Source organism: Enhydra lutris, unplaced genomic scaffold (assembly GCF_002288905.1).
Source record: "Enhydra lutris kenyoni isolate GAN:26980312 unplaced genomic scaffold, ASM228890v2 scaffoldscaffold21, whole genome shotgun sequence".
NCBI classification, from domain to species: domain Eukaryota; kingdom Metazoa; phylum Chordata; class Mammalia; order Carnivora; family Mustelidae; genus Enhydra; species Enhydra lutris.
The window spans coordinates 74,257,189-74,401,367 of record NW_019154105.1 but is presented as its reverse complement, the minus strand read 5'-3'; the positions used below and the strand labels follow the sequence as shown (position 1 = coordinate 74,401,367).

At 35.8% G+C, this 144,179-nt stretch overlaps 1 protein-coding gene across 2 annotated transcripts; it reads right to left on the bottom strand.

Annotated features, from left to right (window-relative positions):
- Positions 1-49,245: 49,245 nt before the first annotated feature.
- Positions 49,246-122,499, bottom strand: LOC111149083 (solute carrier family 7 member 11). 2 transcript variants are annotated; one of them, XM_022505990.1, is made up of 12 exons: positions 122,184-122,489; positions 118,340-118,466; positions 114,348-114,463; positions 106,760-106,885; positions 102,086-102,185; positions 94,522-94,566; positions 67,205-67,328; positions 65,207-65,310; positions 64,243-64,339; positions 62,540-62,689; positions 61,120-61,297; positions 49,246-49,995 (listed from the first exon to the last, which is right to left on the bottom strand). In XM_022505990.1, the coding sequence occupies exons 1-12, from the start codon at positions 122,458-122,460 to the stop codon at positions 49,928-49,930; spliced, it is 1,512 nt and encodes a 503-aa protein (XP_022361698.1). In that variant the 5' UTR covers positions 122,461-122,489; the 3' UTR covers positions 49,246-49,927. The 2 variants fall into 2 exon arrangements, with proteins under 2 accessions (XP_022361698.1, XP_022361697.1); XM_022505989.1 differs by lacking the exon at positions 49,246-49,995 and having other exon boundaries at positions 60,920-61,297; positions 122,184-122,499.
- Positions 122,500-144,179: the final 21,680 nt, after the last annotated feature.

The following is a 144,179-nucleotide window of genomic DNA, read 5'->3' as shown; positions in this document are numbered from 1 at the left end:
TGGCTTATGAGAACAAAGCAGTAATATAACTAAAGCAATTTGAGTTTCTTCCCCAAATCAGCCCAGCATTCCAACCACACACCATTCTTTGGGTAGAGAAATCATTGTATATTTTCTGGCCTCCGCACTATCTTAGAAGGGATTTTTATAGACCTAAGATATAAATTGCTTTTTTTTAAATTGGAAAACATTCTTTTACCTCAATTTGTCATGTTTCTTTATTTCTTTGGTTCAGTATCCATGGCCAAATTGTCTGTGTTTTCTTTATAAACTAATTATATCACCCTTTTATATTGGTATATTTTCTAGGAAATAGTGACTATGAAATTTATATTTGGCTTGTCGCTTTCAAGTGTTAGACCAGGAATTTTAACTTTCCAAACAACACCCACTAGTTATAAGGACAAACAAGAAAAAAGTGGAATCATGTTTTCTAAAGACTAGAGATTGGGAGAAAAGCCTTTGAGCAATGCAGAGTCATTAAGAGACTCTGAAAAGCCCAGGGAGGAACCAACTCTTCATCCTCGTATGAGATCAGCTGAGAAACAGAACTTTCGCAAGGAGGGAGGAACAAGAGGAGATGAGAATACCAAGATTCCTGGTTCAATAAAAGAATACAGCACACCTTGAAAGTGTGACTCCTTAGAATATATTAATAATGAATGAGCAAAATGAAAGAAAGAATTACTAGGACATGAAGGAAGAAAAATAGGTATGAAGCATCCTCCTACTATCAGTAGGGTGTACTCAAGAGAAGGAATTTTATTAAGAAAAAATAGGCCAGTGGTACTGCACAGTTTATAACTATTTCATTTTATTTCATAATAATTCATAGAAGACATGACCTGTGTTGCTTGTGCTCATGGCACTGTGAGAGTAAATTAGAAAGCATGGCAGAGATCTGAAGACTAAAACTAATTGTGCAAAATAAAATCTATTACATTTTTAAAAGGAAAACTTGAGTAGAATTTGAAATACAGTCTTCATTGTCAATTCCATCATTCAATGTGAGATAAGATAAAGCCCCTTTGAGATGGGACCATACACATTAATAAAGAACAGGAAAAAATAAAATGTTTAGGGAAGGTTTACTTATCATTAAGTCTATTTCATCTAATTTTTCCCTCTAACCTTCCAGGTACCCAGCCATTCTTAGCAGATTGGAGTGGTATTCAAAACAGCACTGATTAAATAAAAAAGTGATGAGAAACTAATAGAACACAGTTCTGAAGAGACTAGGTAGAGTACAATTAGTTTTTTAAAATGCCTTTTGGTAAGATTAACAGAAATAATTACCAACAAGGTAATGCTGTTGCTAAAAAGAACAAAAACATTATTAGCCTATGTGTGATGAATAAGAACGATGACATAATTTTCCTATTGAATATAGTCATCTCTCCTTGAGGCAAATTAGATAATCCAGGCGAGGAGCCACTGGAATGATGAGACGTTTGACAAAACAGTCTGGTCATTTTATAGTCCTTAAGTAATCACGGAGATAGAAACATTCACAGAGTTTAGAGGAGAGAATAGTTTAAGGCATATGATATATGTCATATGAATACACACACACACACACACACACACACACACACACATAATGATATGATATGTATTTTCTAAAAGGAATAGAATGCATTGAACCCAGAGGATATTCTACCATGGAACAGACTTTGGCAAGAGGTGGTAATGCTGTTTTTCATAGTTCGTAAGAATACATAGACACATATGAAATTGAGAATATAGTAGGAAAGACTGATGTTTAATCGAGCAAAATGTACACAGTAACTGAAAGATACCAGCCTTTCTTCTGAGTCTTTAATAAATGCATATACTGTCATGATTTGAACAGCTGAAGGCCATCCTTCTTATGGGCCCGTTAATTATGATTAGTCCCATTATTATTCCCTATGATGCAGTTTAGAAAATAAATTTGTGCACTTAGTAAATGGACCAAATCATAAGCGACTGCCTTTCACTCTATAGTTGGTTGCTTTCGTTACTCGTACACTTAACTAGTCAACTTTGAGGGGGAAATGTTCATTTTCCTTTGAAGGAAATCAAGGACCTAGTTTTAGAAAACTAAAAACAACCAAACATCCACAGTGTTCTTTTCCTATAAAAATTGTCTGATGTTTAAGAGTGACTAAGATGACATAATGACTGGCTACTAGTACCAATTTCTTTTGATATGGAATTGATATGAGTTTTTAAGGATCTATTTCACAGTTTTCAGTTTTCTAAATAAAGAGACATAGGGGAAATACACAGGATAAGGCTAGTGTTCAGGAGAAAGACTAGATTTGTAAATAAAAACAACATGGTAAAGAAACAAAATTGTTTAGGCATTAAACTACCTATCAATTAAATGGGTATTTCTTTTCAAAGTGACCTACACAAAAGCTATTTTCCCAATAATAAGTTAGTTCTAAGTATTTTTAAAGCTCCATTTTTTGGAATGGACATTGTGCATAATTCCAGTCATACAGGAAATCAGGCTCTCTAACTTCCCATATCCTATGGAATAGCTTTAATTCTGCTGCCTCCCTCAATATATCAAAATAAGTACTCTCCACTCAGAATATTTGCTGCCTCCTCATTTCATGGACAGAGCCATACAATTAAACTGAATAATTAAAAAAAATAAAAAATTAAACTCTTAGAACTTCCAATTTAAATACAGATTCATGGTTCTTAAATTTTTGCACCATGGTATGCTAAATAACCTATGTGAGTGGTCATGAACCGATTCACTAACCCACTGCTACTTTAATATTGATTTGGTTATATGAGGGTACATTGTATCACCAGATAAACACTTTGGAAGAAAAGTTGCCTACACAGTCCAGCCTAAATGTCACAAGTTAGTTAATACATTTTGGTCCTTAATTGCCACTTTAAACCAGTTCAATACTAGTCCAAATTCTGCAGCCAGCTTGAGACTATTATCATGTCTGGCATAGTTGTTTACAACCCTAAAAATGGCCATGTTCCTCCATTTTTAGGAAGACAAGACTCTGAGGATCAAAACCTCTTAAATTTTAATCTCCAACTAAACAAAGCCTGTCACATCTTATCAATATGAAAAGAATTAATGTTACTTAAAAATTGTTAAAATATCACAGACTTGTACCCATGAAACATATAATACATTATATGTTAATAAAAAAATAAATAAAATAGTTAAAATATTGGCTGATGGAGTACAGTAGCATGGCAGATTTTTTTAAGGAAAAAATAGCAAATACCAACAATATGTAGTGAAATATAAGGGTATGAGTCCTGTCTTACAAAAACATATAAAATAAAATGGCAATATTTAGTCTCATAATCCCTCTCCAAAATTATTGCATTACTGCCACTATTGTTTTCGATAAAATCTCTTGCCTTGGAAAGAACCGTGGCAAAGTGACTTTAAAAAGTTGGTAGGTTAATTGTGTATATTACCTGTCTCCTGTGTCCTCTATTAACATAAAGATAATTAACCGTTTCTAAAGAATTTACTATGATCCAGACACTATTCTTAGAGGTTATATAATCCTCATTTTGGGCCTGTAAGGGGACCATTGCCTGCCCTTGTTTTAAAGATAAGTAGACTGAAGTTCAGAGAGGTTAATAACTTGCTCTTGGTTTCATCTCTAAGCAGTGGTAGAGCCAAAATTTAAACCCAGGTCTAACACTGAGGTTTACACTTTCATTAACTATTTCTGAGGGTTAATTTGACTTATCCTTGTTGTTAAAGTTTCAGTGGGAAAAAAAAAGTCTCGGTCTCTGGGAGCTGAATGAAATATGTAAACTGCTGCATATGAAAATGTCTGTCAGCAGAAGAAACACAATTTAAACAATGTTCGAACGTGACACTAAACTCTACATCCTAGTTCTCGTTTCAAAAATGATTAAAGAAATTTCTTTCCCTGCTGGGATATCACCAGATTGGCATGTGATATATCTGGAATCTACCATCCAATCCCAAATGGCCAGAGGACAAAACTGCTTTCATGTCATTTCTAAGCAAAAGCTGAAAGGCCAAAAAATCACTGGAGAAATTTGTCCCAGTGAGATTTTTCAGTTCAATTTTAAACTCCCTTGAGGTTTAAACAAACTTCAGATAATCATCTTGAACTTGGTTTTGAACCAAACTCGGATTCAGACTATGGCTTCTCTGAGGGTCAGCCCTTCCATTTAGAACAAGGCACAGCTTAAAGTGATGAGCCAAGTGGGTCAGATGTTCAATACTTGGCAACAGACTCAGCTGTCGAATTGAAACAATGTTGACAAGATGGCAGGCTTTAAAATAAATCCCCCTGGAGGCTATCCATATCACTCTCCCTTTCCCTTCTGTCTCCTATCCAGTCCAGCTACTTTCTGGAGCACATGCCAATCATACAGAGTACTTACTAGGAACTACAAGGACTGCACAACATTCCGATATCTACTCCAGCAACAGAAGCCAGTCGTGGACATATATATAAGGGGACTTCCTTAACTCCCCTGCACAAAGTAAAACATGCCGCTGACACACATCTGCCCAAGCTATCGGAGGGCAGCCAAAGCCACTACATTTCTCACTCACCAGCTTTTAACCCCTTGCAGTCAATTTTATTGAATAAAGTGGCCACTGAGCACCTTGAATTTTTCTCCTACAGGATCCACTTGGGCAAATGCTCCGAGAAAGTTGTTTAGTTTTAGTTAGGTACCATCAATCGATCTTTCTGGCAAGCAAGATGCTGGCTTACCAAGTTTTGTATCGTATAAGGGTTAGAAATGTGGATTAGTTAACTATTTGCATGATACTGTTTCTCTGTAATAAACTGACTTGGACCACTTCAAGTATAGCCTACAAAGTTAGCTCAATTCATGACAACATGTAGGCTTTTAATTTCATGAACTTTCACATGTGTGCCCTAATCAATTATAAATAGAAATCTAGCCACACTGTGAAAAAAAAATTTTTTTTTGATACATAACTTATTTGTCCTAAAGTAATTGATCATCTTGTAAAGATACAAGAGATTAATAGGAGAATAATATAGGAGAGTAATATAGGACAAAAATACAATGTTAGTAAATATAATTTGGTAATAAGACAAGATTGTTTTAAATGTCTCACATTGCTTTTGCCTTTAGGGTCTACATGATAAATTATTGCCAATCTGTGTATCTTTCAGTTATGTGATTTTGAAATTGGTATATAGGTATTTCAATAAGGTCATTCGGCTAGCATAAACTACCCAGATATCCAGATGAATGGCTTTATTACAATGAAAAGTCGAAAAACTAAAATGAAAGCTCCCTTATATTAAATCCCCCCCAACCCCCAGGCTATTCATCTTTTTAGTACTCTCAGAATACTGAAGCCATGGACAGTTAAAAACCTCGCATTTGAGGAGGGCCATAAGATGATCTGATTTGGTCATTTACAAATGGGTTGTAATGCCTCCTTCAGAAGCTACTTCAAAGGTGCTAAGGAGAGAGAGCAGCTGCCCACACCTGCTTCATTCAGAGCCGCTCCCACCATTCTTCTCTTATGGTCTCTTTAAGCAGGGTTCTCTTGGAAAAATAAAATTAAAAAATTAAAAACCATGCATCTTGACTAGGATACTCCTCATTTGATAAGTGGGTAAACTGGAGCCGTGAGAAGTGAAATGATGAGGCCCATGTCACCAACCTCGTTAATGACCAGGTCAGAACAGCCGCAACTCTTCCTACTTCGGACACTGGAACCCATCAGGCCCTTTCCGAAGACTAGGGCTTTGCTCATGTTCTTGGTTCCTCTGTCTACATTTTCCAACACACTTTTTCTCCCTGGAAGGCCCTACTTATTTCTCTAGCAGAAAACCATGGAACATTTTTGGAACTCTAGCCAATTTTATTCATTTAACCACAGAGCTAAGTACTTACCCAGGGTGGGGGTAGGGGAACTGGCTTTAGGTGTGAAGGAAAACCCAAGGCTAGAGTGAAAATGCCATTTCATTTCAGGATCATTACTACTAATATGATCACCATGACTGTGTCATCACCATCTCCATCATCATCCCTTACATTTATAAGGGATGGCACTCTAGAATGGCTTATTCACATGCATGTTACTTCATTTGATGACATGTTACTTCATTTGATGACGTCAACAAATGTGTTTAAGTATCTTAATCAACCGAGTGCTAGGAAAATCAAGAATTTATTTGTACTGTTTTTACCTTTAGATAGACTGCTTTGTAGCCATCCATAATTTGTTTAGCATATGTAATTACTCTCACAAAATAGATTTTTAAATCTTTTCAGTTCTCTCTTATGCCGCTGTTATTTTTTTTTTTTTTTTAATTATGCAGGTGTCTAACAAAGAGCTCTATTTATAGAAAGCAAGGTGCAGATTACCGGTTAACAAAACTAGACATAAAACCAACACCCTTAACCACAGAGGCCAATGGCAACAAGCTAAGAGCTGAAAGTGGAATCAGCCGCAGGCAAACTGCGGGAGTACTCTAGCCTTGAGTGACCTCCCTGCAGCTCTCCATGCTAATGATCATGCCCTCATTCCTGAACCTTCCATTCCCTTTGTTTTATATATCACCGCTCTCTTCTTAGCTCTTTGAAGCTGCCTTCCGAGTGCCATTTTATGGCTTTTCTGACCCTCCACATATTCTCATACTTTTGAGTATTTGCTCATGATATTCTTTCTTTTTTTCCTCTCTGCTTGAACTTCTCATCTTCCAAGATTCATCTCAAATACCACTTCCTTTCTAAGGCCCTTCCTGACCATCTAGACTGGAATTATTTGTTCCTTCCTCTTTTCTTTTTTAAAAACATGCCTAATTTTTTAAACAGGTAATTCATTCACAGGATTCAAAAGCTGAAAATAGAAATAGGCATGCACTGAAGAGTCTGCTTTGCACCACCATTTTGTGTCACCCAGTTTTCCTTCCCATCACTTGGTTTTTGCATTTCCAAAGATATTTATGCATAAATAAGCCAAGATAAGCATAATTTTCCTCTGGTTTTACACAAGTGGTAGCATACTATTCAGTATGTTCTGCACACTGCTTTTTTTCTCACTAAATGAGAAATGCTTTGGAGAGAGGTATTTTTGTATTAATATATAGAGTACCTATTAATGCTTCATTCTGTAGCTATGTGATATTTTATGACAGAGGTAGAGCATAGTGTATTTAGCCTGTCTTCTATTGATGGAACTTTGAGCAATAATAGTCTCATAGTGATTAAAAGCCTCATAATATGTCATCTTGCAAATATGTATTATTATACTTACAGAATAAATTGGAATTGTTCTGAGAGCATGAAATTTCATAAACACTTTTCATTGTCCTGCATATATCTGAGCAGCAATTTACACTTTCTCAACCAATATGTGAAGTGTTTATTTGACCCATATTTTGATAACACAGTATTTTCAAACTTATGCATCTTTATCAATCTTAATAGGTAAAAGACATTATTTCAGTGTAATATTAATTTCCATTTCTTTTATTATGACTCAGATTGAGTACCTTTTCCACAGTTCTAAAGAGTGTTGTGGATCTCCTTTTTAATTATTTGTTTATACTATTTCTATATTCTTCTACTGGGTAATCTCATTCATTTATAGATGATCTTTACATATTAAGGAAATTAGATCTTTTTCTGTTATATGAGCTGCAATTTTTTTTTATTTGTGTTGTTTGCTTTTGATTCTGTTTATAAAACCCTCTTCATTCTCTGCCTATTAACCATTTATTATTGACCTCATTACATCATGTCATAAATGTTTCTATCTTGCTATTATGTAGAAGCAAATACTGTTGTTCTTAGATTTTGAAGATCTCAAGTATCATTTCTCATTCAACTTTCCACACATTTGTATATTAGCACAATACTAGGCATCTAGAAGTCAGCAATAAATTTTCTGTGAATGAATCATTCTTGTCTGCTTACTTTTTTCTTCTGAGCTTTAATTGCTACTAAATTGGTGTTAGCTACATGTAACATTTATAGCACTGCCTTTTTGCAGCTCTACTTCTCCTTTCCCTATTCTGTAATACTTAACAATAACAAGCAGCAGTTATTTAGCAGATTGGTTTTTATCTGGAGTACAAGTCAAAAAAATGTCAGGAGTGTGTATGTTTGTGCGCATATGGGGTGGAAGGATCATTTATGGTCCTAAGTTTCTTTTCTGGCCTATAAAATACTTGAGTACCAGAGTAAAACTTTCTGGAACATATTGAAGATTTTGTGCCAAGATCCTTAGTCCCAGAAACCTATTTAGAAATGATACCTTTGAAGTAAATCAATAGGAAATTCAAGGAAACAAGAGACCTGCCCTTCAGTGAATCCTACATCAGTTAGTACTACATCTATTTATCTTTTATTTTCCTCCTTGCATATCCTAGACATAAATTTTAGGATAGCTTTTTATAGAAAAAAAAAGGTTAAAATTTAATTTTCTAGAATCAGTCCCTTCTCATGTTACTTCTTCTGAAGTGTTTCTGTAGTTGAATGAAAATACAGTGACCCCTCAGGCTGTCTTAAAAAAAAAAATTTTTTTTAAGATTTTATTTATTTATTTGACAGACGGATCACAAGTAGGCAGAGAGTCAGGAAGAGAGAGGAGGAAGCAGGCTCCCCGTGGAGCAGAGAGCCCGATGTGGGGCTTGATCCCAAGACCCTGGGATCATGACCTGAGCCGAAGGCAGAGGCTTTAACCTACTGAGCCACCCAGGCGCCCTCAGGCTGTCTTTAAAACAAAGTTTGTTATATACTTGGTCAGCAGGGGTGGAAATAAGGTGTGGAATTCCACGCACATGTTCATCCATAATGTTTTCTTTGGTTCAGATCTTGTTGAGGAACTGAGATGCCCCCTTGCTTTGTTTGATTTTTAGGTCTCCCAGCTAGCATGCAGTGGCATAAAAGCATTCACCCTGACTCACCTTCCCTTTGCATTTCTTTCTTTTTGGTCTTTCTTTTTTTTTTTTTTTTTTTTTTTTTGCCACTAATGACTACACAAAAAATAAACAGTTTTCTCTATGGTGTTCTATAGCACTCAAATGTGCCAGGGCAAGGACCCCTTTTCTAGAAAATGAAATAAAACATATGGAAGGGAACTAAGAACTCTTGTCAAAATTATTCCACTGTGAAATTAGTTACATTCCGCAAGAAAATATAATCATGCCAAGGGTTTCTTTCTTCAGTGACTCTCACATAAACTGCAGCAGGAAAAAAAAAATCCGGTGTTCAGCTTCATAAGCTGTCAGTGCCATTGGCTACCTAAACCCATTCATATTTGATTATTTTCAGTCCACTGCAATTTCTATACAGCCCTGGTGGATATTTCTTTGGTTCATTGAATAAAACATTCACATCAGTCTATGATTGTGTTGCCGTTGTCCTTGCTATAATTAACACAGCAAAAGATTAAAAAATACTACTTAAAATAACTGGTGTACAATTCACTTCCAAACAGAATCCACATAAAAAAGATTATCCAACAGAGAGCTGCCAAATGTACTGTAAACTGGAAGGGTTTCAATATCCTTTAAACACTCGGCTAGAAGCTAACTGAACCACATCTCTGCTGTCAGTAGAGCATGAAACTCTGAGATTTGTTTCAGTTTCCATCCGGTCTCTGCCAGTTAAAACTAAAGACTTCCACAGAGCAAATACATATTTCCATTTTTACTGGCATTGTCTACTTTCTCTCTTATAAGCAATACGTTTCCCTTTCAAGGATGCTTGAACCTTTTATGAAGATGGCATTCTGAAAAGCGCCGTGGTATAACAAACTTCCCCAACTTTCATCATCATCTTCTTCTCCACAGAATCTTTCTTGTGTGCACACAGTTGTGAATGGCACTGTGAAGAAAATCTAATAGACCCCATCCTTTTTCCTATAAAAATGTATCACGGAAATCTCAGGGTTGTGAGATCGAGCCCCACCTAGTGCTGAGGATTCTGTCTCTCCCTCTGCCTCTTCCCCAGCTCATGTGAATGCTCTCTCTCTCTCAAAAAAAAAGACTGTATCATGGAAAACACACACACACATTCGCACAGTCTCTAGAGAGAGAGAAATGAGTATAAAGAGTAGACTCTGCTCAAAATCCTCTATTGGACTCCCATTTCTTATCAAATCAAACACAGTTTTCTCAGCCTATCATTCAAACCCTTCTACATTATGAGTCTAGATTATCGTTCCAGCCCGTGTTTTACCAATCTTCTGAGTGTATCTCCTATTCCTAATAAACCAGATAACTTGCAGTTCCTGTATCATTGGCTGTTCCCATTATCTGGCCCTGTCTCCTAGATAAGCAGAGAATCAGAGACCCTGAGTCACTCATCTGAAGTACTGGTGTTGGATGCCTGCCACAATGGAAGACAGGGAGAAGCATAGGGAGGAAGAGGTGTTCCTTGTAGTCTTATCACTAGGCATCTGGCTAGCCACTAAGGGCATGATATGAGTCAGATCATCTCTCAGAGTTGCTAATGAGAAAAATCATTCAGACATCTAAATAAGTTATTGATTTTTTAAAAGATTTAATCTATTCATTTGAGATAGAGACAGAGATAGCTCAAGCAGGAAGAGGGGCAGAAGGAGAGGGAGAAGCAGGCTCCCTGCTGAGCTGGGAGCCTGACTCGGGGCTCAATCCCAGGACCTGGAAATCACAACTTGAGTTGAAGGCAGATGCTTAACTGACTGAGCCACCCAGGCACCCCAAGTTATAGGTTTAGATAAATGTTACAGATAAGGAGTCTGTGGTGACACCAGGAGGACAGAGATAGCACAAGGAGACAAGTTTCAAAGTGGAGGATTTGAGACACAATCTAACGCTGTATAAAGGAGAGGAGAGATTGTTTCTTTCTATAGTGGCTACTTCTCTGGATGGCTCAGGACAGAGAATTAAAGATGTGAGTGGAACTAAATGCCACTTCAGTGCTTCATGACATTCTTTCTGCATGGTACATTTTCCTTCACCAGCTCCACTCATATTCATGATTCAAGACCTATCCCAAATAGCATCTTTTCCATGAAAACTTTTTCCATCCCTTCAAAAGAGGCCACCCTTACCTCTTTGGCATTCCATCAGACATGGCTGGTAGTGTTCAGTGGCCTTCCCTAGGCAGATTGTGGATTACAGTCTTTGGTCTATTTGTCTCATATCCTTATTATATAATACACACTGCAAATTATGGATTTGTTCTTTCTTAATATCAGCCATAGCAACTGCAAACTGTGATGTGTAATTGTTATTCAATAAATATATTTAACATTATTTTAACTAATATCTGGTTGGGGAATAGATATTTGCATGATCTGTGAAATAAGGAAAATGGTATCAAGGTCCAAATATGTCTCTGGATGCTTTCCCAGTTGGCCAGTATCACTGGCATTCCTACAATATGTTTTACAGAGATAGCTAGCTCTGTTCAGCTTATATTCAATATTTACTTACAGTTCCTCAGAGGCCAATTTGATAATTTGTCAAAATAAAATGATTCACTATAATCTTAATGTAAATGGAAGATGTTGAATAAATATTACCACAAAAACACAATAGTGTCCACTTTCATATTCTCTTCATTTTTCTTGGACAGCCAAGAAATCATTTCATCCCAACTAAAATTCCAATACCAAGACTGATTTAGGTTATGTTTTGATAAAAATTCAGTTTGCCTTTCTTAATGTAACAATCTTTTCTCACTATATTATCCCTTTGTTAAGTCCATCATTTTGGAAGTATATGCTTGAAATACATATTTCATATAAACTGATGGTACAATCCACAGGAAAAATCTTAACAGTATCAGGAGTAAAATACTCCTTGAGTGCTCTTTGGGTTAGTTACCAGGAAGAGTAAGGTCAAATTTTTAGCTAAGCTCCTAGTAAAATCTATTGGATATTATAAGATATATTTTATAATTAAATATTATCCCCAAATTTATCTTATTTCTCCTATCCTCCTACTTATTTTCCCACTCTCTAATTTTCTTACTTAAAAAAATTGGTATCTAGGGCTTCCTGCAAGGCTCAATCAGTTAAGCATCCAACTCTTGATTTTGGCTCAGGTCATGATCTCAGGATTGTGAGATCGAGCCTCATGTTGGACTCCATGCTGGACATGGAGCCTGCTTAGATGATCTCTCTCTCTCCTTCTCTCACCCACTCTAAAATAAATAAATAAATAAATAAATGAATAAATAAATAATTGATATCTCATAAGGTGCTTTAAATACTTTTTATTTTTAACAATGGTGAGTATGCATAATAAATACAAATAAAATCAAAGTGAGGCACTTTTTTAAAGATTTTATTTATTTGAGAGAGAGAGAAAGACTGAGTTAGTGACAGAGAGCACAAGTGGGGAGGAGGAGGAGAAGCAAACTCCCCACTGAGCCGGGAACTCAATGCTGGCTCAATCCCAGAACCCTGGGATCATGACCTGAGCTGAAGGCAGAGACTTAACTGACCGAACCACCCAGGTGCCCCTAAAGTATGTACTGTTATTTACACTTCGACATCCTGTGTAACATCCTGTTACAGAGAAGTATAATATTATTAAATTAAAAAAAAAAAACAAATTTCCCCTTTTAGGTACATTTTCTTGAAAGTACAGTCATTTCAAAACTAGCTAGAGGGTTCAGGAAAACTCCACTGGTCTCCTAATTTGCTCCTAACATTGAGGGAAGCCATTTATTAATTTTATCTCTTACTTTCTCCTCTAAAGGGTAAGATAAATAAAACTCTCATCTCCCCATCTACCTTACTTTTATAATTTGAAAATAAAGTACATATAAAGGTGAGAAATCTTGACTTTCAAAGTACTTCGTAATATTTACAGAGCTGAAAGACTGTAAGAAATGCAGAGTGGTCATATTCATTACAGACCTTGCTTTTCAAGGCTACAGGAGTGCATCAAGAAAATAAACCATAAATATGATACATTTTTGGCTATGCTGCACTTAAAAGACCCTGTGAAATATGTAGTTCCTTCACTAAAATAAGATGAAAACTTTGGATTTGAAGCTGATTAACAGCACAATTATTGCAAGGGCAATGAAATTTTGTCATAACTTCTCTTTTTGTTTCCACAACTTTCACATTTCTAGTAATGTTATGGCATGTTTTGCTTTTATTTGCTCAAGTTTAATGGCTAATTCATTTCCAATTAAAATGTTCAAAAAATTAATATTTTGACTAAAAACAGTCATTGAAAGGCCAGTGCTAACTATGAAGTTTCCCAAACCCCAGAGTCTATCCTCTTTTGATGTGTGTAAACAAACTCTCCATGAGTCTATTTATGAACTGGTTATTTAAATGTGTGGAAGTGAGCAAATGTTACTGCTGACTGCTGACTCTGAGGAAGGGACTTGCTGTGTGGGCAGAGAATGTCGAAGCCATTTGTGAAGGGAAGAGTATGTCACCTAAATTAATGTAGTAGACTCGCCTCATAAGTCATCTCTGCCATTCTGCTCTACCACACTGCCAGGAAGAGTAGAGGTCAATATTCCATGCATTTAGAACATACAGAGCCTATTTATTTTCTCTGGGACTCATATTCCTTCACGTAGTTAGGATACAATAAGACTCAGATTAAATTTTTTTTTAAGAAATGAATTATTCAAAGCAATGAATTAGCTTTTAAACTTGAAAAATACTTCCAAATCCCCCTTGTTACTGAATCCCATGATGTGCCTACCTATACAGAGGAGGTGGTCACCTACAGGCTCAGACTTTAGTGCCCTTGAATATGCTCCTCCCCCAATGCCATAAATTGTTTCCTTCTTCAAGTTCATTGAAGTGCCTGATTTTTTTTTCACCTTTCCCAAAATCCTTTAGAAAGGAATATGAAATTCCTTGGTTCGATTAGACTTAAGAAGTAAATTCCTTTTATGCAGAAAGAATGCTGTATTAAGCATTGTGGCTATGCTCAAAGAAAGCAGCAGTGAGGATGGTAAGTGGCAAATATCAGAGGAAAAGAGATCATAAAATGTCAAAAACAAACTTTAAGTGGTCAGTGGTTTGTTCCTGGTTGCTTTTTGCTGAAGGTAACAAGGGACCTAGGACAAGTACCAGGGAACTTTATTTTGTTGTTGAACGTTTAGATTAGTAATTGCTACTTATAGCAATAGACATAATTATGACTGGTCATAAAAATAATGGAATATTGAACAAATGGACGCTTTCTGGCTTTGTGGGCCAGTTTCAAACAATGAACATATTATTCGTACTATTTTGTTCCCATAGAAGCACAAAGGGTTGCTGCTTCAGATTTCTTGCCCAGGGAATCAGCTCATTCAGCACATCCATATGGTGCCCCAGATTCTATTGAAAAGTCAATGAATCATGTGGGTAAGTGGCAAAGGACCACTTCTATGTCCTCCTTTTTATTCCCATTAGTTGGGGTTTTAAAACTTTACATTGAGTTCATTTTGATTGCTAATTATTAGGTTTCTGTAGTTTATTGGAATTTTTCAGAAGGAGCTGAGAAGATGGTGGGGAAAAAAAAACCCAACAAACAAAAATCTGGGGAAAAAACAAGGCTGGGGCAGGGATGTGAGCAGCTGGGGTGCTGGCTTCCTAGCACCCTGCAGAGATCTAGGTGCACGAAACATCTTCTGTAAAAGTCTTTGTTTCAGAATCAAACTACCCCTCCAACAACTTCAGATGATTAAAAAAAAAAAAATTACTCATTGAGCATCAATTATACAGGAAGCACCATAATATCTTTTCAATTATAAAAATATTAAAAGGATAAGATTGTTACCTTCACGGAGCTCAAGGTCCCTGTGAAAGTCACCACAAGAGCAATGCACTTGAATACAAACTACTATAAAAATGATGGCAGGTCCTGTGCACAGTAGAAGAGTCTTGGGGATGTAGATGGATGAGCCAACTAGGGGGGAGAAACAAAAGGGACCATAAAAAGGGTAGCATCAGAGGGGAGTCTTAAAAATGTGATTGGGAAATATAATTTAATAATATAATAACAATATATACACAATGATGTGATTCTGACATATGGGAACCAAGGAATCCCTTCCAGTGCCTTGTTACCTGAGGGTATAATCACACAATTTAGGGTTTAGGTTTCCCTCCTATGTACTTTTAGGGGTTCTGTGTCTCTATTTACACACCATTAGCTCATTAGCTGGGATCTTTGCTGCCATGCCTTCAACATCCCTGCCCTTCTTTTATTTCTTTATGATAAATGATTCAATTTCTGTAAACATATTTTCTCATAGCTCTATTTCCTCTAATTTTATCATCTCTAGGCTCTTCCCTGACCATTTGTAAGCTCTTTAAATTCAGTGTAATGATCTCAAAAGGGCAGAGGTATCAGACCCGGGGCAAATCAAAATTGGTTTTTCTTCTTCCCTATAAAGTATGGTTAAAATTAACATCACAAAAAAATCTATGAGGAAATGAAACAGAGAGGAGCTCTCACAAAGCCAACTGAAATGAAGAAGAGAGGAAGCCATGTTTCTTCAGCTTGTTGAATGAACAGTGTCAAAGTGGAAAGAGTGGAGACTCTGCCACCGGGAGTCTCTCCCACATCCGTGCCTTGGGCTTTTTATATGTTATGTAAAGCAGCCAACCTCAGGCCTGAATTCGAGTTGCGTGTGTGTTTTTGTCAAAGCTCTCCGTTCAGATAGAACAGAGGGGATGGATTTCCTTGGCACAGCAGATAGGAAAGCCAGTGGACTAGAAGTGGAGTTGCAGGATAGACAAGAGCACGTGCGAGTGCGGAGAGCTTCTAGCAATGGGGAGCAGAAGCAGTAGGGCAGAGTGTACACATCACAATCTGGAGCAGAAATGTCTCTGCATGCTCAGTGTACATTCACCACCCTTTCCTTCTGGCTCATTTATTCTTTAATAAGTTCACCCTAGGAACTGATACTGTATCAATGCCATTAGTTATATTCTCATCTACCCAAATATACTTTTGCTCCCAACCCTCTCTTGGCGTAAGAAACAGGTAATAAAATGGCCACTATTCTCTTGAAAAATTGATTTCATCTACAGTAGCTTATTGAAAGGCTGACAATAATTCATCCCTCCCAACAACTTCCAGAAAGTCAGAGAAGGAACAGCCCACACCCTGAAGGAGAAAGAAAGGTAATTTCTCTGTGGTTTTTAAAGTTATGAGAAGAAAAATCTCTGTTGCGGCATTGACTGTAAGCTGCACAAACAATACATTATTTTGAAGATTGATTAAGCTTTCAAGTATCGCTATGACTATTATTAATCGATGGCATTAGCAGCTTACTACTTTACATGACATCAACTGAGCAACAGTGAGAAACTGACAAACAACTAAATTCAGTTATAATTTGTTCAGGTGATCAGAATTTTATGAAAATGGAAGACAAGATGGATATTAAATGGTACAGAAATCTAGATATTTCAATTTTCATGACTACTGCACCTGCAGAGTTTGATTTTAAAATGTAAAATTTTAGGATAGACTTTGGTTCAGAATGCGTACCGATTTTCAAAGAAGTCAAGTTTTCTTATGCCAAAATATAGTCCACAATTACTGGTACTTTTTCCCCTCTATCTTCATGTATCTTCAAAAAAAAAAAAAAAAAAAAAAAAACCACCCTTTAACCCCTTTTTATATCCTCTCTATACTTTTTTCTGCTACTGGAATAAATTTGAGCTGAAATTTAGTCCATGGGCCTCAGCAAGTATTTTTCAATCACTGAAAAGCTAAGGTGAAGGAGGCTGAATATGACATAAGAAAACAGGATGGAATGGTAGAAACACCTAAAACCTCAGTCATCTGAAAGCAAAGGGGTCATCTCTGATCCCCTCTGCACCTCTTCATATTGCCAACTATGCTGTAAGGCAAATAACAGGTTCCCAGGAATTCTGGGGGAAATTCATTAAAGATAAATATTCTTATGTTATAAAGATGTAGTAAATTACAATTTGTCACCCACCCCTTTCGATATGGTCTCTAAGGAGACAAGACATCATCCCGCCCCTCAAGACTAAGCCTTGAAAAGTAGATTCGCTAAGGTAAATGTCAATAAGGCCAGTTATAGATCAAAGAGCTTTAAAGAGACCTGACCAGCAGTTGAGTTAAAATGTCTCTTCGAGGAGAAAGAAGGCAGAGCAGAGGAAACACTGAGGTGGACGTTGGCTGACGGATCTCTACCCGACTGTCATTTTGGGTGAATCTCTTTCACATTCCAGGTCTCCATTTTCTCATCTGTAAAATAAAATCCCAAAAATCTATATATGCCAGGATGAAATTTTCCAACTAGCGTACTACCTTTCATCTGGTAAACCAACAAACGTAAGAAATCTTTAACAGAGGTCTTTAAAATTGACCTCTAATAATTATTTAATACTGCCAATAATTGAAATAAAAATGTAGTACAAATGGCTCTCTTAATTAGACTCTTTGCCCATGGCCTCATCTTTCTTCATCATTTTTTCTTCCTTTTTGGTTTTTTTCACTGTTAGAAGCTGTGGGAGTATGTGAGTGTGCACATCTGGTCCCATTTTGGCCACCAGGAGGGGTTACTTTCTTGGAGTTCCCACAGGATTCAGTTTGTCTCCTTATACGAGGACTTTCATACTTTTTAGTAACCACTTCCCAGTTCTCCAACATCCCTCTTCCTCATCACTTCCACCATCACTTCCTCAGCAAGCCTCCATAGTTTTCTAGAGCCTAATTTCTTCTACAAATTCTATTAAATCCTTTCTTCTTAACTGGAGACCGATGAGTACAATGGCATTACATAGCACGTTAGCCTCCAATTATAATCTCTGACCTTTTTGGATCATGTTTGGTCCCTACCTTGAAATCTCTGTGTTCTCTGTTTACTTTGAACTTCCCTGATGATGGAACATGTGCAGCATCACTGCTAGCCTACACATCTGTTCTTTATACCAGGTCGAAGCCTGCTTCCTGTTAAAAGGAGTTCCTCACCCATTCTATGAATAAGAGAATAGAATTAATAGAATGAGAAATGAAATAGGAAAGTTTCTGGGCAGTTGTCTTCTAGGGTCACTCCTTAAACTATTCAGGAAAGAAGGAAGGAGGGAAGGAGGGAGGGAGGGAAAGAGAAAGGGAAGGAAGGGAAATATTCATTAGGTGGAGCTCCTGTAAATATCTCCAAGATTTCCACACATTTTAAAATCCGTTCTCTATCTTCTAAAAAAAAAAAATAGAATTAAATGCAGAAAACTGAAAAATTGGTATGAAGGAAATAGGTAGTTACTGAAAGTCAGTATAAGACAATGTAAAACATATTTAAGAATAAAACTAAACCTACGTTTTGATTGGCAAATAGATGTCAAATTGTTAAAAGACACAGGAAACAATCACTAGTGAAAGTGAGAGAAGGTATGACTAACTACTTTGCAAGGCACTCTTTGACTCCTTTGTCCTATTGTTTTTCTAGTCCATTTCTAAATGGCAATACCCTATCAAATGCTCAAATGCAAAAATTTGAGTTCAAATAATTGTCAACACTCATCTGGACTCCTTTTTATTTCACCTTACATTTCTAAATCACATTTATTTCATAATGCTAAACTCAAGACAGATGAAATCCCTTGACAAAAGAATCAAACAAGTCCAAATTGATCTCTTAAGTGGATCAATAAAAACTTAACTGAAATGGATTGGGGATTTTATCAAACTTGATGTAGTAGAACACTAATAAGATCACTTCCAATTCACACATATAGAACTAAATTTTCAGCACAAATTGATCTGATTACTAAGGGTCAATGGTCACCTTTAATAATGGATTAAGGTGGTAAAGAATTCTTTTTATACAAAAATGCTAGTTTTTTAAACTCTTGGAGATTGCTTTAACTTTTCTTCATATACCACAGTTTACTCACTTCTGACATGGTCAGGTTTGACCTTAGATTTTTTTAAAATTTTAATTAATTTCACCTGACACTTTTGTCAGAAATATCTTCTGAAATGTTTTCAAAAAGAAATGTTGTAACAGCCAGAGAAACAATGATGAGACAAACGTATTGCTCTGGTAAAACCATAACATCCCTAAAAGCAATTTGTAAAAGAACAGAAGTAATAGTTAGTAAAGCTGTTTCTACGACAGGGGATTATATGTATGAAGGGTTAACTTTGTCCATTTTATGATCACTAACTTGATAATTCAGGCACATGTTCCTTAGAAGATATGTTACATGTTAGGATTTTAATATTATTCACAATACTTATGCATGAAAATTTGATGATAAATCTTCCATTTGGTTGGGATAAAGACTTAACGTGGTGATGAACAAAAGCCAAAGATTGTATCTCTAAGAAAAAAATACCCTAATCTACCTCCATCCCATTTGAAATAGTGGAAGATTCATTCATTTTAATATTTGTCTCTTCACTTCAACATTCAGTGACTAGCTTCTGCATTTGTGCTAACTGTTGGCTTTAGAATGTTCTGAACAAGTTTCACCTTACTTCAAGAAACAGTGTTGCTATGAAATTCTCAGACCACAGGGTATTTTACTGGACACTTGGTTAGTGAATGCATGTGAGCATACCTTCTCTAGATATTTTGTTTCTGGGACAATGAAATAGTGTCCCGTGACCTAAACCTCTTGAGAAAATCAATCTTTCTCTTTCACTCGCTTCTCTGTTTCTCTCTCTCCTGCCTCCCACCCACTCTTCTGTGTATCTCTCTTTGGGTCTTTGACTGGACTATCTCTCCCTATCTTACCTCTGTTAGGTGAATAGATACAAAAATGCAAAGCTTCTCCATGTCTAAGAAAATATTCAAACAAGCAGTCAAGGCTTGGTATGTTGTTTCCTGAGCTCTGTTCTGCTTACTGGTGGCAGTGATTTAAATTAAAAAATGCTTAAGCATATTTGTGCTTCAGGAAGCAAATAACAAGACAAGACACGTGGTCTACTTCTACGTTCTAGAACCTACATGGGTTAGATGGATGAACTACATCTAAAATGTTCTCCAACTGTGTGGTTCAGGGTAACTCACACAAATTTTATGTTGGAGTATGAGTCACCAGTAGTATCTTTTCCCTTGTGGTAGCTTCCCTGTTTATCTTGCCCCAGAAGTGCAAAAAAAAAAAAAAATGGCTGATTTGTCTAGTGTAGATTTGGAGTATTTGTGTGTTTCTAGGACTTACGCCACCATAAGATCACACTAACACCTTTCAATACTGGGAATTATGAGAAATATAAAAATGAACAAGGTACTACACATACTCATAAATGACCTGGAATTATTTCTGATTTCCCTAATGCCAGTTTTTCCTAGTAGGACTCTTTATTTTCTCTTCTATTGTTTTTTTTAGATTTTACCAAATTTTTTCTCACATTTTATTGTGTTTTTTCTAAATACAAAAGTATGATGTATTTATTGTAAAATAAAAATTTGAAAAATTTGGAAAACTACAAAAATAAAAGAAATAAAAACTCACATATAGTTCCACAGTCTAGAGACAATCACAACATTTTAGAGAACCTACTGGTTGAAGTCTAAAAGCTCTGCAGCTAAACTAAAGTGTTAAATAGGAAATTTCTTTCTACATCTAGACCTAAGCCCAAATAATGGTCCCATCTGTTGCATATTCAATGCAAGGAGAAGGCCACCATTTCAAAAACAAGCAGAAAGAATATTTAAGATAGTCAAGAGACAAAGAATAGTTACCTTGATTTTTACTAAGGCTGATTGGTCCTATCCCCATTCTACTCCCCCATCCTACCTGGTTATGTGAGAAAAAAATCTAAAAGGGGGAGAGAGGGTAAATATAATTGATCCAACCATCTCTAAGAAAGCGAATGCTTCAGGATGCTTCAGGCTACCCATCTTACCAAACCACTCTAGTTCATCATGAAGAAATCCCCAACTATTTTTAAGTGGATGATAACATATCCTCAGGGGCTCATTAAATGAAGTATTTCCATCTCTTCTTGAATAAGAAGTCAAGAAATTGTGTGGGGAAAGAGGATTTGAGCTCCTCTGAGAGGCCAAAACCATAGCACAGGATGTGCCTTGAGTACGGATAATTAAAATTGGAGTAATGGCCAAAATTATTTAATGTAAGATACTGGAAGAAATGAGAGACGAGGGTCACTGTTTACTATGAGATCAAACGTTATTACTTCTCTTCGATCAGTGTCCCTCTTAAAGGGATGCTTCCATATTCTCACTCTGCTAAACTTGGACTTGTTTAGACCAATTAAGTGTGCATGAAGTGGTGTGAGTTGATGAGATGTAGAGCCTCTAAGAACCTGTGTGTGGTTTACCTTGTCTCTTTTCTCTCTGTAGTGACAACTTCCCAGAGAAAGATGCCTCCATCACCCTGAATTCTAGAGGAAATACAAGAGTACTAGAGCTCAACAGTACAGGACATTAACATAAGAGAAATAAACATTTATCATTATTAGTTAACAAGATTTTTGTGCTGTTGATTACTACAATGCCGAATGACTTATTCTGATGGATGTAGGCCAGGTGCCAAAGCTTTCAGGAACTAATGGGGGATACAACAGAGAACACTAACAATAAAGGGTAGTGCAAAATAGCTGTAAGAACTGGGCTGCAAAAAAGATTTGGTTTTTTTACATAAGAGTAAAAGATACATTTCTGGAAGCTGTGCAGATTCAGTTTTTGCGCTATGTATTTGATTTTGACTCATACATTATTTTTATTCAACATAATATTGTGAGAAATTTTTGTGTTTAAACACTTTGGAAAGCACATTTTTAATGGTTATGTCTTATCTCATTAATTTACTTATTATGCTATTGACTTCTAGGTTGTCTCCTATTGCTTATCATCATCAATGACACTATGATAAATATCTTCATTTTGATACTCAAATTTGGAATGTAATTTTACAGCTTTAGTTGACTTTGGATTTCACTTATTTAAAATATCTTTTTGTGTTGTACTTTGCATTCGATTGAAGCTCCTTATATGCACATATTATGTTCATTATTTTCTCTTAATTTCCCTTGATACTTATTCCAGTAAATTACACAGAGCTAATGCATACAATAATTATAACTAGCCAACTAACCAAATAGTACTATAAACATGCTTTTCTCTGACTCATAAGAACAACTGAAATGATGGTGGAACGTTTTCTTAACAGTAGCTGCTATATGGGTGACCTAACTGCATAAATATTTACATGTATTTATAGGAAGGCTAATTTCAGCATGTGAACTGAGTTTTATTCTACATTCGGCACAGATGGCCACCAGGTTTTCATCAGAATTCTTTGGAAGACACTATAAGGAAAACAGTAAAAGCCAATATTTTAATATATTCAAATTCTTACTTCCCTCTTTATTCAATAACTAACCACAATATGATTTTACAAAGTCAAGATCACGATGAATTCAATTGTGAAACAAAAGTAATGTAAATAAAAGAAAAACTGAAGTCCCAGAATTAATCGTCTGTAAACGGTACACATTTACACAATCTAGATGATTCTAAAAGGGGGTGAAGTGAGAGAATTTAGCTTCGCCCTAATTACTTTGTATGCTATACAATTAAATGCTACATTCACTGAATGCAATGTATGAAACAGAGTTGAGAATGATAGCCAAACTTCTGATGTGAGCAACAAGATAAATGGTGATGTCATTCTCTAAGAGAGGGAAACCCAAGGCAAGCAGATTTGGTAAAAGGGAAAAAGTCTCGTGTAGTTATGGACATGCATAAAAATGTGACAATGGGGTATCTGACGAATGGATAAAGATATACATACACAACAGTGCGATAGTAATTTTGTATACTTATCAACCTAGTTGGTATAGGGTTTAATTCTGTTCATTAGCTAGTTACATCCTGTGATTTAATTTTACAAGAGAACAGAAAAAGAAAGTGGAGAAATAGGAAAATGTCTTACCAAGGCAGTAAAGTAGTGAAAATAAATGCTTACACAATAATATGCTTTAACTCATTTGGAGTAAGTGCTGGCCATTAAATATAGTCAAAACAGATAACATGCTGTGAATTACAGGGTCTTAAACATCCCTTTAACTGATATTTGACTTGTTAGAATGTAATGGTGGGTGGAGAGGGGACTATCACAATAAATAATAGAAGATAAATTCTAGGCCTGTCAGCAATGATTTCCTATGTGTTATTTTCACTTAAACACTGAAGGAAATGACAAAGACATAAATAAAATGAAAGCCAACATTATGAAGTCTTTTTTATACAGTTTAGTAACATTGAATCTAACCAGCTTCCAGGCAAGACAATTTGGCACTAAAATCAGACCTCAGGACTGGTTTGCTGGGATCAAAACTGAGATGCACTTCTAGAGTTGTCTTTATTAGAATGAGTCAAAAGGATCAGTGTCTTCATATCACCTACTTTTTTGCACTTTTCAACTTGATGGTGTCTGCAAAGTTCTTTTCCATTTTTAAGGTTTATTCTGTAGTTTAAGAAGATGTGCTGCAGATTAGGGCATACTGAGACACTTCAGACTTTTGAAGATAGCCATAAATCCGACATAAAGAAACATTATGGATTTCCAAAGGTGAAGGGGCCTTCAGTACAAGCTAGTCTACCTTTCAGCTTCTAAAAGTCATTCTCTCTGAACTACCATTGATCTAAAGTTGTGTTGTCATTGCGAAATCAAAGCAAGTCAAAGATTAGGCTGTGTTAACCTTCCATACACTGCTAATTATCTAAGAACAAAAATTGCTTCAAGAAAGTCAACTGGTACTGGATTAATTCATTTATTCGACCATTATGTTGAAGATTTATTTAATGCCAGACACCATGTCATGTATTAATATAATTAAAATATTATATGTATCTTCCTTGTCTCTCTTAGAAACCTAGATACATGGCTTGAATCACAAATTCTGAAAAACTAGGAAAGTCAAGTCATTCTTACAATTGCTGGGATTCCAGAGCCCTCCTTATTCCTGGCACCATCTATTTCCAGACCTATCCATACCTGAAACTTAGATGCTTTAACAGGAAATGCACACATTTACACACACATGCACACACACATTTTTGCCTATTCTCAAATTCAGCAATGCTATTAAACATTTAGTACCCACAAGAACTGAATGACATGGCAGAACATATGGCTTCTCCCAGCTCTCTCATTCCCTGCCTCTCTCCCCATTTGAATATTCACCTTCCCTGCACTTTCATCTCCTCAAACCAAAACAAATTATTTTCCTTGTTGCATGCTTGACATCTCTGCGTTATTTTATTGGAATGTTCTAACTCAAAACAAAGTCTCTCTTTAGCTTGTGACATTCTATTTCCCAATTGTTTCTTTAATTCATCGAGCAGTGTTGTTCAACAGAACTTTCTGCTATGATGGGAATGTAGGATATTCATCATGCCCATAGAACAGCCACTAGTCATATGTGCCTATTGAATATTTTAGATATGGCTAGTGCAAGTAAAGACCTGAATTTTTATTTAATTTTAATTAATTAAAATTTAAATAACCATATGTGGCTAATGACTACCATGTAGAACAGCACCACTATAGCTGAAGTAAGCTTTGCTAAGCAGTCAAGTACTTGCTTAATAATTGAGACTATATTAACAACCAAGTTATTAGGCTTATCTTTGTAGACTTTATTTTCTTCATATTCAATATTCTATTCTCTTAATAAAAAAAAAAAGGACTGAACTATCAAACCAGACTCACATGAATCAGAATTTCAAGCTTTAGTAATAATTTTGAGTTTTAAAATAATCCATGGCATGAGAGACTCTTAATCTCACAAACAAACTAAGGGTTGCTGGGGGTTGGGGTCGGGGAGAGGGTGGTTGGATGATGGACATTGGGGAGCATATGTGCTATGGTGAGTGCTGTGAAATGTGTAAGCCTGATGATTCACAGACCTGTACCCCTGGGGCAAATAATACATTATAAGCTAATGAAAATAATTTTTAAAAAAATTCATGGCACAGGGGCACCTGGGTGGCTCAGTGGATTAAGCCACTGCCTTCAGCTCAGGTCATGATCCCAGGGTCCTAGGATGGAGTCCCACATCGGGTTCCCTGCTCAGCAGGGAGCCTGCTTCTCTCTCTCCCTCTGCCTGCCACTCTGCCTACTTGTGCTATCTCTCTGTCAAATAAATAAATAAAATCTTAAAAAAAAAATCTCTGGTGTGTTTCCTCATGCTTTCTCATCGTATCAGAATACCTTCTGGCACTGATTATATATGATGTCACTAAGGATGGATGTAACTACACTCCTTACACAGAAGAAATCTCTTTTAATTATGAAATATATACATTTCATGCCAAATGGCTTTTATGACATGGCCTAGAAAGCCATGTCCATGCATCCATAGATTCCATTCTCCAAAACTCCACAGACTGCTGAAGGCAATCATTGACAGCCCAGCTGCATAGATGATAAAAACACCATACAGGATGCAGTTCCATAATTGGTCTCAGTTCAACAATCGCAGAGGAGCACTGAAAATGAAATCTTAATATGGGCTGCAGGTTATCTATACTATGGAGGTCTAGAGTTTAGATGTCTAATATAGAAGCCACTAAACACGTGAGGCTATCGAGCCCTTGAAATGTGGCCAGTTCAAAATGAAATGTACAGCAAATATAAAATGCACATTGGATTTTGAAGATTTAGTACCAAAAAAAAAAAAAAAAGTAAAACATTCCATTGAAAATTTTTATAATGACTGAATGCTTGCATGAAAATATTTTGGATATATTTTGTTAAATAAAATTTATTATTGAAATGAACTCCACTTTTTATTGTTACTTTTTCAATGTAACTGTTAAGGACATTTAAAATTACATATGTGGCTGCTTTTTGTAACTCACATAATATTTTTATTGGGCAACACTGGCCTAAAATATCCTATTTCAAATACCCTTCACCTATTACAGTACAAAGCCTCTTCACAATCTCCTCAAATTCTCAGTATATTACATTTTCATGGTACTTTTGTCAAATACCTCCTCTGAACACACTTTCTATTTTGCTCCATATCAGCTCAGCCAAAACTTCATTGCTTCTATCAGTATTAATTTAAAGAGAAGGATTTATAAGCATAGAAACATTATTGACAATTTACGGACCAAAGGTGCATCATCAGATCTGCCTTCTCTTTAGGATCTTGCTTTTTTCCTTTATTCTTTGTTCATTCTTCCTTCCCCTCTCCCTCTCCCTTTGCCTCAGGAACAAAACGTTTCCCCTACACAGCAGTTTAGGAAGCATCATATCACATTTGAGCATGCTTATAAGGTCTGTCTCTCTCTATCTGAAGATAGTAGTTTTCTCGTTAAGATGAGGTCTACCGAACACATATTTCTTCATCTTTTTACACTTGCAATACAAAGAGGAAAGTCACTGGAGAGATTTTTGGTGTGTTTTCAGTCTACAGGGGGAGAAGAGAAGGTAAACCAAAAAGAAAAATAAGAGTGTGAGAAGGGCCATGCTAGAACTGTAGCCAAGATGCTCTGAGAACACAGGAAGCAGTGACACTCGTCATCAATTATATAGATATACACAAGCAATCAGTAGCTGCACAGTTTTGGCAGGATGCTCTAGCCAAACAACCATGGGACATTCATCATTCACTCTACTTCAAACTCTCTAGAGGTTTTCCAAATGTAAATGCAGTTTTATCGCAAAATGTGTTACTTAAGTTAAACCCCAGGAAAAAATATAAATCAATTACCCAAATAAAAGCAGCTACTCTAATTGTGGTGAGAGCTGTGGAGTCCCATCTATGCCCTCCCTTTTCTATTGTGAAGTGCAGCGACCCCTAGTGGGACTTTGGGGAGCACAGGGGAAACACCATTGTTCTGCTCTGAGACACCCTCTTTCTCCAGATGTTCCATTTCAGACAAGTCCTCCCCACCCAACGTTGAGAGCTGACCATTATCCAAACACCCGTAAATGCTAGCTTCCTCTTGTGCTTCCTATTATCAATCTCTTCCTGTGTATTTTCCTCCAACATAGATTCATCTCTACTCTCTAGAGACTGAGAACAGGCAAATCTAAAACTCAATGCAGCTTTCCTCCAGGCTTCGGATTCAGATAGCAACGTACCTGCTGGACATCTCCTATTGGCTTGAAGTTTAACAGCTATCCCCAACTCCACATGCTCCACACCTCACACCTGAATGAGGTTTTTTCCTCCAGTAGTCTTCATTTCAGTTGGTAACATTTCTTAAAATCAGGTAAGTTAAATACCTGGGAGATTTCACTTTGTCTCTCCCTCATCCTGTACCATCTCCATAAATGACCAGTCTTCCCAAATACTTCTTTAATGTGTTCCCTTCAGTAGAGAGAATAAGGGCCTGACAAAAATGCTGCATCCCAATCCCTCACTCCTGTGAATACATTACCTACCAAGCAAAAGGGACTTTGCAGATGTGATTAAGGATTTTGAGATGAGGAGATTATCCAGTATTGTGTGGGTGAGCCAAATCCAGTGTGATCACAGTCATTACAAAAGGGGAGCAGGACGATCACAGTTGGAGGACGCGTGACAACAGAACCGAGGTCAGAGTGATGCAAAGAAGAAGCCACGAGACGAGCCAAGGAATGCAGGAGAGCTGGAAAGGGCAAAGAAACAGATCCTCCCCTAAAGCAACCAGAAAGAACACAGCTCCATTGTCACCTTGATTTTAGCTCCCTAAGACTCACTTCAAACTTCTGAGCACCATAACTGTAAGATAACAAGTTTGTATTGTTTTGGAGCCACTAAGTATGCAGTAATTCATTATAGTACCAATAGGAAACCAATACATCCACTTACCTCAAGCTCTATGCCCACAGCCCTGGTTTTGCTCTCCTCATCACTGGAACACTTTGTAACCCTTCTTACATATTGATTCTCTAGAATCTAGCCTCTGCTCAATATAGACATTTCTGAAAGCTTCCCCTTGCTTACCATCCAAAGGAGTCACATAAACAATGCTCACCATTGTTATAGGGCCTATGTGGTCCTGTACAACCTGGCCCTCACCTCTTTCTCTCCAGCCTCATGTCTTTCTTTCTGCCTCAAACTCAGCTTGAGGTCCCCGTGCACTCTGCACAATTCCTTCCCCTGTTCCTTGGTAGTACACATGCTGAAATGCTTCCCACAATCACAACCCTTCCTGTAACCCTTTGCGTTCTTAGCCATTAATGCTCAGTTTACAAATCATCCCTCCAGGATTTCATCTCTACTCTCCTTAGATGGAATTAGGTATTAGTATTATAATGCCCATATGTGCTTCTACCAGGCCCTTAAAATATTATCTTAGATCTGTTTATGGGTCTCTTTCATCATCAGACTCAATTACTTGAGCAAAACTGGGCTTTACCTTTGAATACACAACACTCAACCTGACCCATCGTAGTGGTTTATTATTTGTTGAATGAATTAAATTTTTGAATTAAACTACATCATATTGCACATTTCTCATTTTCTAACAAAGGGAAGGGGCTTATTTAGCAGCAAATTGGAATAATACTGAGAAACTGTGATAGAAACATATGTCATTGGCAAAAGAAATTTGAATGCATGTTATAAAACAGTACAACTTATTCTGTTATTTACAACCTAGAAAATTCATCTATGACACGAAATGTTGTATAAAACAAATCAGGGTTGCAATTGTCCATTTCCAGTTTAAAAGTATAAATTACCTTTGCACTTGTATTATGGAGATAAGACTCAAGTTTGGTAAATGAAGGAAAAAGATTTTATAGGATAAAGCAGTAATTTAAAATCCATATTCATACTGGAACTCAAATGAAAGTCTCTGAAATGATTTTCCACTACCACATTTGTCTTATTATATAGCTAAAAAGTTAATAAACCCATCTAAAGGCTTCTTTTTTTCTTCCTTTACTATAGAATTAAAGGTAAATTGTGGAGAATATCTTATTATTTATATGATACTAGTACTTAAAAATTATACTACAAAGAAACTTCTAATTATTAGGTCAGAGATTCTGTCAGGGAAACTGAGAAGAAAGTAAGTTTGTTCTACACTTGGTTTTTCTCTGAAATCTGGAAAGCAGGAGTGATTTCCCTGGACAGTGAAATAGTGAAAGGCAATGATCTACAGGTAAGATAGATTAACCATCCTTTTTTTTTTTTAACTTTATTTTGTTTTTTTTCAGTGTTCCAGAATTCATTGTTTATACACCACACCCAGTCCTCCATGCAATGCATACCCTCCTTAATACCCACCACCAGGCTCACCCAACCCCCCATTCCCTTCCCCTCCAAAACCCTCAGTTTGTTTCTCAGAGTCCACAGTCTCTCATGGTTCATCTCCCCTTCTGATTTCTCCCAACGCACTTCTCCTCTCCATCTCCCAGTGTCCTCCATGTTATTCCTTATGCTCCACAACTAAGTGATGAAACCCTATGATAATTGACTCTCTCTGCTTGACTTATTTCACTCAGCAGAATACCCGACTTTTGTATCAACATGGACGGGACTTGAAGAGATTATGCTGAGTAGAATAACCATCCTTATTCTTCTTTATTTTTTCCTTTCTCATTTATGGATCTCAGATGCATGAATAACTGAAAAAAATTGGGGTATTTCACCACATATCTTGACAATGATCTCATCGGTAAATGCATTTCCATCATTGCACCTCAGCAACATTTTAATTTCTTTTTTTTAAGATTTTATTTATGTATTTATTTATTTATGAGAAAGAGTGCAAGTGGTGGGGAAGGGCAGAGGGAGAGGGAGAGAGACAATTTCAAGCAGACTCCATGCTGAGTGCTCAGCCCGAAGTGGGACTTCATCTCACAACCCTGAGATCATGACTGGATCTGAAACCAAGAGTTAGTCACTTAACCAACTGAACCACCTAGGTGCTCCTTAATTTCTTGTTAAATAACTTCCCTTCTTTTATAAAAACCGATTTTAATGGAACATATTATTATTGCATTATTACAGCTAATTCGCACAAAACTGTTATCTTTTAAAAATACTATTAGCTAGTTCTTCAGTTCATAATCAGAAGGGACAGTAGGCCTCCTGGTTTTATCACTGCTGTTATGCTGTGCTGTCCTTGCGATTTTCCACTATACCTAACTCTACATTCCTCTTGCCTTCCAAATTTCCCCCTTAGAGTGCTTTAGCTGCAGCCCAAAAATGTTGGCTTGTTTTCTTCATTACTACCTCATTCCAAGTATTTTGTAAATTTCTTCTACCTGGGCGTTTCTTAGCAGTCTATTTTTAAGATATACAGACTTTTTAAAGCTATCCTTTTATTATTGATTTCCAATTTTGCTATATATTGTCATAGTCTCCCAAATATTGATTCCTTGAAATTTAGTTGGTTTTCATCGAGTCTCAACAGAAACTCAATTTTTGTGAATGATCCATGAATAATAATATTATTATATACAATAATAATGTAAATAAATTTTATAAATAATATTTCCCTACTGGGTATCACATATATATACACACACATAATTTTATACATAATTATATAACCTATATATAATTATATGTGATTATATATAAATACATGATTACATGTATAACTAATTGTGATTTTCAAACATTCTATATCTTCCTGTTTTGTGGGTTTGAACAAAACAATTTCTGAAGAAGCATTAAAAATCTCCAACTAAAATTGGTAATTCATCCAAATCTCCCTGTTGTTCTATCTACAGGTCACCTGTATCCTACCAAAAACAAAACAAAACAAAAACAAAAACAAAACCACTCTGGAAGCAAGACACTAAGAAGAATGTGGAATTGTTAATTAGATGTGAAATCATTTTTACTAGTTAGGGCTTCATGGCAGGATGTGGAAATGATGACTGTAATTTGTCCTGAATTCCATTACTATTTGTAGGATTTTTCAGTGATGAGAGAATGCCCCAAATTACACTTCCACTCCTAACATCTTCCCACAGCTAAGTAAGGCATTGTCCAAGTAAACACTAGTATGTCCCATTACCTATGGATATCTTAACAAATCAGTAATATTCATCAGCAGTACTCTTGTTGATGGAATTTTCTTTTCCCTTTGCCCAGTATGCAAAGAAATTTCAATACTTAAAAACAGAGTGGAAAATAAAACCTTTGGTGGTTGGAGAATAGGAATAATTTTAAATGCTTTATTTAAAGACACCTAAAGTGTGCCAAACACTTCCTATGTGATGTTGAACAAATTATTTGACTTCAACTTACTTCCATTTCTGCCTGGGTGGCAAAGTGAGTTAAGAAACCGACTCCTGGTTTCAGATCTCAGGATTAGGAGATGAAGCCCTGCATCAGGATTTGAGCTCAGTGTGGAGTTTGCTCGAGATTCTCTCTCCCTCTGCCTCTCCAGCTGGTTCTCTCTCTCTCATTCTAAATAAAATAAATAAATAAATCTTTGGGACATTTAGGTGACTTAATTGGTTAAGCATCTGCCTTCAGCTCAGGCCATCACTTCAGGGACCTGGGATCGAGCCCCATAACAGGCTCCCTGCTCAGGGGAAGTCTGTTTCTCCCACGCCCTTCCTGCCTCCCCACTCCAATAAATAGATAAAAATATTTTTTTTAAAGTGTGGACCTCAGAAAATTGTCGTGAGAATTAAATCAATTGTTTTTTACTTAGTGCTGACAATAGTGCTAAAGGCACATAGTACACACTTGTTAAACATTAATTATTTTTATCTTGTCTCTGGCTGTATCTCACACTTTCTATTCTTTCTAATTTTTTAATTTATTCATGCTATATATGCATGTACATCTGTGTTTGTTGGGGGGAGGCAGTATACATGTGTCCAGAGAAAACCTTTTACAGTTAGTAAAGCGACTAGGAATTCTGTTTCCTCAAAACCCATGCACTTGTGCAGGGACCTGAGGACCATTAATGAATTCTGCTTGGTGTTAAAATTAGTTACATGTCATTATGACTAAAAGACCTGTGGCTTCTCCAGGTATCTGGCCAGACAAAAGATTTGAGTCTTTGTGGTTGGGCAGAGCAGGAAGCTATGTCTAGTATTTAAATGGAACTGCTAACTTGCTTAGTGTCTGGGTGGAGTCATGGAATGGGCTCTGCACTGGGACAGCCTGATGGCTTTGGCTCCGAACTAGGCAGACTGCCAACCATGCTCCATGGCTAGACACAGTCACTGGATTCGGTCTGCATATGGGCACCACTGCGGATAGGAACATTGTCTGCCAAGATCCACGTGCTTGTTATTGTGAGTCTTGCTCCCCTTCTCCGTTTCTAGCAGATTTCCCCAGTGATCCCTGTGAGATAATACCTAAGTAGGGCTCATAAGAAGCTTCCCAGAATGATGGGGAAATGAGGTGTCCACCTTGGGCTTTCCTTTGCTCACTAAAGAAATCGTAGGTGAGGGGACCACCCTATATGAGGTGTCGTACTGGCCTGAGGAAAGGTAGATGTGGTCAAAATGAAATCAGCCCTCCTACCTCATGTGATTTTTCTTGGTTTTTGTTATCCAAGGGAGTGCTTCAGCCTCACCCTCAGGTTCTGGAATCTTCCAAAGGCGTCCCTTCTATAGGCAGTTGCTAGTTGTTCTTTCTGCAAAGAGAATTTACGTTGGGAACCATCTTTTTTGTCATCTTGCTCTAATACAGCTTTTTCATACCCAGGTTTGCCTTACCTGAAGTTCCATTACCAGATGTTTCTCTATGCACTTACAATGATACATTTATTTCCTTAAAAGAATAATTTGATATCATCCAGGTGTACCTAATGTTAAGAAAAGGTTAATGTAGAAAGTCTATGATTATTAGTAAAATACTTTCTCAAATTAAAGCTCTCAGATTTCAGTGAGAGAATATTGAATCAAAGAACTGAAAGGGCAGAAGAAATTGAACAATGGTTCAATTTTGTAATAGACATTATTTATCATTTTCATTAAACTTTGTATTAGCCATGTGCTTTGCATCGACTAGAATACTCCTCACCACTCTTTATGAATAAGACAGATGACAAGTCTGACTTCCATTTTAGGATTAAGAAAATGCATCCAGAATAGCTAAAAGACTTGCCTAGAGCAACAGAGAAAGTCAAAGAGGTCAGAGTAGAAATTAAGATTATCAAGTCACTCTTAAATTTCAGGCTATTAAATCAAAACGGTTCTTAGGTGAAGACAATTACTTTGTTTTATTTGTAAGTTAATTAGTCATTAAATATTTATTTTGTATCTGCTATGTAATTAATAATACATTTTATGATATAGAAAATATACCATAATTCTTCAGCCCTAGGAACTCACAGTAATTCAGCTTGGATAAAGAAGAATCTGTGATAAAGCACAGAAACACACAATTTAAATCAGCATGTGATTAACTATAAGACTGTGAGTTACAACTCTAAATGCACTAAAGCATATGAGTAGTGGGCTTTGCATTGGTCCTTAAATATTTGGAGGAAGTGGTAAGAAGGGTAGAAGTTCATTTTCAATTATGTGTGCATGTGGTTTGCAATTTGAGAAAAGACATGTATGCCAAGTATACCATGTTTTTGGTTTCTAAAAGAGTTAAGTCTGGGTAATTCAAGGCTTGTTGATACAGAAGAGTTGATTGTATCATGTCTGTTTATGGCAAAGCCTTTAGATTAGGAAAATGAGTTTGATATGAAGACCGAAGCCACTGAAGGCATTTCTGAAGGGAATAATTCAGTTAAAGTGGCTACTGAGCAAGGTTATATTGTCAGCTCTGCTAGAGAGTTTATGAGGAGAAATCTAGGATCAGCAAAATCTACCTGATGCGTATTTTACAAAATATAGGCATAAAGCCCAGATTTTGATTAGAGATAAAAGGGCAGATGAATTAGAAATTCTGGAGAAAAAAACAAGTGTTTGTGCTTGATTTATCATGGAGGATAAAGAGGAGAAGTCCAAGGAGGCTCCTAGGTTTCAAGCCTGATTGAGCTGATGAAGAGAGGAGGATGCCACTGAATAAGGCATGTTTGGTGGTAAACTTCTGATTTCTTTTCATGAAGTGATTGGAAATTTGAACACGTTTCCATTGACAAAGTGCTGAGTTTGAGGTAGTGAAAATTCCATCTGGATACAGCTCCTAATTATTAGATTACAGGCAAGCACTCAGGTGAGAGGAGATGATTCAAGATACACATTGTTAATATTCCTGGGGAGGTTGATAAATATCACTTCTCTTCCCCACTTGACTTATAAATCAAGAAGCCATAAGTCAAAATTGTAAGGCAGAAAGGAGCATTAAAAAAATCACCTTTATTGCTAATACAGCTAATGTAGAAGAGTGTGATTCATAGCTAAGGGCAAGTGGACTTTCTAATATTGAACTCCAGAATTAGGAAGATTTGGCCATCCCATTACAAGCATTGTACCATTTCATACCTCATCTCAAGGATATCTGACTCTGGAAAGGTATGGAGCAGCATGATAGAATTCATGCCCTCTGAGGTCCAGATGGCTCCCAAAAGAGAAAAGACACATAATTAGTTTAGTCTTTTTTTTTTTCTTTCCAAACTCACAAATAAAATTAGGACGCATCTCTTCTAGAATGAGGCTAAGAGTGTTTCCCTAACATGGCTGCTTCCACATGGAAGTACATATCAGATATAAGAAAGAACCATCTCCTCTTCTCCCCTACCCATCACATTTAGGAGAATTCTGAATAGAAATGCACCTTGAGTTCAGAAAATATGCGTTTTTCCTTTGTACCCATAATCTAACTCAAGCATGGTACTTAGAAAATGTCAGTTACTCAACAAATACTTTCTGATTACACAAGCAAATAAAATTGACAGTTGGAGATGATGGGAACTGATGGCTTTCCATTGAAGAGTGTAAAAGAGAAGAGCTTAGCCACCATGGAGTAAGCTTGCATGATCTGGAGAGGAATGGAAGGAAGAAGAGGAACTAAAAGGGAAAAGAGCAGTGAGAACCTACTAAGACTTTGAATACAAGATGAATGTCTGTTTGGGATGATGACACTATATATTGCATTTCTTTGATGTCATCCTCTATTTCTCATATTTTGTTCAAGTTGGGAGCTATCCTGGACTTTGTACTTTCAGGTATGTAGTTAGTGAAAATATGCCCAATGACAGTTACTGTATTGTATTATCTTCTGCTACCAGGAGCAGTCAAAAACATACTCTCAGCCTTAACAAGTTCATTATGATGTATTATATCATATTATCTAAAACTTTTGGATGTAAGTAACAGAAGCCAATTCAAATAATTAAAGTAAAAGAGGGAATATGATAAGGAAATAGCCATGTCTTAAAGAGCCATTATTAGTTTGGCCTCAGAAAGGGCCCCAAATCTTGAACTGCAAAGTTACAGGAAACCAGGAAACATTCTTTCTCCATTTCTTAATCTCTGTACTTTATGTGACTCTTAATAATCTTATTCTTTCAGGTACTAACCTCTGCTATACAACAGTTAAGTTTATACATCTCCAATCAAGAAAAAACTCAGACAAAGATTTAAATCTTTTATCCAAGTACTGTAGAAAACCACCAAGCACGTCTTTGAGCCCTCCTGGTCAGGGAGGAAAGTCAGTGCCCCATCCAATTGCTGAGTATATTCTCTAGTCCTGCTTCAGCAGCAAGCCTGGCCAGAGATTCTGGGCACCTGTGGAGTCCGTTCTGTAGCCCTCCTCAGACTGAGTCAAGTCAGCAGGCTTGCCCAACTACAGAGCATAACCTCTGGCACTGTCTACAACAGAGCCCAAACAGTGACCCCAAGCAGACTTGGACCTGAGCTGATGTACTGCCACAGCCTGTGGTCTCTTCCAGACACAGGGACCAGCCAGCAACCCCACCCAATCATGGAGGATAGCCAACAGCCCCACACAAGTATAAGGCATAGCTGGTAGCCCTGCTTGACCAGGGACCCCAGCCAGAAGCCCTGCCAAAGAGTGGAGCATAGCCAGCATACTGCCCAATCATGAAGCCCAGCCTGGATACAGAGTCTAGCCAGTGGCACCTTACATCTGGCTGGGGAGCCAAGTCAGATGAACATAGATTCAAAAATTACCAACAAAGTGCTAGCAAACCAAATTCAGAAGCACACTGAAAGGGTCATACACAATGACCAAGTGGGATTTATTCTTGGGATGCAAAGATGGTATAATATACGCAAATCGATAAATGTCATGTACCACATTAATAAAATGAAAGGTAAAAATCATATGATCTCAATAAATGCAGAAAAAGCATTTGACAATAGAATATCCTTCAGTGATAAAAACTCTCAACAAATTGAGTATGGAAGAAACATCTTGAAATAATAGAGGCTATTATATGACAAACCATAGTTGTCACTTTAATGGTGAAATGTTGAAAGTTTTTCTAAGACCAGCAGCAACTCTCACCACTCTTATTCAACATAGTATTGGGAGTCCTAGCTAGAGTAGTTAGGCAAGAAAAAGAAATAAAGGGAATCCAAATCAGAAAGGAAGAACTAAAATTTTCTGTTTGAAGATGACAAGATCATATATTCACTAAATTCTAAATACTCTATCAAAAAACTATTAGATCTAATAAACTAATTCAGTAAAGTAGTAGGATACAAAATCAATACATAAAAATCTGTTGCATTTCTGTACACCAACAACAAATTATCTGAAAATAAAATAAAGAAAACAATCATATTCACAATATTATTGAAAACACTAAAAACTTAAGAATAAGTTTAACCAAGGAGATAAAAAATTTGTACACTGAAAATTAAGAAAATGATTAAAGAAACTGAAGACACAAATAAATGGGAAGATATGTCATTATTGGGTCAGAAGAATTAATATTGCCAAATGTCCCTATAACCCAAAGCAATCTATAGATTCAATGCAATCCATACCAAAACTCCAATGGCATATTTCACAGAATAAGAAAAAAATTCTAAAATTTGTATGGAACCCACAATAGATCCCAAATATCCAAAGCAATCTTGAGAAAGAAGAATGAAGCTGGAGGCACCATACTCCTGATTTCTCACTTTATTATGGCACTGTAGTAATCAAATAGTATGGCACTGGCATAAAAGTGGACACATAGACCAATGGAATAGAATCAAGAGCCCAGAAATACATCCATGTAGATACAGCCAACTAGTATTTGACAAGGAAACCCAGAATGCTCAATAGGGAAAGATAATCTTCAATAAATGGTGCTAAGAAATCAGGATAATCACTTGCAGAATAATGAAATTTAACTTGTATCTGAAACCACTCACACAAATTAACTCAAGAAAGGGGCACCTGGGTGGCTCAGTTGGTTAAGCATCTGCCTTTGGCTCAGGTCATGATTTAAGAGTCCTGAGGTAAAGCCCCAGGTCTAGCTTCCTGCTGAACAGGAAGTCTGCTTCTCCCTCTCTTTCTGCCCCCCCACCCTGCTCTGCTCTCTCTGTCAAATAAATAAATGAAATCTTTTTAAAAAATTAACTCAAAATAGATTAAAGACTTCCATGTAAATCTTAAAACCATAAAAGTCCCAAAGAAAACAGTAAGAAAAATTTCCTTGATATTGTTCTTGGTGAAAATTTTATGAAGATGATACCAAAAGCAGGAGTAACAAAAGCATATTAAACAAGTGGAGCTACAATAAAATAAAAAGTTTCTGCTCAGCAAAAGCAATAATCAACAAAATGTAAAGGCAACCTGTGAAATAGGAGAAAAATGTTTGTAAACCACATATTTGATAAGGGGTTAATGTCCAAAATATATAAGGAATTCCTATAACTCGATAGCAAAAAAACTCTCCAAAATATTTTAAGATCTGTTTTTAAAATGAGCAGAAGAGAGGGCATGGGGTGCCTAAATCATTTGGGTGTCTAACTCTTGATTTTGGCTCAGGTCATGTCCTCAGGGTCCTGAGATGGAACCCCATGACAGGTTCCATGCTCAGTGGAGTCTTGAGATTCTCTCTCTCCCTCTGTTCCTCTCTCCACTAATGTTCTTTCTCTCGGTCTCTCAAAATAATAAATAAATAAATAAATAAATAAAATAAAATAACAAAATAAAACAAAATGGGCCGAGGACCTGAATAGACATTTTCTAAAATTCTATACAAATAGCCAACAGGCACATGCAAATGTGCTCAACATCACTAATCATCAAGAAAATCCAAATCAAAACCACAAAGAGATACCACCTCACACTTGTTAGAATGACAAGTATCAAAAAGACAAGAAATAACAAATATTGATGAAAATGTGGAGGAAGTGTGTCCCTGTACACTGTTGGTAGGGATGTACACTGGTACAGTCACTATGGAAAACAGTTTGGAGATTCTTAAAAAAAAAAAAAAAAAAAAGAATTACAGTATGATCCAGCAATCCCACTTCTGGATGTACATACAAAGGAGAAGAAACCAGAATCTCCCAGATATATCTATACAACCTTGTTCATTACACCATTATTTATAATTGCTAAAATATAAAAACAACCTAAGTGTCTGATGGCAGATGAATGGATGATGAAAATGAAATTTACTAAGAGAGTAAATCTTAAATGTTGCTGCCACAAAAAAGTGGTAACTATATGAGGTGATGGATGTGATAACTAACCTTAATGTGGTGATCATTTTCACAATATCTACATATGTCATTTCATCACATTATATACATTAAACTTATGCAATATTATTTGTCAATTACATCTTAATAAAGCTAGGGTGCGGGGGAACTGTATCAGATAATTCCTTGTTTTCCAAGTAAGTGTTCTTTAAATAATCTCAAATTTCTGTATTTCTCTAATTCCTTAAACAAATGTAATCTTGCTAGAAGAGTCACCTTTTATCCATTGTGAATCATAAAGAGTAGAAAGCACTAAAAATCCATTCTGAGTGAAATAAGTCAAGCAGAGAGAGTCAATTATCATATGGTTTCACTTATTTGTGGAGCATAACAAATAACATGGTGGACGTGGGGAGATGGAGAGGAGAAGGGAGTTGAGGGAAATTGGAAGGGGAGGTGAACCATGAGAGACTATGGACTCTGAAAAACAACCTGAGGGTTTTGAAGGGACAAGGGGTCGGAGGTTGGGGGAGCCAGGTAGTGGGTATTAAGGAGGGCACGTATTGCATGGAGCGCTGGCTGTGATGCAAAAACAATGAATACTGTTATGCTAAAAAGAAATTAAAAAAAAATCCATTCTATTTCTACAAAACCAGAAAAACTTCAAATAATTTTACTGTACTCACTTTTTTCATAATAAAATGAAGATTTTCTTTTCTTCTAAGATAATAACTCTGTTGAATAATATGTCATGTGAAGTAGTTTTTGTTTAATGTTTTCACTTGAGCAAAAAAAAAAAAAAATAGAAGTTAAGATTAGGTTAAAAAATTATAGCACCAGAGAAATATTTCTCAAAAAAAGAAATTATAAATTGGCCTTGAGATGAACATTGGTGAGCACTTAACAGTACAGGTCAGATGTAATCTAACTTGAAAAAGGAAGGAAAACATGGTAAGAAGAGACAACAGTAAAATTTCTTGGGGGAAAAAAAAAAAGATTTCCATTTGTTGATTATGTAATTCCTGCAGTTACTTTCCTTTTCAAAATATATGTCCTGAGCTTATTTCAGTTTACAAACACTTTGGGCAGTGTAAACTAATTAGATAAAATATACTACTACTACTACTACTACTAATAATAATAATAAATAAATAAATAATAAAATGGAAATTACGTTTTACTATTTGAAGTGATTCTATTCAGAGATGTTAACATAGGATAAGATCTGAAATTTTGATAAAGTTCAATGTGCAGATTATGTGTGATTTTCATTCGTCTAAGCCATCTCCATAACACTGGGTAAAAACCAATGTCTTGAACATTGGCTAATGAGTCTTCCACAAGTGCTCCTCTCTAGAGATACATTATGTATGTTGTCCCCATGCTCTGGTTCCACTGGTCCTGCATTTATTTCCTTAAACAAGCCCTACTTTTTCTGGCTCAGGGCCTTTATCACAGTTTGCATTGCCTATAACACTCCTCATCCAGATTCTACTTTACCTATTAATGTGCACCCGTCCTTCAATATCAAATAATACATCTCTAGGAAAGCCTTCACCAATGTCCTAGGACTTGATCACATCTGGGCATATTGTTTTATAGCACCTGAGACCCTAGTTTTATCAATATGTTTTAATGACTAGGAGAAAAAAAATATTTGTACCCCCCAGCTTCAAGAAGCCGAGGTAATACAAATTGTCAACCGTTTTGTATCTCTAGCATCAACCGTATGGCTGGCACTGGGTAGTTGCTTAAAACTTTGACTTTACTTACTTAAGTAACAAATTCTGAGAGGAACATAACAATGGGAGAATAAGAAGTAAATATAAGTTTAAGGCAGAAGTCAGAATATGAAAGAAATTTTTATGGTGTCTTCAGATTTTAGGAAATGGAATGCATGATGACAAAAGAACATGCAGTTATAGAATCACAATGTTAATTACTATGACAGAAGTAAGATTAGTTTCTCTTATTTTTAAGAAAAAATAAAATGAGAGGAAAATAACTAGCTTGCTCACATTTTTCTTAGGGTTATCCTCATTTATACTTCGTTATTTTATTATAGCTAGAGGGTATTTCAATTTTTGTAGTATTTAACCTGAATTAATAACTTTGAAACCCTGTTTCACATCTTTCAGAGATTAATAAATCTTCAAAGCTAAAGTTTTTAAAAGTATTGAATCATAATTACAGTTTTATTTCTGAATTCTTTCAAACATCAAACATTTCTTGAAAGAATGAGCCCATGACTGCTGGCGACCAGGTGTTCTTAAGCTTAAGACTATAAAAACAATAAGATGGCTATAAAGACCTGACCTTCAAAGCCAGATCTCCAGGAAGTCTGCAAATATAATTTTTATGGCATGTGGAGGCAAGAGCAACAGTAGTTATCCATGGCCCAATGACCCCATCCCAGCATATATAATGATCTCAAATCTTTATACATTAGACATAGCATAAAAATTCAAGCAGAAAATTATTAGAGGTATTCCAGAAGCAAAAGGATTTGCAAACCTAAACCAGCATGTTTAAGGGCCTAATGGTAGTTTAAAAGCAAATATTACCCATCATGTAATATCTAAGTTTTTCTGTATATTTTTACTAAACACATTTCCAGTCACATTCATTAACTTTAAAATAAGTATATGGCATATGGGATGGTTTATAATTCTTTTCAAAATAGTTTTAATTTAACAGGTGCCAAAGTTATTAGTTTACTTTTTGTTTTCCTAAAGCATTTCAGCAGGGAAAAGTGCTACTCAACCTCCTGCATCTACTTCAAAGAGAGTTTTGGTCATCAAAACTTTAGGATCCTTCTGCTCTACATTTCTGAGCATTTTTTCAACTTATTATGAAAACAATACCTTGTTGAAAAAAAAAAAAAAAAACCTAAGTGTCTTTCCACAGGAAAAGTTCATAGTAGGTCATTTGACTCTTCATTTCCTCTCTCAGAACCCACTTACTGACATGAACCGGAGATGGGGGCAATGGGAGAAAGAGAAAAAGAAAGAATGGGAGGGGAGAACATGGGATGGCAGAGACTAAAACTCCTTAGTTTTCTTACATTCTGACGTTAAGATAGTCTGTGGAAATATTCTTTCCATAGAATCTAATGGATTGCTTAAATTTAGAGGTAATAAAAACCACATCTGAGAAAAACTTACCATGAAACCTAACGAATATAAGCCATTCACTCATTCATTCATTCATTCACTGAATATATTAATTTAATAAACATTGAGTACTTACTATGCTTTAGTCAGTGAAAGGCACACACACACATACACACACAGACAATTTCAAATCTAGGCAGAGGAGGGAGTCGAGTACTGCAATTTCAATGACGTGATGCGTTCAATAGAAAATGTGCACCTAAGATGGTGAAGGTATTCAAGGATCAATCTTGGGGAAGGTTTCTGGAAGAGGTGACTTTTAAACTTGGTCTTGAATGTTGGGTAGAAATTCGCTATGTGGAATGTAGAAGATAGCAATGGGCAAAGAAAAATATAATTCCTATAATCTACAGTGTGTCAAATGAAATAATAGCATTTTTTGTTGTTGTTGTTGTTAAACTACTGGAAAAAAAGAACATTTTCTATGGCTGCAGAGAATGCGGAAGTGGCCATTTGTAACTGCAGAGAGAAGGACAGCAGATTATGCAAAACACTGTGTTATGCAGAGGAGTTTGGATTTATCTATCCAGAAAAATAAATAAGTAAATGTAAAGCCATTGAAGACTTTTACTGTATTTGTGTTTCTGCAAGAACATCCTGGGGAAACATGTGAAGGTTGAAATAGAGACAGACAAGACATGAGACTGCTAAGAGGCAAGAAATAAGACTGAACTACGACAGGGGACAACAGAAGAGAGAAGTTGGTACGATATTTCAGACCAGAGCACAGATGGACATAATCCATTAAGGAAGAAGAATGTCTGTAGTCTTTGTAGTGTTTGCCACCACTTTCAGTTTCTTGTATAGAGAATTGATGCCAAGGGAAATACCCAACAAATTCACAGAATCAATGATATATAAATCCAATCATCAAAACCAAAGGCTTCAACTTGTTGGGAAGTACACTGCTTTAAAAAAAAAAAAAAAGCAAAACATGTACACTGCTTAAAAAAAAAAAAAAAAAGCAAAACATGACTTTTCTTATGTAACTATCAAATGTTTATTTCATTTCCATTTAAAATATTTTCAACTAAAAAATACGGACAAAAATACATGTACAAGGGTTGAAGCAACTAGAAGCATGATGGGTATACAGATACATAATACAAATGAAATTAAATTCATTGCAAAATTGTTACGTCATATTGCACCAAAATTTATTCCATACAAAAACACATGTGTCAAGACTTTCCATCAGATGAAAGCACTCTTATTTCATAGTATCTTACCGCTCACACAAATAGCCCATAAACACCATCTGGCAGTGTAATTGCTGCACCAGAACTCTCCCCAGAGGGAAATCATTAAATTGTACAAAAATCCATTTTATTTCACATATCTCATGATGGTATAGGCATCAGTGCCAGAGAACCTTAAGAAACACAACACAATCCACAGATGAAAGTCCCTTTGTGCCATTTATATTTTCATAGTTAAATATCTAAATAAATCAGTACTCCTAATATGGTTGGAATGTAGACACAGAAAAGGGATTTTGCTATTTAAGCATTTATCAATATAAAACATTGTGTAAAATTTGCACAAAATATACACAGACCCCTTTACCAAGTTTTATCATCATACTGTCAGAGTGAAGAAACCCCACCATAGATGAGGCCCATTTAGGATACTGAGACTCATTCTTCCCCAAATGGATTGTTCTGTTCCTATATTTTAGATGACAAGGCCAAATGCTATACCCCCACCCCTCAGTTAGGGGAATGGTACAAGGTCATGACAAATGCATTCCAGATTCATGTTAGGGGTTAGAGCTGGTCTATAAATTACAATTGAAATATACATCAAAAAGATGGCTGTCAGCACAATCCTCCAGAGGATTTTGACTATCACTTTTTCCACTGGTCTAACCTGATTCCGTGGATGAAAATTATTGATGCTTGCCATATATATTGTCAGAAGCATTTAAACACATTCATATACAGTACCTAATAATATGTTAATATGAACATACCGACACACATATTTTCTATCCCTTGATAATTGAAAAAGAAGTCACTGTTACTAGGCAGATTTAGCACAAAGCTCACTAAATCCATTTTTATATAAAGTAAATACAGATATACATACAATAAGAAGACACAAAAAACTCATCATGACATGAATTCGGAGTCAATAACTAAACGCCATCTCTACCAGTGCATCACTACCACCTAATCCACCCTACATTAAAAAAAAAAAAAAAACTCTATGAAATCTGGAGTCAAATATTTGTCAGAAAAGTAGGACAAATAAAGTTTGTCAAGCATTCAATGCAAGACGCCATTTGTCTTGCCTTTTTCTGACTTGTGCTTATTATAAAAACACAGGTAGCAAACATTTAATATTAATAAAACACAACTACATGTCTGTTCACCAATTTGGCACAGAGAGAAGACTACATTTCATGGTACTAAACAATGAACTCCTAACACATCTAGCGCTTATGTTTCCACAGTTTTCAAAACGTTGAGGGGTATCACTGAAAACTCATTACTATTACATTGCAACACATCTAAAAAGAAATAGAAAATTGAGGCTCATGCTTGTGTTCAAAATAACATTGGCCTCAAATATCCTGAAAAAGTAAAGTCATATATCGCTCTCTGTTCATGGATAATGTCAAAAGAAGAACCTGGTTTTCAACATTTAAGTATCAACAGTTTAGTTCCAGATTTATAGCATTGGTAATACTATCCACAAGGGAAAACTATTAAGTAAAAAATTTCTTCAAGGAGAGGATTAAAAAAAAATCCAAGACTACTTAAAATTTTTGGAGGATTCTTGTGGTTTATGTGATAACCATAGATATATATGGGGGTCTTTTTTTTTTTTTTTTTTTTTTTTTTTTTTTGCTTCCAGAGCAATTGAAAAGTGCTATATGGTAGTGTATGAAATTCTTAAAACAACAGTAGTTTAATGTAGATTACTCCTATTCTGTTAAAAGCACATACATTCATTTGAAACAATCTGTTTTATTTCCCCAAAGTATTACTTTACTTTAAGATAATTTTCTTTATATTACATTAGTCAGTAAATGAAAATTTTGAATGAAGGAGAAATTCTAGGGAAAAAAATTATTCCAAAATCTTTCAAAATAAGACAGTTCAAATCAAAAACAAGGAACTACATTGCATTGCCTCCAGGTCTGATACAAATGAGCTTCCGAGCATGTACTGAAGATTACTAACTAGTAGGAGTAAGTGAGGTCTATCTTTCATAATCATCATCTAAGTCAAATCCCTCCCAACCCAACCAGTTATACACATGTAACACCCAAAGGCCTAATAAGTTTTCCTATAAGATTTTGTGCAAAGTACACTGTCACCCAAGGTGCTCAAAATACAATCCCTTCTGCAAAAGACATAACTGTGATTCAGTCTTTTTTGTTTGTTTCTGTAGCTTTCAGCATGACCTCTAAAGACTTCAAGAGATAATAAGGAAGGACTCAGCAAACAAGTCTTCTAACCAATAAATTAATGTGCTTGAAAGTCATACTTTAAAAAAAAAAGTCAGTAGTGTATAGGTGGAGGGAAGAACAAGTATATTCATTTTCAAACCATTGTGTCCATCTGCATGGCTCTCAGATGCCTACTACTCCACAGTTTTCTTGAGAGAATTTTTCTCTGTACAACTGTTAAGGCTGTTACTGATACCATAAATGCACCCTTGATCCAAGTACTTGAAATACACACATGTAATAGATAACTATTGAGATAACCATCTCCCACTGATATTTTAAGGCCAACAGTAACAAAGACAAGAGAGATGAGGACTCTCAAGGAAATAAACCAAGGGGCAGTTTCACACTAAGGATATCTAGGGTCATTGTGTTAGTTCAAATTAAGACTCACTCCCATCTCGAGGCTATCATGTCAAAATATGACAAATAAAACAAAGGAAATCATGGATTCATTTAAAAGAAAAAACAGAAATGGTTCAAATAGATCAAGCTAATATCCTTAGGAGGTTGTAAAGACAGACAATATCTCACAACATGGAGACCTGGTGAACTTTCTGTGAGACTGGGATTTACACCTTTGTGAATTTGTTTTGAATCTGAAAATAGACCAAGCATTTATTTTAGACATCAATTAATTTGAAAATGCAACAAAAAGAGGTAAGGATTATCTTCAAAATTTGGCTGTTAAGATAACTTTTTAAGAACAGTATTAAAACTACCTAGAGTTTATACTTTGAGGTATTATATATATTGAGATACATTTAAAATACTGTTTATGAGAAAATTAACCTAAAATACACTTATAGGTAATAAATTTTTACCTTACATATAAATTATGTAAACAGAAGCTGTCAAGATGCCTCATTACCTATATACCCGCCACAAGTTTCTTGCCAGTTACACAATGTCATGCTTTAATTCCTGACTTTGAATTGTTAAAATTGTTAACAAAGTAAAATGTGACTCTGTAAACATTATCAGCACCAACATACAGCATATCATGTGGGGTAAAATGAAGCAAGATTACATTTAAGTAAAATCAATCTTTTACTCATCTGCATTCAAATTCCAAATCTCACTATATTTCTTTCCTAAGAAAAATAATTACAATTAAAACCCTATTTGTTGCTTTTCTGTCACTCAGAACTGAATCATAAAATATATCAAAAGTGAACACTCTCCTTATATATCACAAAATATAAAAATATATGACAGCCATGTAAAATTATACATAGATACTTCAATTAACTCAAAACTTTTTTTAAAGATATATTCTATAAATGGCCTGTGTTTATTTCTACTAGAAAAAGTAATGGAAGTTATTTTACTATACTCACAGGGACAGATGCAGATTTTGTAGGGCCAGAAATGTATACAATTTTTCTGATCTTCTTCAAAAAAATTAATATAAATTTCCAAATGCAACATTAGGAAGGGACATGTCTAAGTGAGGGGCACTGAAGCCACATTTCATTAGTTACTTGGGATATCCACTTATGCACAACAGACAATTAATTTTTAATACTTCTCTGACCATGCGGCATAATAAGTTACATCAAAATATCATTACTTCCAGTCATATGCTATCTTTCATTTCCTGCTACTCAGGGCTTCAGTATTCTATATTCTCATAACCTATACCTCAATTATAAGAAATCCTCTATAGGTCAACGATGCCCTCTTTCTTGGTTGGTATTACATTCATCTACAAATAGAGGTAAAATAATGAGTTTCCTGAAGACTGATTACGGTTCATAAAAATTATGTTGAGTTAAGTAATTATACTCAGGTTAACTGTCTGTTAATATACCAAATAGCAACTGGAGAAACACTTTCACCAGACACATAAAATAATCCAGAAATTTGTTTTGACATACCTGTTTTAGTGTTAGAGAAACTGCTATGCATTGCTAATGTAACCTAATAATCTATCCTACTTTTGTCCCAGCAGAGATGGGAAAGAATACAGTATAAGCACACATGTATATTTGTGGGTGCACACACCTAACATTTATGTTGCGTACTGGAGTCCGCCATCTTTTCTAAGACAAATCTTTAATCTCCTGAAGAAAGACAAGAACAAGATCTATTTCCAGCTGACCTAAACATTCATAATAGTCCAATTTTCCTCAACTGACCAAAGAAAAATCTCAGGAAAATAATCTAACATTTTTAAAAGTGAGTCAAAAACATTTACTGAAATATTTGTAATTGCATAAGGAGAATCAGTCCATTTTTTTAATCAAATTGTTTTAGCTTTGGAAGTCTTTACTAAATCCGTTTAATTCGCAATTAAATACTTGAGACTCCATGTTACTCAAAAAGTAGTACATTTGAAAATAGTATATTTGTTGTCTTAAACTGTATTGGCCACTTTTACTTTTTGTGTTATAATAAACTCATAATATGTATATAAACATTTGAATATCCACAATGGTGCGGGTATAATGTAATGGTTTATATATAATTGTCTCTCTATATAATTTTAAATATATGAGAAAAAATTTTACTTAGTATAAATAAAAATATACATATTAGTGTTCAGGAGAGTTTTCAAATAGAGTTGTCTTGATTTGATATTATCTGAATAAAAATTATGAATATCGATTTCCAGATTATTGAAACCCTGCACCTTGTCGTGGTATATCCTAAAAATAAACTGAAGTACAACTTAGTCTTTATTACTTTTTAAAAAATTACTGACCGACTTACTCTCTGTCAGGTTAAAAATTATAGTAGCATTAGAAATTTAACAATGCAAAAATCATTTTTTTTAAATGATGGGAAAAATAATGAAATGCATCCTAGTTAGCTCTTATGATGTTATATTTGAAAAGAAATTAAAACAAAAAATAACAAAATAAAATGAGACCTATCTGTCACTGTGGTTATAAGCACATAATTCTCAGGAATAATCAAGAACTATGTAAACCTCTCCATGTGATCTTACTATTTTTTTTTCATTAGACAAAACAAACAAAAAACAAACAAACCCCATAAAAACCCTTAAGAAGAGTTTTCTGGTTTATATTACATGGGCCTAGATGGTTAAAAAAAAGGGGGGGGGAATATAAACACAATCTATTTCTACCTCAGCAACAGAGTGGCAAGAGATACAGACAAATGGATATAAGAAGCAGAGACTACAGATCAAATTTGAAAACCAGATGGGAAGAAAAAAGGGAAGGAATTTTTATGAATTCACTTAAAGACCCAAACACCAGGTTTGGCTGAAAATAATGTCTATCTTGAATGTGTATTAAATGTTATCAAGAGCAAAAACTGAAATTAGTGACTTGGAATTGCCTCAAATTATAAATTATCATTTCTGCTTTGGTCAATTTTCTATAAACTCTGTATCAGCTCAATGATTTTAATCAGTGTAGTTCTTTCAAAAATTGTTACTTTTAAAATTAGAGGATGAAACATACTCTGGTATGACTATTTGATCTTAGATATATGTAAATAATGGTTTACACATCCCATCATTATATTACCCTATTTGAAAATTCCACAATATTTCCTAAACCTAGCATAAAACACCTGTCTGAATACACACACACACAGTTTCTCCTTCTTTTAGTGAATTTGTTATCAGTTATCTCTTTTGCAAGCTGAATGATAATTAAGGTGAGGAAATAACTGACAAAGCTAAGATAAAGAAGTGGAAAATTTTTAGAAACATCAGTTGTAAATCTTATTTAGCAGTGACATTTCTTCCTCAATTTTTATGTAAATATATGCCTTTTCATAATTAATCTGGACAGTTTCATCTGAAGAGATATTTTAACAGAATATAAAATATATAAAGGAAATGTACAAACTGTCAAAATTTATTACCATGTAAAAATAGCTATGAGATTAAAAATTGTTCGTAATCACTAACGCTGCAAATAGATATGATTATAGGGTTGGGCATAATATTTTGGGTATTCTCCTTCTTGTTGATTTCTGTCTTATAAGGAAATTGCAATTTAAAGATTTAAAAATGCATATATTTAGCTATATTATCAAGGGGTAAGTTATTAGGGAAACAAATGATTGTGCTTAAGAGGCTTTAATAACAAATTGACTATTGCTTTCTCTAAGAAAGATGTTACATCCTCTCATGATCAAGTGGGCTGCCATGAAAACAAAGTGGGTTTTCCTGATAAAGAGTGTAAAAAAAAAAAATCTTAACATAATCAATTATCAGAATTTTTAGACAAAATTCCTGGATTTTTCTCATAAACAATAGCCCCTGGAAACTCTTTTTTAATGTATTCATTAAAATTAGGCATTTCCTCTCTGTCGTTTGTTCAGAATGCTCTGGGTGTAATGCAGTAAAAGATGAGTGATATCTAAGTTGGTGTCTAAGAGGAAGCAATGCAATGCCAACATAAAATGTATTTCTTTCTTTCCTCAGTTCAGAATGATGATGTACAATTTCCCCCCCAAAAGAGCAGAAAACACTTTTCACAGTATAGTCATCTACAGTATATAAAAATTATTTCTATAAAAGCCATATACACAGAAAACATCTCGGTGTTCATGATGAGATATGTTACAAAGATCACTAAAGGAATTGTTCACTCAGTAATCTTTTTCCTCTCACTTCACGTAGGTATCAGAACTTCCAAAATCATGTGAACTCATTGAATACTTGCATAACACATCTGCTTTCAGTAACTACCTGGAGTTAAAACTAAATTTCTTAGAAACCAGCTTGAACACATTAAAAGATAGGAATAGCAACAACTGATTCCTTTAGTCCATCACCAAAGTTGCAATCCTCTGGATTTTCATAAAATGCCTGAAGATGCACATTTTGTTTCAGCCCTCTGGGCAGACACAAGGCCAAGAATAGATTGCCAAGATTTCAGATGCATTAATTCATAATTTATGACAATCTTCTTCTGGTACAACTTCCAGTATTATTTGCAATGTTCTGGTTATTCTGTCTACAAAGAAATAAAAAAGAGAAATTAAAAATGCACAGAAGTCAGAAATGCGTAAAAACAGCAAAATGTGAATTATTTGGGGTTGAATACTGAAAACACATAACCGCCTATTTCATAGAGCACTTTCAAGAACTGTTTACTTCATTAGAATCCCATCATGCTCAATTAATTATTTGTCACTTCTGTAACTTCCCATGATGGCTTCTCAGCAAGAATACATTAATATTTTGTATTCAAATAAGAACTTCTATTCATAAACCAGGAGGCTGAAAATATTTCAAGGCAATAGAACCAAGATAAATAAATTTTAAAAATACACTTCCTATTCCCTTTGAAATTATTATTTTAGTACCTATGAGATTACAAACAATTCCTCAGAAAAATCAAAAGACTCATACTATAATGTCTGGCCTTAAACTTGTCACATATTACTGAGTAAAACACGTTATGTCCCAAGGCCTTATTTCCTCATCTGCAGAATGAGGGACTTGGGAGTGCCATCAGCAAGATAGAGGGCTAGGAGGTCCCAACACTTGCCTCTCCACAAAACAAAACAAAACAAAAAAACGAAAAGACAAGGGAACCAAAAAATACACCAAGAACAATAAATAAACAGATATAAACTGAAGATAACAGATCAGGGAAATTCTAAACAACAAAGAAAAGAGGGCAAAAGTCTGGCAGAGCTAAAACATTGAGGATATCTGCCCAGAAAAGTAAAGAAAGAATTTTGCCTGTATCACCCCATCCCTCAGTCAGAAGCTGGAAAACCCCAGCAAGCCTCAGTATTGTGGATGTATGCAGCTTTTGCTACAAAGGTCTTCCACGGTCCTCCTCAATGACACTGGTCCCAGCCGATGGAGTAGCCTGGAGTGCCCCCACTCTGCATCTGGTCCCAGAGGCTGGGGCTGTTGCTGGGGTCTTGGTTGTTGATGTGACCATTCTCAAGGACTGGGTGCCACAACACATCACTTATACAAGACTGGAGATACTATTATTCTTTGCCCACTCCAGCCCCAGACTGGGGCTTTGTCTCATAATTACTGAGGCAGCCTCTCCTCACTTGAGCCCTGCCCTCAGGATCCCAAGTTACTCTTTGGCTGCCATTTTTGGGACTGTGCTACTGTCACCCTGAGCCCTCCTCCAACAAGACTCTGAACCATAATTACTGAGACAGTCTGTTACTGTCGTGAATCCTCCCCTGGGTTCTAGGTCCCCGCTCAGACTTATCATTGTCAGGGGCATTGCCACTACCCTAAGTGTCACTAACTTAGTATGTCCTGAGTCATACGTTGCCTACTATTATCAGAACTGTGCTGCTCTGAGAACCCCCATCTCAGCTCAAGACTCTGAGCTGTCATTCCTGAGATGGACTCTTGCTGCCCTGATCTCTGTCCTGTGGGTTCCAGGTCACAGTTCTGATTCTTCATTGCTATAGGCACTGACACTACCCTGGGCCATACCTCTCAAGTTTCAAGTTGAGGTTCTGACCTATGATTGCTGGGACAAGGCTACTGCTGCCCTTAATCCTACCCCCCCAGGTCCTGGGTTGCAGCTCCGAAATGTCATTGCCAGGGCAGTGCTGCTACTGTTTTGTGCCCAGATCCCTGGGTCCCCACATGTACCTTAAAAAGACCACTACCAGACTTGTGCTGTTGCTATTTTGTGAGTGTCCTGGTGCCAGAATTGAGGCTTTCACCCACATCCTTAGGCTATGCTACCATCACATCTTGTTATTCCAGGACGCTTGCCACTGCTGCATTCCCTCCTACCAGGATGAGTCATAGTGGTCTTTGAGACCCAGATACCAGTTACATGGGATATCTGCATATTCTCACACTCCAGACATTAGTGTAGGAGACACAGAAAGCACACCTATGCCCCAGGATCCAGGCACTGTGATGGTTTCATATAAATCTAATCCTAGGATGGCAGCTCCAATACTGCTTGGAGGGCTCTGAGGGTCAGCATGACTGACCAGGTGCCAAGGAGGGACTCCTTAACTAGAGCTTCCTCCCGTGGGCATAAATATCCCAGTAAGGCTATCAGCAGATTTCTCAGCAGAAAACTTGCAGACCAGAAGAGAATGGGATTATATAGTCAAGGGACTCAAAGGAAAAAAAAAAAAAAAAGCTGCATCAATCAAGAATACTTCATCCAGAAAAGCTGTCATTCGGAAACAAAGGAGAGGTAAAGACTTTCCCAGACAAACAAAAGCTGAGGGAATTTATAGCCAATAGACCCTCCTACAAGAAATGCTAAAGAGAGTTCTTCAACCATATGTATAGTAACATGAAAATATACGAAAGTAGAAAATTCACTGGTGAGGATGAATCTATAGTCAAATTCAAAATACTCTTGTGTTGATCTGAGGAGAAATAAATGAAATAGAGACAGAAAAACAACAAAAAAATCAAGGAAATTAAGAACTGATTATTTGAAAAGCTAAACCTTTATCTAGATTAACTAAGAAGAGGATCCAAAAAATAAAATCAAAAAGAAAGAGGAGGGGTGTTTGGGTGGTGGTTAAGCATCTGACTCGATTTCAGCTAGGGTCTTGATCTCACGGTCATGAGATGGAACCCTGCATTGGACTTCACACTGGGCATGTAGCCTACTTAAAATTCTCTTTCTCTTTCTCCTTCTGCCCCTTCACTACCCCTTTCTCTCCCTCTGTCCCCCTTTCAGAAAGAAAGAAAAGGAGAGAAAGAAAGAAAGAAAGAAGACATTACAACTGATACCACAGAAATACAAAGGATTATGAGAGACTTCTATGAACACTTATATACCAACAAACTGAATAACCTAGAATAACTAGATAAATCCTAGAAACCTATGCTCTCTCAAGATTAAATCAAGAAGAAATAGTAAATCTAAATAAACCGATATCAAGTAAGGAGATTCAATCAGTAATAAAAAACCTCCCAACACAGAAAAGCCTAGGAATAAATAGTTTGTGCTGGTAATTCTAGCAAACCTGCAAGGAAATATTAACACTAATCCTTCTCAAACTGTTCCAAAAAATTCTAAATGAAGAAAAACTCCCAAACTCATTTTATGAGGTCAGCATTATGCTGACACCAAAGTCAAACAAAGACATTATAAGAAAAGAATATCATAGACCAATATTCCTAATGAATATACATGTAAAAATTCTCAAAAATATTAGCAAGTAAAATTCAGCAACACAATAAAAGGATCAAATACTTATGGTCAAGTGGGATTTATCTCTGGGATGCAAGGATGCATTAAACATATACTGGAAGTCCTAGCCAGATCAATTAAACAAGAAAAAGAAATAAATGGCACTCATATCAGAAGGAAGGACGTAAAATTATCTCAAATACAGAAAACCCTACAGATGGGTGATCTCATATACAGAAAACAGATGGGTGATCTCATATACAGAAAACCCTAAAAACTCAACTAAATAAAAACTATTTTAACTATTAACATGAATTCAGTAAAATTGCAGGATACAAAATCAACATATACAAATCAATTGTATTTCTATAGAGTAACAACAAATTATCTGAAAGAGAAATTATGAAAGCAATTCCATTTACAATAGCATTGAAAACAATAAAATACTTAGGAATAAATTTAACCAAGGAGTTGAAAGACATGTATTCTGATAGTTATAAGACATTGATAAAAGAGATTGAAAAGATAAAAATAAATGGAAAGATATCTCATGTTCCTAAACTTGAAGAATATTGTGAAAATGTCCACATGACCTAAAATGATCTACAGATTCCGTGCAATTCCAATCAAAATTCCAATGATATTTTTCACAGATATAGGAACAGCTATCCTAAAATTAATTTGGAACCCCAAAAGACCCTGAATAACCAAAGCAATCTTGAGAAAGTAAAACTAAGCCAGAGGCATCGCAATACTTGATTTCAAGCCATATTACAGAGCTACAGTAATCAAAACAGTATGGTACTGGCATAAAAAGAAGCACATAGAGGAATGGAATAGATAGTGCATATATATATATATATATATATATATATATATATATATATATATATATACACACACACACACACACACATATCTCCACATGCAAAAGAAACCTTAACTTGTACCTGTACATCATTCACAAAAATGAACTCAAAATGGATCAAAGATTAAAATGTAAGACCTGAGATCATAAAATTCCTAGAAAAAAACATAGGGGAAAAGATCCTTGATGTTGGTCTGGGCAATGATTTCTTGGATAAGTCACCAAAAGCACAGTGAATAAAAACTAAAATAAACAAATGTGACTATATTAAACTGGACAGCTCTGCACAGCAAAAGAGACAATCAACAAATTGAGAAAAACAACCTATTGAATGAGAGAAAATATTCACAAATCATGTCTGATAAGGGGCTGTTATCCAAAATACATAAAGAACTCATACAACTTAATAGCAAAAAAATAAAATAACCCAATGAAAAATAAGCAAAAACTTGAATAGACATTTTTTCAAAGATTATATACAAATGACCAACAGGTATATGAAAAGATGTTTAGCATCATTAATCACCAGGGAAATGCAAATCAAAACCATAATGTGATATTACACCTGGCAGGATGGCTTTTATCAAAAAGACAAGAAATAACAAATATTGGTGGGGATGTGAACACTATTGGTGGGAATATGAATTGCTATAACCATTATGGAAAACATAATGGCAGTTCCTCAAAAAAGTAAACATTGAACTACCTATGATTCAGCAATCCTATTCCTGGTTATGTGTGCAAAGAAGTTTAAGTCAGTATCTCAAAGGAATATCTTCACACCTAGGTTAACCGCAACATTATTCATAATAGCCAAGATACAGAAACAAGCTAAGTGTTCATCAACAGACAAATGGATAAAGAAGATGTGATTATGGAATATATTCAGCCATGGGAAAGAAGGAAATCCTGCCATTTGCAACAACATTATGCTAAGTGAGATGCCTCAGACAAAGACAAATATTGTATAATACCACTTACATTATGGAATCCAAAAAATGAACTTGTTAAAATAGAGAGTAGAATGATGATTACCAAGGACTAGAGGGTTAGGAAATTGGGGAGATGTTGCTTAAGGGTACAAACTTAGGTATGGAGATATAATGCACAACATAGTGACTATACTATATAATAAATTACAAAAATTGCTAAGGGACTAAATCTGAACCATTCTCAACACTAAAAAAGAAATGATAAATAAATGACATTATAAAAGGTATTAACTAATGGTAGTGTAGTAATCATATTGCAATATACAACTATATCAAATCAACACATTACACACCTTAAACTTATATAATGTCATAATGGAAATCATAGCTCAATGAAAAAGATAACTGAGAGAAGAAGAAGGGGCTTGAACTAGAAAGTAGTTCTCGAAGTGTAATCTCTGGACTAGGAATATGAGCATAGCCTGAGTTCTCAGAAATGCAACTTTTCAAAGTGCTATCCCAGACCTACAAAATCAGAAACTGAAGGCAGTGCTCAGAAATCTATGATTCTGCTAGACACTAAAATATAGAAACCAGTGGGCTGGATCATTTCTAAGGTCATTTTATCTTGGCAGCCCTAGAACTCTGTGATGCTAGTTTACCAGAGTTCGTTCTTGTTCATCTCTAATCTTTGTAATCAATCCTTACAGAATCTCCTTAAAATGTTACTGATCCTGGAACCTCTGGAGCCTATCTTCTTAACAGTTTCAGACCCACATCGTCTCTCATCCAGACATGCAGTGTTTCTCCTCTTTCATGACTTGTCACCTGTAATGGTCCCTTTCAAGCAGTATTTCACATCACTAAAAGAAGATGTATTTTTTTATCTGTTGCTTTATAACAGTGTTCCCCAAAGTTGTTTTTCTCCACACACTAATTTTTATAATATACATTAATTATCAAGAGCTCAGCACAGTGCAGGCAAGTGATGAACTCCATGTAAATCTTTCTTGAATATTTATTACAGCCCACTCTACACTGAGATACAGGTGGAACACAAGGGAGTGCTCAAGAGTAATAAAAGTCCATGCTTACAGAAAAGGGAAGTGGTAAAATTATCTGAGAAAAAGAGATGGTGGAAAAGTAAGTATCAACCAATAGTATGGAATATGTGAATTTTGTAATACGAGAAGGAGCCAGGGCTATCTGATAGGTTGAAACAGTAGGAGATTTTAGGCATCTGCAATGCTGGACTGCAAAGCATTGGGGTTAAGTTTATATCCTCTCCATCTCTTCCTCCCTGAACTAATCTCTAAAATGACTGACGTTTGAGTGTGTTTGTGTGTGTGTGTAGTGTGTGTGTGTGTGAGACTATTCATGCATTTATCTACTGAACAAAAGCCTTTTCTGAAAGCCTGTTTCTGTGTTTTGAGCCCCCAGTCCTTTGCTTTCTTAGATATCTTCCTTATCCATGTCACAACACTGCATCAATTCCAGAGAAACAGAGAGCAACTTAGAGATCTTGAAGCTTTGCTTGTGTGACATTCTCCTTTGTGAGCTCAATTTAGATCTTCTATTCAGTAGCACATATGGGACCAAAGACTCTGTATTCCGGTTCTCCACACCCTTTCTCTTCTTCCATGTTCAATCAGTCCTATTACATTTTCTCCTATGACTTTCCTATGTTCTCTCTTGGGATCTCAAGATTTGAAAAATTCTCATTGTGATGGAGGTTTGGCCAGAGTGACAGATTTTGGCCCTGAGTAAGCTGTTGGAACTATACCAGCTTTTTCTTCCAGGTCATCTACAGATAGTCGTACTCAGCAGACCCAAATAAGCCTCTATGGAAGCTTCCTGCTTGCCCAGGAGAAATGTGGGACATGTATTATTCAACTGCAGCCACGCTCATATAAACGTTTTGACTTTGGGAATAATCAACTCCATGATACTACATAATATATATAATATATAATATATAACATATAATATATAATATATATATATTTTTTAACTATTTTATTTACTTTTTATTTACTTGAGAGAGAAAGCAAGAGAGAGAGCACAAGCAGGGGGAGGGGCAGAGGGAGAGGGAGAAGCAGACTTCCCGCTGAGCAGGAAGCACACTCAGGGCTCAATCCCAGGACCCTGGGATCATGACCTGAGCCGAAGGCAGACGCTTAATTGACTGAGCTTCCCAGGCGTCCCTCCATGATACTATTCTTTTAAATAAAATTGAGCCAATGAGTCTACACTCGGTGTTTTCAGTAACTGCATGTTACAAGAACAAATAGCAATTGCAGTATTTTTAGCTTTACTTTTCAGTAGTAAAGTAGTTTTTGAAATCAGCTCAAACAACTGACCTTGCAAAATCGGATTTACCCTACCACACTTGGTACAAGCACAGGACCTACAGCCAAACTGAGTGACTCTGTGAAGTATTAGCACAAAACCAATCTTCCCCACAGGTCATAGTGAAAATAATAGTAGGTATGTTGTTTTTCTATTTTTTAAAAAAGGCTTCCAAACCTTTTCACGTGTATGGTCTCCTTTGATCTTTACAATGAAGATGGTTTAGGCCCCCAAGAGATGTAGGCAAGCTTAACTAATTTAAAATATTGCACTGCAGACTTTGTGATGAGCCAGTCGAATGCATTCAGGAGCTTCCAGTGCGGAATCTCTCATAGGCTAAGCTCATGTTACCCATGATACACCATTAGCATCATATGCTTTCAGGACCCTGGAATTGCAAAGTCATTGTCTACAGAAATGGACTATGACCATTTTGCTGGTGCTCCCCAGTACAATTCTTTGTCACCACAGATGTTGCCTAAACACAGCTGTCCCCCATATCTTGCTTTAGCAAGAGGGACCGACTTCCAGTCATCCCACTCATCTCAGCTGTGACAAGGTCTGGCTGATAAAGGGAGGCAGCCAAGCCAAACACTTACTGCAAGCCCTCACCAGAGTTTGCCAGGTCTAGCTACCTCCATGCATGTGAGTATGTCAGTGGGGTGTCCGCCCCAATTTTCCTTGGGTGAGAAACTCATGCTTCTGTAAATAAATAAATACCTAGAAAAATTCACTACTCTGTCACAGATGGCAGAGAACTGTGTTCTGTGTATCTGACTATTCCCTTAAGAGCACATTTTCTCTTCATCCTAGGAATGCTATCAAACAAACCGTGGTTCAATACTGGCATCCTGTGGCCAGAGATATTCATCAAATCTCGGAAAATCTCAGATCCTCGGTTCTGAACATGCCTGGCTATCTGTACCAAGCAGCTCTTCACCATTTCCTGAAAGCTGTTCATCTGCTTCACATTGTTTGTGAAAGCCCCTTAGGTGAGATGTGTTTTGATCAACTCTCATTTCAGAAGGCTAATGCATTCATATACATCAGGGTGAAAACAAAAGATAATAGAAATTCTAGAGACTGTTACCCAACAACACCAACAAAAATCTAATATGAAATCGCAGAAGCTCTCCAAGTTCACACTGAGCTTTTTCCTAACAAGGAGGCAGTTGGAAAAAGAGGCAAGGTGGTGGGCAGCACTCCGCTGTTCCGTGTGTCTATGTATGAGTGTTTTGTTTTGGCCAAAGGCGAGGAAACTACTTGCTATTGCAGCAATAAATATTATGAATTTTCTTTATTTTCCTACAAGAATGCTGCCTAAGAGGAAAATCAAACAAAATTATGGAGGATTGTTGTTTTTTGCTACTCACTTTCAAGGCGGCTATAAAGATAAAGGGTTACAAGGCTCGCAATTTAAAGGCAAAATTGCCATGCTCCCTGGTAAGACTTAATGGCATTTTGAGATCCAAATAACCATTATGGGACTACTGCATTGCGGCTGCTTTCACAAACGGCTACACTAAATTTGGAGTCCTTGGAGATGTTTGAAACATCATTAGAGACGGAAAAGCAACAAAAACCTTCAAAATCACACAAGCATGGAAAACCATCAAAGAAGGATCAAGTATGAAAACTGGCAGCTGGTAGGCACTGACAAAGAAAGGGTGCAATATGTACATGGTAGTGATAGGAAAGGATGCTTAGAGTTGGCGGCCTCCCAATGGGAGGAGCACAATGCCTACTGCGCAGGAGAAAGCACAGAACCTGCTCTCTCATCACCCTCTGCCTCCTCATCATCCAACTCTAGGGCTACTAGCTCTCTCTTCATCAATTCACCTGCTCTCCCATGGCGCTCAGGGGTTTCAAATGTCTCTAGCCAAGATAGGAGACAGACACAGACCTCAAAATGATGAATGCCTATCTGTTCCCAACATTGGTAATGAGGACAGCAATTCTCAGGAATAGTTATTGTTAAACTAGATTCTTTTTTTTTTTTTTTTTAGGAAAGCCTCTATATCTATTGCCTGCAACAGAGAAAATGTAACTAAAAATATTCCACAGATAACTAGTGTGATCTAACAGGAAACAGAGATTAAATACCCTGTCAGACAAGCAGTGTGCCCGGGTTAACCTTAAGGAGCCCAACTTTTAGAGTAATACCTCTTCAGGGATTCAGTGTTGCTGGCTAGAAAACAAAATTCAGATATAAATAGTAGCATAAGATCTAAAGATACCAAATACCAATTAAAAGCTAATGAAGAGTAGTAGCAAAAGTCTATTTTAAATGGCTGACTTCTAAATGAATTTGGGTAACACACTGGAGGGTCAAGAGATATATATACATATTTCAGGGTTTTTTTGTTTTTTAGTTTTAGTAACTGACATTATTTATTAGCAGTTTTACCAGAAATATCAGAAATCTCCCTGAACTTCATACTGGGCTTTTAAAAATTAATTATGGTTAAAGAAGTAAATTAAAATGAAAGATAAGAACAATAGTTGTTTTCTAAACTCACTAAACTCACCAAACTGATCAGCAAGAACATAGATGTTCTTCTGGCTACTTTTTTTTTAATTTTTTTTACTTCTTTCTTGTCCCCCAGGCACCCACTTTAGAAAGAGCATGGACTTTGAAGTCCAGCAGATGTGGGCTCAAATCCTAGCTCAATGGTTTAAAATCTGTACACTTAAAAATAAATTCTATATCTTTCTGAGTCCTGGTTTCCCATCAGGTATAGAAAGAACAAACAGTATCTCACACAGGGAACTGTGGAAGATGGGATGAGCTGATGTGAGTGAAAGGCTTCACTCAGCACAGCCCCTGACAGAGAGGTAGGCTTTCCACAGAGACTGCTCCTAGGCACCCTGTCTACCTACTCATATCCTGTATTTCCTCTTTCCCCAACTTACCTGGTCACCAAGCCCTTTGGGTTTTTCTTCTTTAACAGCTTTCACTTTCTCTTGGACCCTGCCAACATCGTCCATGTTCAGACCCTTCTTCATCCTTGTGTAGGGTCACTGTGATTACTACCAATCCTGAGTCTTTTCAGTCTTGATCCTCTCTAATCCATCCTCACTCTACCCAGCATGATTTTTATAAAATAAAACACTACCTGAGTTTGAATTCTAGCTGGTCTACTTAGTATCTGCATGACTTGGAACAACTCACATGAATTCTTCCATGATATAACTCAAAAATCTCTAAAAGGGGGATGAGAACTTTTGCTACCTCAGAAGGTTATTATAATGAAGAAATAAGGACATATTCTGTGCTAACACACAGAAACCACACAATAAATTGTGAATTGTTATTCTTCTCTTCATCGTTCTTGCTGTTCTTATGACTTTTCTGTGATTCACATGCCTATTAAATAGGGTTGTGTCATAACCCTAATATTTAGGATCCCTGTGGGTCTTTGTCTCACTCCCTACCAAGCCTCATAATCGCTCAGCAAATAGCATGTTATGATATAGAATCAATAAACTGAGTTCAACCCAAAACAAAAAATAAATAGGTTAGTAAGGGATTTAGGAAAGCAATTAGGTCATTTATAGAACTGCTGATAAAATTCTATCTAAAAAAGCTGTTCTCTTCAGACGTGATCAGAGCAGCTCAAACTAAATATCCTGAAAGGATTGAGTGGCTGTACCCTAAACATCTTTCCCACTTTCCATCTCCCAGTTCTAATTAAAATGCAATAATGTATTTGAACTAGGAATTGCCTTACTTATATTTTTAAACTTTAAGGAGGGGAAGGGATGTACACACATATGGGTTTTCTACAACATGGTCTCTCAAGAGGTCCTGAAACTGTATAAAAGTCTTACCTGACATTCTTCTAAACCACTTGGGTTTCTTGTCCCATATAATAAAGAGATAGTATGCAGGAACCCCAGTCAGAGTAATGATGAAGCCAATTCCTGTACTAAATGGGTCCGAATACAGAGAAAGGGCAACCATGAAGAGACACGTGAAGGAAAACAAAGCTGGGATGAACAGCGGCACCTGGAACACAGCATGGGGGAAAAAAATCACTTCAAACAGTTCCAGAGACAGAAGATGGATTCAAGAGAAGGACATCAGTCAAAGGATCAGATGATCCCACTGGTCACATGAGCAGGTAACAGGCACCATCCCAGCTTACCTTAACAGCAACAGCTTTTGATAGGCACAGAGAATGTAGCAAACATACTCCCTTAAATTTTTTTTAAATCTTTAAATAGAATAAAACCCGAGGATAAACAAGTGTGTTTCATTAGAGATGTTTTGTTTAAAAGGTTTGACTAGAGAAGTACAATTATGATTTATGTTTTTGATTTTAACAGGTTGGCTCTTTGATAATTATGATTAGAATCTGCTTTAATGTAGAGTCAAGAGCACAGGCTGCTTGTTACATGTTAAAGCCTTACAGTGCGTATTGATTTTCTGTTGGAGATTCACAATAAGAACTGACAGGAATAAAACAGACCAACTCCTATTCAACCGCTAATAAAGATGTTGCTCACATTAGACAACAGATGTAATTAGAAACAAATTCTGACAACATGACTGACAACATTATCTGTGTTATTTCTTAAAAGCAAATAAACAGTTCGGTCAAATCAATCTATGAACGTTCACGGCTAAAGGAGATGAGAAATATATTCGCCAGCTCTCCCAAAAGGAAATGCTTATAGTAAAGGGTATTCTATTAAGTGGTACATTCATACACCTGCACTTTCCTATGTAGTTACACTTTTATTCCTTTATATATTCCTTCTAGAATATATAATGTAAAAAAAGAGCAATGTCCCAAGTCATAACATTTAAGAATACTTAAAACGCCCATTTTGTAAAGCAGCTTCCTTTTTAGAGTTTCAGTTAGTGACAATTCCACACGGGTCTGCCCCCCTCTTTCTCAACATGGCTACCCACAATTACTCAGCATAAAGATACAAGTATCCCACACTTTGAACACATCAGGTCGTTAGACACATCCTAGAAAAAGCAACATAACAAATACCCTGTGTATCTACCCCTTTTCAGAGACGTGACATACAGAGTTGAGTCCGTCACATAAATGCCAGGATGAATTATTTTTCCAAGCTCAAATAAATTCAACATGAAGGCACTACCTGCAAGAGTTAAACATTTTGTTCCAGAGGATGCTGCCCCCCACCCAAGCTCCTCATCATCAAGTTATGACAAAGGGAGGACTAGGTATTAGAAGAAAGATTTATGTAAACCCATCAAGATTACTGAGGTTACCTTGAAAGGACGATGCATATCTGGGTGTTTGTATCGAAGATAAATCAGCCCAGCAACCGCCAGCCCAATAAAAAGCCACCTGGCAAAACTGAGGAAATTCAGAAGACTGTAGAGGTCCCCAGAGAAGAGCATTATCATCGTCAAAGGGTGCTAGGGGGAAGTAAGGGGGAGAGAGACCAGGCTGGGTGAGTTAAAAGAGAGCACAGCTAATAAAACAATCAAATCACTACACATTATGATCATCTTTTTCATATGATATTTATACTGATAAACTACCGCAGTGATTAAAACCTATATTCAACTAACTTCCTATCTATATTCTGCTCTTATACCCCATTACGCACCAGTGACGGCATGAGAAGGTCATCATCATTACCACTTAATCAGATGGAATGTCACATGGATGTTTAGTTCTTAGTTGTTTTTTCATTTGAGAGAAGAGAACATGTTTTCAGAGAGTGAAACACAGGATATTCCATGACTTAAATTTAAAGGCCCAGAGATTGAGATGATTAGCAAATAGCTAATACAAAGAATCAAAAGTGTACCCAATTAGAAAATTTGCCGAGCCCTCTGTAAATGGTTACTGACAAGGCCTTGGCTATGCACAAGCATGAAACACAGCCACTTCGAGGTGACTCTGTCATCCCCTGAATGCAAAATAGTGACCTTTCCTTCCTCCACATTTACTCTCCCTGTGTGCTGGCCATGTGTGACCCTCAAGACCGCAGAAAAGAATGGAGCTCAGAGATCAGCATAGCAAGTTTCTGCAGCTGCACATGCCAAGGACAGCACAACTGATGGGAGAGGCTTAAAATGAAAGCTCTCTCCACCGAATAATACATTCTGTTCCCACAAGTGACTTTAACTTCCAGATTCCATGCAGAGAGTCCGCAGACTTTACAAAGAGATTTCAAGGAAACATTCTGAAACAGATTAAACGCATGAAACAAAATGTCCAATGTAGTCTATGGTGTTCCTGACAGCAGAGTCCATTTGACAAAAAATGTTACAAAAATAGTAGGTGAAAATGAATATAACATTGCCAATGGGTACTAGATCGGATTTTTATACCCTACGCAGTTTTTGTGCATCCCACGCTTCACAAAGACTTTGCTTTAAGAATTCTAAAACTCTACAATCTTTCACAATTCTACAAATTTCAGTTTGGGTGCTTTTATTTCTTCCCTTTAAGAGTTGGTCTCAAATACCTCACTTTTAATCATGGAATTCCTGCACTGTCTAGGACTTCAAGCAATTTTTTCTGTTAATTTTGCATGCATTTCCTTATAAGGGGCCTATGATACTGTATTGTACATCTAGGCTTTTAGCTCCTGTACTGTGGCTTTTAGCTCCACTTTCAGTACACAGAATTGGGACTTGTTGCTCTATATCGTTTCCTGAGTGGCTCTGGGTCACTGACAGGAGCCTAGGTAATCACTTCCCTTAGACCTCGCAAATTTCGACAAAGGCGAAAAAGAAGTGGTGTGGTTATTGCCCCATAGCATCAAATATGCATCGGAAATACTGAATAAAGGGAAGCGATGGAAAATATCCTGCGACCCAAACTCCACCAAGGTACACACAGAGCCAGTTCATCAATGAATGAGAAAGTAAAGCACTATCTAACATCTGCTTTGAAATCCTCCTTGCTAACCTGTTATTCAAGCTTATATCTAGGTATACTTTTTAATATGCATTACCAAAACAATAACAGCTGGCAGAGGAGTGTGCTTGCGGACATGAATCATGGAGAGGATTTCTGGAAGGTGACCCTCTCGAGACGCAACATAGAATAACCTGATGGGAGAAAAATGTGGGTGGAATTGACTGTATAATTGATCATTTCAAAGGGAAAAATCCAGAAATCTACGAGAAAACTTGCATCTAATTCGATACCAAATGGTTTGGCATTTCTGAGGTGATTACTTCTGTTTCACTGTTCAGGTAAGGCAGAGAATCATCAAGAGAAATCGGACTTCAAATTGTATAAAATCTGCCAACGTATTCTCTTATTCTTTGAGGAGAAACAATAGCAACATCCGACTCAGCATGGCTCTCTCGCTGCATATAAATAGCTCTGGATTCCCAGGATTGTATGTGCGCTATCAATTCAATACAGCCCAATATACAAACACATGCACACATACACACACACGTACAAACACAGACATGCCCATGTACACACACCATTTACATTTTTCTGATTGGATCTTAATCTTATGTTAAAATAAAAGGGAATTTGGCATCAAAACAAAAGGTATACGGATGATGGGGTGGTGATTTCTGGTGTCTCTTACTCTACTTTTTTTCTTGTCACCTTTAGAGAAACGAAAGATTTTATCACCAGAAATAAAATGCTGTTGTTAGACTCTGTAGACATACTGTTAAAAAAAAAAAAAAAAAAAAAAAAAGGAAAGAAAGAAAGAAAAAAGAAAAAGAAAAGCTCCATGCCTGGCTTCAGCATGGGCTATGAGTAGACAAGCAGTGCCCTCTAATGGGCAGAACGGGACGTGCTGTTGCTACTTGGACCAAGACTTCGATCTTACATGTCTCTTTAAAAACAACAGGTTTGGAGGCACTATTTCTTTTCTTTTTAAACCTACCCTTATCACATCCAATCTCAAAAACAGAAATGCATTTCTGGAAATGCTTGAACTCACTCACCTGGAGACAGCAAACACACCACCATTCATGGAGCCAAAGCAGGAAAGGGCAACAAAGATCGGAACTGCTAATGAGAAATTTCCCAGTAGCCGCTCAGAAAAGGTCTAGTGAAAGACAGAACGAAGCAAATTAATGCTCTGCCAGAAAGTGGAATAAAATGAAGCAATTTAGGCCAAACTCGCTCTATGACTTTCTTTTAGCCTGCTGATACGTGTATGTTTTATAATTCTTCTTTTTGGTTAGGGTCAGACTAACTTCTTAGACAATAATCAAAAGCAAGTACCATGGCATTGCTTCTTGCAAAACTATGGGCAAAGGTCTAAACAAGCACCTTCTCTCCACTTTCAAAAAGCAACGATCCATTTATTGAATCTTTATCAACTGTGGTATCCACATTCTCTGATTCTGGTAAGTAGAAAAAGCTCAGTTCAGAGGTTCTCCTATTAGAAACAGAAATCCTTCTGCAAAATGCCTTCTCTGTAGCCTGGAAAGCCACATTTTGATAGTGAAATACAAATGTCCACTGAGAAGTATCACAGATACTTGTTTCTTACACCAGCCCTCCTGTTATGACACAGAAATACCAGTGAGACATGACTGATGACTCAATCATTTATGCTGCATACACGAGCAGTTCTGAAAATCTTTTGCTCCAAATAATCACAGTAGCTGAATGTCTGTTTATTGAGTCCCTTCCTCCCTCTCAGGTACTTGCCAGTTCCTTCTGTGGCTTCCTATAAAAAGGCTAGAATACAAATACAAGTCTGGGAAAATAAAAAAAGATAAACAACAAAACTTCTGGAATTTCCTTTTATGCCACGGCATAGGCAACACTGCAAATTTCCATAAAGGATGTATTTAAAAAAAAAAACATACACACACACACAAACTACATGGGATTCTTTGAGTTGTCCTTGATGAGGCTGGTGCTGTGTAATTAATGAACCACATTACGCTCACAGAGTAAATGCTGCCCTTTGTCTACTAAGCTGAGATGACTGACCTGACATCAGCAAGCTCTGGACACTGCGTTTCTGATAGGAATTATAGCAGTGGCAAATTCTTTTTTTAATACAGTGGACACGTACATAGGTTCACATGAAATGAGATAATTTGTTCCCCATGGGTATTGCCAATATGAGGTAATAGTGACTATTTTAAAAAGAAATGACATCTAGTGATGGGAAGTTATTTTTTCACCCTTCATTGTTATGAGGTCATGAATAAATGCCCCCTTACCAGCTAAGTTTTTATACAAAAAAAAAAAAAGTATGTGTCACAGAATAACAGTCCAATAACATGAACTTTGAAAGCAAGACAGTCCTGAAGTCAAATAAATTTTGGAAAATGCTGTAAAATTATGAGTATCCACTTCTTACAGAGCTAAATTGCACATTAGTATCCTTAACATTCTGATAAGTGCTATAGCAATGACATCTGTTTAACTTTGAATAACTCAATAATTCCAAAAATTAATAATATCCCATTACTGGTATTCAAAAAATATACTAGAACAAACAAATATATATAGTCATCCCTTGGAAATCCTTAAGTGGTACTTTGGGAAAAAAAGACTTTAAGTTAGCATTTGAAAAGTTTACAAACAGGAAAGGGTACAGAATAAATTACAATTTACATACCAAAAAATACCTTCATTTAAAGTCAGGAACTGCCCAACTGCCCACCTATCATGAAAGTCATGTTGGAAGAACACTATCTTCCATTCAACATGCACACATAAAAATGTGTTTTCAAGCATGAATATGGGGAAACGTTTTACACGAAATGAACAATGCAGAGAAATCATATAGGATTTGGGCTGTATCAGTCAAATGGAGTATGCCAAGGTGTGCCCTAAATGTTTTAAATGCTCATGATCATTCAGGTCAAGAAAAGATTACTGAATTTCAAAACACTTGCTGCTGGAGGGAACTACTATGAAATTGCATCAACTCATTAGCCTAAATTCAAATGGGCATTTTTCCAACTTGGACTTACCACCGCCACTGCATTTGAAAGCAACAGCTCCTCAGCACTAATGGTTGTAAAGTAGGCCACATTTGTTAGCACATAGCCAATGGTGACGATGGCCATGGATATACATATGGCAAGGGGGATGTTTCTGAAATGCACAAAGGAATTGTTTATTAGTCCTCTTTTGTTAGTCATTCTCTGACAGCAAAGATGATCCAATAACAGGCTAATTCAAATAAAGAATAAAATAGTATTATGATAATTACAGGCTCTGTTGGGTATGCATATTTTATCAGGGTGAAGTACTACAGAGTTCTTTGTAATTTAATAAGGTCATGGGACCAGATACTTCATTTGTCTTGTCTGCTGCTCTACCCCCAGAACACATGGGTCCGTCCCATTCTTATGCTCCATAAATGCTATAGTGTTTCTCACACTTGATCATGCATCACCTAGAGGGCCTGTTGAAACACAGTTTGCTGATCCCATCTCAGAGTTTCTGACTCAGTGGGATTTGCATTTCTAACAAGTTCCTCTGCAATTGAGCTGCTGCTGGCCAGGGACCCAAACTTTGAGAACCATGGGCCCATATACCTTTCGAATACTAATTTACTGCCTTGACACCTTTCTAATCCTAGACCCCAGGAAAAGTCTTTGACATTCAGCTTTTCCCCTTCAGTAACTTCCTTATCAGCAAGTAAGTTGTACATTTCTGAATGTATGAGAGCAAGACGTATCTATCATTCCAAATGATAGTAATGATAATTTTATATATAACACAAAAAGCACAGAAGGACTCGCAATAATGACTTTGCACTGCCCTGCTGTGAGTTCAAAGGAAGCTCAACATCATGAGTATCTATTAAAGCAACAGTGCAGATAATCCCATGAAATTAGAGGTGACATGCTGTGAAGTACATATGACCGGACCGTGCTGACACTCTGTGGCAGCCACAAGTACCGGGCACAAATGCAATGTTATGTCTTCATTTAATGCACCGAGAAAGCCAGGAGTTACTGACCCTAATAATTTGATTCCATGTTACCGATACACATTACTTGCTTAACATAATCACCTCTTCAGACTCTTTCCAGTTCAAGCAACTTAAACCTTCAGCTCCCTGCACAAAGGCTGATGGATTTTTTAGCCATACAGCTTATCAGCCCTCATGGAGCCTTAACCCTGCTGGGTGCCACTAATGAAGACCTCAATATCATTTCTTCCAAGATGAAAATACAGTTCAGAACTGGGAGGGGGGGAGGGGGAAGAGGCACAGCCTGCCTCACTCCCCAAGCTGGGTATGTTTAGGACACGAAGTCCCAGCTCATTATGCTGAACAGCACTATCCCCTGTTGAGAACGGGCAAACCTAGCCAGTCAGCAACTGCCATTCATTATGCTGCTTGGAGCCTAACACTTGCCCTGATCTCCAAAGTCTTAAGCCTTGATGGGGAAACACATCGACCTCTAAATCCTGGCATCCTAATATAAAAGTAGCAGATGTTCCCCTTCCCCAGTGTGAAGAGGGTCCTGTGGAATTTTCTGTTAACACCATAACATGCATTGCTAGTTGTGATTGATAAATGCTAAATTTAAGGAGAGGAAATCACCGGGCCAATTAAATACAAAGGAGTGAGTGGCGTAAGGCATATTAAAGATGAATTCTGTCTCTCTGAGAGAAAGACGAGATGTAAATGCAAAGGGCTAAGAAGGCAAACATGAAGGTATATGTGCAGTTTTTCAACCACTCACAGTATTATTTTAAACTTGAATCTTTTCTGTTTTTATAACATCCCAAATGGTGTGTTAAACTCCTTCTCTGGAGGAGAGAAGCAGAGAGGGAGAGGGCGAGAGAGAGAGTCTCTATTCCTTGCAAGGATTCGGGATTAAGAAGTGTAAAGTTTCTGTTAATAAAAACTGAGGTGACATTGTTAAGTGCAGTGAAGCAACTAACCTGTCCGGGACAGGTAGTCCTGTCACATCGTACGGTGCTGCAAATTAGCAGGGACAAGTCGGTCTGAAACGTGGGCTGTGGCCCTCCCAGCAAACTCTAGCCTCTGCTCAGCTCTTCCAAGGAAACCTCCCCGCCTCCTGCTTCAAGATTATGGTACATCTGAGGGAAGTTTTCTAAATTGATTTTAGCAGAAGGAATCCTAAAAAAAAATCCAACTTTTTTTTTTCTCCGTTTGTCAATGACAAAAACTATAGCAAATAGCTGCTGCCGTTTACTTGGTGGCCGTTATGTGCCGGATATTTTATTACGTACTTTCCATATTTGCCTCATTTAATCTTTGGAAAATGCTGTGCGTTAGGAGCATCATCGCCATCTTAATATGTGAGGACATGAAGTCTTAGAGAGTCTAAATAGCTGTTTAAGGATATACAACTGGCAAACGGGAACCCGGAAGTCAGCCGATCGATCCTCGCGGAAGTCGCAGCAGTTTAACCATGAAAGCGTACTCTCTCTCTTTCTCTCCCTCTCCTGCGTGTGGATCCTCAATCTCTCCACTCTTAATTTTCAGAGAAATCATAACTGTTGAATATGCTTACTGCAAATCTCCTAGCAAGACTGTATTTCTCATGTAGTCACTGAAAATGCAGTTTTATTTACCAGAAAGGAGGAAAAAGAGTTATTTCATGATTTTTATCATTTTTCTGCATGACACGAACTGTAATGTCAAGTGAATGTTTTCAAAAGTTTCAATTTTTAGAAAAGGGTTTTTTTGTTTTGTTTTGTTTTGTTTAGATTTAAAAGACAACAGAAGCTCACTTAGTAAATTTCCCTGGACAGTTTTTGCAGGAAAGGAGGAAGAGCAGGTATGTTTGTCAGAGAAGCTGAAATGTACAGGTTATTAACAATTTCATCCTCAGCCAGATATACTATACAGATACCAGAGGAAAAAAATCAAAGGAGCTTAAAATGCAAGACAAAATTGAGAAAGGGTCCAACCTTGTTGCAATTTATAACATGCCCAGGAATTCCTCTCTAAGTAAATTAAGCCATGAGAATTGGAAGGGGTGTGGCAAAAGAGCCACTATCTTCTGTCCCCAGGTCCCATTTCACTCCGACAAAGGGAAGGAGGAGAAGAGTTTGTGGCTGCCTTGGCATAAACAGCAATCAATTACCAAGGAAAGCAGTTGATGTGTTCAGAAGGGCTTGGCACCATGTGGTTAACTCCTGGGTTTCAAGCATCAAAGCTTAAGAGCCACTGGATGAGCTGATAAAAGCTATAAGGCCATGCCAGAGCAATCTTTCTGGAGGCTTTAGATGCAGAGGGCAGATAAGCACGGTTAGTAACTCAAGATTAAGGCAAATGGCACAGGATAATAAAATGAATTAAAGGGACTAGTAGACCACTGATATTTCAAAGCCTCTGTGTTATTGTGAGGTATCCTCCAATTCTAAGTGCAACAAAAGCACTGTCTTTAAGCGGAATAAAAATGACCCATACCTATGAATTCCACTCTTTTTTGAATGTTTGTGCACATTTGTTATATTAACAAAATACATATGTATTAAAAGGAGTTACTTAATCCTTAAGACCTCTAGTCATTATACAAAGTCTTTTCAATTAAAGGCCATTAAGTATGTGGGAATCCAATCACATTATTAGCTGCACTTAGTTTCAATCAAAAGGTCTTGGATAGTCCTCTTTTCCTGTGGGCTTACTTTAAATTGGTACCCATAACCCGTCTATGTCACACGTGGATAAATATTTGTTTTCTTTGAAATTATTAAATGGAGGTCTCTGCAACATCTGCTTAAAAGCATTTCATTCTAAGGAATAGACCTTCCCAGGAATCCAAATGGTCCCAAAAGTAATGGCTGGTAGCTTATATTTGTATAATTTACAAAGCACTGACAAATACACTTTATCTTCAAATATACACATGCCATTCCAAATCCTTTGTGGAATGAGAGAGAGTATGAATGAATAACAAACAAAATTCACATCAACTGAATGAAACAAGAGGTTGCTGAAGCTGTTCACCCCATTTTCAAATAAGGGAACCAAGACTCCGAAAGTTAAATGATGTGGCCAAGGTCATAAAAACAGTTAAGTGGGAGGGCTGAAAGGTGAGCCTGTTCTTCCCGCTCTAAGTTCCACATTCACTGTATATCCTGCCATGACATCATGGCTGCTTTGTGCCTGCTTTAACTCTGTGGACAAGGTCCCTAGGATTCTCATGAGCTGACAAACGTGTTTTATTTTGTATATAAATACCTGATGGCTGAATGTAACAATGTGACACATTTTATGCCAAGTGTATTTCTCCATGCATGGAATAGCCATTGCAAATAAACTTACAAGTAATGCAGCATGGGATGCATTTCTTAATATGCTTTGCAACTATACAATAGAGCATCAGAAATGACCATTGTCTCCAATGCTTTATATTGGCTAGAAAGACTCCTTGCTGCAAACACAGAATGAGTCACAAGCTAGCTTGATTCTCCAGAAGAGATTTGAGGACATCTGAAGGTTTCAGGGATTTCTGATTTTCAAACCATATGAGACATCTAGTCATCACTTGAATTTAGAATATTCCTAACATTGTTTTATAACTTGATCAAAATTTTCTAAGATTGGTGTGAACGAAAATAAGTTCCACACACTCCCCAGTGTTGCATACATACAATGGGGACCATAGAACTCACTCATCCTGGGGCATCTAAAGTTGTCTTTGAGACGAGGGACTGGGTGTGAGGACAGTCAGTTCTGTTAAAGCCTGTTCTTTTACGTTCAAGAATCTTCTAAGGGAAGTGACTGATGCTTCACACTTTCTATTTAAAAATCATTAATATTTTAACACATGTATGTGACATTCAGGAGAAAGGATCAGGGGAAGGAGGGATTCAGAAGTGTAAGAAAATGGTAAACTTAATATGTGAGAGGCAAAAAGAAAAGTAAGGCAACTTTCAAAATATTTTTCATTTCTATTAATAAACTAGGCACTATTTATTCATATAAAATTGAAATGTAAGTGTGATTCATCTCAACACAAAGTATTTTAAAATTATATTAAGTACTCTTGATTCCAAGTTTTTTAGAATCATACTTGTTTCACATTTTCTTTATAATTACACTATAAAGACCTTGAAAGCTTTTCTATAGCTCTGACACAGAAATGACTCAAGCACCTCTTTTATTTCTCTTTTGTATCCAACAATCAATTAATTAATTTTTGCCGAATCACTCTGTTTATACACTGGTATTAATTTTATCTCACTCCTCAAACTTCAGTCATGCGTTATAGACAAAAAGATAAGTAATAGTGTATCTTAAAGAAAATCAATCCATATTTTTCATTCACATGATTTTTCCCCCATACATTTTTGTATACTTTCCCTGACTCTTGCTCATCCAAATCCCCTAGAGAGCTCCGGGCACAGAATCATCCTATCTGGCCATGTGATTTCTTTCTTTTTTCTTTTTTCTTCTTTTTAGGTTTTATTTATTTGACAGAGACTCAGCGAGAAAGAGAACACAAGCAGAGAAAGTGGGGGAGGGAGAAGCAGTCTCCCCTCTAAACAGGGACCCCAATGCAGGATTCCATCATGACCTGAGCGGAGGGCAGATGCTTAACCAACTGAGCCACCCAGGCGTCCCCGGCTATGTGATTTCTGACATTTCTAGCAGGGATTGAATTACAAATAAGTGTTTTTGATAGCTTTCCAGAATTGAGACAATTAGATTACAGATGGCTGGAATCACAAATTCCTTTGTGTGTTTTCAGTGATTTTGCCTCATTGTCATTTAATGCTATCACTATATCTCTAGTTATCCACGGTGAGTGGGAATTGGGCTGTTAGTAACATAAAAGAAATGCACTTAAGGAGACATAACAAGTAGTTGAGGGAAATGTGTGGGTTGTCACTGAAAGAGAAAAAAAATGTAGCAGAGGAAACATCTAACTTAAGGACAATTTCTAGGCCAAGGATGAATGCAGAGATATGACAAGCAGATTGTCACATAAAGGTACACAGTCATCCCACTGATTTCAGGCATTAAACACATGCCCTCTGCTCCTTACAGGATCACAGCAAGGCTATGGATGTTTTCATTGAAACATTTTAAATTTCAATACCACTGATGTCTAATCTAAATCTCACCATTCTCCATTGTCCACAGATGAAGAAGTCCATAAACAGAAAGAGAAGACAGAGACACCTGTAGAGAGATGTAAGAAATGAACAGACACAGATTAAAAGACTGCAGGGCTGAAGGAGGCTTGTGGGAAAATGTAAGGAGGGAAGTAGGTACAGCCACACCAAGAACAAAGAACTAAAATGGAAACTTACAATTCAGAAACATAGGGTGAGAAGCAATTAGAAGCATTAGTATAACCATTCAATCCCTAAAAACACTTAAATTTTTATCCTATTTAAATTCATCACTAAATAAAATTAAGCTTGAGAGTGAATTTTCATTTGCTTGAATTTCATTCAAAAAAAGTAACATGTAACACTTTTTCTCATTTTCCAGAGATTTCGAGTATGTCTTTCAGATACATTACAATTATTCATGTTTACCATGGGTAACGATAAAGATATTAGAAGGCAAGTTTGAACGTATAGAAACATGATTGGTTTCCAATACAATGTTAGCAATTAAATAACTGAAAAGACAAAATCTTTTAATAATAAGAAATTACATTTCACACCAATGTTCATTCAATTCTTATGTTTGTAAAACTGTTTTTACAATATGCCTTTTAAAATTTCATTATTTTCCTCAGGATTTGAACTGATGTACACTACAATAACTCAACATCTAAATGAACCATTCTTTGTAACAGAGTCCCTGAAATTCAGATGTATGGCTGAAACATTAACTACCTACCACACCATTGTGTACCTCCAAAGTTCAAACTGTTCTTGAGAAGAGCTACCCACATAGGCCACATTTCCCAGATGCTCTTGTATTTAGGTGAGACGGTGCCTTAACCTTGATGTCAATTGATGTGGCAGTTAAAGGTCCAGCTGCAGAAGAAGTGGGCCACCTCGTCACCCACTTTGCCTAACTGACTGCTAATAGCAAAGGATCTATAGAGAGGCAAAGCCACACAATGAGAGGAATCTAGGTCACAGAACTAACATGTGGATGAAGGCCCATCAGTTAGCCAGAGACACCAACATTGGACTGTTACATGATATAAAAATTAAATTTTTGATTGTTTAAAGCCATTGAAAACTTGCAGTGTGTCTACTATTGAAGTCGGCATTATCCTAACTAATAAAAGAATGGAAGTCCTCATTATATCAAGATTTTAATTAATTCTTTTGTATAAGAGTTGAAATAGGTCCTCATTAAATTTTCTCCTATATTACATTGTTTTATAAGGGATCAGTATCTGATATAAAATTCTTCAAACAATGTCCCAAATTACAAAAGCCAAATGAAAACATTCATATCTGAGAATAGTAAAAATTAGTCATTATTCAAACTTCCCAGAAACAGAGCAAAGATAGATTGCCTTGTTTGCCACTTTAAAATATAAAATCTCCTGCACTTATAACAATTGCCACCAATCCAACAAAGATCAAAGCACAACCGCTTCTTGTTTTGACCAAGGACATACAATAACACAATGCAATGTTAAATAAATATACTTTTATGCCAGGAAAAGGCCACATAAATAAATATACCCACTTTGGCATAGCAAATGAGAATTAGAATCAAAATTCCCTCAGGCCAGAAGCACTATCTTGGAAGGAACAGACAACATTTCTCCTACTCTACATGCATAAATCAGGTCCAGGCGCATTTCTGATCAGCCACGTGATAAGAAATGGAACAGATAAACATGGAGACATTCAGCCATGATGAATAAACTACTGCTCCTACCACCAAAAATTGCCTTCGACATTTCCGACCAACAATGACCAATCTAATCCTTAGTAATAATTTCACATCGGTATCAGGTGGTCATATAGATAAGTGACTTTCCAGTTGGGTGCTCTGGGAATCAGAACAGAAACGGGACACCTGGAAAGATTACAGACCACCCTGTTCTCACTCACTCCAACCACAACCATCCCCTCTTATTTGTTTTATGCGTTGATATTCTGCCACACAACTGAGGATTTCGAATAGTTTTAAGATCACTGTTCTATATTCTACAAGTTGAATTATGTCTTCAGATTCTTTTTTGGACCCAATATTGGCTTCCTAAAGTACACTTTTGAAAATATATGGATTATTTCCATAAAGTAGCTATATATGAATTATTATACAGGTATGTATGTATATATTTGACCTTATGAAGTTGAAAATAATGTCTGTTACTATAACAAGTTCCTATTTATACTCCTTACTCATAGGGTCATTCTTAGTAGGAAGGGTACAAGGTTGATAGATGAGCCAAGAACTATGGCCCGGCTTCAGTCAGTGGTAAATCCACATGAGAACATGACACAGCAGGCTGATGAAGCAGTAAAGAAAGGCAACGATGAGAAGACATAGAGTTGATGGGCCAAGTACCCTGCCAGTTGAGAGAGGTCATTGTCAAGAAAGTGATGATGAAGACTCCTGATTGGAACAGTTCACAGCTCCCCAAAAAGGTCACAAAGGTCCAGAGAATGGCAGAATCTCCTGCAAGCCGTCCCTCTCCTCTCTGCAGGCTGTCAGTTCACGGAGATTCCTACTCGCAGCAGAAATGGAAATTTTGTAATCTTTTATCTTTCGGCTCAGAAGTTAAACCCTCTGAACAATAAGCTTTTGTGTTGTAGTTTATATTTACTAATGTCCTTTTTTAGACTACAAGGATTCTTAGGCAAACCTCTAGGAATAGTTTTCTTAAATCAACTATATTGTGTAGCGGCTGAGGGACTAGGAAAATAGAAGCAGTCCTAACATTTGCCCACCTTATAATCCCCCCTTTCCTTTATATTTTCAGCCCTATTTCCCTAAATCCTACAACCAATATATATACCTGTCTCTCTCTCTCTCTCTCTCTCTCTCTCTCTCTCTCTCATATATATATATAATCCCAGTTGTAAATTACCTTTTCACAACATCTTTTCTCTGGATTTTTGCCTTTTATTTTGCCTTCAGCTCATAGAGTTTTGAAAAATGTTCTGGACCCCAATCCGAAGGCTAGGTCTAATCACATTCTGATCACTTGCAGGGACTCAAGGAGATACCTGGATCTCTCTAGGTTTAAACTTCCATATCAGCTAAAAAGAGTATTGAATTGGGGCACCTGGGTGGCTTGGTCATTTGAGCCTCAGACTCTTAGTTTTGGTTCAGGTCATGATCTCATGGGCCCTGAGACTGAGCTCCAAGTCAGGCTCCATGCTCAGCAGGGAGTCTGTTTGAGATTCTCTCCCTCTGCCCTCCCTTGACTCATGAACACACAAACTTGCACATGTGTGCGCTCTCTCTGTCTCTCTCGAATAAGTAAGTAAATCTTTATTTTTTTTTTTAAAGGGTATTGAGTGAATAGAATCTAAAGTCTATTTTACCTGAAAGTTTATTATTCAAACACTTTAGCAAATAAAGCTAATCCGTAAAGATTGTTCAACAGAATATTTTAAAAACTCAATGGAGCACTTGCTCATGTACCAGAGCATTCTAAAGAAATGCCTGCCATTGCCTTGTTCTGTTGTTTGGAGGAAGGAATAGGATGCTGCTGACTTTACAATCTCTTTTCCTGGGCTCTGGAGATTATGATTCTATCCTCAGCCAGGAATACCAGCACATCAAAGCACCTTCTATCATTGCAACTTCAAAGTGTCACCCTGGCTGAAAATATTGATCATTACTAAAGACCACTTAAAGGAAAAGTGGTTTGTCCATTCTTCCAGATTCTAAAATGATATCTGTAGATCAGGTCAGAACTCTGGAAGGCCACCTTATAAGACCATTTTATCACAAACTCTCATGAAATGTCTTTGCAAGTCACTATATTTTATGCCTCAGCTTTTATGAAAACTTTATTGTAAACACATTTTTACAAATCATCTGAATTTTAGGAGGACATTTGTAGTACTATTATCACTTGTAATCTCCATCTATTCATACTCTCCTAATTTTACAAAGAATTTAAGGCCATTCACTGAGCATTGTAAAGTGCCCTCAAAGTGTTTCCTTTAAATCTATAGTGCAAACATTTTTGAGAGGAATTGACAGGACTCCTTATTACCCTCAAAGATACCTCTGCTTTTCATTTAGCTTGTAACCACATATGGAAAGAGTTCCCAGCTTCCTTGGCTTCTTCTTCCTTTTTTTTTTTTTTTTTCTAATCAATCTTTTATTTCTAGGACATGTGGTTCATTAAAATAGGGAGAAAAGAGAACTATTTTGGAAGCTACAACATAAGATTTAAGAAATTTTTAAAATAGAAACTTGTTTACAATAGGGATGGGAGGACTTAAAAAGTTACCAAATTTAAATTACTTCAACCAAACGAAGCTATCATTTTGACTTTCTTTTACACTATTTTCACAGCTATGAGATAGAACTGCACAAACCTTCCAAAAGAAGACTTTAAAAAAATAAATGGAAGTGAATGAAATGAATGGAATGAAGTGAAATGAATGGAAGTGAATGGAAATAAATGTAATAAATAAATGGAAGTGAAGAGGAAAAAGGAAATTAAAAAAGTTAAGAGGCAGCTTTAACAGAGAAAAATGAAATGTTTATTCCACCAAAACCTCATGAGAATTCTAAATTATTAAATCTCGGAGAACACCTGATTTACGAACAGGATAACACAGCCCCTAGCCAAAATCATTTTTAATAAAAAGCATGAAACCTCCTGAAGTTCATCTCAGATTTAATATCAAACACAGCAGCCACACATGAACATTTCCCCATAAAACACAAACACAGCATGGCACAATCAGCTGGCAGCCATCAGTGGGGTGTCAGCAGAACAAACAAACAGGGTGTTGGAACCATGGGAGGGATCAGGCCTCGCAATCAAGACGAAGCGGCCAATGGAAATGGACAGACTGAGCTGATGTCAATGAGGAAGGCAAAGGGGCTCAAGGAAGACTCATTTCTAAATATACTACGGCAGCCAATTCACAGTCCTGGTCAAAACACTGAGCTTCCTGGTTGGCTGTTAGACTTCAGAGAGCAACGCAATTGTGCTTTTGTGTTGAATTTGATGCATAAATTTAGAATATACTAAGTGAATGGGAACAACCATAAGAAAACAGAGGCTAGTAATAAAATATTCCAACATTGCCATTCTTGTTCTGTTAAAAAAAAAAAAAGGAGTAAACTGCTAAAAGATGTCTAAAAATGTGACTCCAATATTTTTCAACAGATACTTGGTTCAAAGATAAGAAAGATGTCAAGGAAAAAAATGTATCTTATTCTTTCTAATGTATGTTTTCTTAGGAACTGTGTTTATTACCATATTTATAACCTATGTGGTAAAGGATTTTTTTCTCAGGAATATAAATTCAACTGGTTCAAATAAAATACAATATAATATACATAATACATAAATACATATATAAAATAATTAACTTCATTTATGTTTAATCCCTTACAGGGCAGTTTCAACAATTATAAGGATCATGAGGAAATTTTTTTCCATGTTTCCATTGCTATTTCCATTAATATTTTGACATTTGCTGTTTTGTTAAAAAAATATTCTGGGAAATAAAAAATCATTATAAAAGGAGCTCCATTAGTAGAGCTCAGGGATTAAAAAAGAAGGCGAAAAGGGGAAAAGAGTGAGACTAATATCCCTGACAGGTACCTTGTAGGTTACTTTAATTAGTATTTTCAAAATGTGGAAGAAGAAAGAGAAGAAAACAAGTTAATAATTAACTGTAGGATACAGGAAAAGAAATGTTTGGACTATAAAGGATTTAGCCATACATGTAGAATATATCTTTATATACAGGGCAGATTATACTATAAGATAATACTACCAAGATAATTTGAAAAACTGAGTCTTAAATTTCAAAGCATTATACAGGTTTTCTTCCTATTCATGAAAAGCCAAGAGTAGAAACTGCTTTTGTACAAATATGTTATACTGAATATTGATTTATTCAGAGAGAAAAAGTAGTAAGCAAGGCTATCTTTCTGTCCAGATAAGAAAGAGTATTAAAACTTTCAATAAAAATTATATAGTAATTCGCTGACATATCAATAGAAAGATAAGTCAAGTAGAATAAATTACCTTGAAATACAACTTAGTATATAACATAAAAACAATATACGACAATTGTCATAATTTATAAGTTAGCATTATAAGCTAAGTAAGTAAATATAATAAACTAAGGGATAATATGACTGTTCAATAAATGCAGAGATATTGAAAAATTGCAGGGGAAATCAAAAGCCTACACTATATCACGCTAAAAGAAATCCATTCCAGATAAGTGAAAAAGCTTAATGTCAAAAAGAAATCAGGAACAAACAAACAGACAAAAAATATGAGTGATGTTGCAAAAAGATTTATAATAGAAAACCAATACACAGAAATAGTTTAAAAACTTATATTTAAATGTAGTAAACTTAGTTAACTAATTAAATTATGATATATAAATTCAAAGTTTTATGAACTGAATCATTACGAAAACTTAGTTGCATGAAAAACTGTGACAGAATTTGGCAACCAATATAATAATTAGTACCCGTACTATACAAAGAATTCTTTTGAATCACAAATATTCATGCCCCAAAATGTCAACCACATCCAGCTACTAAACACGGGGGAAATATTAAGCTTCATATGTGATTTTTAAAAATGCCTTTTAAAACAATGAGGTATGACCTTTACTTTTCAATTAACAAAGATTTTTGTAAATAATGACACTCAATGCTGATTAAGTATTCTTAACTATTGCTATTGAGTGAGGAAACCAATGTACATGCTTTGGAAAGCATCTTGGTAACACAAAGGGATACTTTCTAAAAGTTTATTGCATTTGACGTAGTAATTTTGATCCAGCAATTTTCCTAAGAAAATAATTTAATATGTACAAAGATTTATCTATTAAATGTATAACACAGCATTATTACACTAAAAGAAATTGGAAACATTTTCCACGACTAAAAGATAAATGAGTAAATGCTGGTACACCTACCCACCATTATAATGGTGTTTGCTAAAATTCACAAGATCTACAAAAATCTAATGAAATGTTAAGTGAAAAATCAGCATAGATCCAGATGAATCAAAAGTGCTAGAGCTGAGCTTGAGATCCAACAAATCAGGTTGGCAGGACGGAGTTCCCGGTGCCTTCAAGCTGTTGGGCATAGAGCAATGAATGACACAGATGGAGGCCCGGCCCTCACAGGGGAAACAGATAATACGTAAACAAGTAAACTCATAATGTAATGCCAGAATGATGAAGAAAAGTGCATATGTACATTTATCTCAAGTAATATAATGCAATACATACGTGCAAAGCACATTACATACAGAGGGGAGAAAAGCAAAACATCAAGATAGAAGAAGGACTTCTATGTGATGTGATTATGAGATAACAGGTGATTTTCATTTTCTTCTACATAGTTTTTGGTATTTTAAAATCTGATTATCAACTATTATTAAAATAAAAGGGAGAAAGACCCCATACTGTTTATGAAAATAGTATGAAAATCATAAAGGTATAGAAAACACAGAAGTTTTCATTTCTATAACTTGATTAAATAGATCGTTTGACCATAACTGCTAGGTGGAAATTTGCACCCTAGCCATTTAAAAATGGCTCCAACAAGAGGTGTCTGTTAGGAGAAATAGGAGAGGGAGATCCTCAGGCTGTCTTGCGCTCCAGGGAGCCCCGGATCTGAGCTGTGGAGCCGGGGAGGCCAGGCTCAAGAGATGAAGGGAAGTCTGCAGGGAGATGCCTTCGAAATGGTAACTACAGGAGCAGAAGCAGCCCTGTCTTTTGGAGAACAGGAACCTGTGGTTCTGCCTCGTCAGACTTGCATCAGAAACTTGACAGTTGGAAAACACCTCCATGCCCAGGCTGACACTGTCTCCCTCACTGCAGTTCAGAGTTCAGGTTGTGGCTCCACAAAAAGACAAAGGGCTCCGTGTTACCAGAGAGGGACATCGCGGAGTTCAATTTGCAGTTGTCTTCTCTGAGCATTTGCCACTGATCACCTCTCCTTGGCCAGAGACCAGGCAAGAAGAGGATCAAATAGTGAAATACTTACGTACATTTAAAACACATTTAACCTTTCCTCCACCAGAACCTGAGCAACTACAAATCAGTAGTTTAGAAGCATAAACTCCTCTTATGATCTATCTCACTCATTTCTTTTGTCGTTTTCTGGCTCAAAACAAAATTAATCGTGTCTTCTATACCAATTTCTCTTTTGCTTGCCTCAGGCCAGAATATGCAAGTGAGATCTTGATTGTTTGATAATATCAATATAGGAAAATTAAATATTGCCCCCCCAAAGAAATATCAGAACTATTTTGAGAATCAGCATGTCAGTAAAAATCTTAGGGAAAATAAAAAGCAACTATTTCCTTACAATATACTAGAATTTCAGCATTTCCTCATCATAAAGTTTCTCTTTTAATCATGTAACCAAATGACCTTCAATAAACAACCTGGAATAGATTATTTAATTCAGCTAGCCTAGGACCCCTTTCATTATGTGTTTGAAAAACAGCTTTAGAAAGTCGAATGCAGGCAAATGTTAATGCTTTTATACATTTTTAAAAGCAGTTTTGTTCCATTCTCAAATAACATTCAGGTCACTCCTAATGATTACATTCTTCCCCCAGCTAATTTCGAGGCTAAAATCTTGCCATATCCATCACTCTTAGATTTGTATTCAACAACACTAAGTGTTTGAAAAGAGGATGAGAAAGGGATCAGTATTTTAAATATAAACAAACATAAACATAGACAAATTAATCCCTCTCTCTGGCTTCGATTCTTTATTTTTACAATGAAAGGGATAAAAAATTTGATGGCTACTTCTCTCCCAACTCAAAAATCTCAGGCTTTGTGATATATATTCTCAAGGTCAAGTCCATTGTGTTTTTAATTATAACAGGTAGTTAGTCTAATAAACTAGGCCAACCATACCAATGTGTGACTGGTGGAAGGTGAATGTGTGGAGAACTATTTGTCCATACAGGTAACATGAACACTGAAACAATTTAGAAATTTAGAGACATTATCACATCCTTTGCTATCTATCCCTAAGAGAATGACCATGACAGTAGAATGTTGGGAAGAAAGGAAAAAAAAAAATGACATCATGGAAGGCCAACAGGAGAGACACTTCGGAGGAGATGGGACATGAAATGTCTATAAAAAGCTCTGTGACGGCCAACCAACCAGGCTCTAGAAATAACTTTACTTACAAAGTCAAATATTATAGTTTTTAATCTCTTGTGTTGTGTTTTATGACTATATATTATAAACTTTAGTTCTACATATTATGAAATACTTGAGTGTTATGCCATAGAGTTAATTTCATAAACCCTTTTCCATACAATATCTTACCATATAAAACAGTAGCCATGATGTTTTATCACTGCATTCTCAACTAAATGCATTAGTATTGATTGTTATTAAGCTTTTGTCACAGATAGCTCTCCCTATCTGTTCCACATATCTAACTCTAAAAGAGAGAGAAAGGTGGGGGGAGTGCCTTGATGGCTCAGTCGATTAAACAGCTGACTCTTGGTTTCTGCTCAGGTCATGATCTCTGGGTCATGGGATCGAGCCCCCTGTCTGGCTCCCCACTCAGCATGGAGTCTAGTTGTCTCCCTCTCTTTCTGCCCATCCTCCTGCTTGCACTCTCTCTCTCTCCCTAAAAGAAATAAATCTTAAAAAATAAGAGAGAGAATGAGAAAAGGGACAAATGAGAAAATGACACAGTAGTAAACAATTAGCTGGGAAAACCATCTGACTATTAAAAGCTATGAGCTCATCTCTTTAGAAAATCAACAAGTTCTATATGTTTTGGAAAAGGAACCTTCAATATAAGAGATTAAAAATGCCTACTTCTGAGACTGAGATAATTTTTCTGCTTTCCTTGGCAAGGTGTTTCAAACAAGGGTGTCTTTTCCCTTGTCATAATGAATTTCAAATCCAATGTTTAAGCAGTGCAGAAAAAAAGAAACAGTTTCACCAAACCCTGATCTGATAATCCCTCTTGGATTACAAATGAGCTAATGACACATTTAATAAAAAAAATTAAAAGTAAACGGTCTGTCATGAGCAAACTATGTCTACTATGTCTACTATGTCAACTTGTCTACTATGAGCAAAGTATTGTCAGAGACATCAGTATATAATTTCTAATTCTCACAAAAATTCTGCAACATAAACATTAGAGTGTCCATTTAACAGATGACTATAGGAATTAATAAACATTTTTACAAGTTATTACAAATCTCCCTCTCACTCTTCCTTACCCTTTCTTTCTCTCCTTAGGTAGGCAACATAAAATATTTATTATTATAAATTAATTAATTAAATCATAACCATACTATTAGAAATGTCTAATGTTTAAAGTATTAGACCTATCAGAGATGATACCTCTCTGCATAGGCAATTCCCTCACAATATCTGTTTAATTTTTCTTGAGAAAATATGAAATGCATAGAAAAAGACTAGTATGAACAACATTGTGCATGTACCACAGAAGGTTATAGACCATTTTATACCTTCTACAGGCACATAGGATAAAAATGGCAAGCAGAATCCTGGATTCATCATCACACATGTTACCATACATTAACAAGTATATTAGCACCTACTGATGTCCTTCTTGGTGCACTCTACATATCACAAGATTTTGTACTTCATGTGATCCCACTAAACTAGATTCCACAGCTTGGTTCTAATCCTTGATCTTCAGATCTAAAAATTAAGCTCTCATGTGGTAGAGTATCACTCTGGCTTTGTTCTCCCTCTCCTCCCCCACCATTTGTCCATTCAAACTTCTTATCATTTCCTGAAATAACTTAGAAAGTTTTAGTCCTACTTAATCTCCCAATCATCATGATATCTAGAAATTGGCTGCAAATGTGTGTGTGTTTTTCTTCCTGAGACAGGTCTCTTGTCCGAGTTTCTCTTCATTGGCCATATTCCCAAATGACATCTTCATGTCAAGGTAGGTAATTGTAAGTCATCTACAGGAAGCAAAGAACATAATAGAGTTGGAAGGAAACTCAGGATTTGATACTCTACTGTTCCATTTCCACAGCTGAGAAGTCAGAGGCCCAGAGAGGATAAAGAACATAGCTGTGGTCACAAAATTATGTATCTCCAGAACTGGAAGTAGAACCTTAGTCACTTGACTCCAGGTACACAGCTCTTTCCACAACACCAATGTGAATCTCACTGTGCTTGGTAGTGCCAGTTGCTTTCCAGCCCAAATCTTTCCCTGTACTGGCATTGCTATTTCCTTCTCCTCCTTAACCTACCCTTTCCTCGAATACTAAATGTTTGAAAGCCAGGCTTTGACACATCTTATTTGAAATATTTCCAAACTTTGGCTGAGGATTCTATTTGGCCTTAAATTTTAAGTAAGGATTTCCTTTATCTTCCTAGCATACGACACCTCTCTCTGGTAACATAGACCTGTACGGTAGTACATGATTCCCCACATTGGCTCCCATATACTCACAATATAAAAATAGAACCAAAATATTATAGAATTAGAATCAAGCTTAAGCAATGGTCTCCCTCATTTTTCCACCTGAGTATCTAAAGAATCATGGCTAAATGATCATTTCTTTGATCTCTCTTTTGCAATTTCCAATGCCTAACCAAATTCTCTTGTTCCAATACTTTTGAATATAAGTTTATCTTAAAATGAACTTTCTTCTCATTTAACTTGATCTCATTTGCTCTTCTGGCATAGAGAAAAAATGATCCCATTTTTTTTCATTTAAAAAAAAAAAAAAGGACCACTCTATTTTTTAAGAGAGTATGTAAACATCATGTTGACTCATCCATTTTCTCTAAGCAGTTTGGTTCATATATTTGAGCTGGGACAATGTGGCCATTATGATGCTATTTGCTAGAATTTTCTGGCACATTATCTGTCACCATGTCTGACTATAGTAGTGTTCAGGTCCAGAAGGCAATTAACTTTTCAAAAATATTTGCTTTTATTGAAAATAAATGTATAAAAGAAGACTGAAATGTGACTTTGTGGATTTTAACTCTCTTTAAACTGTACATATGTCTCAAAAAGAAACTCCACTGAAACTACCAACAGTTTCATCTTCCCTAAACAACATTTCATATATACCCCAAACTTAAAACATACCCCCACTCACCCCATCCCATTGGCTACTGGATCAGGTCTAAAACTCTTACAATGGAGGCTCACCCCATATCAGCATCCACATCTTACTACCATTTTGCCTTCTACTCTTTTTTACAATCTTTTGCTAAACCTAGAGAAGTCTACATATTATTCCTTGAAACTATGGATTTGTGTATGCCCATCCCCAACTGAGATGGCTTTACTTCTCTATTCTGCCTTTGTAAATCCTACTTTTCTTCCAACTTCCTCTTCTACAGCAAAGTTACTTTCTTAGCCATTACAACACTTTGTACACATGAGTCACTTCTGCTTTGCCTCTTAAAGACACCAGCGGGCATGCTGTAAAGAGTACAAGCTCTAAAGCCGAACAGTCCATGCACTATATTAACCATGGATTATAATCCTAATCGTCTCACTAATTACACAGCTGTGAAAAATTACTTCACTTCACTTTAATTTTCTCAACTGAAGAATGGAAATAGGGGCACCTGACTGGTTCAGTGCATAGAGCATCTGACTCTTGATTTGGGGGTAATGAGTTTGGGCCTCGTGTTAAAAAAAAAAAAGAATGAAACAATATACATCATATTACTGAAAATAATCTGAAGTGCTACTTCGTAATCCATCTTTTACTCAGATAACAAATACTATTTATATTTTTAATAAAGGCTATCCATTTTCAGTTAGGCAAAAATCCATTAAAGAAAAAAAACACGGGGGTGTAAACTAACACTTGTGTCCTCCTGTCTTATACCAACTCAATAACTTCTTTTCTGGAAATAAGAATAAAAATTTAAATACATGACGCCAGTCACTCAAATCAACCCTTGTTTGTCAGATTTCATAAAGGAGTTTCTTGGTAAGACACTGAACCTAAAAATAAGTGACTACAGCGGAAGTACAAACAGTCCATCCATTATATCAGCACCATCAGCCCACAGTATGCTGGTGACAGTGTGGGTGTGGGCACACAAATATTTGGTTTAGAAGGAGAAAAAAAATCTGCCAAGAAATTTATCCTGATTATGATGCGTGAGCATATTGCCACCTAAGGGAGATTAGAGACTACTAAATAAAAAGCAGTTCTCATCATCTTTTGAACCTTTTAACTACTAATAATTGGGTACTTTGCTGATGATGCAGAACAACTTTTCAAGCTGATTAATAGGTCATTTGTGTAGAAAAGGCACCCCTGTTCATAAAACAATTATGCTAATCCTCTAACTTTTTTTCAAAAATTATAAAATATTCTAATCTTTCAAGAATATAGGTTTGGGTTGCAGATGGCGTTTGCATATTACTTGTCAAGCTCATTAACATTTTTGAATTTCATATATTTTATCCTCACAACCCCATGAGAACTCTAATATGGGGATTAACACCCTCTATTTAAAACTGGCAAACAAAGATTCGGAGGCAACTTAGAGGCCTGCCCAAGGTCAAATAACTAGTTAAGAGGAGACAGTCTTAGCATTTTGATTTTCTAAACTAGTGCTATTTTCAAAGACCCAGTAAGTAAATATTTTCACAGTTCATAAAACTGAAGGAAATCTTTCTTCACCGAAAAGTCTCAACTTCATTTGCTTCATTTTAGATGTTTACATTGGTAATACAGTTTTAGCTTGTGCCCATACAAATTCAAAAGTGACTCATTTTCCCGAGTAGATTGATGAGCTGAGTCAATGTTTGATTATGACTAGAACAAAATTATCAAAATTATGCCAGTGCATGACCAGTGTAAATATAATGGCCTGGATACATCTTGTCTCTGTGCATAAAGAACAACATGGGCTATTATTCTACTTTTGAGAGAATCTGACACAACACTGAATCTGAATGAATGCCAGCAGCAGCCCACACACTAGCTATTAGTGGTCTAAAGAAATTGTTCACCAAGTATAACCCAGCATGGAAAACGTATTTGTGAGCTACTTTTTAGGTACAATCATTAATATTCAAATCCAGGCACAGAGAAAAGTAGCTTATTTGCATAAATGAGAATATGGATAAGGGAATCACTAAACTGTGAACTCAAAAGCAGGAGACAATCTAATGACTGACATTTACTTCTGATTGCAAAACGTATTTCCTTTCAGATAAAAGGATTCTAACTCTGTAACCTCTGATGTGTCATTTAATTTTTCCTTTGGGTTGTACTATTACAGTCAAAACATCTGCCCTACCCTCTCTGTGCCACCCAACCTACAATTTATCAAAGCTTAAAATGGTCACAGAAATGAATAGGTTGCTAATCAACATGTGAAAGCAAAAAATATTGGTAGCCCAGTTTACGGAAGGTATAGCCAGTTTCTTATTTTACTTTATGTAAGTTACATCTGTATAAAGATATTATAGAGGAGATTCATGCATCTAGTGGAAAGCTAGATTACATAGTGTCCAGGAACCCTCCTAATTCTGAAACTTCATTATTCTACTCATTATACCATTTCTGGTCTTTTATTTTATGAATAACTAAAGGAAACAGAAACATAGGGTAAATTTAAATCAGCCACTATTACTTCACCTAAAACATTAGTTCATGATTCTAAACTCAAAATATAAACTTCAATAAAATTAAAATTAAAATTAAAATTTAGAAACAAGTAATATGAAAGGACGTAAAACTGTCAAAAGCACTGACCTTCAAATTTTTGCCACATAATGGGATTATAATCCTTAAAAACCAAAAGAAAACAACAACAAAAAAACACAAAAAACAAAACCTAAACAACTAAAAGGCTTCCACAAAGCACTTGAAGTATTAATATGTTTTCCTTAATTACTGCTTGATAAAATATTATAATATAATCCTATAATTTCTGCACCACCTATTTGACACTTCAGCTTTATATGAACAAACTATTTTTGAGCCAAATGTATTTTTTATGCATACGTGAAGCTGAGAAATGCAAGAATTTTGATCCCAGGTTTCATCAACCACATGTTCCATCACTGACAAATTTTTAGACTAAGCAAAGGCAGGAAGAGTAACTTAGTGACCTTGTTCTCTGAACATAGAACCATCTCCTCTCTGTGACATCAGTGGCTCAACCAGTGTAATTATATATGCATTTTGAAACATACTTAAAAATGGATATGCCAAATTTAAAATATATTTCCAGAAGGAATGCACAAAATATAATTATTTTAATTTAGACATCAATTATTTCAATAATTGAAGAGAACCATTGTCACATATTAAGATAATTCTAAAAGTTCCTTATTGTTATTAATAAAGAGATACCTCATTTTGCCAAAGAAATCTTTGTAACTTGAGTATAAATTCAATTTAGGAGCACCTGGGTCACTCATTTGGTTGGGCATATGCTTTCAGATTGGGTCATGATCCCAGGACCCTAGGATCAAGTCCCACATCGGGCTTTCTGCTCAGCGGGAACCCTGCTTCTCCCACTTCCCCATGCTCATGCACTCTCTAATCTTTAAAAAATGTTTATAAATTAACTCAATTAGGAGACATCACTTTTAAGAAATTCATTCAGCAAATACTTTTACAAATTAATTCTGTTTAATAATCCAGATTTTTCTATAAGCATTTATTTGCAGTGAGCTAATTTTCTGAAAATTAGTTTACATTCCTTAAGAACATATATCACTTGAGTATTTGTAAAATAAACTTTAGAAATATTCTAAGAATGCAGATAACATTGTTCTGTAATTAAAAAAAATCACAACACATAATACTTCTGTAATCCACACATATATAGTCAAAACATTATATGCTATTTTCTAGCAACTGTTAAGGTAAAAAGCTACAGTGTATATAAAGATGAAGATTTGTCTCTCATGGAAAACTGAATCCCTAAAATGACAAAATGCAAAAAAAAGACCTCAAATCAGCCTTTAATGTTCTGTCCTGCAACCTAGCTATAGTGCATTTGGGTAAGATTTTTAGATTGGTTTGTTTTGCTGTGTCTTTAATCAGTTTAACAGTTTTACATGTCCTATAAACAATAGGCCTTATAAAACAGTATACTGTTATTAAGAAATGCCTTTACACTGACTCAATACAAATCAATAAGGATAGAAACACATATACTAAAAATTTAAAATGGCTATATCTGAACTGAATGCAAATAACATGATTATGGACCCTTTATGATCCAGTCTGATCGATCACACTGCCCTAAATAAAGGTCTTTGGACATCTTTCCCAAGCCAAGTTTCTCTTCTTCTAAGTTATCATTGGTACAAGGTGTGATGACTTTCAGGCATCAATTAATATAAATTGGAAGCAGGCAAAGTATTAATTAAACATGACACTCTGATTATTTAAACCTTCTATTAAAGTTGATTATTCAGACCATGTTGATAGCCTGTTCTTTAAAAATGACTGATGATATCAAACTTTACTGACTTCCACCAAGTCGACTGTTTCCAACTCTTGAAGACAGAGGGAATAAATGAAGTGAGAAGAACACTGGCACAAGTCTAATAGACAAACCGACTAATCTCAGACCCCCAAGGTCAAAGTAAAGCAATTCATTTCTTGGCTTTCATCAACACAAGACATGACTGATCAATCAAAGAGCAGGATTACAAACATTATACATCTCAATGATATGTTCTTTGCACTGTGTAACTTTGGGAACAATGATAGATTGCACAGTCGCCATGCGAGTAATATCATAAGGCAAAACTCATTATATTTACAAAGAAAAACACTTTACTCTTTAAAAACAAAGGTACACATTAGCCATCCTTACTACTACTGGGCATTTCATTTGATGGGGGAAATGTCAAAATTCAGATATTCTTTGGGATCCTATCAACTTCCTGGTCCAAACTTTGAACATACTTGCTCCTCAAAATACTATTTTTACTCTTATGGAGTCAGCCACCATGTTATAGATAATTACAAATTGTTACAAAAATTTCCATGATAATTACTGTCATTTTACATAAATATGTTAAATGCCTCTTAAAGGATTGCTACTTCCATTGACCCAAAACCACTCTTAGAGAAGAAAACATTATAAAAAGACACTGGGAACATTTATAGCCTTATAAATGTAAACATTTAGCAGGAATTTCGCCCCAATTTTTAAGATGAGTACTTTACAAGCTTTAAAGAGAAAGTGAGACATAATACAAGAAAGAAGTCATGAGCTAGTTATTTTGTTTCTATTAATCTCCCAGTTTATCTCTCACTTGTTCTAACACTTAGGGAACTGTTCTATAAGTCAGGCTTGTAATAGCAGTTCTGGAATTACTCCATGGAGCGGCGTTAGGTAATCTGAAAGATTTCCACTGAAATTAAATTATATGTAAAGGGTAGTCAATTGCGATCATGGAACCTTATTCTACATTCTGTATATTTAATATCACATTGTTATTTTCAGTGATATAAATTAATGATCACTTTTCCTATTAGGTCACAATTTTAGCAAAATTGTATTGCCTAGTTGGAGGAGGAGAGTAAAAGGTGCATTTCACCAGCTGCCAGAAAGTTACACGTTGCAGCACACCTGGACACATGCATTCGTGACTAATTGGAAAACACATTTATCTTGGCATATCACAAAGGAGATGGAATTATAATTATTCTCCCTTGTAACTAAAGATATTTTGGAGCTGCATCTACGTACAAAATAATACAAATTACACACTGGACGAGGTTCATGTAATTTTACCATCTGTTCTCTATGTTCAACCATAAATATTTCCCAAATTTTTCCTTGTGTCTAAAAAATAAGATTTAGTTTTTAAAGACCTGGACTGATTGTCAACGTTATAGGGAAATGTTACTTTTAAAATTAAGTCACTGAATAAATTGTTTAAAACCCTGAATTTCTTTAGTTGATAAGTACACAGTACAAATTTAATCTTTGCTTCTCATTAAGGGGATTTTGTGTATTTCTCACATTCTGATTTTGAGAAAATAAACATATTAGCTAAGTTTTACACAGAATCTTTTGGGCAAAAATTGAATACTCAAGTACCTAGGATAGCAAAACAAAAAGTACCAGAGGTTTCTTTTTTCTGCATAAGTCTTAGCAATTACTAATTATCTTGACCTAAAATTCCATAGATTCTTACTTAATCTATCCTGAGAAGTTCCTTAGTTTAAGACCTTAAAATATCAAACTAAAAGTATTCCAGAAATATTTCATGACGTTTGCAGAATCATGATTTCCAGAAAATGAAAATATTTCATCTGGCATAACCAGTGATAATCAGTCTAAATCAGCTTTGATAGTTACTTTTAAATTATTATGACACTCATATCTTATTTATTCTTTTAAAAATACATTTTTTCTCTAAATATAAAAAAATTAAACAAAATCTGTACACAAGAGGAGAGATCATAAAATGCATATTCAATTTCAGTCCTGAAAGTGTATGGAATAGGCTTCAATATGGTATGAAATAATTTTTCATATTTCCTTCAAAAATACTGAAGAAGGAGAATTGCTTAGGATATTGTAACTAAGGAAATACTCTTATATGAGTAATACTTTATGTTGTTTTTAAAATCAGAATATAATTACAGTAACAACAACCAATTATGTAGAGGTTAAAAAGTACAGTCACTAATCTAGGTACTTTGTACACACTAACTCATTACCACAACCCAACGAGGTAAGTGCTGTAATTATTTGCACTTTTTTTAAACTTCTTTTGAAACTTCTTTGCAACAACAATGACAAAACACTGAATCAATATGAAACTGTTCTCTAGTAGTTGTACATATTGAATCACAGACATCATCAATATGTGAAACTAAGACCCTTAAATTAAGAAAAAGAGAGAGAGAGAGAGAGAAATCCTTGAGGTTTTCAAGAGAGGTAATCATGGCATAAATAATTTTAAAATATGTTTAATATATACAATACTATTATATGTACAGCAAGTAAAACTGGACTTAAACTGTTAAATATCGGGGTGCCTGGGTGGCTCAGTGGGTTAAAACCTCTGCCTTCCGCTCAGGTCATGATCCCAGGGTCCTGGGATCGAGCCCCGCATGGGGCTCTCTGCTCAGCGGGGAGCCTGCTTCCCCTTCTCTCTCTGCCTGCCTCTCTGCCTGCTTGTGATCTCTGTCTGTCAATAAATAAAATCCTTAAAAAAAAACCAAAACTGTTAAAATATCATTACAAGAAAATCTGAGCTATATCTATGCCACTAATGTACCATATAGAAAATATCACACTATAGGTCCCATCCACAAATTTATATCTTGCCATTTTTTCCCCCAAGAAATATTCTCTGATACTAGATTTTAGTAACTGGGCTCTAAAGAATCTTTAGACTTAAAAGACATAAACCATAGTAATCTCTTTTATAAAATGAAAACTCAATACATATTTTACATATACATATATAAAATCTAGTATGAGCAGTATATTCTTTGTGTTACCACTTACACACTATTCTCAAAAACAGTAAAAATGGGGCAACCTACTTATCTCCATAATTAATAGATTTAGAGTCATCAACTGGCTTATTATTTCAAAGTAATGCTAAAAGAAACTAGTTCCTGGTAAATGTGTGTTCTCTACCACAATCCCAGTTATAAATAGGAAAGTACTGTGATAAATTTCTCATGTTTCTCAATAAAATAACCTTTTCACATGTTTAAATCACATATTGATTTGCATAGCAGTTGAATCAGATAGTATGAAACATCATTTTAACCTCAATTGCTGGTTTGCAAGTTCAAAATTCTGACAACCCTGGTACGTGGCCAGATCTAACCGGCTTACCATCTCCCTCCTGATATACTTAGTGCCACAATTTGTCTACCTTAATGTGAACTGTGAACAGTTGAATTTATTCTCTGATACTTAGGCAATTTCACACTGACTCACCTTTGTACATGTTTTATTTCTTGAATGTCTTTCTCCCTTTTTCTTTCTCTCTCTCTCACCCTCACCCTTCCTCACTCTTTTTTACCAAAAAACATCTGTTCATCATTTGATACTCTACATAATAAGCATATCTCCTTAGACAGAGTTAAGTATTTACCTCTTTGTCAAACTAAGTTAAAAATCTATTATGGCATCATATGATGTTACTTTCTTTTGTTTTCACATTCGACTAACTGACTAGACCATGAAATAATAAACACAAGTCTTATTCATCAGGTAAGAAGTTCCTAGCACAGGGGGCACCTGGGTGGCTCAGTGGGTTAAGCCTCTGCCTTCAGCTCAGGTCATGATCTCAGGGCCCTGGGATCGAGTCCCACATCAGGCTGTCTGCTTGGCGGGGAGCCTGCTTCCCCTCTCTCTCTGCCTGTCTCACTGCCAACTTGTGATCTCTCTCTGTCTCTCTGTCAAATAAATAAAAATCTTTAAAAAAAAAAAAAAAAAAGAAGTTCCTAGCACAATGGTTGAAACATGGTAGATGTTCAATGAATGCCAGATGAGTTAAATTACTTTATAATTCAGTCCATATCTTATGCGGCACTTCTTAAAATTTCCCTCTTCTGCCCATAGATTATGTTGCTTCCCTGTATAGAGTCAAATGTTTTTATACAAATCACAAAATTCACTTATCTAAGTTCTGAGTTAAAAAATTATTCAATTTAGGAGCAATATATAAATCATCATTAAATTACCTCATCATCAAAAGTATTACCTACAAACAAAAAGTAAAAGCAATCATCCAGCTACAAAAATTTACAAGCTCTTACAGTATTCTGCACTTACTTCTCGGCTTTCAAATAACCAGCTATTCATTAATTGCATTATTCTCTTTAATTGAACAGTTATGAAAAAATTCACATGAATTATTAAAAATAATCAATTTTTAGAGTTCATGTCTCATGGAACATTTGTGGGCAACTGAAAGTCCATGTTAAGTTGTATGCAAGCTTTCATGAGATGGACTACCTAAAATACAACTTTATTAGTTTATACTTTCAGGTTATCAGATAATTTAGTTTTGAATGTGGAATGTACAATAAAGTTTTTTACATCTCATTTACAACACAGTCAAATAAAATTTATCTACCTAAGAAAATGATGATGAGGAGGAGGAAAAGGATAAAGTTAAATAGCCCACACTGAGGACATTCTTTAGCTCTGTTTTTTCAACTGTCTAAACTTACATTTTATTCCTCATAAATATTTCAGAGTAAATATGGTCACTTACTTTTCAGGATTTTCTACTTCTTCAGTAACAAAATTGAGATAAAACCTAAAAAGATATAAATGAATTATAAATCATCAATATATTTTATAATTATAACCCAAAGTGTCAAATTTTAAACATGAACCTTCCAATTCAGAATTATAAAATATTTAAAAACCAATACTTATTATAAGATAAAAATCTCCAACAATCAAAGCTCCCACAAATCATCTCTCTATTAAACCATATGCATGGAGTTGTTTTTTATTTTTTAACATTTTTATAGAGGTATAACATGAACAGTAAAGTGCACAAATCTTAATCTACAACTTGATGAATCTTCACATATTTATACACTTATAGAACCAACAAAAAGATCAAGAGATGAAACATTCCTAGAACCCTGGAAGTTTCCCTTATGGCCCTTTCTAGTCAGTACCATTCTGTTGTCAAGGCAACCATTATTTTGACTTTTATCACCTTTAATTAGTTTTACTTGTTTCATCAAAACAGACTAATATTGGGGCACCTGGGTGGCTCAGTCAGTTAAGTGTCTGCCTTCAGCTCAGGTCATGATCCCAGGGTCCTGAGATCGAGTCCCCCATCAGGCTCCCTGCTTAGTCTGCTTCTCCCTCTCCCTCTCTGCCTACTTGTGCTCTCTCTCTTTCTGTTGAATAAGTAAATACCATCTTAAAAAAAAAAAGTAGACTAAACATTTGCTTGTATTACTACTATACAATAATTACTTGTGTGTGTCTGGCTTTTTTTCTGGACTTTTCTTTGGGAGTCTTATCCATGCTGTTTTATGTAGCAATAATTCATTATTTTTATTGACATTGCACATTTTATTACACCATCCATTCTACTGTTGATGGTTTTGGATTACTTTCAACTTAGAGCTATTATAAATAGATACCATAAATATGCTTGTACATGTTTTTGGGGGACCATGCAATCATTTCTCTTCAACATATACTCAGAATACAATCACTGGTTTACGGGGTAGATGTATGTTTATTACCAAGCTATTTGTTTTCCCATTTTTGCACTCCCAGCAATATAGGAGATTATCATGTTTCAGTGGAAGACAAAGTTGGGTATCCACAGTATTTCTCCTCAAGGAGCTCACAGTTTATGGAATAGCCTATATGGAATAGTGAGACACAGCGCAGGCGTCAGTGCTGGACCAGCACAGGGCACAATGGGAGCCAGGGACAAGGCCTAACCCAGACTGGCAAGTTGGAAAGGTTTTCTAGAGAAGGCATCACCCAAGTGGAGTCGGCAAAGATGCTTAACATCTAGCCCTAGTGAAGTGGTGTAAGGACTGTCGAGACTCAGTACACTGCATGAGCACAGGGGTGTGAGCAACAATGTACAATATTTTACAGTGCAAAGTGTGGCAGAAGCAGTAAGAACAGAATTTAAGTACCAGATGGCCTTTGGCTTCCAGGAATCCAGATTTTAGTGGTGTTGGCAAGTCAGTCAAAGCTTGTAGGGCAAGAGAAGTATTACAACACAATAGCATTTCTCAGTTTTAGGGAGTTGGCGATATATAAACACAAAAGGCAAGTAGGAACCGACAATGGTATCAAAGATATTAGATTCTCAAGGTGCACTTTTTCCTTTCCATGTAATGTTTTCTGGTATATGCTCATCCAAATAACCTCAAGTCACAAGATTATGAAGTTGTTTTTTGACACATTGTTAGTCGTTACATTATTAGTGGATAAGTAAAGAACAAAACATTTTGGACACTTCTGCCAAGTTCTGAAGACTTTTATGGGCCGTTTAAAGGACAAAAGGTATTCTAGACATACAATATTTCCCTTTCAAGTTTCATAAGATTACAACTATTACCCTAAAGTTATGACCCTAGAGAAATTCAGATTCCTTTTTTTCACTTTGTGACTCTACTTGTCCCACCCAGAAAATTTCTACCACCTTTCACCCTTATTTTTCCAATCAAAAGGGATGGCTGGAGATTCTTTGAAGCCTTTATAGTTCTTTTTTATTATTATTATTATTTTCAGTTAGCCAACATATAGTTCTTTTTCAAGGTTCCAAGATGTACAGTTGAGGCAGATTCCATCCTCAAATAAGCATTCATAGATGACTGACTTATGAAGATGGGAAAACCAAGGGTTCATAATGGGAAAGCTAAACATATAAAGACAAACACATTTCTACCTCTTCATTTGATAGGTTTAGGCCATTTCCACAAAATAAAAAAGTCATATTTTCAAAACATTCTTCTGTTCTCTTACCATTCTGCAGAAGGTAAAACAGCCATTATATATGTACACAGAAGCTTGGGTCTGTAAGTATGAATTTTCTTCTACCTAAAACCAAATGGCTAGAATATTAGCCCAACAGAGTTAAATATATTTAAAGTATCTCATAATTTAAAATAAGAAATAGAAAACCTGTTTTATCTCATTTTTTGTAAGAACCCATCTAAATTCACAACTAGGAAGTTGACGTTCATGGCTGTCAAAAACTAGACAATAAGTCCAAAATGGAGTGCTAATGCTAAGCCCTGCAGCACCAAGCCAAGACAATTACAGTTTCTCCTCTCCCAGTAAAGGAATTTTGGACCAATCAGGAATCACTTGATTGGTACTAGTTAGGTAATCCACCTGACAGATCCCCGCCATTGCTTACATGAAAATAACCTTGCAAAAACCAACCTGCTTTCTTGCCTACACAAACTTCTTTGTTCCTGCTCCCTCCTGCCTATAAAAGTCTCATTTTGTACAGTTCCTCAGAGCTCCTTTCTATCTGCTACATGAAATGCTGCCTGATTGAAATCAACTTTTGCTCAAATAAACTCTTAAACATTTTAATAGGCTTCAGTTTATCTTTTAACAAGGTTAAGGCATCTAATATTTTAAGGACTATGTCTTAAGTAGAAATATTTGAATAGCTGACAGAACAGGAGCAGTAAGGTGATCTAAAAAGTTAGCAATCAAGGGTATTTTTTAATGACTAGAAAGTAAGTTTTCTAAAGATAGAGGCTATGGTTTTACCAGGAAGGCAAGCAACAATCAATACTTATGTCTGGGCTATGCACTCTGAGGGATTTTATGTGTTTGTTATAAGGCTTAAGCAATGGGAAGTACAGGAAGAACATGTAGGCAAAAAAAAGAAAGAAAAAAAACACAACATAAAATAAACACGTGCACACACAGAAATGTTTCCAGGCTTCTCATGTCAAAAATAATCCAGTTCCTTCTTAATAGTTGTTTTAAAAACTGGTGTTTTCCAACAATGTTTATAGCAAGAAAGGAAATATTTGTGAAAAAAGGAACACAATTTCAAATACTTGCCATAGCTCCAGAGAATAGAGAAAAGGAAAGGGCTTGGGACAGGGTGGGGGTGTGAAGGAGAAAGCTTCTTATTTTGGTCCAAACATTCACATCCTGTGGGAAATACACCTTTATGCTTTCCTAGTCTCCAGCAATGAGTCCATAGCATTCTCCCTGCTTTACATCTCCTCAAGGCCTCTAGAGAACGTTCACAAGATCTATTGTTTCAGCTTTTCCATAATGGTGTATAAAAAGTACCACAAAGCCTGCAATGCATTCCAGTACCCAACTATGTGAATTATTTTTAAAAAAGAAGCTTATTCTTTAGATTAGATTTGACACAATGGTACAAAATAATCTCAGCAGGTGCTTTAGAAAGACTAAATCTACCGAGGATAGGATTTAAAAGGAAGGAAAAAAGACACTGAAAAACTTTCTATTACACAGTTTTAAAAAACCCCACGAAGCAATATTTAGCTTTGGATCAGGATATGGTACTGAAATTGGTTGAGTTCCCTTGGGCCACGAGGAAGACTAGCAGACATATCTCTCTGAATGCAGACATTGGCAATAATATTAAAGTTGCTCTGACCCAACTCTGTGACCTGGCTGGGTTAATGATTTCTTTCCCCCTAATCATGTTTCTGTGAAGGAGTTTTCATCATTCTAAAAAGGTTCTGCACTCCTCATAGCCAAAAGCCTGCTCTATTCAGACCCAAGTGTTGGCAGGGTCTTTTTCCTGAATTCACCATGTAGAAGTTGAATTGCTAACAGAGCAAGGCCTCCTGGAAAACAAAGGTCTCGATGCTTTTACTTACACCCTAGGTGGTTAAGTTCTGATGACAGGAGCTGCTTCTGTCTGACTTATTTGCAATGCCCCCCACACGTTTTATTTGCATCAAACGTTGTCAGGGCAGCAGCACCGGGAGTGAAAACTCATTTACGGTGCCCCATTTATAATTCCACCATCTAGTCTTGTCATTATACTGTGAAAGACAGAGAGAGGTCAGACAGGCAGGATCACATTTGGGAAGGGAATGAATAACCCTCTCTGTGAACTCCTTTCGTCTCCATCTTGTTCCATTTACAAGCAGACATTAGCTTTTCCTCTGGAACTCTGAACCAACAGACTATTTCTTCTAGACATGGCTTCCTTTTTTCTAAAACTGATGGCCGTAGATTAACAATCAGATTATTTCTACCTATCCACAAAGCAGCATCTGGGTAGCATAACCACCCTGATAGAGAAAGGCAAGTTACTTTTCTGTCTCTGCAGGAGGCACTTGTATCAGATAACATTTCATTTAAAATCCCATCCTTCATTACCAGCACTGTAATTGAACCTCCCTTAGAGAGGGATGAGGAAACGATGAGAAATCAACAGTTTTCTCTTCTTTAAAATAGGGAGTGGAGAGAAAGATCACATGGGTAAAAGTATAAACAACAGTTCACGTAACCCCCGCGTTCCCTGTAAAGAGAGTGCTGAACTATATTTCTAGGCCCAAAACGGGGCCACTTAGTCCCCAAACGCCAACTCTGGGATCTATACTTATTTCCTTGTTCCTTATTCATTTTCTATTTTTCTCTTCCTTGTCCCTTATTCTTTGAAAGAATTCTATAAAAGCCTATCCTATAAAAGCTTCCTGTCTTCCACCCCATTTTGTGGTTTTGGAGATTCTTTAGAGTAGAGACTGCCCACTTCATGAATTGTTAAATAAAGTCTGCCTGTATCACCTAAATTATTTTTTAAGTTATTTTAACACGAGTAGCAATTTAGGTTCAGCATCAATAAAATGAAATATTAAGATAATAAGATAACTCAAAATGAAAAGAGTGAGAGAAATGGAAAACTCTCTCAGCCCTCCAAAGCTGACAGAAGTAGAGAAGGTTTTCTCAACGTGAAGCTGCTGACCTGAATATCTGGTGCTGGGAGCAGGAGAGTGAGCGGGATAGAAGAATATTTTAAGATTCCGTGGGAACAGATGCACGACACTCACAGGCAAAAGAAACTTCATTCAATAGAATTAATCAGATCTCCCTTGTGACTATCTCCACATTCCACATTCCTGATTGAATATTGCTGGGCTCCCAACACTTGGCTCTAGCTGAAAGCTTTTACCACCTCCCCACTTCACTCTGGTCTCTGGGTTACCCTCCCAGTAGCTTGGCTGTTGCCTCAGGGCACCAGAGCTTTGATCCAGGCTGAACAGCCATAGAATAGTTGATTCCGCTACTAACCCTGTGATCACAACTCTGTTCTTCCCTGCCCAGCACCACATTGTGCTTTGGACAAAAATAAAAAGACTTCAAATGTACTGTGTGATTCAAGATTAATACTTACACACAATGGCTGTAAGAATATTTCCTGAATATACAAATATTTTATACTATTTCATTTAGAGCTACAATCTCCTAACACCTTTCAAACGTACTTTGCTTCAAAAGCTAGGTTGAAGTTTTAAATTCCTATACCCTCTTAATTTTCCTCTAATGCTATATTTTCACAATTCAGTGAGATTAATAGGGTAAATACTCTATTTATTTTGAAACATATATTTATATTCCATGCACTAGCTGGAAGGTAAGAATCTAAAAACTAAAGAAACAGAAGTAAATAGATTTTATATTAAATGCATTTGTATAATTTTTGAGTTAGTGTGGTTTTGATATTATTTTTATGTTCATAGAACATTTTCACAGCCAAAGCTCTACAAGTATTAGCTCTATAAATCATTTTTAAAAAGAGATGTGGCTACTAATTACTCCAAAATAGTGAAATATAATTTTACTACAATGATTTTGATGTTTAAGCAACACTCTTCTACCTAATGGGCTTTCTTGTAACAGTCATTCCCACTGACTCTTAGGTCAATAAAATTTAATTAGTAAAAAAAAATCACTCTTATCCATGATTATTGTTATTCAAATTCCTGAATAAAATAAGTCATTAATACAAAGTTCTAATGCATCAACCAGAATGATTATCACAGTTGAACATGCACAAAGGAAATGAACCCATGGTATAGTGATTTTAATCATCTTTGCTGCATATTTTGTTTTTCAAATGTTGAGGAAATTTTAAAGAATTTGTAAGAATCTTTAATGTAACATTATCTAGTATACCTGATTTCACTATCTTAGTTCTTCCTACCCTGCTTTTAGAGCATCATTTTACCTCCTGAGAACATCTTACTTATTTCTATATCTGAATTATTTCATTCTCATGGGAAAGTAGAGAAAAATCAATTAATCACTATTCACAAATACCCTTGGAGCTTCAACTGAAAGACCTTTTGACAAGCAAAAAATTAATCTTTAATTTCTCATGGCACTATTATATCTTCACTGATACAGACTTATAAGTGATTTGTTTTGGTTCTTAATGTCAGTGAGTTCCCTTGTTCAGTTGTAGACCCTAACAGTTAAAACCGGAAATGAAACCACTTAACTCATGCTCTAACTAAAACCTATTGTGCTTATTTCTTGTACTTTCTTGAGGCACAGACATTTTGCAATGACCAGAACATTCTAACCACTGGACCAGAAAAGTCCTGATAGCAACAGAACGCTAGAAGACCACAAACCCACACGTCTTCATCCCTACCCATGATCATGGACTGAACACATTCCCACCCCACCCATGATTATGTGTACCCTGTCTGCTCTTGCACGTACCCCCCACCCTGAACCTCTCCCTGTAAAACTCTAGGTGTCCATCTTATAGGCAGAGGTCAGTTGTTAAGGCTTGAGCCTGCTCCTCCCCCAGGTGCCAGCATCTGAAATAAATTTCTCTCTTTCTCTTTTCTAAACCCTCATTGTTTGAGTTGTTGGTTTCTCTAGCAACAAGTTCATCAGAGTTTGTTCAGCAACGATATTGGCAAGCCCAGCCAGGAGCTTCCAATTTGCCCAGTCCCCTCAGGATTCCCCAAGATGGAGCAGTTGGCACTGGCAATGTGCACCAGGGCTCCCCATTTGTTTCCCGAGTTAGTGTCTGCAACAGATCTTTTGGCAACATTAAGACCTAGATGTGTTTGTTTTTTATATCAGGCTAAATCTAATGGTCAACTTGACTAAAAAACTCAGTTATGCTTACATTAAGTCATATGCACAGTAACTGGCCAGGTGGAGGAAGCAGCACCATCTTCCCCACTTCAAGAAAGGCAGATTGTGCTGGATTGTGGCTATTCACACTCATCTAGCACCTTGCTTGGCACTTAACCAAAGTAAATGAAGGAATTAATGAAACATGCAAACCACCAGATCTAGAGATATCAACTTACCAGCCAGCGTATGCATACATTCCATAATAAAAAGCCAGTGGCAACCCCATAATACTCGCGTCTCTTCCTGAGAAGGCATCTTTAAAGTGATGTGTTTGCCCTGCAATGAGAACAGAAAGATTTTAGGACTTTTCAAAGAATTGTTTATTATTCATACTTTAACCATAAACATGGAGAAAGAAATATAAGGTTTGGGGATGAACTATACTGTTTCAGATTCATATTTCTCATTCCCTGATCATTGCCAGATTCATCTATTAAAACTGTCCACTCTAGAGGAGGAGTCCCAAAAGCATATTGCTCACCATTAATGCTATTTCATATTTCTCTTTTAATAAAATTATAGCAAAGAGCAAAATGGTTTCTGTCTGAGCGTGCCTCTACTCTTACAGAGTTTGAGCATGAAAGGAGACTAAAGAATACTCTGTAAGCTATAGTTGATAGGAGTATGATAGAATTCTTTTAACTAAAGATAATATTGTGTTGTGGAAAAAGAATTTTCTCTGCCCTCCAAGATCTTTCTAGCTGGACTAAGAATCAAACTAACATAAGACAGATTAACTGGAGAAAATCAAATTTAATACTGTACATATGGGGAACCCCCACAGAGATGGAAATTCTGAAGACAGAGAAGCAATATGATAGTTACATGAACTAAGAAGAGGGGTAGGGTTCTGAGGGTATAAAGAGGAGAAAGAACATTAGCGGGAAGGTAGAAGGAGAGTTTGGGAAAACAAAAGTTGCCCTACTATGTAAGACGAGTCTCTTAAGTAAAGAGGAATCTCTGTTATTAGCTCTCTTCCTGGTATAAGCAGGTAATTGAGGGGGAGGTAAAGAGCTTTTCCTGAATCTGCTGGGATTTGATTGCTTTTAACTCAAAATAATGTTCATATCAAAGTGGCCCATCTTGGGGCAGACTGTCTTTGGCATCTACACTTGGAAAGAAATATCAACAGGTCTACTCTCAATGAGAAGATAGCAAAAAACCCAAGAACCACCTTCTCATATCATTTAACTTTCATTCTGTTTTCTGTTTTCCCCTATAGTCTATTAAGTATGCCCAGTGGTACAAAACCCTGTGGACCAAATCTGCCTTCCAAAGCTTCTTTTGAAAAATAAGTTTCATTGGCACACAGCCAGGCCCACTTAGTTGTGTCTTAGGATTGATATTATCAGTCTATGGCTGATTTCACTCTGAAATGGCAGAGTTGGGTAGTTGTGACAGAGACTGTATGGCAAGCAAAGTTGAAAATATTTACTAACTGGCCCTTTACAGAGGAAGTCCACTGACTCTGTCTTAGAGAATGGCATGGTTTCCTTCTAGAAACACTGAAAAGAAATTATACTGAATTTTGAAACAGATAGATCTTAGCAAATTTTACATCAACATGTAGATTGAATGCTTTAATTCATAACATTTTCCCCTATTTTGTGACTCATACTGGACCTTTTCTTATATATCCTTTGGATGATTAAAAAAAATTCAGACTTAGACAATATTCAAAGTTAAGCATAAAAAGTCTCTTTCTCGAAGAAAATAGCAAATGAGATCACCCAAATGGGAAATGTGACTTTGCTTCAAAATTGGTCTTCACTCAAGTAAATAAAAGAGGGGTGAGTATATGAAAGATTCAGAATATTTATCACTATGTTATTTTTCTGTAGAAATCATTTTTTTAGTTTACCTGTGTCCCATGTAATATTTGAGATACACTTATATAAAATAAAATCCATTGTTTATCTGGGGAAAAAAAGGGTTGGAAGGTAGATAATGTATCTGATTATGATGCTCTCTCTTCACTGAAACCTCAGTTGTTGCCTGGGTTGTACAGACAACAATTTATATTAATACAATATGTATGAGCTTTGAGACCAAAAATGGAGAAGGTTGAATTGTACAATAAATAATTTTGCCTCAAAGTATCCAGTTCCAAAATATAGTTCATTTAAGAAAAATGACAGAGTGAATTAAAAAATGCCTATTTTACTAAAACATCTCTGTATCCTCATAGAGGGGAAATATAAATACTGGAGCTCAGATAAAAACATCTGTTGAATATTCTTTTATTATGACATATGGTCTCCTTGGCCTAAAGAGATAATATTCTAAGAGTAGAGTACTGAATAAGCAATAAGAAAAACCAAACTTTATTAAAGATCAGGTCCTAAAGCATAAATCCTAAAAAAAAAAAAAATGTCATTTTGAGAGTATTACAAAAGAGAGGCTTTTCTAGACTTCAGGAATATTTTGGATGAATAACAGAGGTCTCAAAAATATGAGAGTCATAATATTCAAAGGAAAGTTTAACAAATCCTCATAAGTAAATGCAGAACATACAACTGTTTTCAGGATCTGATTAGAGTGGAAATAAATGTACTCTCTGTATTAGTAAAGTTTTTCTCTTCCTAGAGTTACAAATTAATGTGAATAATTTGTGATTGAGTTAGAGAGAAAGAAAAATCAACATTTTGTATTAATAGAGTAAATATGCTTACTAAGAATATTCTCCAAAATATTAAAATTTACATTAAATATAGTAATATTCTTTCTGCCGTTCTCTGTTAGGTGGGCTATAAAAGGAAGCCTGATCACATTAAACACTGATAGGTATCATAAGTATTAATTAAAGGATCATCCTATTTTTAGTGTTGAAAAAGATCCAAAAGATACATTATGATCTCTGCTCTTAAGGAATTTGCAATAAAATAACATTTGGGAAACCTCACCTCATCTCACATTCATATATAAATAGGTGGTAAAAAATGACTACAGTCTTACATTAGACAAAAAAAAAAAAAAACTTAGTTTTAAAGGATAGTATATCCTCTTTTGTAACCTAAACTAGAACTTAAGTAGGGTCAATGAGTCAGGGTCTTTGCATTTTCCAAAAATGGAAAAAATGCCTTACAAAAATGGAAGAAAAGACTAAAGAGTTAGCCTGTAAAAAGGAAGCACTAATAATGTTCTCTACATTTCTAAGGCATCAGATAAAATGAGCAGGCCAGCTCTGTGGCGGCCAATGTGAATTAGAAGAGCAAGCTCACGTCTTCTCTTTAGTGTAAGCCATAGGATTAAAATCTTTATTGTGTTTACTCTGAGTTGGCTGAAGTTGCTGGATTTGATACAACCATTTAGCCAAGAGAGTTCTAAGATCTTCCATTAGTAAATGGACCATAGCCACTCTCTTTCCCTAACTACAGAATGACAGATCTTTCAGTGTTATTGTTTGATGTCTCTACCATCAGCCATGATTTTGCTAAATTTTGGTGTTTCCTTTTGTCTTGTGTAATTCTTCTCCTGCAACTTTACAAAATTTCTCCCTAAATTCCCTTTCCTGGAACAGAGCATATCAATATAAACATTACATACTTAACATGCCCAAGTTATATGTCACTCTTTCATAATTTCATCTCACTTTCCTAATTCCCACTATCAAACCCATTGTTAACTAAACAATTCACCTGGACCTCCTACTCTTCCAACAACTTCCACTGAATCCAAGGAATCACATGTTCCTTCTTCCCTATAACAGCTGTAACTCTAAATAACATCACCTGCTCAACCATCTCATCTTTTCCTATTAGTCAACTCTACAAATACTCCCCCCAAATGATATTACATTCCCATAGAAATGCATATTTTACTTTAAAAATAATGTAACCAAGATGCCCTTCAATGGATGAATGCATAAAGAAGATATGGTCCATATATAAAATGGAGTATTATGCCTCCATCAGAAAGGATGAATACCCAACTTTTGTATCAACATGGATGGGACTGGAAGAGATTATGCTGAGCGAAATAAGTCTAGCAGAGAGAGTCAATTATCATATGGTTTCACTTACTTGAGAAGCATAAGGAATAACACAGAGGACATTGGGAGATGGAGAGGAGAAGTGAGTTGGGGGAAATCAGAGTGGGAGACAAACCATGAGAGACTGTGGACTCTGAGAAACAAACCGAGGGTTTTGGAGGGGAAGGGGGGGATGGGAGATTGGGTGAGCCTGGTGGTGGGTATTAAGGAGGGCACGTATTACATGGAGCACTGGGTGTGGTGCATAAACAATGAATTTTGGAACACTGAAAATAAAATAAAATGAAAAAAAAGAAAAGAAAAAAAAATAATGTAACAATAAAAATTAAGTTTTTACAACTTTTTTTTTTGGTCAGATATTTGATTTTTAAGAATGTTACTCCCATATCTGCCTTCCCTTCATTCAAGACTATTCTCAAGGTAAAAGTTATAATAGCCATAGAGTAAAAGAATTTTTGGTCATCTTCTTTTCCAGTTATCCTTTTTTCTTTAGTCTTTATTACTATTAGTGAATGATTTTAAAGTAAATACAAGAGGATATAGTTATCTGTAGTTAAAACTAATGGCAGATTTGTTTTTCCACTTTGAGTTTTCACTCCAAAGCATTTATTTGGAGAGAATTCACTGATGCCTTATTTTGTTGCTTGGCCCAGTCTTAATTCTCTTGTTGCCATTCAGCTGTAAATACCAATGCACCCCCAATGCAGCAGTCTTTCAAATCAATTAGATGACAGTGTAGAGTCTAAGTTCCACAAACAGAGACTAATTAAGAGATTCTGCTCGTACAAGTGAAAGTTAGTGCTAGGAAAGATCAAAAGCAGATACGTGTTTTAAAAAGCATTTACTTTCCAGTCCATACCTTTAATTAGCTGCATAACTCCAGGGACTATAATTATCAGAATTGCTGTGAGCTTGCAAAAGGTTAGGAAAATCTGAATCCGGGCGCTCCAGCTGACACTCATGCTGTTTAGGACCATCACTACAGCTGCAAACAAACAGATGAAGTTACAGAAGGTGAATTCTCATTGGCATGAAGACATCTTAAGTCCTTGCTATTCAAATGCCACCCATTAACCAGCAAAATTGGCATTACCTGGAGGCATTTTGGAATGCAGAATTTCAGGCACTGCCCTAGACCTAATAGATACATTTCAACAAGATGTCTAGGTGATTTTTATGCACATTGAAGTTTGAGAAGATTGGATAAAACTATCAGACAGTAAAATTTCATTTCTTGGTCTTTGTTTATGTTAATAGAGTGGGCATATATTATAGTTTCCTAAAAATCATATAAAAATATCTTCTAACCAAATCCTGAAGTCATCATAATATGCAATCAAATTGCTGAACATGACACTCCAGCTTGGTAAGTCAGGTAACTCTTTCCTACTGTAATGATGTTACACATATGCACCTGCCAGAATGGAAAAGAATGGAAAGACTCAAGAAAGATGTCAAGAATTTGGCTAGTACCTTATTCTTCACTCTCAGAACTAGCCCTAGTGAGCACTCTGGTTTTCCACTCCACCTTCTAATCAGCACATGAAGGAGATACTTTCAACCTACCCTAAAAATATAGGCTTCCAAGATGTGTTTAGGAACTTAGACAAAAAGAGTTATACATAATGAGTCCTAAAGTGTTCCCGGACTAGGGCACACCTTGAATGTGAAGCCAGCAGACTTTCTAAATGATGCCATCTACAGTTTCTGGAGTAACACTCAACCATCCGCTTTCCCCACATAGTAGTCCATGATAACCAGGAGGATAGAACAAGCATTTTCTATCTCTGTATTGCTAGTGTCCATCTCCATGCTTGGCCCAAGAAGATAATCAACACAATTTTGTTGAATAAATGAATGAGTTGCATCTTCAGTTTAAAACAAACTATCTTTCAGCTAAGAAGGCATGAAATGAATGATGATATTCTAAGACCTGACTTCTATACTCAGCTGGAATGACTTCCAGAGGTTCTTCTAGACCACAGGTTTCAACTTAATCCTCTTTCCAGAAGTTTATATTCATTGTTAGCTCTCCCACCCCTGCCAAAGCTACTTCCTGCAAACTACCTGATGTTTGCAGTTATCATCTATAAGCTTTATTTTTTTAAAAGGTGTATCCCTCCTAAACAAATAACACAAATGTATGAACATATTTCTCAGGGGACAAAACAACACACAGGACTTTTATAAGTCAAGTTGCAATAGGACGTTTTCCTATTATACATTCATCAATTATCTTCATAGTCTCCATTGGCTTGTATAATCACTAGCTCATTTCAGAACTTTAGAATCAGTGCAAATGTTACCAACACATAACATATACAGTAATGGCAACAATTTTAAAATAACCTCGGCCCCTAAAGGAAGGCTTTTTAATGATTTATTATGCAGCCATTTAAAAATCATGCTAAATATGTATTGCATGAAAGGATGTTTGTGATATATTACTGATCAGTATAGCAAGTTACAGAAAGAAGGATGAATGGATGGATGGATGGATGGATGGATGGACAGAGAGAGAGATAAAGGCCACAAAGACAGAGAGAAATGAAAGGAAAGAAATCTGAAAGAGTATTTACCAAAACACTAACAGAAGGTATCTATAGATGACAGAATGTTACATTTTGTTTTATTTTTATTTATTTTTCTGTATTTAATAATTTTTATAATGAACATGCAGCATTTTAAGTGAAAATCAGTAAAACAATTTTAACTTTTGAAAAATTCAAGGATGGGAAAATAAGAAATCAGAAGATCCCATACAAAGTTAAATAAGGGTTTACTAATGATGAAATGTTTCAAAGAAGTAATGATGAGAATGATCAGAAAGGCTGGAACCTCAAATGATCTCCATGGAAGGCTAACAGAAATATTTTACCTACGTTTGAAGCTAAACATATGAAGAAAGACAGGTCTATTGTTAATGGCAGAGTGCTTTATCAGAAGAAGGATAAAAAATAAAATTATTTTTCTTTCTCCAACATAAAGCACTTATGTGCTGAAAATAATTTAATGCAACCCTGCTCCCCACTTCATCATCCAGTTATTCTTTTCTTTTTTTTATGCAAATGACTCTGTGATAAATGAGTCATCATATGAAAAGCATTTTTTTTTTTTTTTTAGTTAAGGAGATTCAGCATTGGCCTGAAAAAAATTGGACTCATGTTCCCACCACCAACAAAAGAGCACTGTTTCCTTTTAAATAGAGCTCTTAAAACCTAAAACACTATTTCTGAAAGTACTTCACAATAGAAAAGAGCTGTTGTACAGAGAGAAAAAAAAAGGACAAAGGAAAGAGAAAGAGAGAAAGGAAAAGAAAGGAAAGGAAAGGAAAAGAGAGGAGAGGGGAGAGGAGGGGAGGAGAGGGAAAGAAGGGGAGGGGAGGAGAGGAAGGAGAAGTGAAGGAGGATACTTAATAATGAGTGGAATACTAATTATTTGGTACACCCAATTCCAGCTGAGATGTACCTCTATGACCCTGAAGTACATGGCTTAACAAGTAACAAGGCAGCCAGTATAGAGGGACCATGCAGGTCCTCAATTGACTAGAAATGCTGTTTCATCATGTGTCTTTACACAGAAATTTAAGTCTACATATGTTGCTTATCCAACAATATTGAAAAGGGGCTTTGGGATTCTCAAAATGCAAGAGCTTTCTGGGTTTCTGCAACGAATAATATCTATTTTGTTTTTTATAGACTATCTATCCACATTGTAATAAAAGAAATTTGAGTAAGTTCTGTGGTCCCCCCCAGCTTTACTTCCTTTGAATAATAAATGCAAAATTCACACATTAAAAACTATATTTATATTAATTTTGGCCTCTTTTTTCTTACCAGAATAAAAATACAGGGAGATACAATTTTTAATTATTTATAGTGCAGTTTTCTAAGAACTGAAACCCAGCCATGAAAGCTGTATGTATAAATCCTGGAGATAAGAAACACATATTTGAAGAGAGCTGTTTCTGAAGAGGATCTTTAAGGAAATGTGAAGGACTGGCAAGTGTTTCCTTCTGTACTTCTATAATTCAAGTCCGTCTTTGGATTTGTTGAGTAAGATTACTGAGCCTGGATATACGGGTTTTTCTCCCAGGTTCAGGTTCTCTCTGGCTTCTTACTTCTGACTGCTTCATGCTAAATTGACAAAATATATGGATACCATAGGTATGCCATGTGGTGGGTTAAAGTGATCATTCCATGGTTTTTTATAACAGCTGCCTGGGTTACCTTTCTCTTTGTTAGCAGTCATTTCCTGGATGTATTGATTTCAGAGAAGATAAACACCTCTAGCCATAAACATCTTTAAAAAGGACAGACAGTCTATGTCGAGGATCTTGCTATTAAGAATAAAATTGGTAAGCATTAAATAATTGTAAACTGTTATTATACGGCAGGCATTGTACGAAGACTTTACATGGAAAATGTTATCTAGTCCTCATCTCCCTATGATGGGGACACCATCATTGGCTTTAGCTTCCAGATGGGCAGCTGAAACTTGGGTTAGTATTTAACAGGCTTACATTCACACAGGTAAACATAAAGATAGGCCTGGAGCCTAGGTAAACTGACTTCAGAGTCCACACTTTTATCCCGAGCTCACAAGTAACAATGAGGAAGTAGCTCAAAAGACACACATGATCTCATTAGTATACCTAGTTCCTTCAAACTCCTAGTGGCCCTGCCTCTCTGCTAAGATACATGTTTATCTTGGCTAGGATTTCAAGATACTTTGATCCTACATTTTATTTGTCATCCTCCTGAAGGACATGGTTATTGATTTTCAGTGCTTATATATTTCAATACCATGTATATCTACCTAGGTATGGTAGAAAAGGGGTGAGTAGAGCCAGACTTCAGAATATTTAAGCAAAACCACTCACATGCTGTATTTGAAATGCTGGCCCAGAACTGACCCTTTATTTTCTTTCGTGTAATTCAATGATGCCAGGAGAAGGGTATGGGAAAAGCAAGTATAGTGATATAGAATAGAACTGGCTTATTTTTTTTTTCTTATAATGCAGTCACAAGTGTTATTTTCTTTGCTTCTTCTAATTATTCCCACCAGGCATGAGAAGCAGGGTGGGGCTCTTTACTCACCTATACCCACAGTAAGTGAGGAAGGAAATGATGCTCGGAGACTGTTAGGAATGGATCTGGGATGAGAGTTCATATTTTAAAGAAAGTATTTTCGTTATAATATTATGCCATTCAAGTGTATACTATATAGGGAAGAGTTTTAGGAGACCAGAACAGAAGAGTGGATATCATTTTACATATTGAACATCCTTCAGTGCTTGCCAAAGCTCCATGGGCAGGGAAACTTGCTGGCATTGCACAGGTGTGATGTTCAGACTGGGCTGGAGGAGAGCACCTCATGTGAATGTGTAAGATTTCCCAGCTAGACTTCCCTGTGCCTGACATCTTTACCCAAATCGATAGGAGTTCAGATAAACAAAAACTTTCCATCCTTATTAAACTGACAGAGTGCTTTCGAGTACTTTCAACAAAGGGCAGATAAATGAGTATTTAGTAACTACCCACTCCTACCCCACTATCATTTCTCAAATGGTTGATTAACATTACACAAAACCTGAAATCCCTTTTTCTTCTGTGACTTGATTCTAGCAAGATCCTTCAGGTTTGCACTTCTTCTACACTTGAACTAGAGATTTCAAACTACCACAAACCCTTTCTTCCCCCAAGAAATACAAGGAAGCAATCCAGGAAATTAAACTCTGTTTCCATACCTGACTAACCTTCCATCCTTCACAGGCAGAAAATCACTGATACTCACTTTCAGGAATACAGAATAGGAGAGACTTGCCGCAGGTAAATTTCTTCTTCTCCATCTCCATGTCCACCCCGTTGCTCCATTAAAGCTAAATTCTTCTTAAAGAAGGTCTCACTCTCCCAGTGAGGCCACTGACTTACATTACCTACCACTGCGTCATACCAATTCCTTGTTATTTCTTTCGGTGCTTCTAATTATAGGAATATATTTCCTCAGCATCTCAAGCTTGCAAACTTACAGAACATCAAGATTTATAAGCTAGTGTTATAACTAATGCCAAAAATGAAGAAAATGTTCAGGTTCATTCAAGATTTACTCAGGCTTTGTGAACTCTTCCATCACGAATCTCTACTACAAGAGTTTGGTAAACCACAACTTGCTTAGTTAGCCTCACCTATAATTGCATTAAAATTTTGCTTTGCACAGTTTCCATTTTCTCCTCCAAAATATAAATTTTCCCTTCAAAAAGTTAATAGCACTGGGATAAACAAAAGGAATCATCCAGACTCTTGCATGTAGTAGTATGTCGTGATTATCCATCTCATTTGAAGTCCAAAGCAGGTAATATTTGCAGACTTGTAAATGTTTACATAAAATCTACTGAAAGTTTGCTAATTCTTTTACTTAGGTTGATAAATACATAAATACATGTGCCTAAGATAGATATAGTTTTTAAAAACTTCTATTGTAAATTTAAAAAAACCTCTCAAAAACATTACCTCTATCTTCTTTTCAAATATAATAATCACGGTATGATTCTGCCTCAGTCATTTGAGAGACAAGAATATAATGGTTATAATAATGGCTGTTAGTCCAAGTGGGAGACCAGATTTATCAAGAACTTTATACAGATAAGGCACTTTACAAAAGGCCTTAAAAATCTGACGTAATTTCACCTTTTTGCAGTCATCTAAGACAGATTATCTTTCCACAGATATTTTACCAATAAATAAAAGTAATGCTTAAGAAGTTTTAATATTTAGCTCCAAATCACAAAACTAAGAAACTGTCACAAATAAATTTCAATTCCAGCCTGTTTGCCCTCAGAGCCAAAGCTGTAACTACTATGCTAAGATAGTTCATCCTACAAAAGCTCATGGTATTAGATCCGAAGATCACATTGAACAAATTCTGTTTAATTTACCACCATTGTCCTACTGCCTGAGAAAACTGAAGATATGTAGTCCTCCAGGTTTAACAAGTAGATTTTTCTGCTAGAGAAAAATTCTTCGACCTCTTCTCATAGAATCAGTCAACAAATATTTGTTAAACACAAATACCACACAAAGAATGATGTGAAGGGCTGGAAATACAGCAGTGAAAGGGCCCTTGGTCTCATGGAACCTCCAATGATGTTTTCTCACAGGAGTATCAATAGTTACCATTTTGCAATTTGTTCTTAAGAAATTGCAGGCATTACCCAAACCACTATATATATGCTGTCTTAGTTAATACCATTTAATCCTCACAAAACACCCTATGAAGACTCCAGAGGATTTACAGGTAAGAATACTGAGGTGTGGAAAGGTTCAACGATTTGTCCCTGAGTCTCACATCTGTAGTGTATGTTAAGGGCATGATGAGCTAAGTTTGCCATTACCTCTCCAGAACTCAGAAATGTCTATCTCGAGTATTTTTCTTTGTCTTTCTTCAAAGATTTCACAGAATAATAGTGTGTGCATGTTTTATGGATAAAGTAGCAAATCCAGAATGAGCCTAAGTTCAAAAATATATGTATCTACACATAAAATATTTTTATATGTAATTAACTCTTTCCTGTAAACAAAACACTCAGCTCTCTACTGGCAAATGTGCATTGTTCTCTTCATTGTTCTATTGAAACACTTTAGCCATGCATAACTGAAATTTTTTTCATGAGTATGCAATTCAGTTATTCTTGCGTTGTTTACTATTTCCAGATAGTTCTTATTCAAACATGACCATATTGATTCTTAAAACTGATTTAATTAGCACCTGGTCTTAATTTATTGTTTCCCATAATATTCAAAGGTTTGGCTTCATATCACTTATGTAATGCTATGTATTTTCCTCTTTTTTATTTTTTTCAAAAACTGTCTAATATTTGGGCACATTGATAAAAATGAATAAATTCCCAATCTGGAGACCTAATCTAAGAAGTGGTACTAATAATCACATATTAAAAGTAGAATTTTATCATGACCATCAATGGGCAGCTAAAACTACAACACTGAGAGTGACAGTCTGCTAACACTATAAAATGCACACATACAACATACACAACCAACACATGAACAGCACTCTAGGAAGATAAGGGAGTTATCATTCAACATATCATCAGTGAGGAAGGATAATTTCTAATTCAAAAATCCATAAAATCGTTGGGTTTTCATCTTTAAAATCCTATGAATAAGGTGGTTTTTGTTTGACCATATCAGAAGGTTACCCATCATATCTATTGATCCACTGCAAAACTAGCATGTAATGTAATACCAGGGATCACTCTGAATACTTATTTTTTTCCTTTATTTTCCAACACGAATTTGGCAAAGAACTGAAGCCAAAGGAGCAGGATGTGGAGAGCAGTCCCATCATGCAAAAAGTCTACAAAAATTTTGTCATTAATCACTTTTGCTTTTTTTTCTCCTTTTCTTATTTATATCTATGATACTCACTTATGCCCACAGCTGTAATGAGCTTGATTGCAAGTTCAGGAATTTCACATTGAATAAAAAAGGGTTCCAGAATGTAGCGTCCAAAGGCCAGAGAAATCACAGCAGTGGCTGCAGGGCTGGGAAAAAAAAAAAAAAAAATACATAGGTTAACAAAGGAAAAAACAAATAGCATCTTCATTAAACTTTTTCTACCTTGAGGTAATGTTATTTAACATAAAGAACATGTTAAATATAAAATCTTGTAATTTTCCAAACTTCATATTTGATTAGGTTGTCACAGACATTCTGAGTAAAATATGGCCTATAACATTGGTGGTTAGTTTAAACTTCTCAAATGCATGAAAGCAAGACTGGGTCCTATCAATCTTGTCCCTGCTTTCCTAGATCTGACCCCCCCCCCTTAAAAATCTAGTTTATTATTTGAGATCCTGATGGAGCTGGGCTTACAAGAAGCAGTCTTCTCAATAAGTCAACAACTAAACTCCAGCCACAAGCACAAATGGGGTAAGGGTACAGTGCTAATGAATGGAGCATGGTCAGGAGAATGAATACAAAACCCAACTTCAAAAATTATTATTAATAAGTGCTCATTGAAAATATATGCTTTTGATCTTGACATTGTATTCTGCCTATTTTTTTCCAGTTCAGACAAAAACTTGAAGAGCCAAGTGATTATTCTTAATTTCATAGAAACATTCAGATGCAAAGTATAAGTTGAAAAATAGAAATGCTGTTATGATTTTACACAACTGAGAAAATACCCATGAGATAAGAAAATTAAATAAGTTCAGGTCTATAATAAAAGAGGTAACAAACCACTCTACTTTAATTCTTCAAATATTTCTAAGAGAAAATTGCATGTGCCTTTAAATACACTTCTATAAGAATGCATGCTCTTTAGATACACAGGCAAATTCATGGAATTATCTAATTTCTTATACCAATCTTCATTTTCAGCTTCTCTTCTCATAGTTACTCAGCACCCATGCTCAGTCCCTAGATTGTCAGAAAAACCGACCACCATTATGTTCCAACGTCGGCCTGCTTGTACTAGACAGCACAATATATTTTTTGATTTTCTTCTTTTCCTAAAGACCCTCTCCTCTTCCACCCTCAAAAGATGATTTTTCTTATTCTTCATCATTTGCAAATTTTTAATGTATAAATTAAAGTCTGATCACATCATTTTAGTGCTTTCAAAACATGCTCAGGATATGCAAAATCCTTTAGTTACGGCTCCATCTGGTCTAAGCTTTCCCTTCCTCTTGGTTTGCTTCTTCCCACTAGAAGGAGAGGAGTACTCTTTGCCAGGAGCCCCTTCGACTCACTGACAATTTTTTTATACCTCATATCTTTGTTCAATCTTTTTATGCTCAGGGAAGTTCCTTTAATCTTCTGATTGGGTGAGAGTTCCATGAGTATACCCTCTTACTGAGTCTCATGGTTTCCCTTTCATGGTCCTGATCACAGTAGCAACTTTGTCCTCAGTATGTGATTCTTGATTGATAACTATTTCCCTCATGTGACCCTGAGCTAAATGAATTCCAGACTCTGTCCATCTTTTGTTTTTTAAGCCTTTATTTATTTATTTGACGGAGAGAGACACTGTGGGAGAGGGAACACAAGCAGGGGGAAGTGGTAGACTGAGAAGCAGGCTTCCAGCGGAGCCAGGAGCCCAATATGGGACTCGATCCCAGGACGCCAGGATTACGACCGGAGCTGAAGGCAGATGCTTAACGACTGAGCCACCCAGGTGCCTCTAAGACTGTCCATTTTAATCACTGTTTTATCCCCAGTGTTTAGTATAGTATCTATCCTAAGTAGAAAACCAATAAATATTTAAATGTATGGTTAATGCGAGAGTTCAACCTAATGACCCCTGCTATGTACTGATGTATGATTTTTTTTTCCTTGAAATCTGTGTTCTACAGATTATTCCTGGCAAGTCTGAAGCATCATTTTAAGTATTTAGACACCATGGGTGCTGTCAACAGATGAGAAATATTAAAGTACCTAGGCATCTTGTCAATCCTCAAGTCATTCATTACTCTGCTTATTTGGAAGACCAACCAAGCACTGTGAGTCCCTTATTACAAAGGAATAGATGAACCCTTCATAATAAGCTTCTAGAATATATCTAGGCTATTTCCTCTGTCAGTACAAACACACACACACACACACACACACACCATGAAGCAGATCTTTTGCAGTTAAACTAAAGTTTAATTATGTGCTACATGGGAACAGGAATTGTGGCTCATTCCACTTTAAGATCTCTTTAACATACCATTCAGCACTCAGTAGCTGTTTAAGGAATGAATAAATAAGTGAATGAGCACTGTATCTGTGCAACTGTGAACAGAGAGATCATGTTCATTATAATGCTAAGCAATGAGCCAAAACCATGCAACAAATACATAGCTGAAGAGGGATTCAAGTGCAGCTATATCAGATGACAAGCCCACCATCCTGATAGGCCAGTGCTCAGAATAAGTAGTGTCCTCATTTGAATACTGAGAATGTTGTATTCAAAATATTGAAACTTAAACTTCAGGTCAAAAAGAACTAAATTACTTGAAAAGAATTTAATACTGCCGCTCAAAAAGAATTTACTATCTGTGATACTCAAGACACTGATTAAGAAATACAATGGTTTCAAAAAGTGTGAGAGTTGGTTTTATGTACTTCAAATGCCTGCAGTTCTGATGGGAGAAACAGAACATAGACACCTGGAAATACTAAGTAAGAATACAAGATATGCTGAATGTCAAAGAAGGAGACCCTGCATTTTTTCAGAAGAATTAAGAGAGAAAAGAAATATAAACTACGGTGAACAGGAAATGAACTGTGGAAAAGACAGGATTTAAGTTAGCCTTTGAGGAGTAGTATTCAAATAAATCAAAAAAGAGCAGAAGGTATATATCCCAGGCAAATCCCAGATTTTAGAAAAGGACAAAAATACGTCTTTATCATTATTCCATTATAATGAGTTTAAAATAATGCTGAATTGTCTAAAATGAGAACAGACTTCTAGAAGTAAATTCTATTCTAAGCTCTTTGTTAGAAAAGAGATACCTACAACTATAAAAATCATGCTTAGTGTCAAATCAATACTTATTAGCTCTCCATTTGCCCCTTATGCCCCAAGTGTTAGGATAAAAGCTCACAGGAGCTCTCAGCTGCATATGTCTGGTAAGTTTACAGTAAAAGCAAGTTTCTCCAGTTATTTCTGTTAAAACTCTACAATCAGAATGTGCAAGTCAAATTTTATGGTAGCAGTCAGCCTTAAGAAACTATGATACTCTACACTTCTCAGATGACATCAAAGATTTCTCACAAAAGTTAAAAGAAATTTGCTATTCAGAGTGACTTAGCACTATTTGGTTTGAAATTAAGCCAAGATAATTAGAAAGGAGAATGTTTCTTACAGCAATAATTTTTTTTTTCGCAACTATAGTTCACTGATTTGCCTAACAAGAGGAAGTGAGTCATTCAAGCTTTGTTTTGTTTTGTTTTTTATAAAGTAGTAAACTCAGTGACACACTAAGTTGTTAGGCACAGAAGTTTCCTGGTCACGACACAGTAAAGTTAAAGAACAACGTAATCTGCAAGAAGAAAACTATTAGCATAGCATTCAATTTTGTCTGGCCAGCCAAAAGGCATGATTTATCAAGTCAGATTTTCATGCTTCATATCCTTTCAGGTCAACATATTTTCTAGAAATGTCAGAGAATAATTGAACATTAAAGAAAATTAGTTACCTTAAAAGTCTGGCATGGTTAGAGAACTACTGCCAGTGACAAAACTGTATAAACACATTAACTGACAGTGGTATTTCATACACATTTCAAACTCTGAAACAGACATGTTTACAACATAGTCACGTAACATGCATATTCCTAATCAGTTAAAAATAATTAAGATGATTTAGAAAGGGTGTAATAAATAGATTTATTTTTCCTTAATGTTTTTTTTCTTATTTATGCTCTTACCGTATTATGAGCAGTTCTACCCAGACTCGTACAAAAGCTGGTAATGGGCCAAAGACCTCCAGGATGTATGTATAATGACCACCAGATTTCTTTATACTTGTTCCCAACTCAGCATAGGACAAGGCTCCTGTGAAATGTACGTAATAAAAAGGTACAAAGTTAAAATAGTACCAAGTCATCCAGTAGAAGAATTTATATAATAATGTTTATGTTATATGAGATGTTCCTACATCATTTGGTCTGAATGAGATCCTTATTTGAAGAGAAGAAATAGTCATTTGATTGTTAGAAGCCACCAAAATCTTTTTATAACTTTCTCATATTTGGGATCTAGTTCATTGTATTCAAACAGGATAATTTTGTTTGCAATGGTAAAGATAAACTTCTAAAATAGTACCATATTAGTAAGAATTTTTAATCTCAAACCTGAGGAAAAGAGAAGATAGATGCCAGTAACACTAACCTATTTTTAAAGGAACTCACACCAAGACAAGGAATTGTCTCAAATTGACCTCATTATATTAAGAATCCTTTTAATGATATTTCTGTTGCACATCAAAATTAACAAGATTAATTTGTTCTTCATAAAAATATAGACTCTAGGCCTTGCAAGACCTCACTTAATTTGTAGGATATGGTTCATCAACAAAATGAATTTTGACTCCCATATTCTATTTCTAGAAAAGGTTTTCTTGGACTTTTTTGAAGTGCACACTTCTGGGTTGTTGAAATAACATACTGTTTAAAAGAGATGCTATAATTTATGTATATTAGGTAAAATTAATTATAAACAGTTAGCAATTTCAGCATTTATCAATACAATTCACATGGACCTGAGCAAGTTATGAAACCTCCCCAAAACTATATTTCTTCCTTGGTAAAAGGAAAATCTCAATTCTCACCTCATAAGAGAGTTGTATGTACATATGTGATAATGGGCTCCAAAGACAGTACTGGGCCTGATACACTGAGGACACTTCCTGAAATATACTTATTAATTTGAGTAACTAACTATCAAGAACATGAAAAATACATCTTGATACTATGTAAAAAATTCTGTTCATATTGCAAAGTACTCAAATGTAACACAATTTTTGGCTGCTCTACTTCAGAGTCTGAAAGTGTGGGAAATTATTACTGATCAGAAAAGCTTTAGGCAGAACTGTCCAAAAGGAGTAAAATTTGGATATTCAGTGAAATCTTACTATCATTTATCCTATTCTTGAACTTAGCTCTGTATCAGAATCACCTGGAAGTAAATTTTTATTTAAATACACACAAGGAATAGACTCTAAGGCCCCACACCTGTTCTCTACCAAGTGAGTCCAGATCTCCAATAGAAGGATCCAGAGAAATCTATTATTTTAAAATTTGTACAGATGATTTTAAAGGTAACTAATCTACAGATTGATATTGAGGATCACTAATATAGCTTGTTTATTTGTAACTAATTGTAACTACCTGCAATTTACTCTGTTGGAAACCCGTCGCCATGTTGGTAGCCTGTACAAAAAAAGCTTCCAATACAAAACGTTATTAGAGGGGCGCCTGGGTGGCTCAGTGGGTTAAGCCGCTGCCTTCGGCTCAGGTCATGATCTCAGGGTCCTGGGATCGAGTCCCGCATCGGGCTCTCTGCTTGGCAAGGAGCCTGCTTCCCTCCCTCTCTCTGCTTGCCTCTCTGTCTACTTGTGATCTCTCTCTGTCAAATAAAAAAATAAAATCTTTAAAAAAAAAATGTTATTGGAAAGTCTTAAGTACCTCAGAATTTATTGCCAGAGAATCAGTACCTAACCTGTGTATGCTGTGCTGAAACTCCAGGATAGTTGCCCTAGGTTTAAATTGAGTTCTGGAGGAATGAGATTTTCATTGAAAAGTCTCAAGCTCCATAACCATTTTACCCAGATGAAAAAAGTGCAGAACAGGATGTAAAAATCCATGTACTGATCCTGGCTTTAAAAAAATTGTAAACCAAATACACAGATTCTTTACTATTAGTCTCAGAGTTCTAGAGTTTTAAGAAAAAGATTTGTTTTCCTTACAGTTTGCTTTGCTTCCTGTTAGGAAGGTACTCCTGTCAAAAACTCCTAGGAACTTAAATGACAAAATGTAAATACAGATAAGTAGATTAATACAGGAGCATGCGCCCTGTAATTAGTAACAAAAGAATATCAACTCAAGTGTCACCTAGCTAGTCCTTTTAATTTTTTTTCCCCTGAGCATCTGCTTGAGTTGGTATACTTACACAGAACCATATTTTCATAGCACAAGAGCATTTTAACTAGTTCAATCCTCAGCCCAATGCATTTTATTATACCTGAATAACTTTTTATTTTGTACACACATCAAATCACAGAGTAGGAGCTGCATGTATAGAAGTTTGAAAACTCCAGGAAATTTGTTATGTTTTTTCCTATTAGACATCGATTTATTCTCAATTTACCAAGTATTTATAGACAATTAAAGGCTGAGGGTGCACAAAGTCATTTAAAAAGCACAAGAGTTAGGTTTCTGTTTGTCTATTGATGTACATGCCAGACCCACACAGAATACCACAAACTTTCTAAAAACTGAAAAACAATTCTACAGATCTTTCTATACTAAGGCTCTGTTTTGACAAGTTTTCCTTGAAATACTTTCTTCCTAATAATGGATATTTAGGTTCTCTAGATGAACACCCAAAGTAACACATTAAAACATGACAAGGCCTTAAGAATGGAGGGATGGGTACCCGTAGGACCAAGAGATAGGACTCAACCCTAGAGTTAGGGCAACGCTTTCGGTTAGTACCTTTACAGAGTAGAACCTTTTAGAATTAAAACACACTAGTTGCCACAAAAGAGCAAATATATCTTAGACATTTACCGCACAGTGTAAGCAAAACTTAAATTTTTTTGACCGTCCACCAGTTTTTGTCACCTTTATAACTACCTCAGGTAGGTTTCTAGTAATTTGCCAACCCCATAAAAGACATTTATTATTTGCTATTAACATCAATCAATAAAAGAGATCTAGATTTAGAAGCAAAATTGATCATCATACTTCTAGTAGTGGTTCTGTTCAGACTGACTCGGCGGACAGGTGGACAGGTTATCCATGTCCCTGAAGACCCAGTGAACTATAAATGAAGGAAACAGAGCACAGCAAGAGAACACCCAATTCCAATTTTACTGTTTATACTTTAAAAGTTTACAGGTGTTAGGGAGAGATAAAAGATTGAAAAAAATTGAAATATGCTCAGACCCTTGCAATATTCCCACCTATCACAGGAATCAAGTTATGTGCCACCACACACAGTATCATGGCAAGGACTGTTGAGAAAACATTAGGAACTGACAAGCACGCGAGGTTAAAAAGTTAAAAAGACTGCACCCCATCCCTCCTGGTTTGTTTTGGCAATAAAAACACGAGAACACTTCTGCTGAATGCTCAGTTCTGTGTCTAAATAGGCCACGCCAGGTTTCACTTCACAGGTGTTTCATTCAGCGTGCCGGCTTCCAGGACGCCTCAAACATACGTAAGGAAGCATACTGCCTGGTACAGCAAGTTCGCACGGATTTTACTGGGTCATCAGTTAGCTTTCGCTCTAACCGCCACAGGGAAGTCAGAAAACAGTCTGTCTTAGTCAGGAAAAGGGACTCCGGGCTGCAGGAAGCAACGTGGTGGAATTCAGGGTCCTGCCAACAGTGAACACCGTGTTTGGGCAGTTCGCACACTTAAACAAAAATCAGAAAGTTTGACGTTGTCTGTGCCATTCATTCACTCTTTAAAAATGACTCTTTGCTTTCTCAGAAAGTAAACTGCCCAGCACCACAGACATACCCCCCAGAGAAGAAGCTGCACTCACCAAATAGTGACAGGACCCCACAGACTGTCCAGATAATCAGAGACATGCCCACGCTGCCCGTGTTCTGGAGCACGCCCTTGGGAGAGATGAAGATTCCTGCTCCAATGATTGTGCCAATGATGATGGAGATGCCCCTCAGCAAAGTGATTTTCTTCTTCAGCACCACTTTCTCTTGCCCAGGGGGCTCCTTGCCACCCAAGGAAGGCAGCTTCCCATTAACATTCCCCTGCAGGTAACCTCCACTGGAGATGGTGGACACGACAGGCTTTCTGACCATTGTAGTGACACACAGGAAAAAATGAAATGGAGGAAAAAAAATAAAAATAAAAACCCCAAACTTTCAACTTTGTGTCTCTTGGTGGGACTGACCAAACCTCTTCCTCTCTGCTTTCAGACTGTCTCTTTCAGCGCTATTGTGTTCACAGGTAGGAACTCAAAGGTGTATTTTCTCCTTCACAGCTATCTAATTACTCCTCAGAAACACCTGTGTGTTCATGGTGCTCCCGCTCCTCCACCACCTCAGACTACCTCTGCTGCTGCGGCTGCTGTTACCGCCCTATGATTACAAACCAGCTCAGCTTCCTCAGGGGCTGGTATTTAAGCTCCTGCCTGTCACACCAACTTATTCCAGCTTAATGATGATGCAAATTCTCCAGGTTTGCATCAGCCACATGAGAAGGCTCCAGCATTACTCAGCTCTTTAAAAAAAAAAAAAAAAAAAAAAACAGCAGCATGTTGCTCAACTGACCTAAGCTTTTCAGAGAACAAAGCACACACTTTAAAGGGATCTTAACCAATCCAGAAGTAGTAAATTCGGAACAGACCTTCTCAGAGATTTAAAGCAACTCCTAGTGAGGGACAAAAGCTCTTCATGCGAAAAGAAAATGAAAAATGAAACAGGAAATGATCACTGCTTTGTGAGGAGTTTCTTTTTTAACTTACGGGTGAAACATTTCACATGCAACTGCTTTGATAATAGAACACAACCCAAAGCTGCATTGTTTATGACAAAAAGTTTTTAGATTTCATAACATTTCCTGCTGAGTTTTTTTTTTTTGGAGGGGGGAGGGTATCTGAGTAATATAGTCAAATCTAGTTTTTACGAAGCTAGGATGATTCTGCATAGCTGCTGTCATGCACAGAGTAGTTGTGAGACTCACTCAACATTAAAAGATAAAAATGATTTCTTGCTACCTGTAATAAATGTGTATTTAAAACCACCACCTGAGTGTAAGAGATTTAAAAATCATAGTGACTCCAGAAAATAGCCATTTTCTGATTCTCCTAAACTCTAGGTGATCCCCAAAACTAAGTAAAAGATACATATTCTTCATTTGCATGTTGTTTCATTGAATTTCCAAAAAAATTAACTTCAAAATTAAGCAATGATTACAATGACATAAAACTATGCATACAGCAAAAACCTGGAAAGGAACACATAGAATAATAGTTTTGGGAAGTGTGATATGTATGATTTTTTTTTCTAAAGTGTATAAACTTTGTTATATCATGATTATAAATTTAAAATGAATTGGAAATATAAATTAATGTTAAAATGTTTATTCAAAACAGTAAGAAAGACAAAACATTTTAAACCCCACTAACTTTCTTAATTTAGTGTCCATAAAACAAAAACAAAACAAAACAAAATCCTAGATTCCTTTTGGCTGTGGTTATAGATGGTTTCGGATTCAGTGAGAATTTAACATTATCATTACCCTGAAGCTACATTTACAAACACCATTAAATACACTTCTAAATGTCTGAACAGGAATAACAAACAAAAACTGTGAGAGAGAGGTGGAGATGAGGTAGGTGGGAGGTTCAGGAGGGTGCAGGAAAGAAACAGCCACTAGGAAAGTAGCACAGAGAAGGTCAGAATCATTTCTGTTATTTTGGCACCTGAGAAAATTCTACCACCTCCATGCTCTTCCAACCAAATAATTGAGCCTTTATCACTTCCTTTGTATATTATCCCACCTAAATCCTATCTAATTTGCTTTGGGTATCCCAGGTCAGGGTTTTTATACAGCCAAAATAAAAAGTTTTTCCCAGTTGTTACGCCTTTCATAAAGTAAAAATGGGTAGTTTCCCTCATTTAATCTGTGGACACTCCTAAAAAAAAGGAAGCTAAACGAAGATTCTTCTTCACTTCTCCTCTCCCTACCTGTCCTTCCCCTCACACAAGTGAGGAGAGAGTTTTCTGTTTCCCCCAAAAAGAGAACTGATTAGTGCTGAAGAAATATAAGTTAAAATTAGAACACTAGAAATCCCAGGGAATAACTTTTTATCTTTACCTCACACGGAACGACACTTTGATTTTAAATTTTGTGCTAAATGACTGAACTAATAAATTGAGACTATGACCCCACTCAGACAGGAAGTCAGGTAAATTCTAAAAGAAGAAAAAAATGTTCTTTTAATATCAAATAACTTTCTCCTCTTTTGTAGTATTATGAAAAACTTGAAGTTTGACTAATGACCGAAGAGACTGTACTATCATATAAGAGAGCCATATTCAAAAATTTTGCAAAGCTGCAGATAATCACCAGAGACACAACATACCTCTTCCAACCACCCACAAATTTGCAGAAATTTCAGGTTCTAAAGAAAATGTTGAGTAAACATCAACATTAATGAACTCTTATAATCTACAGTCCTAAACTTTGTAAACTAAGAATTTATAGTCTTCAAATACGTGTGTATCATAAAAATGAGTCCTAAGCCAGTGCATTTATGTTCCTCCTAATTCAGGCTGCATTTTAAGCATTCCTGTCAAATTAGTGCTATTTACAAATATTTAGCTAGTGCTCTTTATGCACAATGGATACCCCCAGCTCTCTAAAAGTATCTTAGGAAAGAAACAAATGTGATATACTGTGGTTGGTTCCCTTTTCTGGTAATAATTTCTGTCCCATGATTATAAATATGTGCAGATAGGGACGCCTGGGTGGCTCAGTTGGTTAAGTGGCTGCCTTTGGCTCAGGTCATGATCCCAGCGTCCTGGGATCGAGTCCCACATCAGGCTCCTTGCTCGGCAGGGAGCCTGCTTCTCCCTCTGCCTCTGCCTACCACTCTGTCTGCCCGTGCTTGCTCTCTCTAACAAATAAATAAAAATTTTAAAAAAATCTTTAAAAAATGCTAAAAAAGTAAAGAAATAAAAATAAATATGTGCATGTACTGATGTGGCCAAAAATAATCCTCTTTCTGGCTGCCAGGTATAGGAATGTAACCTGAGCCAGGACATTACTAAACAGAATGAGATTTATCTTATCTCAACCAGTGGAAGTTGTAAAGATGTGACCCAGAACAAATGGTGACCATGTGCCCTGCCATGTTGAGTAAGTCCTCATGAAACAAAAGAGAATATGCAGAGATGAGAGACACTTTCAAAGTCCCGAATCATCAAGGTCTGATTTCGTTCCAAAGGGACCCAGGTTGGCTCGAGGTCCTGAAGATTTTCCTTCAATTCTAGAAGCTACATAGTTTCCTTGTTAGATATGCTACCTCACACCACACACACAAAACAGCGACATGGGTGGTAGAGCTAAATGTAAATGCGTATCATTAAAGCTTCTCAAATGGGTTGATTTATGATGCTCATCAGCACATGGGATTATTAGCACATGGGATTATTAGCACATGGGATTATCAGCAACTGAAGCATGGCTAGGCCAACTGGGATACGCTATACGTGTAAAATAGTCATTCATATTAATTTCACCTGTTCCTATTTTTTTTAATTAATTTATTTTTTTTATTTTTTATAAAAATACAATATATTTTTATCCCCAGGGGTACAGGTCTGTGAATTGCCAGGTTTACACACTTCACAGCACTCACCACAGCACATACCCTCCCCAATGTCCATAACCCCACCCCCCCTTCTCCCAACCCCCCTCCCCCCAGCAACCCTCAATTCATTTTGTGAGATTAAGAGTCACTTATGGTTTGTCTCCCTCCCAATCCCATCTTGTTTCATTTATTCTTCTCCTACCGCCTTAACCCCCCATGTTGCATCTCCACTTCCTCATATCAGGGAGATCATATGATAGTTGTCTTTCTCCGATTGACTTATTTCGCTATTTTTTTAAAGAGGCTACTTAAAATTAAAATTATACATGTGGTACATGGGGCACCTGAGTGGCTCAGTCAGTTAAACATCCAACTCTTGATTGTACCTCTGGTCACAGTCTCAGAGTTGTGAAATCGAGCCCCATGTTGGGCTCTACAGTAGGCATGGAGTCTACTTAAGATTTTTTCTCTCTCCCTCTGCCCCTCCCACCCCCACGCCTTCTCTCTCTTTCCCTCTCTCAAATAAATAGATAGATAAAATTATATATGTGGTACAAATATCTGGCTCCCATTATATCTCTAATAGACAGTGCTGATCTAGAAAAAACATAACATATGTTCTCAACAGGTATAAGAAGGGATTTCTTAAAAGGTACATACAAAGTACTAATCACAGAAACAAGATATATTGAAATATATTAAAATTAAGAATTTCAGTTCATCAAAAGACATGATTGAGAGATTGTAAAAATGAACCATAAAATAAGAGGGAGTATTTCCAAGTGGCAAAGATCTCATATCCAGAATAAATAATAAATTCCTATAAATCAATAGTAATAAGATGGGCAACCTAATAGAAAATCCACAAGAAATCTGAACAGACACTTGATAAACGCCCAATGAATTTTTTTAAAAATTGCAAAACCACTTTAGTCATTAGGGGAATTAAAACTAAAACTACAATGTGGTATTAATTCCCATGATCATAGTGGCCCACATGAGAAAGATGACAATACCTGGGACAGTAGGAGTGTGGCACAACTAGTAAAACCTACTAAAGTTAAATGTACACATACGCTTTGACCAATAAATTCCATTTCTAGGAATATAAACCAAAAAATGCAGGACATTCATATGCCAAAAGATATGGATGAAAAATATTCATAGTAGCTTTATTTATAATGCCAAATAATAAAAATAACACAAATGTATTGTATTTATTCAGTGAAATACAACAAGACAGTAAAAAAGGAACAACAGCTGTGTACAATAATATGGATAACTCTCACATAATATTAGACAATGTACACAAAATAAAATACTATATAATTTAATTAACATATTAAAAAAACAAGCAAATGACTCTATAGGGTAAAAACTCTGATGGTTGTCTTTGGAGATAACTGGATTCTAGTGATTGGGGGTGACACAAAGGCAGTTTCAGGGTCCTAGTCATGTACTATTCAACAAATTTGGTAGTAATTACAGTAGTCCTTCAACTTTGTGATAATTCACTGGGCTGTATACTTGCATTTTTGTACTTTACTGTATCTATGTCAAAACTCGATTTTTCAAAAAAAATATTTCAGTTGAAAATTTATAATAGCCTCTCAAAAGCAGATGAAGCAGGTTAAATAAGCAAAACATGAGAAAAATCTGAAGAATATAATTAATAAACTTAGGATAGTAGCTCTATAGAGAACTTCCTATCCACCAAATAGAAAATACAGATTATTTTAAAGTGTATATAAAGCTTTCACAGAAGAAACCGTGTAGATCTCTAATAAAAGGAAACCCTAATACATTCCAAAGAATTAACACCAACACTACATTCTTATCACAATGCAACAAAATTAAAAGTAACTGTGAAAGTAAAAAATGTACATTAATTTATAGTAATTTAATTTAATTTTAATTTAATTTAAAAATATATTATCAATGTATCTTTACATTGAAGAAGAAACATGAGAAAAATATACAAATTACTTAAAAATAAATAAGAAAGTATACGTTCAAATTTGTGAGACTCGGGCTCCTGGGTGGCTCAGTGGGTTAAAGCCTCTGCCTTCGGCTCAGGTCGTGATCCCAGGGTCCTGGGATAGAGCCGCACATCGGGCTCTCTACTCAGCAGGGAGCCTGCTTCCCTTCCTCTCTCTGCCTTCCTCTCTGCCTACCTGTGATCTCTGTCAAATAAATAAATAAAATCTTTAAAAAAAAAATTGTGAGACTCAGTAAAAAAATAAAGAAAGAAAAAAATTCAAAGCTATAAGTTACATTAATCAAAAAAGAAGAAACACTTAAGCACTGTTGGGGGAAGTGCAAATTTGTGCAAATACTGTGGGAAACAATATGGAGGTTCCTCAAAAAATTAAAAATAGAATTACCAAAGGATCCAGTAATTCGACTACTGTTTATTTGTTGAAAGAATATGAAAACACTAATTCAAAAAGATATATGCTCCTCTATGTTTACTGCAGCATTATTTCCAATAGCCAAATTATGGAAGCAGCCTAAATGTCTATGGATAAAGAGGGGATATATTAATATATATGTTCATATATATACATAGATATAGGAGACATATATACATATATATAATAGACTATTGTTCAGCCATAAAAAAGAATGGAATTATGCCATTTGTACAACATGGATAGATCTAGAGGGTATAATACTAAGTGAAATAAATCGCCCAAGAAATACAAATACTCCATGATTTCACTCATATGCAGGATTTAAGAAACAAAACAAATGAACAAAATTTAAAAAAAAAAAAAAGATTAACCAAAAATCAGACTCCTAACTATAGAGAACAAACTGATGATTACCAGAGAGGAAGTGGAAGGGCAGATAGGTGAAATAGGTGCAGAGATTAAAAGTACACTTATCAGGATGAGCACTGGGTAACGTTTAGATCACTATGTTGTATACCTGCAACTAATGCAATACAGTATGGTAACTATGCTGGAATTATTTTTTTAATTTAAAAAATTAAAAATAGGAAAAATTTAGATCAAATAAGCCAAATATCCAACACAGAATTTGGGAGAAAAAGACTATATTTAAAGAAGAAAAAAAGATAATTCAAGGAATCAAGAAATTAAGAACGAAAAGATGAACGAAAATATTCCCACAAGCAAATTTTAATTATTTGTAAAGACCAATATAGATAAAAGTCTGACAAAAGTAAACAGAAAAATTAGGAAGTTAATTATATCTGGAATGAAAAAGAGAAAATATCGTGGAGAGCTAGACAGTTTTTAAATAACAAAGGGATATAATGAACAACTATATGGCAAATAATATGAAAACCTAGTGTAAATGGACATATTCTGGAAAACAAATATTAGAATTTGAAATGGCACTGAAATAGAAACATTGAATAAATAAGAAAAATTGAATAACAATTTAAAGTGATAATCAAAGATAAGCTTGACTCAGAAAAACCAAACAACAACAAATAAAAATTAGGCCCTACTTGTTTTACATGTAAGACCTACCAAATTTTCATGAACTAAATAATTCCTTTCTTAGAGAAGTTATTTAAGAGACTTAAAATTCTTACTGTAGGAACAGGCAAGGACTTTATCTGAAATTGTATCTTTATTTTATGTATCCTCCCTGACCTGCTTTCTGTATGTTCTTATGAGTACTCATTAAAACATTTTTTAGTAGATCACTTGTATGTGATTCTTCATCACACAGTATTTGTCTGGAGAATCTGATCTAAGATGGTTGATATTGAAAGTAGTCTAGAATCCGAACTCTAGGAAAGAGATTTGTAGTTTACTCACTCACCTGTCAAATAGCAGTAAGGACACCAACATTAGAGGCAAGTAGAATACTTACATCAACTGTCAGGCTGTTGTATTGCAATTGCTAAGACTTTCCCCTGAGGTGAACTGGGATAAAACACAGTTGGAAAGGGATGCACTGCCTTGCACAAGCTCTTTGGTATTTGGGAACAGTAGAAACATTCCTCTTAATGTCAGGAATAAGACAAATTCACTGTCACTGTTATCATTTAATATCTATTTGGTACTAGCCACTTCAATTAGATAAGAAAAAGAACTTAGGCATTAAAACATGAAACACGAAGGCAAAATTTCTCACTATTTTTTAATTACCTGGAAAAAAATAAAACATTTAACAACAACAATGAAAAATTACTACCATAATCAAAGTATTGTAAGGTAATGAATAAAAATAAATGAACAGAAAAGCAGTAAATTTCGTACATTGTATATATGTGTGTTTATATATAAAAACAATTATATGAAATAATGAAAGCACTTATGTCATTTAAAATAACAATGATGAATTTAAAACTAAAATGAAATTAACAAGAAATTGGTAAAGCATACACTTAAAAAACCAGCTTGAGCAAATGAAAATGTATGTTATGTTCTTGGATTGGAAGACTAATATAAAGCTGCCAATTTTTATAATTAATTTGAAAATAGAACACAATCCAAGTGAAAATGCCAAATATTTAACTAGAAAAAGTGATTCTGCAGTTATATGAGAATGTTGTCTCTTAATCCTGAAAAATAAGAGCATTGAGGGAATTCTAGACTATCAAGATGTATTATAACTCTTTAGTAGTTAAAACTTTGAGGCATCAGTATTTTTAAAAACAGAGTTATAGAATAGAATACAAAACCCAGGAATTGACCTAAATACATTCAGAACTTTATCAAGTGATGAAAGCATCATCTCAAACTAGAAAGGAAAATATGAACTATTCAATAATGAAGTGAAGAAAGCTAGATAATCATTTAGAAAAACATAAAGTTGAATCAGTCCTACACATCTTACAACAGAAATAAAATCCTAATAGGATTAAGGGTGTCAATGTAAAAATGAAATTACAGAAGTCCTATAACAAAACATAGTAGAATTCCTGTAGAATCTAAGAGTGGAGAAAGCTTATCTACATGACACAAAATCCAGAAGCCATTAAAAAAAATCATAATATTAGGAGAATACAAATTTTAAAATCCATGTTGCAAAAAAAAAAGTAAAAAATGAAAATGGGATGATATTTTTAATATTACAGCCAAAGATCTAGTCTCTTTAAATTTAACAACTTTATACAAATCAATAGGAAAAAAGATATCAAACCTAATAGAAAATTAGCAAAGGATATTAATAAATTCTTCACAGAAAAGAAAATTCAAATGGCTTTCATACATATGAAAAGACGCTCAAGCTTACTCATATTGAGAGAAATGCAATTCCATAAATCAAGGATGTGCTTAATAATAAGTAGAGCTGGTCAAGAAGAGAAGCTTTCTTGAAGCAGCTTTTACTGTTCAAACTTGGAATAATTTGAGCATCATGAAAGATAATGATTGTAAAGAAAAATAATTTTTAAAATAATTTTTAAATCATTTTAAAAAATGATTAAGTGTAGTTTTCCTAGGAGAGAAAGAGAGAAGGGAGAGAAGAAAAAAAAAGGAAATTTGTTCTTTAAAGAATCACAGCTAATATACGTAAAAGGAGTGAAGAATTAGAAAATCAGTTATTTTGCAATTCAATGCAATAATTGATTCATATAACAATCATTATGAGTGCAAAAACCACCAGGTGAAACCTTGTTGAAAGCCAGAATATTTACATAAGCCTGAATTACCTCTCCAAAAAATATTTATAATTTTCAAAGAAGGAAACAGACCTTTTACAACACAGAGATATGACTGTCACTACCTTAATTAAGTGTTCAAAGTAAATACCATCAATAGGGCGTATAGATGTAACCAATACTGATAATCCAATATTACCTATGTAGAATTCTTGCCCAAAATATTTAACCTGAATTCAGTGATGGGGGAATAATTAGAAACATCCATAATCAGACAACATTTATTTAACAAGTAGCCTATGATTTTTTTTTTTTTTTTAATTCAAGGTGATACAAGACAAGGGAGGCAGGGGACTATTCTACATTAGAAGAAATTAAAGAGATATTACAACCTAAGGCAGTCTGTGAAACTTGACTGATCCTCAGATTTTTAAAAAAGGATATACGAAATATATTTGCAACAACTGAGGAAGTTTGAATAACAATTATGTTTTGGATAATATATGGAATTTTGTTAATTTTCTTAAGTATGACAATAAAATTGTGATTACATGGGAGAATATAATTTTTCTTCACAACTGACTATATAATATATATGGGTAAGGTATCATGATGTATCCAATGTATTTCTAAGTGGTTCAGCAAAAATGTGTGTAAAGAGAGATAAGTGAAATGCAGTAAAATATTAACATTGTGTTATAGTTTGTGGTAGCCAATGTTTCAAAACATCAATGCCCGTCGGAACTGGAATGATCAAATAATTATCCAAATATACAACAGAATACTAGCCAGCTATTTTTAAAAACCCCAACCTTCAAATGTCAAGATACATAGATTTCTAAATTATATATGCTAATAAAGTAACAAAGGAAGAACAATCATTGTGTGGGTGTGTATATAAATATAACTACATAAAATCTCCACATGGAAATTGAGTAGATGGGGTCAAAGTAGGAAAGAAATTCTCACTATATACTTTTTTCAGTGCCATTTGATATTTAATCACTGTGAATGAATAATTATTGTAGCAACAACAACAATTTTAACAAAGTACAATGGAGAAAGTTCAAAAATGTAGAAAAAAAGAAGATAATAAGGCAATAACAGAAATCGGCATAAATGATGATAATAACAAACAAAAGAAACATTATATGATTCTATGAAAAACTGACAAGCTAAGTATACTTTTGACAGGATGGATTAAGTTATAAACAAACAAGGTAAAAGCAAATCTTCATGAAAGAAATATAGGGGTCTTAACTACCAACAAAATACAGGTTTAAAAACTAATAAAGTGGTCCAAATTCAAGCTAATTCATTTGAAAAAAATCATATTAAACCCAACTTTCTAGAAAAATCACCATCACCGAAATGACTCAAGAATAGAAATTTTGAATTCTTTAATAGTCAGAAACTAATCAGCAGTTTAAAAATCATATATAATGAACAAAAAATATACAGGTAAATATAGGAAAATCTACATTCAAATAAAACATACTTTGTGGTGGCGCCTGGGTGGCTCAGTGGGTTAAGCCTTTGCCTTTGGCTCTAGTCATGATCCCAGGGTCATGGGATCGAGCTCCACATCAGGCTCTCTGCTCAGCAAGGAGCTTACTTCCCCCCACCCCCGCCTACTTGTGATCTCTGTCAAATAAATAAATAAAATCTTAAAAAAAAAAATACTTTCTGTCTTAAGCAAATTGTTACCCAAAGTAGAAAGAGAAAAACTAATCTCCAAAAAAAAAAAAATAGACAGTAAAAACAAGGAAAATGAGGGTCCAGTTTTACTTGAAACACAGGTAAATGCATGCTGAAGTGTTAACATAAATCATTAAATATTAGTTAACTATAATCAATAATGTATTAAACAATTCACAATAATAAAAATAACTATAATCAATAATGTATTAAACAATTCACAAAAATCATGTGATCTCAATAATATAAAGTTAGTTTAACAACAGAAAAATCAGTGCAAATTTTAAATTATGTAATTAGTGGATGCTAAAAATTATAAATTTCACATTTTTATGTATGTTATTTTATATATGCTTATATAGTAAAATATACACATACATATTCTATTCAGTATTTTATTGGAATTCATAACCAACACAAAAAGGACAGAAAAGGAAATTGAAAGTATAAAAATTATTTTTCAAATATCCTGGTTATTCACAGGTGATATTACTGTCTAAACAAAAAGCCCAAGAGAACCTACAAATCAGAATATTAAAAGTAATAAGAATTTTCAGCACAGTTGCTGGATATAAGATCATTATAAAAAAATTACATTTCTAAACATAAATAACTATAAAATATAATCCTTTAAAAAGTATCATTAATTGAAATTTGCTAAGTGATGGGTCTGTGGCAGAGAATTAAATATGCCAATATAAGGAAATATATATTATTTCCACCTAGCAAGCAATCAAAAGTGAAATGTCAAGTTACCCCTTCTAAAAAAAATGTATCATTAATGATTTTTAAAAAATGCAGAATACCTAAAAGTAAGTTCAAATTTTAGGAAAAAAACTGTAGTATTTACTGACTTACAAGATTTATTGAGCAGACCTATACCCTCTTCTTGAATGACAAAACTCTTTAAAGATGTCAGTTCTCACTAAATGAGAACTGCTATATCAAAATAAAATCAAAACTTAGCATTTTATGAAACTAGATAGCTCATCCTCAAATTTACGTTATGATGAAAAGCCAGAAATATCCAGCACACATTAAAACAAACAAACAAACAAACAAACAAAAATCTAGTATGAAGAGGATTCAACCAACTGGAAGGCATGACTTATTAAAAACATATGGTGACTAAATTCATAAGATACTGGTACAAAAACAAACAGACCAGTGGAAGAGAACAGATAGCTTATTAAAAAGACTTAATTATATACAGAGTATTGGTATTTGACAGGTAGCACTACAGCACAGTGGAGACAGAGTGGTCTGTTTAATGCACAGTGTAGGAAAAGATATCTATGCAGAAAAGGTTGAAATTATATCCTTACCTCACACCACACACACATGCGCGCGCGCGCACACACACACACACACACACAAATATTTTCAACAGATAAAGCTTTAAACAATAAAAATCACATTTAAAAAATATTTTACAAGAATATATAGGAGTAAATTTTATGTCACCGCATAGTGAAAGAATTCTTACACAAGAAAGATATCTACATGGCTTACTTCCGCATTTGATGAGTTCTCTGCTCTAATGTTACTTTATAATAAAGGCCTTCTTTGGCCACCAGATATAGAATACTGGTCCCCATTCTTGATGCTTGATATTGTCTATATTATTATCCTGTTTTAGTTGTCATCACAGAAACTGTGGTACTAACCACTGTTGAGATGGGAGTAGGAACTTTATAGTGTTCAGTCCTCTGTTCCCAAGATCTAGAAGCTCATACATAGTATTCTCTCAATAACATTTGTAGAATTATAAAAATATAAAAAAGCTTTAAAAAGTATTAATAAATTTACCACAGTGAGCTAAAATTTTTCTATAAAAATCTTCATAAACATAGAAATAAGCCATATCTGACAGATATTTACATTCCCCCTAAGAGAAGGACTTAAAGTCCAAAATATATAAAGATATGTGCAAATCTATAAGAAAAGAAGAATGATGAAAGATAAGATTTAATTAGACTAGTCACAGAAAAGAAGATCTGCCAGGCAAGTAACATGAAAATGTGTACCACGTTAGGTACACAACCACTTTACTGACAAATGGGACAAATGGTAATAGTAAATTTGCCACTTCCAGCACCGCTTCAAAAAATCAAGTGAGGCTTACCTACCTAAAACACAGAGAAGGAAGCGAGTGCATCCAAGACCTACCTCAGAGATGTCAGCTACATTCTTCAACAGCGATGGAGGGTCCAGCTTACCAGGGGCAGAACAGAACATATGAATGAGAGAGGTCCCCCCTGGCTTTCTGTTTGCATGACATCCACTCTCCAGACCGCGCCTGACATAAACAATCCTGGACTTCTTCTACATGTGAACTAATCTGGGTAAGTGCCCAAACCACCTCATCTGGGCCAGGTTTATCTCATCAATCTCAGAAGTATACAGTCTACAATATGATTGCAAGTTACCCTGCGTTACGCCTAGACATGAACTAACTTCATCCAACTTCCTCACCCACCCTAGGCTAACATAGTTTCATCCAAAATAGAATCAGAAGAAAAAAACACATTCTTCTTGAATACATATGCAATGATTACCACAGCTGACCACACACTAGGCCATAAAACAAATCCCACAATTTTTCAGATGAAAGGTATCATACAGGTCATGTTCTCTGACCACAACACAATTAAATTATAAGTTGCACATAGGAAGTATAAAGAACCATTAAGAACTCATTGGTCACAACATAAATGATAAGAAATTTAAAAATTTGTAGAGATTAATAAAAATGAAATTAATTAATAAAAATAAAAATGCTATATTTAAACTTATGGACATTGGTTAAGGTCTCACTGAAGAGAATACACAGCCTTAACTGTTCATGTTAGAAAAGAAGACTAAAGAATTAGACTAAACATCTAACAAAAAATTAGAAACAAATAACAAGCTCACAGAAAGTAAAGGAAATCATTAGAAAGATGAAAGATGAAATATGGAGCATCCATACACTGTATAAGTCAGATCTCTGAAAGGTGACAACATAGAAGTATAACCTCTTGTAATGCTGAGGGATAAGAAGAGAAAGGGAATACATAAACAATATGAATGATAAAGGAGACAGAATACTAATAATGCAATTGAAATTAAAAAGGTAATATGTGACTATTATCAACAACCTATTCAAATGTAACGAAAACCTAGGTGACAAATATTAGAGAAAGCTAGCCTAACAAAACTAACCTGTGATGACATGAAATGTCTGAACGGTACTGTAACTATTAAGGAAACCGGAGAGTTGCAAAAGCTTAAGAAAGTAACATAGATCAAGATGGTTTCACAGGTGAGTCTTACTAAACTCCCAAAGATTAGTACAGTTGGTAACTTGCATACCATACAACTGGTCAGTTCTACTCATAGCAGTTTAGCTAAGAGCATTGCTCACACATGTGCAGTATGAAATGTTCACAAAAACAATCAAAAAGCAAAACATTACAAACAATGCAGATTCCCTCTGCTGGAGAATATTTTTAAAATTACATTTTATAAAAAAAATAAAATTGTGTTTTATTCACACAATGGAATGTGAGAAAGTAGAAACTATAACTGCTTGCAACAACATGGATGAATCTTATATAATGGTAAGTAAAATTAAGTCTCCAAAATCGTTCAATATGATACTCTCTTCATGATGTTCAAAAAAGCTAAAGCAAACACACACACAAATGCACATTTCCTAGAAAACAAGGAAATGATAAACACCTTAAAATTCAGGGTTATAGGAGACAGAGGTGTAAAAGTTCGGAGGTGTCCATATCATTATCTGTAAATAAACAGACAAAAAAATATGATCAGGCATGGACTAATTATGATTTTTGTATCATGAACCTAGGGATATAATAAATGCAATTCTTTCAGAGATCCTAGGAAATAAAGAGGAGTAGCTCTATCTTCTCCTCTCCTAGTAACAAATCTTAACCAGATATTTTATGCAGGGAAATGAAATAAAGAGGGGTTGTTTCACCCCTCCCAGGCTGACGAATATTTAAGATGGATAACTTCCACATGTTGCTGTAGATATGGGGAAAAATAAGCCTTAATGTTAATCCGAGAGCATAAAATTTATACAACTTTAGAGAACTATGTAGAAATACCTAAAAAAGTTAAAGTCGCACTTGCCCTATGAGTTACAAATTTCATTTCATAATTCCCATACAACTGCTCAAAGGAGACAAGTACAAGGGGACCATTCCCTGCACTATTGCTTACAACTGCAAAAATGTGGAAATGCCCATATATTCATCATAAGGAGATGGATAAGTTGCAGTTTATTCTACACAACTGATAGGATGTGTGAACTAAGCTTGCATGCATTAATATCTCCAAAACATAAGCTTACGTGAGAAAAATGAAGTTGCAGTAGGATTCACACAGTATATGCCATTTATGTAAAGTTTGAAAGTACATAATACATAATACCTGGGGGGCTGTCAGTTGAGTGTTCAATTCTTGGTTTCATCTTGGGCAATGATCTCAGTGTCATGAGATCAAGCCCCACATTGGGCTAGTGCTCACCAGGGCAAGAATCCTACGCTCTCCTTCTGACCCTCCCCCAGCTCACACACTTTCTCAAATAACTTTTTTAAGTACACAATACAATTTTGCATATTCTTTATGAATCTAGTCCATGTGTAATAAAAAACCAAAAACACATAGAGGGGTACAACTAACTGCAGAAGAGTGGTTTCCCATTTACCTTTGAGGAGGCAAAAGAGGAAAAGGTTACAAGGATGAGGTTTTGTGGGGATCTTTAATGTTTCATTTCTTTCAAATAAAAATAAGGTGTGAAAAGGAAACATGATAAAATAATACCTGTTCGGGGGCGCCTGGATGGCTCAGTGGGTTAAGCCGCTGCCTTCGGCTCAGGTCATGATCTCGGGGTCCTGGGATCGAGCCCCACATTGGGCTCTCTGCTCAGCAGGGAGCCTGCTTCCTCCTCTCTCTCTGCCTGCCTCTCTGCCTGCTTGTGATCTCTCTCTGTCAAATAAATAAATAAAATCTTAAAAAAAAAAAATACCTGTTCAATCCAAATTGTGTACCCTGTGTTTGTTACATTATTTTTTAAATTTTTCTGTAGGTCTGAATTATTTCAACAATAAAATTTCATTGAATTCTGTAACAAAATAATTTGACATCTTAACCTTTACCTAAAGTCCCAGTAACCATGATTAGCTCTAGTAAGAATTTGTAGCACACATAGAAGGGAATCACTGGAATCCTTGGAATGGTAAGATATGTCCAGTTTTGTTAGTAACTATTTGACTCAACTTAGCCTAAACTGTGACATGAAAGAGATTTTGGTAAGACTACTCGTCCTCCTATAATATAAATTTTTTATCAGTCATCAGGGAATAGCAGAAAGTACTTTTTTATAACAGATGGTTGAGGTTATATTAAAACTAAACAAACTAAAATCATTCATAGATGAGCAATTTCAAAACACTTAAAGTAATTAAAATCTTCAATTTTTCTATTGCAATTTTTTTGAAAATGTGTGAGCTCCAGAGAAAATTTCAGAAGCAATGAAGGGGAAATTATAAATGTAACTTATACATTTAAATATGGGTCATGTGTACAACTGAACTACCATGATTCTCATGGTATTTCCATTTCAATAATTGATACTATAAAAAAAAGTATGTGCTTTGATTTCAACCATGATATAGAGTCATCACAATAGCTACGGGCAAGTCTCAACTTGGATTTCTACTCCTTCCTCTTTCAAGAAGCAGGAAATCTTATAATCTCTGAAAAGGATACACCCTTCATTACTACTGACGGCATCTCTACAGTATGGCTTATGCCAGCATTCATTGGAATAATTTTTTAGAGATGCTGTACTTCATATTCTGTACTGGGAAAAAAAGCTTGTTAAAGGATGCAAGAGAATAATTGCAAATAAAATGACAGCATTCCTGAAGGGAGGGAAGGGTGGAATCCTGTCTAGAACATAAATAAATTAATCTATTAAGATTAATTCATCTATTAAGCAAAACAACTAATGAATTGTGAAATCAAGCCTAGCTAATTCAGTCATGAAGTTATATGAAAATCTCCATGTAAAATATAGAGTCAGAATTCACCTGAACAATTTCTATAAAATGGCTGACTCATGATAGCAGGTGTCACAAAGAACCATAAATAAATTGTAAAATCAAAACTTATAAAATTCATTTGCTAAAACTGAATTACTTTTCAAATATGTTTATGTTAGTAAATATTTGAATCAATTTTGCTAAATAAATCCTTCTTCCACTTTGAACATCCTTTGAAGGCATATAAATACCATACAGTCACATACCTGACTATATAGAGCCCTTAGATGAGAATATCCACTTTGGAAGACCCAGGCCCATTCATTGACCTCTTCAATCTGTGCTTTCCTCCTGAGCCTCTGTGCATTCATTTCTTCCTTCAGCAAATATTCAATAAATATCTCCATGTGATACACATTATACTAGGTGGGAATATTTAGTGGATGATGGTGATGTTATGTCCAGAGACTGTGTAAGCACTCCATAATTCCTACTTTCATGAAGATTACAAGCTAGTAGAGAAGGAACAACTAATAAATTAATTACAATTATAATACATACCAAAAAGGAATCTTCTGGGAGTCAAAATGACAGGGGAGAGATCTAAGAGTCAGGGATGAGGTCCCCCAAGAAGGCCTAAGAACACTCTCAGTTTCCAGCCATCATTTTACCTTGCTCCAGTCGCCCCATACAGCTTGTCTCAGGAAGCCAAGGCCATACCCCTATAGGCTTTACTCAGCTCTTTCCTCCCTCTTAACCCTTTCTTCCCCACATCCTGATCTATTCCTTCATAATGAGCCCGTGTCTGGCCTCCATCTTCAAATTTTCCAAATATACTTCATCCATTTAATATGCAGAGACTCCTATGGGCACTCGACACAGTTATTTCCTTGTGTCGTGTAAGTAAAAAGCCAAGAGAAGCAGCGATTGTCAATGGAAGGTTATCTTCTTTCCAAATTCTTACATGTCACTCCTACCCCTCAGTCTGTTCCCTTTTATTGCAAAGAAGAAAATGAGAGCAGAAGCGTATGGAGGAGGAGGGAATGAAAGAAGAGAAAAAAGAAGAGAAAGTTAAAAGGGAATAAAAGGAGAAGGAGAGAAGAGCATCACTGGCAAGTTCATGATCATTTTTTTTTTAAAGATTTTATTTATTTATTTGACAGACAGAGACCACAAGTAGGCAGGGAGGCAGGCAGAGAGAGAGAGGAGGAAGCAGGCTCCCTGCCGAGCAGAGAGCCCTATGTGGGGCTCGATCCCAGGACTCCGGGATCATCACCTGAGCCAAAGGCAGAGGCTTAACCCACTGAGCCACCCAGGTACCCCATTCATGATCAATTTTAAAAGCACAGGAGAACTTTGACGTGCCTTTTCCTCCCTCCCATTGTTGTTTTTTTTTTCCTTCTCTCTTTCACCTTTCTCCTTCTGTCCCTTTTTATCTTCTGTGGCCTCAGTATACATACATGCACAGTTTAAAACTTGTATCATGGTATTACTAGAAGCAGAGATCTTCCTCCATACAGATTGCACAGCAATGCAAACATCAGCCCCTGGATGCAAAAAGTGCTTCATAGTTTTAAGGTCCCCTTGTCCCTTAAGTAAGGCCTACCAAAGCTCTCATATCAGGTGTGTCACATACAGATTTGGAATGAGAAGAGGGCAGCACCTGTATTTCTGCCAACTGCCATTGGCACTGGTTACTTCCGCTGAATTTTACATCACATTTTGGCCTTTGCTTACTACTTTGATTTTCCTCCCCTCTTCACCCCATCCTATTTGGACACTGCCCTAACCCTTTCACACACATACCCAAATAGCAACCACCCAAAGTTATCTACTTACATGCATCTAAAAGACTAGAGTGAAATTTTGGTGCAATCACAGTTGGAGGTGGGGGTTACCGACCAGAGCAATAGAGAGAACAACTTGAAATTAAACATTAGACATAGATGTTTTTCAAATCTCTTAGCTACTCCTGGCACTGGAAAATTTGCCTGGCCACCCTCCTTCCACATAGAAATTGCTAACCATCCTGACTTTCCTCACCTAGTTTCATCTTCTGTCTCATTTTCAGGATGCACAGAGAAACTCTAACTTCTTATTTTGTCATTCAGAGGAACCAGTTTGCCTTTGCCTCAATCCTAGCCCAGACTATTCCTTTTTAAGATTTCATCTATTTACTTGAGAGAGAGAGTTCAAGCAGGGAGGGTCAGGGGAGGGGGGGTCTGAAGCAGACTCAACACTGAGCACAGAGCCTGACATGGGGCTTGATCCCACAACCACAAGATCACAACCTGAGCTGAAATCAAGTGTCAGACACTTAACCGACTAAGTCACCCAGGTACCCCTTGCTCAGACTATATTTATACCGAAAGACAGCATTCTACAAACCAAATGGTCCTGAGCAACACTTAAGAAATTCATTTGTTTCACTGCAGAGGACTTCCTTCCTCGCCCTTAAGCTAACAGGTTCTTTTTTCTTCCTTGTTACAATTTTTAAAGCATAATTGTACATAAGAATAAAGCAAAAGCAAACAAATCAATCTCAAAGGAATAATACTGAAAGGAAAAATGTGCTATAATAAATATGTCTAAAAGTTCTGGCTAGTGCCTTGTAGTAAAAGTGCTTTATTAAAATAATTATAATGGAATTCCCTCCAACAAATACAGGTTTATATCTAACACTACATATGTGTTGTGTGTACCCATCATTTTCTAAAATAGTAATAAAACGTCTAATATATGACAAAAATACAATATGAGGAAAAAATAAAAAGAATGTTAAGACTTTGGATAACAGACAAGCCATGTCAGAAACCTCAGAAATGCAGGCATAATGACGACTCCTATAAGTTAAATGCATTGTCCAAGTCTGTTGGCGGGGTGGGTGGGGGGGTGTGGGCGGGAGGAGAGGTGTTGGTTGAAAAGATGAGGGTAGTAAACGTGAGAATAGCTAAAGTAACCACTGAAATGACAACCACATGAAACATCAGTTGGTACATTTGTTCCGCCTTCCATGGAAACTCTGAAGTGGTCAATCGCCCAACTTAATGAGCAAACCACAACTTAGCAGTCTGTCCCATCCAACCCTACGGTGATCCAATGCACAATGTCTTGGGAAAGAACCAAGAAAGAAAGCTAGGCTGGAGCTAACCAAAACATGTATCATGGCCTGGGAAAGCATCAACGAATCCGGAACCAACCCTTTTTGAAAAATGTTAAAGCAAAAAGTATCAAGACCTGACAGGTGTTCATGAGAAGGTTGAAAAAGGGAAGATGAGAAGTAAAGCTGACTTCAGACTCAGAGTATGTTAAAAATACTGAATTAATACCGGTAGTTATGCTATGCTTAGGGATTATATGCTCAAATGCAACATGATTGACAATAACTTAAATTTATATTCCTGTAAATTGGGAGTAAGTTTTTAATTTGGCAAAGAAGCCTTTTCCCTCCACTAATGTCAAGTCAGAATGCATGTATCCAGCTGCAACATTCAGTGCATTTGTCATAACTAATTATTTCACATTTTGGTGTCGTGGATTTCTCAATAAGAATGATATGAAATTTGACCAATGATAACTTCAAAGTTTTGGTATTCAACATGCCAAAGAAATAAGGATTCAAACTGTACCTGTCAGTGTCATATATCATTTTCTAACAAACTGAGTCAATGCTAGTTTGCATTTTAAGAAAGAAGAAAGGAAGGACAGTAGGGGAAGAAGGAAGGAAGGAAGGAAGGAAGGAAGGAAGGAAGGAAGGAAGGAAGGAAAGGGAGGGAAAGAGGAAAGAAAGAATGAAGAAGCTCATTCTTTGAAAATATACACATGACTGCATGTTTTGTGGTCATTTTCATTGAGAATGCCATATGAGGAAAGTGTCTAATTATAATAACTCATTCATCTCCAACACTTTTTAAACATAAGAAAGAAAGAAACCATAAGCAACCATATTTATCATTTTAACAGAATCAAAATATTTTTGCTGGTTTCAAAGATGAAGTACAGGCAATCTGTGGCATCCAGAGTCTTCCTAAGAGAAGATTCCCCGTGGCGCACTTTGGAAAATGGTAGATGAGGTGAAAACTTATTGCTGACATCCTTTGGTCATCCTTTTCCCTCTTTTAGCTGAATATTTTGTTACATTTTTGGTCTGTTGAAATCCCCCAGCTAAATTCACTTTTCACTAAAGTGTCCCATAACAGAAAATAATCCTTTCTCCAATGAAAACTCCCATTCTTTTATATATAACAATCAAAAAAAACAATCTGACTCAAGACATTCATACTAAGTACAGATGGGGCTGATACAAGTCCACACATTAAAGGCATATTTTCTAACTAAAATCAATTGATGGTATGGTATATGTAGGAAGGTCTTTTTGTCTATTTGTCTCATTTTGTTTTGTTTTTGCTTTTGTTTTGCTTATTTTTTGGCCTGGAAACTTCCAAAACACCTCTTGCTTACTCTGATAGAGTAGTCTCACTCCATGTATTTTAAGAGTAATTACACAATAATTCAATAGGGTTTTTTTTTTAATTCAATAGATTTTTCTAACAGGTTGTTAATTCTTGCTAGAAACCAATAACATAGCACTCTGTTTGTAGCACACTGGCTTTGTTTTGTCTCCACAGCACTTGTCCCTCTCTTAATCACTCCAGGCACTACAGAAGACAAGTTGTGAATTTTCAGCCTCACTCACTCAGGAGTTAGAATGAGAAAGCCTTGTCCCATTTTCCCTGTAGGCCAGCAAGAGTGGTTCCTGCTCATCCACATGCCCATCCTGTTACTAAAGTTCCAAACCTGTAACATACTAGCCCAGCCCATGCAAATAATTTTCTGCCTGTTGCTCCACATGTTCTCTTCTGC

What these genes read in the sequence shown, in the direction of transcription:
- LOC111149083 (XM_022505989.1), bottom strand. Translation starts at nt 122,460, where the DNA reads ATGGTCAGAAAGCCTGTCGTGTCCACCATCTCCAGTGGAGGTTACCTG. An exon ending in TTTCAAATGCAGTGGCGGTG is followed by an intron (nt 65,311 to 67,204) that starts GTAAGTCCAAGT and finishes GTCTTTCACTAG; the next exon opens with ACCTTTTCTGAGCGGCTACT. An exon ending in GGTGTGTTTGCTGTCTCCAG is followed by an intron (nt 64,340 to 65,206) that starts GTGAGTGAGTTC and finishes TTCTCCCATCAG; the next exon opens with GTTATTCTATGTTGCGTCTC.